At 35.5% G+C, this 127,185-nt stretch overlaps 1 protein-coding gene across 5 annotated transcripts; it reads left to right on the forward strand.

Annotated features, from left to right (window-relative positions):
- The first annotated feature begins 764 nt into the window (after positions 1-764).
- Positions 765-118,086, forward strand: LOC124308834 (odorant receptor 13a-like). Of its 5 annotated transcripts, none has more exons than XM_046771966.1 (12): positions 765-809; positions 33,375-33,429; positions 43,583-43,637; positions 73,814-73,972; positions 111,273-111,478; positions 111,908-112,292; positions 114,215-114,490; positions 115,530-115,813; positions 115,950-116,049; positions 117,154-117,261; positions 117,444-117,599; positions 117,681-118,086. In XM_046771966.1, exons 6-12 carry the CDS (start codon positions 111,984-111,986, stop codon positions 117,729-117,731), a joined length of 1,284 nt encoding a protein of 427 aa, XP_046627922.1. In that variant the 5' UTR covers positions 765-809; positions 33,375-33,429; positions 43,583-43,637; positions 73,814-73,972; positions 111,273-111,478; positions 111,908-111,983; the 3' UTR covers positions 117,732-118,086. The 5 variants fall into 5 exon arrangements, with proteins under 5 accessions (XP_046627922.1, XP_046627921.1, XP_046627923.1 ...); XM_046771967.1 differs by lacking the exon at positions 765-809 and adding an exon at positions 18,473-18,525; XM_046771965.1 differs by lacking the exon at positions 33,375-33,429.
- Positions 118,087-127,185: the final 9,099 nt, after the last annotated feature.

Here is a 127,185-nt window from a genome sequence, read left to right on the forward strand (position 1 = left end):
TGTTTGTATTAACTGTGACAGTAACTGAACTATTTGAGTGTTTTTTTTTTCAATACGAAATTTATTTGAGTTTGTTTTTGTTTCTATGAGGAATCTCAAATATTTTATTATGTTTTTGTTTCTATGTTTCATATATTTTAATGTGACAAGTCAGTATAACCCAATGGCTCTAGTGACCCCGTTGGGTGGTTCAAAAGACCCTGCCTGTGGGGTTTTTTTTAATTATTTCGAACCAATTGGGGGGGGTAAGACCATTAAAATTCGATTTTTCCCTTCTTCAGGACAGGTCTAATCTACTTATAGAGATATAGAGTCTACTGTGTCCGGTTTATAAGTACAAATAATTGATATCAATCCTTTTTTTTTCAAATCAATTTATTTTACATTTTTCACTTCATATTTAGTTCGAAGTTGACTTCGAATCTCATTGATTTATGAAAATTTTCGATCTTCTCCTTCAGTCGTCTGAGCTCACGGTAGATTTGATTGTTTATTTGCAAGTTTCCCCAGAAACTTCTTTCGCCCGAGTCAGTTTCCGTTCTCGTGAGAAAGAATCGAACGTTTCTTTACAGCTACTGGGAACTATTCATGAGGTTCGTGAGGATTGTTTGATAAAACAAACGAAAAACGAGGTACGCGTAAGCCATTTTGCGATATCGTCGATCCTTTTTTGGTAATTGCAACGACGGATCAGTTTCTGAGATTTGCTCTATTTTTTTAGTTAAACAAGGCTTTAATGTATAAATAGATAATAGAGACATCTTCTCTACCTGCTTTCTACACCTGCACCTGCATTTTCCTCTATTCTCGTAAGTAAGGTTTTCTTTTTTCTATTTCGTCAAGCCACGAAGTTACTTGTATCGTATCTTTTGTACATCTTTTCTCTTTTCGTACTTTCTCTGGTGGTTTGCTCTGCGTGAGCAACGTGGGATTCATCTAATACCGCAAGCAGGGTTGCAAACAATGCATTACTTTTTTAATTGCATTAGTGTTTTCATTGACAGATTAAATTTAATGATTCAATGAATGTTATTGCAATTGAATCATGTAATTTAATGGTTCAATGGAAATTATTTCCATTATGAATTGAAAAAGTAATAGTTACCGCATTACTTTTTGATTAAAAAATTTGCAACCCTGACCGCAAGTGACTTCGCAACGGTCAGCACTTATTTAATTTGTATCGAGTATTGCCTATTTTCTTGATCTTGCTTTGCTAGAATTGATTGATTCACCTGATATCGATGAACAGCAGCGGCTTACTATCTTTTTGCTCACTGTTGAATAGCTTCAATTGCCTTGTTTGACTTGAATTTGATCATTTATTGTTTCTCTGCAGTGATCGGTGACTTAATTGGCTTACAATTTTTCACAGTTTATCTTTGTCACTTATTATCTTTTCTTTATGTTTTCCACATCTCTAATTTGATCGTAAGTTGGGTCGCTCACCTAATATATCCGACTGAGTAACATCGTAAGCTTACCTCGTGCGCGACCTTAAATCGCTGCGCTTTATGAACACATCGTCCTTTGACTTTGGAGTATTGCTCCGTATTGTACATCTTTCTCATCACCTTTCTTCTCCTATACCGATGTTAAGTAGTTTGTCCCTCTAGCTTATAAGACATCGCGTTGTAATTTTTTCTATTATCCTTTATTGATCGTCGAAAATATCCGAGCCCTTTTCTATTTCTTCTAGCTATCTCTTATCCACCTCATACCTATATCGCAAGATAGACTCCACGTATTTCTTTTATAATTTACATTTTAGTATCAATTCTCTGAACATTCCTTCGAGTATCTTGTGTCTGTAAGCTGCAACTTCAGTTTCGTCATCACTCGATCGACTTGTATTTTTTTGCATTTCGGTATCATTTCTCCCATCATTCTGCTCGACCTACGAATTATCGCATCTGTTTACCTGTACTGTGATGACACAATTCTCTTGCCGTGTTGTTCTGCTTTCGTTTGAATCGCTAACGTTTACTTGGAGGATCTTAGTCTTCTAGTCTCCTGTCTCACTAATTTGTTAAGTTTCACTTTCAGCTCTTTCTCCGGCTGTAAATAATGTCTCTTCCGTTTTTTCTTTTTTTTTTTTTTGTAGTAAATTTGGCTATCTACAAAATAAAACCAAAAACAGCTTCTAACTTGTAAAGTTCTTAAGAAATTTTTAACGGAGTGTTTGAAAAATTAGAATTTTGCTGGCCTGATAAACAATCATTCCGTGTAAGCAATGATACATTCGTAACAGAACATCTCACAAATCAGTGAGACTAATCTGTTAATTATCAAACTTACGCTGAACCATTTTTCTTCAATTGGGTCCTGAAGATATTGTACAACGTCTTATGTTTTGAAATCGAAAACTTTGTATCCGTACTGTTGCGCTTGATCTTGGATACGTAGGTCAAAGTATTAACGACAATATTTCAAGTCAACGGTTCGACTCTGATTAGAGTCATCCTCAGGACATTATTTAATGTATGTATTGGAAACAATTTCTTTACAAATGTCTTGTTGGTGACAAATTTGAAACAAACATTAATAATACATAATGAAAATATGAATAAAAATCAGGGAAACTAACCTTGTAAAACTTGATCAATTTATAAAAAAATGAAATGTCAATCCATAAAGTACCGTCATTTTTTTTTTTTTTCTTAAATCCAAATAGTACAAAGTGCATATTGCAAAGGTACTAGGATAAACCCAGTGTCTCTGCTATAATTCACAGAATGCGATTAACGCATTTCCTAAATATCTGCAAAACTCTACTCCTTTTATCAATTTGTCATTAATTGTAATTCGTATATTATCAGAAACACTGTCCTCATAACTACCAAAAGTAATGTACACTATTTTCTCTGTGTTCAGTGATAGCTTATTAAAAGCAAGCCAGTTTGAAACTTCCTTTAGATATATATTCATTTTTATCTTCGCCAATGCTCATATATCATCGCTCGGTATCACATCGGTATCATCGGCGAATGATAATATAGAATTATCCGACATGCTTGTTAGTGAGTCATTCACATATATCAAGAATAGTAGTGGGCCTAATATTGTACCTTGAGGTTCTCCAACGTCGATTGAGCGGTAGTTGCTATGAACATTATTAATTTTGACTCTTCGTTCTCTACTATAAATATAACTCCTCAGTAACACCTAGGCCTCACCTCTAACCCCATACCTGTAAATTTTTTGTAGCAATATTTTTCTATCAACAGTATCGAAAGCTTTGGCCAAATCCAGAAACGATACAATAGTTGTTGCGTTACCATTGATGTTGGAATTAGTTAAGGAAGTTAGTTTCTCCGACGCATCGCTAGTCCCTAGATTTCTCATAGATCCGTATTTTTTTTTTTTTTTTTTAATATTATTCCTTTCTTTATAACAATGTTATGTATTCTACAGTGAATTATTTTCTCAAAGATTTTAGCAGTATTTGATATCAGAGAAATTGGTCTGTAATTTTCAACTTTACATTTATGTCTTGATTCGTGGATAGGAATAATTTCAGCTTTCTTCAATGCATCGGGCCATGCACCAAGACTCGTGCACTGAATCAATAATACAGTTAGTGGCATAGCAATATGTTCAACAATAACTTGGACCACTTTAGTACTAATATCATCAACTTTCCCTTTTTCAACTTTCATCTTCTTAAGTATTTTTTTAATTTCATTTTCATTCGCACAATCAAGTAACATAGAACTATTTTTAAAGTCTGGTAGTTTCGTTTTATCGTATTTGTCACAATTGATCCTATCACTCAATTTTTTTCCTATATTACAGAAACAATCAATAAATTCTTCAGCTATATTATCACTATTTTCAATTACCCTATTATTTTCATCAACTATATATTCTATACGGGTTTTTTTTATTAGTCTTATCACCTATTATGGAATTAACAGTGCCCCAAAGTTCTTTTCGATCTTCACTGTATCTAAGAATCTGTTTTTCTTTGAACTTATATTTAGCATCTTTATTAACTTTATCAAGAATTTTTGCATAATTTTTATAATTATCTCTCAGTTCTTTCTTATTGTGATTTAATATCCCCAATTTATATAGATTTTCATTGTGATTACACGATATAATAATAGCCTTAGTAATCCAATTTTTCCTAGGTCTATTTTTCGTGTGAGATTTTTTTTTGCTCTCTAGTGACCCTGTTGGATGGTTCAAAAGACCCTGCCTGTGGGGTTTTTTTAATTATTTCGAACCAATTGGGGGGGTAAGACCATTAAAATTCGATTTTTCCCTTCTTAAGGACAGGTCTAATCTACGTATAGAGATATAGACTCTATTGTGTCTGGTTTATAAGTACAAATAATTGATATCAATCCTTTTTTTTTCAAATCAATTTATTTTACATTTTTCACTTCAAATTTAGTTCGAAGTTGACTTCGAATCTCATTGATTGATGAAAATTTTCGATCTCCTCCTTCGCTCGTCTGAGCTCAGAGTATATTTAATTATTTATTTTCGAGTTTCCCCAGGAAGTTCTTTTGCCGGAGTAAATTCCCGTTCTCGTGAGGAAGAATCGAACGTTTCTTCAGAGATACTAGGAACTATTCATGAGGTTCATGAGGATTGTTTGATAAACCAAAGCTTTTCTTCTTTATTAGCTCCCATCTTGGTTATTAATGCAGACGCTATGGCGAATGAAGTTTTTAAAGATTTTTGTACTCACTATCTGAATTATATTCTGTTTCTGCAAGACATTAAAGTGTCCACTGCCTCCGTCGCCGTTGAAGAGTAGCGAGAATTGTTTCTCATCTTGGGATCCGATTTGGTGTGGATGACTTTGTTCTCCGCGATACACGATTAAACATATCTTAAAAATGTCCGCAGCTGCAGCTAATCCTGCTTCTCCCCCGTAAATTCCATTTTTGTTCATACGTGATTTGTAATCACCAGCTGACCTAATTGTTGAACCGTTTTACTCATTACCTCTAATAAAGCCCGCAAATGTAGACCAATCATCCACTATATTTGAAACGATACTCAGTCTCACCTCTGCGCGTCGACGGGAATCATCTTGATAATTTTCATGTTTATTTTTTTCGTGTCAGAAACAGATACCTATAAAGATATTTGTCAAAGACTGTAATAAACAGCCGATGACAGCTGTCAAAGGAAGCTTTGTTTGCTAGATGCTTTTTGTTTTGTTCTCATCTTATCTCATCCCACCGCCAACTTTGTGCGTATACTATTGTTATTATAGGATTCGGGCTTCTTTGGCTTCAGGCTTCTCTTTCATTTGTTCGAAACTTTTTTATTGGATAGAGAGATTATCCTTATTTACTTTTTTCTTTGGTGATAGTTTTTTCTTCTTTGTAGTTTCAGAATTTGTAATTCCCGCTTCATCGTCGCTGGAATCATTCGCTCCTTTATCGTCAGTTGATAAATCAGGTTTCTCTTTGACTGCGGTGTTGTTCTTTGTAAATTCAGTTTTACCAACAAATCTTTGTAAAGTAGGTTAAACGCTATAATCCGTGTTGTCAATATCTCTCTTTATTTTCTTTTTCAGAATGTCACATTCATGACTGACAGTCGTAAAGTGGTCAATTTTATACTTAGTATTGTAATTCTGGTTGCTGTCGGAGCGATTGCAACATTTCTTACAGTTACCTTCACAATTCATTGTAGCATGTTCACCAGCACATTTCAGGCATTTGACTTATTTATCACACTTGCTACCTTTGTGGTTTAGCATACCGCAATTGTAACAAGGTTTGACACCAGTCATCTCGTAAAGTCTGCAACGTTGTATGCCAATAAATATTTTTGACTGATTTTCTCTCATGACTTTATATATTTCACTAGGAACATCCAGGATCAATAAAGTCAATTTGTCATTTGGGTTTAATTGTCATAGTGTAAAATTTTGCATTCATCAGTCTTATTCTCAAAGTTTCACGAACGAATATCATTTTCTTTTTCATTTAAATTCATTATTTCAAAATTGTTTAAACCAATCGGTCTCATTACTGGATTTTTTGAGATTCTTGTTGTATATTACATGTACTAGAGAGGTTGTGTTTCATTATTGAAGCAACCTTGTCAACACTTTCTGTGTCAAATAATGTTGGTTGACACCTTTTTTTTCTTATTTCTCATCGCTCCGTTGGGTTTATTTATGATTCAACCGCAAACGTGTCAGAAATCGGAACACACGAGTACTCTGTCCAAAGGTCGTTACAGAAAGAGAGTTGGAGAGAAGTCAGTAAATATAACATAACCCATTTCTTGTAACGAGTGAGCATAAATAAGAAGAAGAAAGTAAACGGAACCATAGAAAAAATGTGAGACAAGTGAGAAGGTCAGTCACGTACCTACGAATTCATATCGGTGATTAGTTTAAGCGACATCTGATGTTTACATTAAATCATGCTTGATAATCGTAAGATATGTTTAAAAAAAATGACAAGCCGCTATAAAAAAATATATATATACTTTACGGTCCGGGCAGTTTTCAGAACGTATATATATAAGTGTATGTAAGTATTTTTTTTGATGTATTTTTATTTACAAAATACTTATTACTTGTAGAGTGAAACACACACACTAGTCTGACTGAGCATGCTACAGAAATAGGTTATACATTACTTACTTTGTTCTCTCAGTTCTGTTTATCCACTTTTTGCTTTGCTCTACTTTCCAACTAGCTCTTGGAAATGCGTAACATTTGCACCGACTATTTCTGCCTGTATTTTTACAATGAACAACGCAACAACTATTATGAACCATTTTTATATTCAATTTTTACGTGTTTATTTATAACGAAAGCACGATTGGACGAAATTTTGTCCACTATGAGAGCTGTAATCGATTCAGTTGTCCCCACCATATACTCCGTTCCCTGCCAAAATCAAATTGGTGATTTAACGACAATGCATGTTTTTTTAACGCAGCGTGATGATCATCCGAGTCTTTGTATTCGTACCGATTGATGAATCAATTATTTCGATTGGGATACGATAAGATCAGGTTCTTTTCGTAGCAAAGATTGTTCGTTGAAACGTGATTTTAAAAATCGTTGATCGACCATCATTATAATACAAAACGAATCGACGTGAATTGAAAAATCAAATAAATCGTTCTCTGCATTCAAAAACTGTTGAAATAAACATTTCGCGTAATTTATTGCATGAATTCAATATCGTCGAGTGACGGTCAAGGATGAAGAGATGCGATATTCGCACAGGATTAGGCTTTTTATTCGACGTTTTTAACATCATCAGGTTTCTTTGATGTAAAATGAACAACACGATTTTACACGAGAACAATACGGTGTTTACAATTCAACTAATGTACAAAAATACCACTGTTTAATCTTATTGTTGAACTACTGTGTAAAATTCAAATATTCCAAACTTACATGTATCGACATTACTTGGTACTTATGGTGTTTGTTAAATGGTGTTCAAAAAGGAAGTGACTACCCACATACCTACGTATACTGACAAGCCTATTCTCTTAATGTTAAATTATAACATTTATCTTTGAAAGTCATACATATATTTACGTGTTAGTTGGTATGTTTTTATGTATTGTTTACGCAACAGTCAATGCTTTTCCTCTTGAGAATTTATACAATGTCAGAATGGGGGTAACTTAAATTTTCAACGTCAGTTCTTCTGCTGACTGCCTCGCTTCGGTGGGATGTATCATTTCTTTTACGATCCTCTTCTGCCAGTTGGTTTCTTTGTTTTTAATATTTGTATTTTCTAAATTAAAACTCTGTCCATCCACGAGCGAGTGACAAGCCAACCCTGATCTGTCCGGATTGCGCGTTTTAATATCATATCCGTATACAGCCATCCGTTATTTCAGATGTTGCGACGATTGGCCGATATAACACTTATCACAATTTTTACAATCGATTCTGTAGACAACATTGGTTTATTCCAGTGTGGCTGTTTTTCATTTTCAAGTCATGAATATATGATTCAACTTATTAGTTGTGACGGAATGCCTGTTTTCCATAACGATACAATTAAATAAATTAAAATAATAAATCATTTTGTACATCTCCTTCACCACATCTCCGTGTCAATTTGACAGAAGAACGCGAACAAAGAAAAACACACCGTCATTTCTTATCGTGTGTATGGTGAAGTTGTGCTTGCTTGCATAAAAGTTGGATAATATGTGGAAATGTAATATAAATATGTGTACAATGTAAACTTATCAATAGCGATCCGATCGTGATTTAGCCTCGTGTTTGTCCAGTGTCGTCCGTTGATTTATTCGATCCTATTTTCTGCCTCTTCGTAATTTCCATTATTATTTATATTTGCCTTTTTTGGGGTGTAATTTAGGTGACTGTTCAACGTTAATAATTCAGTATGTCTTCGATAAAATTGGTTTTTTCGAAAATTTCACTCCATTTTCAGATGTATATGTTTATCTTTCGAACGTGTTATCGGTTCAGTTGCCGTAGAGGGAGTGAGAGCCAGAAACGGTGAGGACTAGATTCATAGGCCACGACCGCGATGGTCAAGCCTTTACACGATCTACATTGAACTCTTGTTGTGATTTTGGCAGGCTTGTTCGACTGTTACATAGTAACTTTGTACGAGACATTGATGTTTTCTATAAATATTGTCTTTTTGATGTTTTGTGACGGGTCATCGATAAACGGGACTGATCCAAGCCCTTTCGTTTCTTAGTATCGATGTTATCAACGTTATTATACATGCGACTATCGTAGTGTTTTTCTATTTGTTGTTCTTGTAAATGCCAGATCAATTTTCCTGTATAGTCATTTTTATTTAGAGTTTTTGGTACCAATTCCATCAAATAGGCCTATTGCTACACTATCTTTTTATATTGAAGCGAATGGTGAGATTGATAGTGAATGTATCTGGCAGACCAAGTTTCATCGTGAAATCAATCAGTTTTCACTCTTCCTTCGTAGTCAGTTAATCACGTATCCAGAATGCTAATTCGGTTGTTTTCTTTTCAATTTCATACGTCAACTTTATACGTGGATGATAGAAATTGAATGCATTTACTAGTTGTTGGATGTTGTCCTTGTGCACACATGTTATTGTATCGTCCACGTATCGTTTGTAGAAAATTAATTCGAAAGGCAAAGAATTGATGGAAGTCTGTTCTAGTTTTTCCATTACCAAATTACCTGCACTCGGACTAATTGGTGATCCCATAGCTACTCCATAGATTTGTTCGCAAAAATTTCCCTTCATCGCTATGCTATTGATTAGATCATTGGTCTGTTTCGCTATTCCATTAGTCAAGTCTTTGCGTGCTTTATAGTTCTGTGTATGATTAGGAATTTCTTCATTTCTTTTTTTTTTTTTTTTTTCGACATAATCTTCCCTGTCCATAATGGCAGTACTATCGCCTTCATTCGCTTTTGTAGTAACAATGCTCTTATGTGATCTAAGAAATGCTTGTGCCTTTTTATAATAAGAATTACACTCTCTTGAATTGCTGATATCAAGGACTTGTCTAGCGGCATTCGCTCCAACTCTATCCTTGGTTATAACATATTTTCATGCTAAAACAGTCTCAACGGAACATATTGGCTCATTAATAGAAATGTCTTTTTTATTGCATGGTATAACATGTTTAGGACCAAGAGCTATCATGTTGTGAATGTTACCAGGTATCTCGTGCTTAGTTAGATTAACACACCAATTCTTTTGTACGTCAACATTTTGCCACGTTTTAACCTCTAATGCATTAAGTTTTTTGATGTCGTTCAATTTGATATTTAGAAACGTTCTTTCGGAGCTCTTAATGTCAGCGTTGAATCTATCCAGTTCTTATCGACTCGAATTATTTGCATGAAATTCGACAATTTGTTGATCATTTTTTTTTTTTATTGAACGCTGCTACTTCTTGACGGTATTTATGCGCTATTTTCAGATTGAGAACAACCGTTGTAGCTGTTTTAGTGACTTTTTTGAAAAAATTGTCGTTAGTTAAGTGAGCAATATTATTAAATTTAAATGTGACAAAGGATGAAATCAACCCTTATTTCTTACATTTGAGAAGGAATATTTGTCCATTTCTCATTAAAGACAGTTTGTCTCGAGTTTTTTTTATCTTGTTTATGTTGATGTTGATGATTTCGTTGTCCCGTTTATAAGGTGTCTTGATTCTTTGTTCCGGCATTTTAGACGAGATATCCGTACTTCCTTCTTGAACACCATGTAACAAACACCACAAGTGCCAAATAATGTCGATATATGTAAGTTTGGAATATTCGAATTTTACACAGTAGTTCAACAATAAGATTAAACAGCGGCATTTTCGTACATTAGTTAAATTGTAAACACCGTATTGTTCTCATGTAAAATCGTGTTATTCATTTTACATTAAATAAACCTGATGACGTTAGAAACGTCGAATGAAAGCATAATCGTGTGCGAATAGTGCATCGTTTCATTCTTGACCGTCACCTATCGATATTGAATTTATGTATTATCAACACAGTCACGAACGCATTAGAGATTACGGGAAAGGATGAAATTGTGAAAAGCAGGTAGGTATATGGGAGGTCTGTCTGTAAAACGGTTTTATACAGTCTTCGAGCAGATACTTTTACACTTGCACTGAGTCACAAATGTTTGGCAGTTCTGGGTAATAAAGGGGTGGAATCGGTAAGTGGTTCGATGGTTTTTCCAGGATATTCCGGGAAGGATCGAGAATTTTTCCGGATCCATTGCTTGTACAGACTGATCAAAAATGTAACGCGAGAGTCGACGATTAAGCTCATGTGGTACTCCTACCTTTATTGGCCGAGAAAACTCGTGAAATGGCCTCGTAAAGTGACTCAATGTTTTTTGCGTATCAAATGAATATTTACTCTTGAAAATACGTGATTGAAGTATCTTTGAGATCAAGGTATCCGATTCGACCATAAAAATTCATTTCTCACGCGCATTTAGACTATTTGGAGCCCTCGAAGTTGACGAATTTTTAATTATTTTTTCAAATGGCGTCCGTGGAACCAAACTATGGTTTTCTTTTTTCACAGTCTATCCTAGTCACTTATTATCTTTTCTTTATGTTTTCCACATCTCTAATTTGATCGTAAGTTGGGTCGCTCACCTAATATATCCGACTGAGTAACATCGTAAGCTTACCTCGTGCGCGACCTTAAATCGCTGCGCTTTATAAACACATCGTCCTTTGACTTTGGAGTATTGCTCCGTATTGTACATCTTTTCCATCACCTTTCTTCTCCGATACCGATGTTAACGTAGTTTGTCCCTCTAGCTTATAAGACATCGCGTTGTAATTTTTTCTATTATCCTTTATTGATCGTCGAAAATATCCGAGCCCTTTTCTATTTCTTCTAGCTATCTCTTATCCACCTTATACCTATATCGCAAGATAGACTCCACGTATTTCTTTTATAATTCACATTTTAGCATCAATTCTCTGAACATTCCTTCGAGTATCTTGTTTCTGTAAGCTGCAACTTCAATTCCGTCATCACTCGATCGACTTGTATTTTTTTGCATTTCGGTATCATTTCTCCCATCATTCTGCTCAACCTACGAATTATCGCATCTGTTTACCTGTACTGTGATGACACAATTCTCTTGCCGTGTTGTTCTGCTTTCGTTTGAATCGCTAACGTTTACTTGGAGGATCTCAGTCTTCTAGTCTCCTGTCTCATTAATTTGTTAAGTCTCACTTTCACCTCTTTCTCCGGCTGTATTTGATCTCCGGCTGTAAATGATGTCTCATCCTTTTTTTCTTTTTTTTTCGTAGTAAATTTGATTATCTACAAAATAAAACCAAAAACAGCTTCTAACTTGTAAAGTTCTTAAGAAATTTTTAACGGAGTGTTTCGAAAATTAGAATTTTGCTGGCCTGATAAACAATCATTCCGTGTGAGCAATGATACATTCGTAACAGAACATCTCACAAATCAGTGAGACTAATCTGTTAATTATCAAACTTACGCTGAACCATTTTTCTTCAGTTGGGTCCTGAAGATATTGTACAACGTCTTATGTTTTGAAATCGAAAACTTTGTATCCGTACTGTTGCGCTTGATCTTGGATACGTAGGTCAAAGTATTGACGACAATATTTTAAGTCAACGGTTCGACTCTGATTAGAGTCATCCTCAGGACATTATTTAATGCATGTATTGGAAACAATTTCTTTACAAATGTCTTGTTGGTGACAAATTTGAAACAAACATTAATAATACATAATGAAAATATGAATAATAATCAGGGAAACTAACCTTATAAAACTTGATCAATTTATAAAAAAATGAAATGTCAATCCATAAAGTACCGTCATTTTTTTTTTTTTTCTTAAATCCAAATAGTACAAAGTGCATATTGCAAAGGTACTAGGATAAACCCAGTGTCTCTGCTATAATTCACAGAATGCGATTAACGCATTTCCTAAATATCTGCAAAACTCTACTCCTTTTATCAATTTGTCATTAATTGTAATTCGTATATTATCAGAAACACTGTCCTCATAACTACCAAAAGTAATGTACACTGTTTTCTCTGTGTTCAGTGATAGCTTATTAAAAGCAAGCCAGTTTGAAACTTCCTTTAGATATATATTCATTTTTATCTTCGCCAATGCTCATATATCATCGCTCGGTATCACATCGGTATCATCGGCGAATGATAATATAGAATTATCCGACATGCTTGTTAGTGAGTCATTCACATATATCAAGAATAGTAGTGGGCCTAATATTGTACCTTGAGGTTCTCCAACGTCGATTGAGCGGTAGTTGCTATGAACATTATTAATTTTGACTCTTCGTTCTCTACTATAAATATAACTCCTTAGTAACACCTAGGCCTCACCTCTAATCCCATACCTGTAAATTTTTTCTAGCAATATTTTTCCATCAACAGTATCGAAAGCTTTGGCCAAATCCAGAAACGATACAATAGTTGTTGCGTTACCATTGATGTTGGAATTAATTAAGGAAGTTAGTTTCTCCGACGCATCGCTAGTCCCTAGATTTCTCATAGATCCGTATTTTTTTTTTTTTAATATTATTCCTTTCTTTATAACAATGTTATATATTCTACAGTGAATTATTTTCTCAAAGATTTTAGCAGTATTTGATATCAGAGAAATTGGTCAATTTTTTTTTGAAATTTTCAACCTTACTTTTATGTCTTGATTCGTGGATAGGAATAATTTCAGCTTTCTTCAATGCATCGGGCCATGCACCAAGACTCGTGCACTGATTAAATAATACAGTTAGTGGCATAGCAATATGTTCAACAATAACTTGGACCACTTTAGTATCAATATTATCAACTCCCCCTTTTTTAACTTTCATCTTCTCAAGTATTTTTTTAATTTCATTTTCATTCGTACAATCAAGTAACATAGAACTATTTTGAAAGTCAGGTAGTTTCGTTTTATCGTATTTGTCACAATTGATCCCATCACTCAATTTCTTTCCTATATTACAGAAATAATCAATAAATTCTTCAGCTATATTATCACTATTTTCAATTACCCTATTATTTTCATCAACTATATATTCTATACGGGTTTTTTTTATTAGTCTTATCACCTATTATGGAATTAACAGTGCCCCAAAGTTCTTTTCGATCTTCACTGTATCTAAGAATCTGTTTTTCTTCGAACTTATATTTAGCATCTTCATTAACTTTATCAAGAATTTTTGCATAATTTTTATAATTATCTCTCAGTTCTTTCTTATTGTGATTTAATTTCCACAATTCATATAGATTTTCATTGTGATTACACGATATAATAATAGCCTTAGTAATCCAATTTTTCCTAGGTCTATTTTTCGAGTGAGATTTTTTTACTCTCAGATTTTTGTACGAATGTGATATGCAATGTTTAATTTCATCTATAAGAAGACCTGTTGTAAAATTCGGATCGTACATTATTAGTCTTAGCCGATCTACTTTCTTTGCATTTCTTTTTAGTTTGCGATAGCTAAGTATTTTCATATTATTATCTACTTGAGTTTGTTTAGTTACATTTCTCAAGCTCAGTAACAGTGGGTAATGATCAGTTATTTTTGGTAGCAATTTCATAGCTTTGTAATCGACATCGTTTGTTTTAATAAAAATATCGTCTATGCAGGTACATGTATCCAAATTTGCTTCAGGTCTAGTTGTAGTTTCAAAACATTGTTTATATCCATATTCAAGCATACTAGTAAAAAATTCCTTTCCTATTGTATCTAGATTCACTATATTTATATTAGAATCACCAACTATCTGGTGGTTATTGCAATTTTTTACTTTCTATGAGAAATTTCTTCAAGCTGCAAACAAAATCAGTCCTTGTTACGTAGTATAGATATCACAGTTCTAGACCAAGCCATTACGTAACCAGGTGACGTAACCATGTGACGTAACCGGCTGACGTGCCCACGGCGGCTATTTTGAAAATGGCGGTCATTTCGACGGCGGCCATTTTTGATTTTTTGATGGCGGCCATTTTGATTTTAGCTTAGTTAGACGAGCGGTCATTCACACAGCGGCCATTTTGATTTTTGCCTAGCCTGATGAGCAGCCATTTTGATTTTTCATCGTCCGACAGTATGATAATGTGATTTATTTCTTGGTCGGACGAACAGCCGTTTTGATTTTTCGCATAATAAATAAATAAATGAATAAATAAATAAATAAATAAATAAATAGATAAATAAATGTTTAGTATGTGAATTCACATTTTCAAATCCAGTCCAAATGGTTTCCGCATGATGGCGGATCGCCCGAGGCGTCAAGCGTAAATATTCACAATAATTAAACGTGTACAGTTTTATCCTATAGCTATCAGGGGGCTGGGACAAACCCCCAAGGTAGGGTGTCGGTCTGTCCAGGTATCAATATGGAATCTCGAGCTTTTTCACATCATGTAGAGTGGGGGGGAATTTGATACCTGTACAGTCCAACTCGGAGATAAAGCGGCGATAATGGCTAGTTCTATCGGTGGGGGTGTTGGCCGGGTGGCGGGCTGCAGTGATGGGCCAGAGAAGGCATCTTTCATCTTTGTTTTTCACGTTCACCACCGCCCTCTTCCGCTGAATGTCCTTGGGCAGCTCAACGAACGTCGAAAGCCCCGCAGCGAGAGGCTGGTACCGGTTGATATTTCCGAGATTCGTTACAACTCCCGTTCGGATCCGGTTGGCGAAAGTTCGATCTCCAGCACGCCTGCTTTCATCCCCTCGCGGATGAATTTTTGTAGAGGTGGTGGTTGGGGATCGCATAGTTTATTTATGGCACATAACCGCATGAAAATTCGAGCTTGTTGAATTCCCCACCAAGATATTTCATTTGCAGGCGATTTTGCCCAGCCATGTTGCACATTTCAGCCAACTGATTTGAATCTTCTTGCAGGACCCTTGCGATTCTCGGTGGTAAGAAGACGTTGTTATCTTCATCGATCGTTGCCAGAACACATATCCCAAATTTCGTTTTGACCAGCCGTAAGCCCGTGATGTTGTACGCCGCTCCAATTTCAAGTTCCGACATCTTCTTGGTCGGCGGATGCTCCAGACTGCCGACGTGGTTAACTTTTGTTAGATCCATCGCGTTTCAATCGGTTTCTTGTTTTTCACTAGTAAGTGCAGTTCACGACGCGAAGAGACGATGAGGCCCGCGTCATCATCGGAATAGGCCCACGTTTTATATACCACTCACCCCATCGAGTGGGAAATAAGCCTGGAGGTAAACTATTAGCGTAAAAGTTTACGGACCACCATCAACATTCCCAGCCTATCTAATTGCGATGTCGCCACCCGGTCGATTAGCAGAAAAGAATGTATTCGAAGTATAGTGAAAATATTATTTTCGCTCTGAGAGTAAACTATTAGCGTGAAGGTTTACGGGTTGTCATCAACATTCTCGACCTATCTAATTGTGGTGATCATCCCCAACCTATCTAATTGCGATGTTGCCATCCGGTCAATTAACACAAAGAATGTATTCGAAGTATGGTGAAAATATTATTTTCGCTCTGAGGGCGAACACTGCTGCAGTCGTTGAACGTTTTCCGGGCGCACAATCATACGTCGGGACGTATGTTATTCCTCGCTGATCTGACGACGCTCGATCCAATTGGCTTTGCGTTCATCGTCATCTGGTTCGATGTCCGAAAGATCGCGATCACCTCATTTCCCCCATTTTTGAAAATGCAGGATTAATGTTATGTCCCGAACATATATCCTGTGCTGTCTGCGCGGTTGCGCGCGAGCTCTCCGGACACATTCAACGAGTCGCCGAAGATCTTGGAGCGAAAACTCCGAAGTCGCGTCGCTGAATCCTATAATTATTTCTTCGCCGGTAAACTGGTTATTACGTATCATGATGACTTTAGCGCTTTCGTCTCACAAGAATTATAGAAGGGTAATTTCACCGGGAAAAGTTGACGCGAGGGATTTTATTAAAAGTGAGAATCGTAACCGGACAAATTGTGGAAAACTATCGGAATGTGCGCGTCTCTCTGAAATTCAAATTACACCGATTATGAGCAGGAGCACGATATTTACCCGTGAAGTGACAGTGGTCGTGGCACTTTTTCTCCTCAGGGGTAAACGGCTTTTCGCAAATGTGACAATTCTTTGCGCGCATATGACAATCGTGTTGCACTTGGGTAAGGTAAGAATTTGGGAGAGTGATAGTCAAAGCAAACTATTAGCGCGAGTGAAAGTTTACGGATTGTCGTCATCATTCCCCGACCTATCTAATTGTAGTGAACATTCCCTGTCTATCTAATTGCGATGTCGCCAACCGGTCGATTAACGCACAAGAATGTATTCGAAGTACGTGGAAAATATTATTTTTTGCCCGAGGCAAACTATTAGCGCGAAAGTTTACGGGTAACGGCGAAAAATCAAAATGGCTATTCGTCCGACCAAGAAATAAATCACATTATCAAACTGTCTGACGATAAAAATCAAAATGGCCGCCCATCCGACTGAGCAAAATTCAAAATGGCCGCTGTCTGAATGGCTGCTCGTCAGACGGCAAAATCGGTCGATTATGCTGATGACGTCATAGCGAAAATCATATTATCAAACTGTCGGACGATGAAAAATCAAAATGGCTGCTCATCCGGCTAAGCAAAAATCAAAATGGCCGCTCGTCTGACTAAGCAAAAATCAAAATGGCCGCCATCAAAAAATCAAATATGGCCGCCGTCAAAATGGCCGCCATCAAAAAATTTTCTTATTCAGCATAGTAAAGTTAGAAATAATTGTTTCACCTTGTATTACATCGAAGTTATTATTAACAAGTTCACTGGACATTCTTTTATTTCTTTTTTTGTTGATTTCTCACGTTAGTAAGTATATTGTGATTTTAACATGATTACTGTCAATGTTTCAAGTTTCATAAATAAATTATTTTCAATAAATTTTTTGTTATTTGACATATTGAATGAAATTCGGGGAAGGGGTCATTTGAGACACAACAATTGGGGTCGAATGAGCCATGTTTAGTCATGTTGAAATGACTTCTAATATTCAGTCACGTTAAGAAAAATAATAAAAAGGTTAATGAGAAGAAGAAAAAAAATGTAAAGAAAACAAAACTTCCGTCAGACACCAAAGAGGATGATTATTTTTGTCTAGTGTGCGCTGAGTCCCATTCAATCAGTGTCCCAGGAGAAGAGTGGGTACAATGCACTAGTTGCCGAGATTGGGCTCATGATAAGTGCACTTCTGGTGTCAGTGCATTTTATGTTTGTATGAACTGTGACAGTAACTGAACTATTTAAGTGTTTTTTTTTTTTTCAATACGAAATTTATTTAAGTTTGTTTTTGTTTCTATGAGGAATCTCAAATATTTTATCATGTTTTTGTTTCTATGTTTCATATATTTTAATGTGACAAGTTAGTGTAACCCAATGGCTCTAGTGACCCCGTTGGGTGGTTCAAAAGACCCTGCCTGTGGGGTTTTTTTTAATTATTTCGAACCAATTGGGGGGGTAAGACCATTAAAATTCGATTTTCCCCTTCTTAAGGACAGGTCTAATCTACTTATAGAGATATAGAGTCTACTGTGTCCGGTTTATAAGTACAAATAATTAATATCAATCCTTTTTTCTTTCAAATCAATTTATTTTACATTTTTCACTTCATATTTAGTTGGAAGTTGACTTCGAATCTCATTGATTGATGTAAAATTTCGATCTTCTCCTTCAGTCGTCTGAGCTCACCGTAGATTTGATTGTTTATTTGCAAGTTTCCCCAGAAACTTCTTTCGCCCGAGTCAGTTTCCGTTCTCGTGAGGAAGAATCGAACGTTTCTTTACAGCTACTGGGAACTATTCATGAGGTTCGTGAGGATTGTTTGATAAAACAAACGAAAAACGAGGTACGCGTAAGCCATTTTGCGATATCGTCGATCCTTTTTTGGTAATTGCAACGACGGATCAGTTTCTGAGATTTGCTCTATTTTTTTAGTTAAACAAGGCTTTAATGTATGAATAGATAATAGAGACATCTTCTCTACCTGCTTTCTACACCTGCACCCGCATTTTCCTCTATTCTCGTAAGTAAGGTTTCCTTTTTTCTATTTCGTCAAGCCACGAAGTTACTTGTATCATATCTCTTCTACATCTTTTCTCTTTTCGTACTTTCTCTGGTGGTTTGCTCTGCGTGAGCAACGTGGGTTTCATCTAATACCGCAAGCAGGGTTGCAAATAATGCATTACTTTTTTAATTGCGTTAGTGTTTTCATTAAAAGATTAAATTTAATGATTCAATGAATGTTATTGCAATTGAATCATGTAATTTAATGGTTTAATGGAAATTATTTTCATTATGAATTGAAAAAGTAATAGTTACCGCATTACTTTTTGATTAAAAAATTTGCAACCCTGACCGCAAGTGACTTCGCAACGGTCAGCACTTATTTAATTTGTATCGAGTATTGCCTATTTTCTTGATCTTGCTTTGCTAGAATTGATTGATTCACCTGATATCGATGAACAGCAGCGGCTTACTATCTTTTTGCTCACTGTTGAATAGCTTCAATTGCCTTGTTTGACTTGAATTTGATCATTTATTGTTTCTCTGCAGTGATCGGTGACTTAATTGGCTTACAATTTTTCACAGTTTATCTTTGTCACTTATTATCTTTTCTTTATGTTTTCCACATCTCTAATTTGATCGTAAGTTGGGTCGCTCACCTAATATATCCGACTGAGTAACATCGTAAGCTTACCTCGTGCGCGACCTTAAATCGCTGCGCTTTATGAACAGATCGTCCTTTGACTTTGGAGTATTGCTCCGTATTGTACATCTTTCTCATCACCTTTCTTCTCCTATACCGATGTTAAGTAGTTTGTCCCTCTAGCTTATAAGACATCGCGTTGTAATTTTTTCTATTATCCTTTATTGATCGTCGAAAATATCCGAGCCCTTTTCTATTTCTTCTAGCTATCTCTTATCCACCTTATACCTATATCGCAAGATAGACTCCACGTATTTCTTTTATAATTTACATTTCAGTATCAATTCTCTGAACATTCCTTCGAGTATCTTGTTTCTGTAAGCTGCTACTTCAATTCCATCGTCACTCGATCGACTTGTATTTTTTTGCATTTCGGTATCATTTCTCCCATCATTCTGCTTGACCTACGAATTATCGCGTCTGTTTACCTGTACTGTGATGACACAATTCTCTTGCCGTGTTGTTCTGCTTTCGTTTGAATCGCTAACGTTTACTTGGAGGATCTTAGTCCTCTAGTCTCCTGTCTCACTAATTTGTTAAGTTTCACTTTCAGCTCTTTCTCCGGCTGTAAATAATGTCTCTTCCGTTTTTTCTTTTTTTTTTTTTTGTAGTAAATTTGGCTATCTACAAAATAAAACCAAAAACAGCTTCTAACTTGTAAAGTTCTTAAGAAATTTTTAACGGAGTGTTTGAAAAATTAGAATTTTGCTGGCCTGATAAACAATCATTCCGTGTAAGCAATGATACATTCGTAACAGAACATCTCACAAATCAGTGAGACTAATCTGTTAATTATCAAACTTACGCTGAACCATTTTTCTTCAATTGGGTCCTGAAGATATTGTACAACGTCTTATGTTTTGAAATCGAAAACTTTGTATCCGTACTGTTGCGCTTGATCTTGGATACGTAGGTCAAAGTATTAACGACAATATTTCAAGTCAACGGTTCGACTCTGATTAGAGTCATCCTCAGGACATTATTTAATGTATGTATTGGAAACAATTTCTTTACAAATGTCTTGTTGGTGACAAATTTGAAACAAACATTAATAATACATAATGAAAATATGAATAAAAATCAGGGAAACTAACCTTGTAAAACTTGATCAATTTATAAAAAAATGAAATGTCAATCCATAAAGTACCGTCATTTTTTTTTTTTTTCTTAAATCCAAATAGTACAAAGTGCATATTGCAAAGGTACTAGGATAAACCCAGTGTCTCTGCTATAATTCACAGAATGCGATTAACGCATTTCCTAAATATCTGCAAAACTCTACTCCTTTTATCAATTTGTCATTAATTGTAATTCGTATATTATCAGAAACACTGTCCTCATAACTACCAAAAGTAATGTACACTGTTTTCTCTGTGTTCAGTGATAGCTTATTAAAAGCAAGCCAGTTTGAAACTTCCTTTAGATATATATTCATTTTTATCTTCGCCAATGCTCATATATCATCGCTCGGTATCACATCGGTATCATCGGCGAATGATAATATAGAATTATCCGACATGCTTGTTAGTGAGTCATTCACATATATCAAGAATAGTAGTGGGCCTAATATTGTACCTTGAGGTTCTCCAACGTCGATTGAGCGGTAGTTGCTATGAACATTATTAATTTTGACTCTTCGTTCTCTACTATAAATATAACTCCTCAGTAACACCTAGGCCTCACCTCTAACCCCATACCTGTAAATTTTTTGTAGCAATATTTTTCTATCAACAGTATCGAAAGCTTTGGCCAAATCCAGAAACGATACAATAGTTGTTGCGTTACCATTGATGTTGGAATTAGTTAAGGAAGTTAGTTTCTCCGACGCATCGCTAGTCCCTAGATTTCTCATAGATCCGTATTTTTTTTTTTTTTTTTTAATATTATTCCTTTCTTTATAACAATGTTATGTATTCTACAGTGAATTATTTTCTCAAAGATTTTAGCAGTATTTGATATCAGAGAAATTGGTCTGTAATTTTCAACTTTACATTTATGTCTTGATTCGTGGATAGGAATAATTTCAGCTTTCTTCAATGCATCGGGCCATGCACCAAGACTCGTGCACTGAATCAATAATACAGTTAGTGGCATAGCAATATGTTCAACAATAACTTGGACCACTTTAGTACTAATATCATCAACTTTCCCTTTTTCAACTTTCATCTTCTTAAGTATTTTTTTAATTTCATTTTCATTCGCACAATCAAGTAACATAGAACTATTTTTAAAGTCTGGTAGTTTCGTTTTATCGTATTTGTCACAATTGATCCTATCACTCAATTTTTTTCCTATATTACAGAAACAATTAATAAATTCTTCAGCTATATTATCACTATTTTCAATTACCCTATTATTTTCATCAACTATATATTCTATACGGGTTTTTTTTATTAGTCTTATCACCTATTATGGAATTAACAGTGCCCCAAAGTTCTTTTCGATCTTCACTGTATCTAAGAATCTGTTTTTCTTTGAACTTATATTTAGCATCTTTATTAACTTTATCAAGAATTTTTGCATAATTTTTATAATTATCTCTCAGTTCTTTCTTATTGTGATTTAATATCCCCAATTTATATAGATTTTCATTGTGATTACACGATATAATAATAGCCTTAGTAATCCAATTTTTCCTAGGTCTATTTTTCGTGTGAGATTTTTTTTTGCTCTCTAGTGACCCTGTTGGATGGTTCAAAAGACCCTGCCTGTGGGGTTTTTTTAATTATTTCGAACCAATTGGGGGGGTAAGACCATTAAAATTCGATTTTTCCCTTCTTAAGGACAGGTCTAATCTACGTATAGAGATATAGACTCTATTGTGTCTGGTTTATAAGTACAAATAATTGATATCAATCCTTTTTTTTTCAAATCAATTTATTTTACATTTTTCACTTCAAATTTAGTTCGAAGTTGACTTCGAATCTCATTGATTGATGAAAATTTTCGATCTCCTCCTTCGCTCGTCTGAGCTCAGAGTATATTTAATTATTTATTTTCGAGTTTCCCCAGGAAGTTCTTTTGCCGGAGTAAATTCCCGTTCTCGTGAGGAAGAATCGAACGTTTCTTCAGAGATACTAGGAACTATTCATGAGGTTCATGAGGATTGTTTGATAAACCAAAGCTTTTCTTCTTTATTAGCTCCCATCTTGGTTATTAATGCAGACGCTATGGCGAATGAAGTTTTTAAAGATTTTTGTACTCACTATCTGAATTATATTCTGTTTCTGCAAGACATTAAAGTGTCCACTGCCTCCGTCGCCGTTGAAGAGTAGCGAGAATTGTTTCTCATCTTGGGATCCGATTTGGTGTGGATGACTTTGTTCTCCGCGATACACGATTAAACATATCTTAAAAATGTCCGCAGCTGCAGCTAATCCTGCTTCTTCCCAGTAAATTCCATTTTTGTTCATACGTGATTTGTAATCACCAGCTGACCTAATTGTTGAACCGTTTTACTCATTACCTCTAATAAAGCCCGCAAATGCAGACCAATTATCCACTATATTTGAAACGATACTCAGTCTCACCTCTGCGCGTCGATGGGAATCATCTTGATAATTTGCATGTTTATTTTTTTCGTGTCAGAAACAGATACCTATAAAGATATATGTCAAAGACTGTCATAAACAGCCGATGACAGCTGTCAAAGGAAGCTTTGTTTGCGAGATGCTTTTTGTTTCGTTTTCATCATATCTCATCCCACCGCCAACTTCGTGCGTATACTATTGTTATTATAGGATTCAGGCTTCTTTGGCTTCAGGCTTCTCTTTCATTTGTTCGAAACTTTTTTATCCGATAGAGAGATTATCCTTATTTACTTTCTTCTTTGGTGATAGTTTTTTCTTCTTTGTAGTTTCAGAATTTCTAATTCCCGCTTCATCGTCGCTGGAATCATTCGCTCCTTTATCGTCAGTTGATAAATCAGGTTTCTCTTTGACTGCGGTGTTGTTCTTTGTAAATTCAGTTTTACCAACAAATCTTTGTAAAGTAGGTTAAACGCTATAATCCGTGTTGTCAATATCTCTCTTTATTTTCTTTTTCAGAATGTCACATTCATGACTGACAGTCGTAAAGTGGTCAATTTTATACTTAGTATTGTAATTCTGGTTGCTGTCGGAGCGATTGCAACATTTCTTACAGTTACCTTCACAATTCATTGTAGCATGTTCACCAGCACATTTCAGGCATTTGACTTATTTATCACACTTGCTACCTTTGTGGTTTAGCATACCGCAATTGTAACAAGGTTTGACACCAGTCATCTCGTAAAGTCTGCAACGTTGTATGCCAATAAATATTTTTGACTGATTTTCTCTCATGACTTTATATATTTCACTAGGAACATCCAGGATCAATAAAGTCAATTTGTCATTTGGGTTTAATTGTCATAGTGTAAAATTTTGCATTCATCAGTCTTATTCTCAAAGTTTCACGAACGAATATCATTTTCTTTTTCATTTAAATTCATTATTTCAAAATTGTTTAAACCAATCGGTCTCATTACTGGATTTTTTGAGATTCTTGTTGTATATTACATGTACTAGAGAGGTTGTGTTTCATTATTGAAGCAACCTTGTCAACACTTTCTGTGTCAAATAATGTTGGTTGACACCTTTTTTTTCTTATTTCTCATCGCTCCGTTGGGTTTATTTATGATTCAACCGCAAACGTGTCAGAAATCGGAACACACGAGTACTCTGTCCAAAGGTCGTTACAGAAAGAGAGTTGGAGAGAAGTCAGTAAATATAACATAACCCATTTCTTGTAACGAGTGAGCATAAATAAGAAGAAGAAAGTAAACGGAACCATAGAAAAAATGTGAGACAAGTGAGAAGGTCAGTCACGTACCTACGAATTCATATCGGTGATTAGTTTAAGCGACATCTGATGTTTACATTAAATCATGCTTGATAATCGTAAGATATGTTTAAAAAAAATGACAAGCCGCTATAAAAAAATATATATATACTTTACGGTCCGGGCAGTTTTCAGAACGTATATATATAAGTGTATGTAAGTATTTTTTTTGATGTATTTTTATTTACAAAATACTTATTACTTGTAGAGTGAAACACACACACTAGTCTGAGTGAGCATGCTACAGAAATAGGTTATACATTACTTACTTTATTATCTCAATTGCGTTTATCCACTTTTTTCTTTGTTCACTTTCCAACTAGCTCTTGGAAATGCGTAACACTTGCACCGACTATTTCTGCCTGTATTTTTACAATTAACAACGCAACAACTATTATGACCCATTTTTATATTCAATTTTTACGTGTTTATTTACAACGAAAGCACGATTTGACGAAATTTTGTCCGCTATGAGAGCTGTAATCGATTCAGTTGTCCCCACCATATACTCCGTTCCCTGCGAAAATGAAATCGGTGATTTAACGACAATGCATGTTTTTTTAACGCAGCGTAATGATCATCCGAGTCTTTGTATTCGTACCGATTGTTTAACCAATTATTTCGATTAGGATACGATAAGATCAGGTTCTTTTCGTAGCAAAGATTGTTCGTTGAAACGTGATTTTAAAAATCGTTGATCGACCATCATTATAATACAAAACGAATCGACGTGAATTGAAAAATCAAATAAATCGTTCTCTGCATTCAAAAACTGTTGAAATAAACATTTCGCGTAATTTATTGCATAAATTCAATATCGTCGAGTGACGGTCAAGGATAAAAAGATGCGATACTCGCACAGGATTATGCTTTTTATTCGACGTTTTTAACATCATCAGGTTTCTTTGATGTAAAATGAACAACACGATTTTACATGAGAACAATACGGTGTTTACAATTCAACTGATGTACAAAAATGCCGCTGTTTCATCTTATTGTTGAACTACTGTGTAAAATTCAAATATTCCAAACTTACATGTATCGACATTACTTGGTACTTATGGTGTTTGTTAAATGGTGTTCAAAAAGGAAGTGACTACCCACATACCTACGTATACTGACAAGCCTATTCTCTTAATGTTAAATTATAACATTTATCTTTGAAAGTCATACATATATTTACGTGTTAGTTGGTATGTTTTTATGTATTGTTTACGCAACAGTCAATGCTTTTCCTCTTGAGAATTTATACAATGTCAGAATGGGGGTAACTTAAATTTTCAACGTCAGTTCTTCTGCTGACTGCCTCGCTTCGGTGGGATGTATCATTTCTTTTACGATCCTCTTCTGCCAGTTGGTTTCTTTGTTTTTAATATGTGTATCTTCTAAATTAAAACTCTGTCCATTCACGAGCGAGTGACAAGCCAACCCTGATCTGTCTGGATTGCGCGTTTTAATATCATATCCGTATACAGCCATCCGTTATTTCAGATGTTGCGACGATTGGCCGATATAACACTTATCACAATTTTTACAATCGATTCTGTAGACAACATTGGTTTATTCCAGTGTGGCTGTTTTTGATTTTCAAGTCATAAATATATGATTCAACTTATTAGTTGTGACGGAATGCCTGTTTTCCATGACGATACAATTAAATAAATTAAAATAATAAATCATTTTGTACATCTCCTTCACCACATCTCCGTGTCAATTTGACAGAAGAACGCGAACAATGAAAAACACACCGTCATTTCTTATCGTGTGTATGGTGAAGTTGTGCTTGCTTGCATAAAAGTTGGATAATATGTGGAAATGTAATATAAATATGTGTAATGTGTACAATGTAAACTTATCAATAGCGATCCGATCGTGATTTAGCCTCGTGTTTGTCCAGTGTCGTCCGTTGATTTATTCGATCCTATTTTCTGCCTCTTCGTAATTTCCATTATTATTTATATTTGCCTTTTTTGGTGTGTAATTTAGGTGACTGTTCAACGTTAATAATTCAGTATGTCTTCGATAAAATTGGTTTTTTCGAAAAGTTCACTCCATTTTCGGATGTATATGTTTATCTTTCGAACGTGTTATCGGTTCAGTTGCCGTAGAGGGAGTGAGAGCCAGAAACGGTAAGGACTAGATTCATAGGCCACGACCGCGACGGTCATGCCTTTACACGATCTACATTGAACTCTTGTTGTGATTTTGGCAGGCTTGTTCAACTGTTACATAGTAACTTTGTACGAGACATTGATGTTTTCTATAAATATCGTCTTTTTGATGTTTTGTGACGGGTCATCGATAAACGGGACTGATCCAAGCCTTTTCGTTTCTTAGTATCAATGTTATCAACGTTATTATACATGCGACTATCGTAGTGTTTTTCTATTCGTTGTTCTTGTAAATGCCAGATCAATTTTGCTGTATAGTTATTTTTATTTAGAGTTTTTGGTACCAAATTCTATCAAATAGGCCTATTGCTACACTATCTTTTTATATTGAAGCGAATGGTGAGATTGATAGTTGATGTATCTGGCAGACCAAGTTTCATCGTGAAATCAATCAGTTTTCACTCTTCCTTCGTAGTCAGTTAACCACGTATCCAGAATGCTAATTCGGTTGTTTTCTTTTCAATTTCATACGTCAACTTTATACGTGGATGATAGAAATTGAATGCATTTACTAGTCGTTGGATGTTGTCCTTGTGCACACATGTTATTGTATCGTCCACGTATCGTTTGTAGAAAATTAATTCGAAAGGCAAAGAATTGACGAAAGTTTGTTCTAGTTTTTCCATTACCAAATTACCTGCACTCGGACTAATTGGTGATCCCATAGCTACTCCATAGATTTGTTTGCAAAAATTTCCCTTCATCGCTATGCTATTGATTAGATCATTGGTCTGTTTCGCTATTCCATTAGTCAAGTCTTTGCGTGCTTCATAGTTCTGTGTATGATTAGGAATTTCTTCATTTCTTTTTTTTTTTTTTTTTCGACATAATCTTCCCTGTCCATAATGGCAGTACTATCGCCTTCATTCGCTTTTGTAGTAACAATGCTCTTATGTGATCTAAGGAATGCTTGTGCCTTTTTATAATAAGAATTACACTCTCTTGAATTGCTGATATCAAGGACTTGTCTAGCGACATTCGCTCCAACTCTATCCTTGGTTATAACATATTTTCCTGCTAAAACAGTCTCAACGGAACATATTGGCTCATTAATAGGAATGTCTTTTTTATTAAATGGTATAACATGTTCAGGACCAAGAGCTATCATGTTGTGAATGTGACCAGGTATCTCGTGCTTATTTAGATTAACACACCAATTCTTTTGTACGTCAACATTTTGCCACGTTTTAACCTCTAATGCATTAAGTTTTTTGATGTCGTTCAATTTGATATTTAGAAACGTTCTTTCGGAGCTCTTAATGTCAGCGTTAAATCTATCCAGTTCTCATCGACTCGAATTATTTGCATGAAATTGGACAATTTGTTGATCAAGTTTTTTTTTATTCAACGCTGCTACTTCTTGACGGTATTTATGCGCTATTTCCAGATTGAGAACAATCCGTTGTAGTTGTTTTACTGACTTTTTTGAAAGAATTATCGTTAGTTAAGGGAGCAATATTATTAAATTTAAATGTGACAAAGGATGGAATCAACCCTTATTGCTTACATTTGAGAAGGAATATTTGTCCATTTCTCATTATAGACAGTTTGTCTCGAGTTTTTCTTATCTTGTTTATGTTGATGTTGATGATTTCGTAGTCCCGTTTATAAGGTGTCTTGATTCTTTGTTCCGGCATTTTAGACGAGATATCCGTACTTCCTTCTGGAACACCATGTAACAAACACCAGAAGTGCCAAATAATGTCGATGTATGTAAGTTTGGAATATTTGAATTTTACACAGCAGTTCAACAATAAGATTAAACAGTGGCATTTTTGTACATTAGTTAAATTGTAAACACCGTATTGTTCTCATGTAAAATCGTGTTATTCATTTTACATTAAAGAAACCTGATGATGTTAGAAACGTCAAATAAAAGCATAATCGTGTGCGAATAGTGCATCGTTTCATTCTTGACCGTCACCCATCGAAAGGGGTGGAATCGGTAAGTGGTTCGATGGTTTTTCCAGGATATTCTGGGAAGGATCTGGAAATTTTCCGGCCCCATTGCTTGTACAGACAGATCAAAAATGTAACGCGAGAGTCGACGATTAAGCTCATGTGGTAGCCGAGAAAACTCGCGAAATGGCCTCGTAACCTGACTCAATGTTTTTTGCGTATCAGATGAATATTTACTCTTGAAAATATGTGATTCAAGTATCTTTGAGATCAAGGTATCCGTTTCGACCATAAAAATTTATTTCTCACGCGCATTTAGACTGTTTGGAGCCCTCGAAATTGACGAATTTTTAATTATTTTTTCAAATGGCGTCCGTGGAACCAAACTATGGTTTTCTTTTTTCAGGATGAATTTTACTTTTGACTAACATTGAATGACACTATCTTTGAGTCTGAATACTCAATTCCAAAAATCACCGAGAAGTTTTGTCAGTGACATTTTTCAACAGTCTTCCAAGTATGAGTCGTGTTATTTCGAAATCGATGCTTATCATTATTCATATTTTTTCCTCATCGGGAATAAACATGGGGGAGTGGCTTAGCAATATGGCAGCAATAACTGGGATACGCGTAAATTGTTTTAGGTCACTTACGCGACTACAGAAGTACGGAAAATTTGGTGCAAGCTGTGACGCTTCGGTTGTTGAGAAGAGAATCACAACACCGCAAAAAACGCAACGAAAGAAGTCTTTTAAAGTTGAATACAGCTCACTCAGAGCATTGCATTATTCTGTCGGCAGATGTCACTGCGACATATTTTCGTTTCCAATAACAATTTCTGTTTTTCTGTTGCCTTCGTTGCGTTCAGCTAAAAATTTTTGCCAACGGGAGAATTTTTTCTTTAATAAATAGGTCCTTTTGAAACCATAAATTCGATAGATTCGTTTGTTTCGCGTACCCTGATGGCCACTCAACGCGATCGGCACCGCTCCTGGCACTTCTGACATTATTCCTTCTCTGCTTTTTCTCTAACGTAGGACTCTTCACTGACATCTTGCACTTCGTTCGTCCAATATTTTAACACACCAAAAAACACCACTGCTCATTATTATTCATTCGTGACCGCCATTTGCCAACTACGCATACCATACTCTATCAATGTATGTTATTATACTGTCCGACATTATGCTCTCGGCTGCTAGAGCACCGAATATACCACTATCTCTCCGTTCCCAACGTTTTTCTGTTGCGTTCGTTGCGTTCAGTAGTGGGCCCCTTTCGTCACCACGAGCATCGAGAGACACTGTTGCCTTCGTTGCGTTCAGCTAAAAATTTTTCCCAACGGGAGAATTTTTTTCTTAATAAATAGGTCCTTTTAAAACCATAAATTCCATAGATTCGTTTGTTTCGCGTACCCTGATGGCCACTCAACGTGATCGGCACCGCTCCTGGCACTTCTGACATTATTCTTTCTTTGATTTTTCTCTGACGTAGGACTCTTCACTGACATCTTGCACTTCGTTCATCCAGTATTTTATCACACCAAAAAACACAACTGCACATTATTATTCATTCGTGACCGCCATTTGCCAACTACGCATACCATACTCTATCAATGTATGTTATTATACTGTCCGACATTATGCTCTCGGCTGCTAGAGCACCGAATATACCACTCTCTCTCCGTTCCCAACGTTTTTCTGGTGTTGGCCATCTCGCGGTTGATCGGTCGTTACGACGTCATAATGCCAATCGTCACCCGGTCACCCCGTCATTCCGGATCCGTGACCGGTCGATAATTTATCATCCCCTGAGGACGAAACCTGGACGGGCTGCCAAGGGCTCACCTTCCACGTTGCGCGTCTCAGCAGGGCCTGGGACCTGAAGCTCTTCCTCGCTATCATCCGACTCAGTGTCACCGACTCCTGTATTCCAAAGCTTTAGTTTTTCGCCCGGAACCAAGCCACAGTACGGCTTCTGCGTGCGCTGAGCACCCTTGACGTCCTCGATGACGTACCTATCACGGTCTAATACCCTAGTGATTTGATACGGCCCAGCGTACTTTGGCAACAACTTTTAACTCGCACCATCGTTCGTACAGACAATACGTCTGGCTACAACAATGTCTTCGCAATGAAATTTTCTGGGAGGAGCTCTCTTTTTATTGAACCTTGCCTCTTGCTAGCTTTGATTCCGCCGCATAACTTTACCGGCTGCCTCTCGAGCTTCTTCTCGGTTGTCATCGTGCCGAGGTTCTCCTATGCTATTAAGGATTTGTGACTCGACCGCATTGCGAGGTCTAAGACCCAGCAATAATTCTGAGGGGCATTTTCCCGTTGCCTTATTGACCGTCGCCGAAAGCGAGACGTTGGTCTCAAGTGGGCCCCTTTCGTCAACACGAGCATCGAGAGAAACTGTCGCGTTCGTTGCGTTCATTATTTTAAACCTTTTGATGATAATTTTTGTTTTTGCTTCAAATTATCAATATCTTATTAGGTTGGTACGATAGGTCCGAGGTTTGAGAAAATAGAGAAGCAAGCTATGAGAGTAACAACGTTTGATCGCCTGAGGGCAGCTCGTAATTGATCCCAGTTATACATATCGCTGTTTGTGTTTAATCCCATGGATTTGTGTACGTTGCTTCCGGCCGAAAACGGCCAAGACAGTGGATTGAATTTGCCCGTGACAGTTGCGTCTGCGGTACAGAAAGTGCTTTCTGGTAAAGCAAATTCGGACAATACTTTGACGTGCATCGCTCCAAACTCTCAGAACTCTAAAAGCTCAGAAATTGCGCAAGCACAGTTTGTGTTGGTATTATGGATGTTGGTGTGATTAATTTTATTAAATAATTAAAGATTTATTATAGGGAGATTGTTACTTTATTCAAAATAGAGTATCGGAGGTATGTATTGACAAACTGAAGGATCAGAGTGTACTGACTCCTTGGAGCTATATTACTGTAGCTGTATTGAAGATGAAGTTTGTCGAAATTCCGGTCAGGAAGAAGAAAGTTTTAATACTTTGAAGGACTTGAGAGTAAAAATCGACGTTTCGGCCGGGCCCTGCCGACCATCCTCAGGAATAATTTCTATAATAATTAACAAAACAGGATGCTTCAAAACAACAATTCTGAATTGAGAGCATGAAAATATGTTCAAACGAATATTTGTTGTTGTACAACATCGGTGAAAAATTAAACAGTTGCAAGAAACTTGTCTGAGTGACAGTTTTAGGTTAAGTGTCAAATTTTAGAGAATGGTTAATAAGAGGAAAAATTGGTTGATGAGAATTGAAATATGTCAGAAAAAATGCTTAATAATAATGTGGGAATTGGAATTGGGGAAAAGATCAGTTAAATTTGAACAGATTACTCACAAAAAATGACGACCAGTACATGCTTAGGTGTTGTCAGTAGTACAGCGTCCCCAATTCCAATTCCCACATTATTATTAAGCATTTTTTCTGACATATTTCAATTCTCATTAACCAATTTTTCCTCTTATTAACCATTCTCTAAAATTTGACACTTAACCTAAAACTGTCACTCAGACAAGTTTCTTGCAACTGTTTAATTTTTCACCGATTTTGTACAACAACAAATATTCGTTTGAACATATTTCCATGCTCTCAATTCAGAATTGTTGTTTTGAAGCATCCTGTTTTGTTAATTATTATAGAAATTATTCCTGAGGATGGTCGGCAGGGCCCGGCCGAAACGTCGATTTTTATTCTCACGTCTTTCAAAGTATTAAACTTTCTTCTTCCTGACCGGAATTTCGACAAACTTCATCTTCAATCTACCTCCTGGTCACGAACTTCTTTCCTAAATGTAGCTGTATTGTTAAAAATATATTTAAGGGTCTATACTGTGCTTAAAATTATACCTAGTTTTTATGACTCTGTTCGAGTACTCTTATCCTTACTTCTAGAAAACTATAAAAGCAATCGCTACAGGGTTGACAATGTGTTTACCAGATGTTGCAAGAAAGTGAAAACTTTCACTTTTAAAATAAATAAAATAAAACTCAAATATGAGAAATATAATATCTCAAAAGAGAGAAACTTTTGTCGACGAACTCAATATTTCAACAGTTTGGTTACAAAATCCAGACCAATTGCTGCGATTATACAAAAGCACCTCGACTGCGTTGTAAATGAAATTTCATATCTTACGGTTTTAAAAAAAATTCTCGTGAAACGTGTATTCTACTTTAACGGTTTGAATATTGTTGGAATTGTACGAAAATGCTATACGTAGGTTACTAGTTACTGCAACATTTTTATCTACTTCTTCGATTTTTCTGAATTTTTTTAGTTAAATAATGCCTCTATGTCAATTTATTGCTCCACAACATCAAATTACCACCAAATTTATGAAAACACATTCTACGAGTGACCGCAACGAACAAAAAAAAAAAAAAAAAAACATTACATCCCAGATTTTCTGGTTACGGCTGCAAAACTTATTCCTATTTTACAGCCGGACTTATATTCTCTGGTTACGGTAAAGAAACGAAAATACTTAGAATTCTATAGTGGCCGCAATGAGAAGCTTCTCTGGGTATGGGAAAAAAAGCTTCTTCATATTTTGATAGTAATAGTTTTAATTACAAATAAGAAAATGCAGATGGCCCAAGTATTGCAAATTAATCGATTTGCGCGTGATTGAGAAGAAGTGTCTTATCAATAAAGCAGCAGTCAAATTACGTACACGAATTGATTGATAAATATGAATTTTTGCTACATCATAAATTAAAGTGTAGACAAGATTTTACGGCTCGCTTTGATCCATGTATTTATTTTACTGAGAATAATTTTCACTCGATGCACCAAAAGAAAAAAAATCACGCTAAAAAAATGGTAATGTTGGATTCCATGATATTAAGCTCAAAATTGCTTCGACATGTACGGAACAATGAGGTACCATATTAATGCAACACACCAGCGTCAAGATAATCACCGCAACTGGAGAAGTTCCGTGTTTCTCTTTTATTTGAATATCATCAATTTGATAATAATATTGAGTCATAGTGTTCAATCTATTTTGTGAGTCGACCAAATTAATTACCTTCAACGTGACTGAATCACACTGACAAATCTACTAAACTATCTCCGTACCTTTATTCGTTTAGATACTTGGATATTATTTATTAAAAGTGTGAATTGGTCATAATAATTGAATTTCCGCAATCCGAGTAATCGTTTTTTAATATTGTTAATTTTTGTCATATCTAGTCACCGTCAAACACGCAGAGTCGCCCACAGCTCAAATCAAGAAGACCGACGAAAAGTAAGTGACAACTTTCATTTCGAAAGCTGAATCAAAAGAGAAAAACTCCACGTTCACCTTAGATAAATCGTGTTCAATAAATTTCTCTTTGTACGAGCCTTAATGTATTTCGATCTCGAAAAGTAACAATCAACTATGCTCAAGATTTGGTCGAAATGAACGATTTAATATAATATGAAATACTCCGTTGCGTATAAAAATAAAAAAATAACGACGTAATGGAAAGTTACGTACCAAGACTTGGTGTGAAAGAGGGGGTAGTTTTAGAAGAAGCGCTGGCGAAAAATAATAATGGATAGGAGCGTATTCGAACAATTAACTCTACGGATGAGGAGACAAAATTACTTGTACCGACCATCTATTTGTTACCTAGCGAGAACGCGACGCCACGTGCTGCAAGAATCGACCTTAGGGCTTGATTGAATGTGATCTAACAAATCTTCTAGGCAGAAATGGAATTTTTTAATAAAACTTTTCCTCGGGGCAGGGATGCGTCGATAGAATAGGTCAACGAAGTTTGTTTCCAAATTAAAAATTAATTTCGAAAAGGTAAAATGGGGGCATTCAAAATAGTCATCGAATTCGGAGGATTCAAAATAACGAGAGCATACGTAACACTCAGGAAGTTCAGAAAATTCGAAACCTTGATAAAGTCGAAGTAAAAATATTCGACGACCAAATTTTAGAGCAATTAAGGCTTGTACATTTGAACAATGGAGAAAACGAAAGCGTACATAATCTAATGTATGAAAATTAAGACGGGTTTTACATACCGGGTGAGTTATTAGGATCCAGACGTGTTATAGAGCACGAAGTAATTACAGAAGGTGTACAGCCAATAAATATCAAACTATGCAGATTTGAATAATTTATTGAACAATGACATTATCTAGCCGTCATTATTTCAATATAGTTCTCCTTTATCTGTCTTAACGAAGAAGTACCATTCTGAAGGCAACAAACGCTGGATAATCGTCATAGATTATCGAGCTTTGAATGAAAAATTGTAGAAGATGCATATCCGTTGCCAAATATGACGGAAATTCCAGATCAAGTGTTTTCATCAAAAAAATAATAGAGAACGATGCAACTCAAATAGCATTTTCAACACCGTGTAGCCATTGCAAGCTTCAAAGAATGCCGTCTGGTTTAACAAACGCACCAGCAACGTTTTAGAGGCTGATGGATCACGTTTTACGAGGTTTACAGGGAGTAAAACTATTTGTATACCTCGATGGCGTAGAAGTATACTCAGGTTCGCTTAAAAAGCGTAAAGAAAAATTCAATTCACTCGTACCGAAATTGAGAAATGCAAATTTAAAAACTTCAACCAAACAAATGCGAGTTTCTGAAAAAGGAAGTAGGTTATTTCGGTCATATAATCAGCGAAGACGGCGTAAAACGTGATCCATCACGTCTCACACAAACATATGCAGTATGTAATAATTGATTTAAATAAACACGAGGAAAAAGAAAAAGAAGTAACAGGAAATGTGTTTTGAAAAAAAAAAATGGAGTGGAACAAAAAAAAAAACAAAACTTCCTCCCCCTCTCTTCAACTTTTCCTTTCTCTTCAAGCCAAATAATAGTGTTTGTATTTTGTAATTTTTACCAGCGATAACGTTCAATTTTGTATTCGGTTTATCTACATAGTATTCAGTATCGTGTATTAATTGTTGAATTATCCAGATGGATATTAGATAGATAAGTTACAGTATTATGTACTTTACAAAAATACACATGGTTTGTACATCGCACGCCGATACAACAAGAAAGGCAACGACGATGAAAACGGATACATTATATTTCATGAACATTATTCTTTCCTCGTTACATAATTAATTAATGTATTTTTGAGTAATCGAGGTTCAATTTTTACGTCAACTTTTAAACCTTACATTAACAAAACTAACTTATCGGATCTCTTTAAATCTATGTAACGTCACTAATGTCTTTTAAATTAAAAAAATTATTTATGCACATATGTATAAATATATATATGTATATATATACACATGTATATATTTGCAATATACTCCAAATTTAAGTACTATTTTTAACAGCCATTACAACATAGTTACATAGTAGAAATATAAACATTTGCCAACCGTTCCGATTTCGAAATTGTTTTTCCACTTCAATAAAATTCTTATAGCACTTGAGGAATTTCCAAAACCCATGAATGCGAAATATATCAAACAATTCCCACGTCTAATCGGTTACTATCGACGCTTTGTACCAAATTTCTCGAAAAATAGTAAAACCTTTGACAGAACTTTTGAAAAAAAACGTGAAATTCCTTTGTAAAGAGGCACAAGAAAACGTCGTTAGCTAATTATGGGATAAACTGCGCGAAAACGCAATAGTTTCAATATTTTTCGTTTACGATGGTTTTCATTGTGACAACGGATACATCAGGATTCGCCATAGAAGGCGTATTAAGCCAGGATCCTTATAGTTGCGGCCATAAAGAATTAATGGCCATAGCTTACACAGTGACTAAGTTCAGACCATATTCATATGGAAAGAAAGTCAACTTACAATTATTCACGGATCATAGACCTTCAATTTGGTTGCGCTCAGGTAAAGATCCAATGTCGAGACTTTTACGGTGGAGATTAAAGCTTACAGAGTACGAATATAGTTGGGAATACAAACCTGGAAGAATAAACGCGAATGCTGACGCGTTATCGAGAAACCCAGTGTTGAACGAATCGCAAGTATCAGTAATCAAAAAACAAACGCAGGATCTAATACAGAAGTCAAAGCAAAATATCAAAGTTACTCCAGGTGATTCATTCGCAGTAAATCAAAACTATTCGCTAGTTCATTGCGTAGCAGAAGATTGATTTCAAATACCGTTTTGGAAACGTTATTCATTTAAAATATCAGAAGAGACCTGTTAGCTTTTCTAAAAAATGGCAATATATGCATATTCCATCTCACAACGAAAATGTATAGCCACGAAAGACCAACATTAAAATCATCGGAACGAAGTCTGATATCATTAAGAAATCTATGCAAAAATCTAAATTGTTATAAAACTGCAATGCCCAAAATAGGATGTGGCTTAGATAAACTATCACGGGAAAAGGTAGAACAAAATTTTGATTAATACAATTTCCACTGAACCTTTTGAAGTACTTATGTATGTCAATGGGAAACCCGATACGTCTGAGACCTTCGGGTAGTAACTAGTAACTCACACTACGAAGAGAGTTAGTCGTAAAAAGATAATGTAACAGCAGGCCCAAGCGTAAAAAAGGATGAAAAATCGGATAACCCAAGTAGTCATAATACCGAAAATGAAGGTCGTTGTAAATATTTGTTTTCGTTCTTATATACTAACGAACGAGATAGAGAAAAATATATACAATGGATGTTAAGAATTTGAGTCAGTAATTATAATAAAATGAACAGGCATACAAAAAAAAAAATCAAGAACGAATATAAATACGAAAGTTACATTTAACATTGAATTAAATAAATTAAATATAAATAACGATAGAAATCTTTAAATTTCATTCCATTGAATTTTACTTTTCTATTTCTCTGATCATACATATATACAGACATTAGATCATCTATTTCATTGCATTTAAAATTACACACTCATACATTCATTCACACAATCATACACAAAGTAAAATACGCCTTTTCAATTAATCAGTTCCTTTGTATCGATTGTTTTTTATATTTTAATTTGTTTGTCAATTTCTAATTATTCTCAACAGTTTTATCATTAAATTAACAATAAAAAAATTAAATTAACGGTTTCATCACTTATCATGTAGTTTGGTACAACAGGTTTCGTTAAATTGTTGATGTAAAATCCACTTATAGTGTTCTTTCTGATTTACGTCTCGTCAGACCGTTTCGGTGACATGATCGTTTTCGAAGATTAGTGTTGAAATTTGTTTCAAATTCGAGAAATTGTGTATTAAATTTTGCACCACTACGAGGAATTAAATGGAGTTTCGAAATTACGTATTACCGTCACATCGTAAACTTCGATACAGACAAAAATAAAATCACCGGATAGGTACACGGACAATTTTAACTTCAACCTTCTTTACGATGTAAACCAAAAAAAAATTGATAATACAATACTCAACGAAGTTTTAGAAACTATTAGCATGGATAATAACGTGCAAAACACCAGCATTCATGAGTCTGTTGAAAATGAATATTGAATACACCTTCAGATCGTGATATTTTAATAGAATCGTTAGACGTTGTCCTGGAATTAAATTTAAATATTTTATCAGTATCGAAAACTAGGAAGATTGATGGAATATAATGGAAAGAATTTCGGATTTTGTTGGAATATATTTTGGGTGAAAATTAATGTAAAATAACAATCAGCAAAAATTTAATTAGAGTTACATCACTGGAAGAACGTACAGAGATAATACGAGAATATTATGCATTGCCTATCGGAGGACAGAAGGAAGTTACAAAGCCATGTAATAGAATTAGACAGAATTTCTTTTCGCCAAATATGAAACTTCAAGTCCGGCAGTATGTTACAGAATGTATGTAATGTCAACTCAAAAAATTAACAAGAGTTAAAACTAAAGAACCTACGGTGTTGACTGACACGCCAGGTTCAAGTTTTGACAAAATGTCTACAGACATAGTAGGACCTCCACCTATCACTCCTTCAGACAAGGAGTATATTTTAACAATTCATGATCAATCAACGAAATATTTTGTAGCAGTGCCTTTGAATTCAATCAACTCAGTTTACTTAGCGGAAGCACTAATCGATAACTTTATTTGTAAAGCTGGAGCTGCTGAGTAAATTGTCAATGATCAAGGTGCTAATCTCACAAGTTCACTGATAGAAGCTACAGCAAAGAAACTCAGAATTAAACAACGTAAAACAACTGCTATGCATCCTCAATTAAATGGATCTATAGCAAGATCACATCACGTTCTATCGGGATATCTGAAACAATAAGTCACAAAAGAAAATAATTCGGATGAATGACTAGACGTTGCAATGTTTTCGTAGAATAGAAGTGTCCGTGAAGAAAGAAAATATAAACCTTGTTAATTAGTCTTTGAAAAAGTAGCGAGATTATCACACAAATATGAAATAATCGAAGAATTAAATGATCGAACATACGAAGAATACTTAATCGAACTTTTTACCAAAATCAGAAATATTTGAGACCAAGCTCAAAAAAAAAAAAAAAAAAATCGATACAATCAAAATAGAAATTGAAACATTATTATGGTAAACAAATAAATTCGTTAAATTTGGTAAAAGGCGGTTTAGTCTTTTTTTTTTTAAAGGAACCCATAAAAGGGAAATTTGCAGATCAATATTCAGGATCGTATGAGGTAGAAGAAATATTGGAAAATCATAATGTCAAATCAAATTGGCAATAGAATCAAGATAGATTACATGAACAAATTAAAAATCCTAAAGGAATAATTAATTACTTGCGTTAGAATATTGGAAATTCAGGTCGATAGAGCAACGCCAAATTGCTTTTAATATCAAATAACCTACGTAGTTTAATTACGGTACTGACCTTTTAAAAACCATGTGCGTAAGATTCGTTCGCCAACGGACGAATGGCGAATGAATCTTACGCACATGGTCTGTAAATTAAGAGATCAGTGCCATAATTGAACTGCTTAGGTTACTTGAAATTTGTTTGGTGAACGTGTTTGAAAATTCTCTTTGTGTTCATGTTGATGTGCATATAACAAAGATATTTGTTCTGAGGAGGGCCCAAATTGTGGCCGAAACGTTGACATTAAAACCAATTTGACGTTGTTCTGTCAATCAGTATTTCCAAGATTCTATCGTACATAAACTACGAGGTCGAGACAAATTGTACATAATTAATTACTATAGTTACTTATGATTAGGTGAGGATAATCATAAATCTTCAATAGTTGGCAAGTCATTTTGTATAATTATGTTAATCAAGTTCAATTTAGAGATAATAATTAACATTGTATAGAAGAATATACCTACGTTTATGATTACGTTAAACAAGCTCAATTTAGCAATAATAATACTAGTTACATTTAATGGAATACGTTAAAATTGGGAAAAGAATCTTTTACAGCACAACATTTTCAGTCTTGTATAAACGGTTAGAAATAGTAACAAACAATTTTCAATCATTTGAATATAAGTATGTTGTTTTAGAATCAACATTTTTAATTAGAATTCCGATCAAAGCAGAGACGGAAACAGAAAGATAAAATATACATATATTCACTGACTTCAATCAATCATGATATTATAAATCCCGATGAATAGCTTTCTTTATTATTATGTTACGAATGGAACATTTTGATCCAAAAAAAAAAGCTGAACGTTTCAGTACAATCATTTTAGTGGTGAACATGTTATGGATGCCCGCCGTAATTTGGGCTCTAGTGGGTTACGACTGTGGAGCAACTTCAAGAAACGCTTCAACCATTTATACTACCAGCATCGGAAAATGCGACGTACCAGAATAAGAGCCTATTTCCTATTAAATCCACGTTCAATTGCTCCAAGTAGCCGAATTTCGTCACATATATGTCATCCAATGCAAAATCGAGATCAAGAGAATATTTCATCACTGTGGTATGAACTCACACAACTCTGCGGTCAGAAAAGGACGACGTGTTTGTATACATAAGGTTAGCAGAGAAACATGTACGGGGCTTTATAATTTTGGAATAAACAGTCTGGGGAACAACGTCGCCGTACCGGGATTTCTTCAGAACAGGACCAACATTCGAGATGCGATATTTGCCGGAAAAGTGACGGACACCTGAGCCTGTGTTGCTGCTAGCTATGACTATGGTTAAGAACAACAAGAAGATGCAACAGCTGGTAATGGTAGATGGAACTGGACGCAGGTTATCCAATGCAGACTGTTTTACACTCTCTACACCGGACCAGCGCTAATGATTAGAGAGCCTCAAGATGATGGATTCGCACTTGACGTCTGTACTTATTCAAGCGAAAAAACCACTTTCGCCATGCTCAAAATGACTAAATTTAGTATTTGTGATTACAAAATTGCACGAACAGAATACTCTTGACTGTTCATTGCGGAAATTGACCCTGCGAACTCGATAAAAGCCAAAAGTAAAATCGCCATTGACAATGTCGATATCCTATAGTACGTGAATGAAAAACTAGTACACCTAGAAAAACATCCTAGTAATCAAATAGCGAAAGTCTACAAGGATGATATTAAATAACCAGATATTCCGTAATACCTTTACGCTTGCCACCCTTACACCAAATGAACCTCATACAACGTGATGAAGAGACCGGGTTATATGACGATACGAGCAGGAGAATTCGTACAATCTATTAAATGCGTAACCGTTACAGTAATTGTCAGGAAAACACAAACGTGTCATCGAGAAATACCAATAACATTTCAAGATGACTCGCTCTTCTGAAATCGAATGAAAGAGAATGCCGTGAATTGCATTCAACCACATTTAGCATCGACGAAACCTGGATGAAATTCTCACTTCTACCAAAAGTTGTCGTCGACGCACCGGAGAAGCTCACACCGATGACCCGGCTATCTTGGAAATATCCTAAACCGCCACCCCTTTCTGTCAGTGGTATCTAAACGGAGGAGGACTTGAAGAGTTATCGCGACCGAGTGATGTTCCCGATTCAAAAGCCAGCCGTGCTGAACGCAGTTGCAAGAGGTATAACTGGACACGCTATTTCCGGAACAAAAATATCACTATCAGCTTTATTGGACGAGAACTCGTTAAATAAAATCACCGAATCGACATCACGTAAACTCTGGATCGGATTCATGCCGTTTGGAACTGCTAGTTCCGGAGCCTTTGGGTGTCTACTTCGCTGTGAAATTAATTGAAACGGTAATTCATATTGGAAACCATGGGTAAACTCTGCACAATATTTATAGCTGAAGTGTACGTCAACTGGGAGCAGTACTCGGTTCATCGATAACCCTGCTTACGCATTTGGGAAAACCTCAATCCGATAACAAGGACGAGGAAGAAAATTCAACGAAAGAACAGATCGTCGAAAATCCACCAGTCGTACCACTATCCCAAGCCATCAAATTCATTCCTACCCATGTACTCGAAAAATATTCATACAAGCGTCAAATGTTACACACACGTTCAACATTTGACACGGAAGGGGGAGGAGTCACATCCTCAATGCCTAACGCCTCTGAATATTAGTCTCATTTTGCATCACGTATTCAATTCCAAGGATTTATATATTCTTTTCCTATAATTATAATCTTTTATAATTTCGTTTGTCATTCTTATATTATACTTTAAATTTTCGTATGCATTGAATGCATAAGGTTCCTTTTATCTTATAACCGTTTTGAGAAACATTCATTCTTGTTCATGTTAACCTTGTAGTCAAATAATATTAACGGCAGTCTGAATCCAAACAGATTCACGTGCACGTGCATACCAGATGGACCACACCAGAGAACGAGTGGTGTCCTTCAAATATTGCAAGCTCACGGTTGAAGTATTTTCTTTTTTCACAATGCCTTTTATACTTTGACTATTCATTTCATCAACACTCGAGCAAAAACTGTTCAACCTCGAACAATATTTCGTTAAGACAGACTAGATGCCTGAAATTCACCTTATGATATTTTCGGACATGCGAGAACTGGCGTGCACGTGCAGCGCAATAAAACCTTTTTCAAGCGGTGCCTGTTTGGAAAATGACAACCAAAGTCCAGAATAGCTTATCTTTGTATACAGGATTCAAGTACGGCAATTCTGGAAAGGCTGGGGTAGGCATAACAAACCCACTGCACCGGGCACAGAGGGCAGAAGTATTTTAGGGCAAATATGAACCTTTTAAACAGTCAGTTCATAACCATCATTGGAAGAGAGTGGTTCACAAAATCTCTTCCAATCAAGACTAGGAAAGTAACTGAAGAAATTCCGTACTTTTCTTTTATTGTAATATCGTTATTTCAATAATAATATTGAATCGTTTTAATATTGATCTAATTAATTTGAATAAACTAAATTATTGTGTTCATATATTATAGTCTTGGTGATCGGTCAATTTTTTTGGTAATAAATTTGTTGTTGAGCATCCGATTTTGTGATTCAAAAAATTTGTTTCCCAAAGTACTACCAAGTTTTAAGTTAATTATTTCAGAGAGGTAAATCAAAGTTCTTTCGGAATTGATGATGTGTGTGTGTAGATCATTGATTTCTAGCTTCAAAAGAGAACTTTGGAACTCAGTTGCGAGTTGTATAGCTTTGGTTCTTGATTTTGGCAAATTAAAAATAATGTTGTCTAAGGTATTATTAGAGAATTTTAGGTGCTTGGGTGTTATTCTTTCATTCTTACAGCGCAGTAGGAAGATACGATGGTTCTTCATCCTATTCAATTTATCAGCTGTCCTGATCCAGCGCCGTAAGTGACCAGCTGTAGTTTTTCCATGTATACGTTCGATGTTTAGAATAAAACCCATTTTGGTTCTCTGAAGTAATCCAATTTGTAAATATGATGAATAAGAATTCTCGACCTCGTATGTAATATATTATAGTCTTGGTGATCGGTCAAACCGATCGGTTGACCGATAACCAAGACTATAATATATTACATACGAGGTCGAGAATTCTTATTCATCATTATTGTGTTCAATCTATTTTGTGAGTTGATTAAATTAATTACCTTTATCATGACTAAATCGAACTGTCAAATCTACTAAATTACATCCACACCCATTTTAGAACGTTCACCGGAGCCCTGTTTGGCATTGGCGAATTCTTTTCTCTACTCTGTCATTTTCGCGATAGCAATTGAATCATTCATTAGTCCACCGGCACCCTATTTGATTTTGGTGAATCTTGGATGTACCTGGGCTGTTGAATTGTTATAAAAATCTTGTTAACCTTATCCAACGGCGCTCTATTAGACCTTGGTGAATCATTCTTCCTTCTTTTAAAAACCCTTCCACAAAACTCTGTTGTAGATAACAGTTTGAAAGTGTAGCGATCGATTCTAAAGTGCTACCAGACAATTATAACCAGCCATTTTATTCATTTAGATAGTAATATTTAATTTTAGTATGAATTAGTCGTAATAATTTAGTTACCGCAACCCGAGTCATCGTTTATTAATATTGTTAATTTATGTCATATCTAGTCACCGTCGAGCACGCAGAGTCGCCCACAGCCAAAATCATCAAGATCAACGAAAGGTAAGTGAAAACTTTTATTTATTTCCTCAACCAAGGAACACTCCGCGTTCATTTCAGATAAATCGTGTTTAGGAAATTTCTCTTTGTACGGACGTTGATATATTGTGGCGAATTTTGGTTTTCCGCAAATAAATAATAGCCAAGCGAAATCTAGCCCACAACAATCATACTATCTGACTATCAATTTATAAAAAAAAAGCCTGTGATTTTTCGTAAGAAAAATACTGAAGAAGTTTTGATATTAAATAATACACGGAGTATCTACGAAGTGGTGCGATGAAATAAAATTTCAAGTACAACTTTTTTTTTTCTCCACATCAATAGTACTTTCTATAAGAACGATTTTGTTTATTTGACAGAATCAAAATTTCAGTTTCATTTTCGAAATTCCCCAAGTTATTCCTGACTTTTCCCTGCTGTAATAAATTCAAATTTCCTGAAAGATGACAGAATGTGGATTTCTTTCAAATTCACGTCATAATTTCGTTGCATGAAGCATCTTCTATTTTCCGAATAGAATATTTTATTCAGAAAGTGCATTTTGATAAGAACAATATGAATTTTTCACTGACAACGAATCCAAGATCAGATTTCAAAAATTTGTAATGCTGGATCCATTATAATGGTTCAAAATAAAAAAGAATCGTAACGTTTTCATATAATATGGTACTTGAGGGCTTTTAAATCGTTATCAGGAATCGGAATTTGTATTTCAAAATTCGAATTGGATAATAATACTTTTTTTTTGGTGAACTTGGAACCTGCAGTGTGAGAATCATTGCTGGCATAACACCGCTGGTTTAATCTGAAAATAATACCTGTTATTTTGTAGAAGTTTTCGAAAAATAGACAACCATATGCGCAATATTTTCCAATTTCTAACCGACGTTCAGCTACATTCTGACAATCGGAATATGGGCATCAAAAGCTAATATATACCGAATACTTACACGGATGTATCAACTTTGATAATATTCAATTCGTTAATAAAAATCAGTTGTGAATTAAAAAATCAGCATTAAATTCAGACTGATTATGAAAAACATATTGATTCAGTGTTAGGAAAAATGAAGTCTTGATAACGTCGTAGTTTGTATTATCAAGATTATAGTTTAAATACATTAGTCGGATACAAGTTAAGGATGAACAGCTATTTGTCCAATCAATTACAACAAAGACCTTAATCACTAATAATGAATGTCCTATCAGAAAAAGAGGGGTCAAACATTTTTTCGAGTAACAGAACGTCCGGAATAATCAAACACTGAGAAAAATTTCATTTGTTACAGTAACCAGAAAAATTGAGTAAAACAGGTATTTTTAAAAAAACTGTCAAATATCCTTGGAATTACGAAAAACTAGCTACGCCTAACTATTTTGCGCTATTGTCGATCCTTTTTTGGTAATTGCTACGCAAAATCAGTTTCTTCGGTTTACTCTACTTTTTTAGTCAAATAAGGCTTTAACATCAATTCATTGTTGCACAAGCATTAAATTTTCGCAACAGTTGCAAGAAAATATGGTAACAGCGATCGTAATGAGAAAGAATAGTAACGGATACTAGACTTTTTGGTAACAGCTAGAAAACTAATTTTCATTTTCTACCCAGAACTGTATTTTTCGATTATGGTAAAAAATGAAAACAGTTGAGGACTGGCCGGTAACCGGAACTAAAAATTTCTCTCAGTGCAATCAGGTATAGATTACCAAAATGAGTCAGCGATCAGTGAGAATTAGTGAGAACACGCGAATGACGGTGGGTGATGCGATGTTGGAGAGCGTTGAAATGGTTTTTCCTCGCACCCTTAGACAGTTTTTTACGATCCTAATTCGCGGGGTGTGATAAAAAGTTTTCCGGACCCTCGCGAACGATGCGGGAATTATCGAGCTGTAAAAAGAAATTGTTCTCACGAAATCCGACACAATGACACGAGCGCCACGAAATTAAGAGATTGGCAACTCTGGCCGAGAGGGGTAGGTGACGAATCGTGATGCTTGCAGGGTGTGTAATCAGTGAGAAGCAAAAGTTGAATTACCGCTGCAGTGCGGGCCTTATAAACCGAACGAGGCACTCAGGTCGTGAGGGGCTAAGCCGGAGTGAAGAGTGACTATAAAGCCAACTCACCGTCCGACGCTTCGCTGATACCCCAAAATTGGGGACACGTTTAACCACGTACATCAGCTCGGTCGGTAAGGTCACTTCTCTACCTTACCGGTAATCGTTGGCCAATTCCGGTGCCCGATCGGACTCGCCGGTCTTGCAGCCTTCTCATTCAAGGTCCGTGGATAGACGAGTGAATAGAAGAAGGTTTTTGCATGAGGAATTGTTCGTAGGAACTAAAACGGCGATTGCAAATGGCGACGCTAGAGAATTATTAATTCTTTTTTTTTCCGTTTTAGTCATGTTTAGACTGTAGCATTGAACATACAGACTATACACAAATTTGAAGGAAAATAGAATTATTGGAAAGAACTTTCTTTGTCCACTCGTTTATCTACGGATCTTGTTCTCGTCAACTCGCCTGACCTAACCTAACCTCTCGTTTCCACTTGGAAATCGATAAATCGGTCGAGCCATTTGCATAAGTAAAAACAACCTCAGATATCTCTAAATGAGGGACTGAAAATGCTGGTGGTGTAAGTGAGTTCGACATAATTTCTTAGGACAAGGCAATTTGTACCTCAGTGAATCTCAAATGCACATTCGTTTGCCCTGAAAAATTAGGTCAAAGTTTGATACCTTTTTACCCGGTTTGGATTTTTGCATAAACAAAAAACGTATTGGGGAGTTTTTGTTCAGTTTTATTGTAAAATACGGCTGTTACGCCGTTTTTTTACGATGAGTAGCCTCTAATAGTAGCTGAAATAGAAGACATGTAACGCAGTCGGTAAAAACTCACTACAGCATCCCCTTAATAGAAATCATTGTGATCATTTTCGAATAACACGAGCTAAGGTATCAACAATTTGAGAAAAGGATGTCGAATTGAAATGTTGAAAAAGACTAAACTCTATTGCTTTTTAGGTTAGTCCAATGTTTTTGGGTTAGCTTTTCACTCCAGAGGTCTTCAGATATCATCTTAAAAAATTTTGCCAATATTTATGTCTAGAGTGGATAAAAATAGATTTATGTAAGGAAGATACAGAAAAAAATGTTTCTCAACAATTATAGTTATGTGTTATAAGTATACTGTAACGTGAGAATCTTTCAACGTTTTTCTGAGAATTTACAGGGTTTTGATCGGTGAGAAAAATGAGTCCAAAAACATTAGAATCAAACAACACCGATATTCAACTATTTTCAACGTATCGGTTGTAAAAACTTTTCTTAAATTGTTTGTAGCTAATCAGCTTCTCTTATTCGGATTTACCGCGAGAATGATCTCTGTTACACAGTAGGAATGTTGCAATTTCATTCGTTTCCACCATCATCAGAGCAAACAAGATTTCTGATGACTTTTAGAACGGCTTATTCTCTTTTCCTAACTTTTGATTCAGACGACCCGGCTGATTCGTATTTAAGGGTGTGTCAAGTGTACAGTGAAGCGAAGAGATTGAGAAAACAATGAAATACCGAATCGAGGGCTTGGAGATTGAAACTGAAGTTGTTTGTGTCGATATTTATTTCTCTTCGTCGCAGTAAATGAAGGAAATATCGCGAATCCATACGAGTAAAGTTCAGTTATATTATTTCAACTTTATTATATCCCTTATTTTACACCAAAATCTTACAGTTGGTTCGAATTTTGTCCTAAACAAATTCTCTAAAAGTCGCATGCAACCAACTTTCAATAACGCGAACATGTGAAAACAAGAATAAAAAAAAAAACAGCGGAAATCAAACTCTGGATTTCCTTTACATTTTTGGCAATACGTTCCGACAAATCAATCGCATGAAATTTTGAATGTATAATTAGAATTGTGAATGATAATTTTCCACCGTTACTTGCATCTCGTTTTTATCGTTTTCTGGAATTTCATACGACTGCGGCATTTTCACGTAACTGATGCCAAAGGCTTTGATGATAGTTAAATCACGTGACGTTTTACTCGGTCGGTAAAAACTCAACTAAAACAGATCAAAGCTCGGGAAAAAATTCGTTGCCTTATTATCGGCATAAATTCGAACATTGTTACATTGTTACGTTATTAGTTTATACAGGAAATGCAATTTCCTCTTTTCCGCTGCACAATATCCACGCAATTACTCGAGTCGGGAATTGTTCAACGATTCCTCACGTATTCAATTTACATTTCAAAGTCAAATACGAACTGACCGTCGACGGAAAATAGGACGGTTCAGAAGTATGGGATAGGCTTTATATTTACGCGGATCTTCTCAGGTTTGCGGAGAAGCGTTTTCATTACTCCTAGTCTCCCTCGGGGATGGAGTTTTGCCAGTAGGACGAGTAACTCCTCAGAACAAAATCAATATGAGAACTGTCCGTGAAATAAAGTTGGGGATGAAATTTATAGAAAATAAAAGTCGAAAGTTTGATTTGATGGGAAATGAGAAAGACGGGCAAAAAATTTTAAGTGATTTATAACAACGACGATTGGTTTTTGATATTACGAGATTCGTGAAATTATCATATTCGTCAGGTACGAAAATCTATTTAAGAATACGAAAGTAAAAAATACTGAATTATAAGCGAAAGTTGAGATATCGATGTTCGATTTCAAATCACTTGAAAACTTTTGAAAATCTAGTTAATTCGTTCGGTTTTACTCTGAGCTTTTATTAATAATTATTAGAGGAATTTCTGTTTTTGTATTTTCAAAGAGATCTTTATAACTTATGAATTTTTGCGAATTTGAAACATTTCGCAATAAAATTTATAAACAATATAATTTTTCCTGTCCAACAAACCTCCTTATAATACGGCAAGATTATTGATTCAGGAACGAGGGCAGAGAAATTACGAACGTTTTATTTTATTGCAGAGCTTAACGGTTGACGGTAAAATCTGGAAATATAAAATAACTGTCGACAACAAGAGAATAAATTTATGATGCTATAGAATCAATCTCAATTTGACAATTCCTGCAGACATTATGCATATTTTACTGCCTTTTGATTCCCATGCGTTTTCATTATTCTATATAGTTTGTTAATATTCTTAAGAACAATTACCTCTTTACATATTCATTGTTTTGCCTATTTTTTTAATTTTGGACTTCTTATTTTCAAGGGTTCGCACTTTCAAAATTTCAATGTCGATCCACCAACCTTTTCAATAATTGTAATTTTTTCAAAACCTATCTCAGCCTGTCCAAATGTATTGATTTTATTGAAAACCATATTTGTTTTTATTCAGAAAAATTCATTACGCAAATTCTAATACACATCTCAGTCATACGAATTATAACACGACTGATTGTGAGCAGAATATTTCTTCAACCGCTTAGATAAACGTGATTCTTTGATTTAATCAAATAATTCACTTTCCTTTGATTAGGAAAACGTTATTTTACTTATTGCCGGTAAAATTGCTCATCACTTCTACCGAGTGTAATATAACAAGATGATTTCATTAAATTGAAGAGATCCACTAATCTGATGAGGAAATTGAAATCCCATACAATTTACACATGTACCGTTTTCATAAAATAACCATACATTTTTCTACGTTTTTTCCTTCATTGACTGAAAAAGTGAGGAAAGAAACTCGAGTTTTGATGCATTTAAGTAGGCATTTACAGCCAAAAAATCGACTTTTGGTATTTTGCATTTTTGTACAATTGCATCCCTCTTATGAATGGGGAAATTTTTCGGGGTCGAAACCCTTTAATTTGTATGGATCTGCGTACGGCGAATTTAATATAATAAGCACTTTAAAGTATAAATCGATTTTTCTTCACTTTTGATTTTTCAAACTTGCGCGCAAGGTTTCTCCAATTCACCTGAAATTTTTACTCGTTTTTTTTTGTCTAGAGTATTTTTCACAAATTTTCACCGAATTTCGCCCAAATTCTAACCTAGGAGTGAGACACCCTAAATTTTATGTTGAAAAACGGCTCATTATTTTCATTCAGAATGAAGCTATTAAATAAATCTTCAATTAGATTATCCCAAAAAAATTCGTACCCTATGCTCTGAATATTAAGTGAGAAACCTTGCGCGCAATGAATTTTCACTTTTTTATACACTACTAAAATTGCACTCCTTGCGTCGCCCTGATACATTTAAACGAGGATCTAACTCTCAAAGATGTAAAACACATGCATACCTAAACCCTAAAAAAATGTTCAACCTTTTCCTGAATTTTGAAAAAATTAACCGAAATGCCCAAGAATTTCCTCAAACTCTTCTAATTGGTAAGCGCCCCTTTAAAAACCGATTCCGCATTTCTTTCGTCACCTTCGAAAATGCTACTTATTTTCAACATCCCTGCGCCGCGGAATTTAGCCAGATAGCGAACTCTACGAACGAAAGATGGAAAGATGGCGATGCAACCTGCAGCGTTGTTGCATTTCAGCAGGGTTGCCATACGTACGATAACTATAGTACATGTACGATGTATTTACCGTCCGTACGATACACGATCATCGTACTAATTTGTACGATAATTGTACCATATTATGTGAGATTGTCCGATATTTTTTTTTTTCGCTCCTTAGTCGATACGTCAGAACGTCATGCCGGAGCGTCAAGCTTAGGCCCAAACATCGAGGAAAATGAATAAGTACAGCGTAGCAATTTTATTTTCGAAAATTTCATCCTCTATTACCAGCAGTCGGTATTCCGCTTAACCTCCTCGTCGGGACTGTCAAGAGCAGTGTTGGGCAAAATTGTAATAAAAAATTAACAATTACAAATCACTAAGGATAATTTTTAATGACATTGAATTTCATTAAAATTATTTTCAGTAATAATAATTGAATCGGAGTTCAGTGAAATTACTTTTGATAATTGTATTTGACTCAGAGTCCATCGAAATTATTTCCAGTAATTGTAATTGAATTGGATTTCATTAAAATTATATTGAGTAATTCGAATTTAATCAAAGTTTATCAAAATTACTTTCAGTGATTGGAATTTAATCAGAAATCATTTCAATTATCCTCAGTGATTGTAATTAAATCAGACATTATTAAAATTCTTTTGAGTAATTGTAAACCACACGATGTGGTCCAATTGAATTTTTTTCTCTAACGTTATTCCTGTGAAATAATAACAAATAGACAAATAAATTTACTCCGTTTTTGGAGTATTCATATGGTGTGATCGGAACGAGTCTTTTACAGTCAATATGTGAATGGGCTATGGTTACCAAAGTTTTTTGGGTAGCTGATCGAGGATTTCACATTACTTTGAAAAATTAATTTGTTTAAATAATTTGCTTGACCAGTCAATGTGAATATGTAAGCTCCATGAAGTTCCCGATGTTTTCGGAATTTGAAATTATGTTGAGAATTCGACATTACGTTTCCAAAGGTAATTTGTTTAAATAAATTATGAAAAACAATTGAAATTTGAAAAAAAAACATAATCATTTCCATTAATTGTAATGGATAACAGAAAAATTACAATTGTTCCAAGTAATTGTAATTAGTAGCAAAAAAATTACAATTTTTCCAAGTAATTTTAATTGACAACAAAAAAATTACAATTATTTCGAGTAATTGTAGTTGATAATCATAAAATTACAATTTTTTATACTAACTGTAATTGGTAAATCAAAATTTATAATTATTTCCCGCAATTGTAATTAGTTACTAAATATTACAGTTATTCACAGTAATTGTAATTTACGGGTAATGAAATGACGAAAGTAATTTCTGCTGCCCAATTCTGGTCAGGAGTAAGAATCGATTTATCAACTCAATGCTTTTCTCCTAACAGAAAGGTGTATACCATAATTTAGTACGATAATTTATAATAACAGACGATAATTAGGACGACAATTTTTTTTACCATCGTACGATAAGTGTACGATAAATTTATGCAGCCTGGTACAATATTTTCGCAACGGCCATCCGGCAACCCTGCATCTCAGGGAGAAACTGCAATCGGACGAACGTGTCGCGAAGCCAATATGAACGCGACGTCGCTTCGAGGTTATGTTGAAGTATCGCGACCTCGCGTAAGAGATAAGCATACCTACTAGAATTCCGTGTATCTGGGTCGCGGGTGTTATTGAAAAATGGAAGTAAAAAGTGGTAAGAAGACCTGAGACGACACCCCGCAGGCCAGAGAGTGCGCGGCAATAACACCGCCTTGCTCCTCCTTCATCCGCCCGCCGCCGCCGCCTCACGTACTTCATTTCTGCCTCCCCGCCTATTCCATTGGCTCGAAAATATTGTCTTCGACCTTTTTCCGATCACTCCTTGTTATTCATCGCGGAACGTGCCGAATCGGCCTTCGTATCGCGTGTTGCAAAAAGTTCCTAGGTGCAAATCGACCAGAAATAATAACCGACGCAACAAATAACCCGTGACAAAAATATCACATTTGAAATTTCATTTCATTTCATTTAATATAATTCAATGTTTCTTCAGTTTTTTCTTGGCACGGGTCATTTTTGTCTCGAGTTATTTTACCGCCTTGGGTTATCTTTGCCTTTGGTTATTTCCATTTGTCTCATTTTTGTTTTCGGTTGTCTTTGTTTGAATTGTATTTTTTTTTTTTTGGGTCTTCTTGTTTAATTTGGTTGTTTTTGTCAAAGTTATTTTCGTTTGGGTTTGTTTTTTTGTCTTGGGTTATTTTTATAAGTGTAATTTTTGTTTTGGGTTCTCTATATTTGAAATATTCTTTTTTTGCTTGTTGTTGTTTAATTGGGCTGTTTTTGTCGAAGTTATTTTCATCTGGGTTATTTTTGTCTTGGGTTATTTTCATTCACGTTATTTTTGTCTTCGGTCATCTTTATTTGGATTATTTTTCATCGTGTCATTATTATTTGGATTATTTTTATTTATTTTTTTACTTATTTTCATTCGAGTTATTTTGATTTGCATTATTTTTTTTCTCTTACGTTATTATTTCGCATTTCTTTTTTTTTTTTTTTGTCTAGGATCATCCTTATCGGGGTTCATTTTTGTTCGGGTTATTTTTATTTGGGCTATTTTTGTTTGGATTAATTTAGTTTGCGTTGTTTTTGTCACAGGTCATTTTTATTTCAATTATTTTTAATTGGGTTATTTTTATTTCAGTTATTTTTCATTTTATAGTGTATTTTTCCGAAAGACATGTAACACTCATTGGAATCAACACAAAACTGCAGTTACAATGTTTCAAATTTTTTCTGCGTATGACACGGACTATCTATTATTTTCAAAAATTGAATACTGAATTGACCTGATTTCAAAATTTCACACCCAGAAGAAACATCCATTTGAAAATGAACTCATTAGAAATATTGAACTAGAGAAATGACAATTTATTGACTTGAAACAAGTCTCAATCGAATTAAATAAAACTTTCCCAGCTTACGACGGCTGATTAATTATTATAAATAAATTCAACGATGTTCGAATAACATCTTTTCATTTCAAACAAATCGAAAATAATTTTTTCCGAGTATTATCATTTACAAAAATTAATTACGAAATTCTCTTCAAAGTGTATTATAATTTTTATTGTCATACGTTTATACCTATACATATGTATATTTTGAACTCATCAAAACATAATTACTTGTACGAAAAATCGTGTTCATTCTGTTCGTGAATTTGAACCGTTCGTTTTCACCATGCCAAAAATGTACGAGAAATTTTTCAACAAAGTGAATAAATAAAAGCATCTGCATGTTCCGTGAAATCTCGACTTTTTTACACGCACGATAAATTCGCTCCGATGAACGTTACATCGTGTTGGAAATTGCTCTGAAAATTTTTTTATTCTCAGACAAGCTTAAAAAAAGAACCAATTATTATAGGCAATTATTCGAAAATATTTTTATCGCAAAAACTATTCGAGATAAGAATTTGAGAAAAATATTGCGCGTTGGTTTGATTCCTTAAAATCTGGCGAAAAATGAAGCCAAGTGTAATAAACGTCCTGACTGGAATTGGTACGGAATGCCCGTTATGTACTGTACTTTAGGTCTTGTCGAATAACCTCTAACACTTCGCCGAGTGCGGATAATGAGAGAAGCGATTTTAATTATTGGCTGCAAACAGTGAAATTCGCGGCTTGTTTTTTTGATCATTGACCCGTGATTTTGACGGGATGAGTTCCGAGTTTTTTTGCAGGGAGGATCTGCTGCCTTGAGTGCCAGGCAATAAGCGACGGTGCGTGAATTCGATCTTCTTGGTGTTTTTTTTTTTTTTTTGGTAATCCGCACGTAAATGCGAAGCTCCGTCAGAGGGGTGAACATCTTTTCACCCCATAAGCTGCAGGCGTTCCTCGTGGCAACAATCATCAAACGGGCGAATTCTGTGCAGGAGCTTTATAAGCCGAAAGCTGAGCTAAATTCCCGAGCTGCGATTCTACATCGGGAAACAATAATTATACACACACCCGTGCTGCAGAAACCGGTGAATAGTAATTAAATTCCTTATGATGATTTGATATGGAATACCGAGCATTCCTTCCGGCAGCTCAGTTTCCTTGTTATTAGGAAAATTATTCATTGACCGTTAACACGCCCCTTTGACGGTCGGGGATCAAAATCCCGTTGGGATCAAAAATTGGGATCCATTTTGAAATTGGGACTTTCGATAAGTCGCCTACGGTAGAGTAACTGTTTTCCCGAAAGCTCCTTTATCCGAAAAAGTACTTTCAGAAGATACGCAAATATGAAAGCTCCGAAATAACAATTCGGAGCGGTTGATACTTCGGACCGCCAAGAAAACGGAAGAGTTATTTGTCGGAAATAAAAGTTCAGAAAGAGCAAAATATCGATCCGAAAAATGCAGAAGGACCAGAATCCCGAAATACTTACCGAATCTCATGGGAATACAAAATTTGTGAAATTTGTCAATTCGATGCTGGTTTTATCAAGATTATCCCATTGTATTAGATAATCGTCTGTGTCGTCAAAGAAAAATAAAACGCAAAAGAATCGGCAACATATGTTTGATAACATTTAACATTCTGTGTCAGTGGGTTTTGGGATTTTAGCTTTTCGATTCTTTGGTCGGTAGTTATCGATGAATTCGGATTCGTGAATTTTGGAAAAAGGCACGAGTCTGACGTTTGAAAATTTTGCAATTCGTAATCTTGTCCGTTCAGAAAAAAAAAAATTCCGGTATAAATTTATTTACACATTTTTGCGTTCTCAATTTTTGTTTCTTACAAGACAACTTCTCGTATTTATGGTCTTTCTACATTTTTAACTGTTGGTACTTTTGGGAATAGTAGACACTGTTGCGGGAGAAGTTTATTCCTTTTGTTTGTGATAGAAAATCTTAGCGATATGGGTAACTTTACAATCGCAATTAAAATTTTGTCAAAATTACATGACAAGTTTTTACAATTGACTGTTTGGTGGAATTATATTCATCGATATGACAAATTTCCCGGTTATGGATTTCAGATTGAGAATTAAGTTGAAACAGTATCGCATATCTTGACGCAGGAAAAGTTTAAACAAAGACCATAAGTTTCAGTTTCGATGGCAATAGTACATTATATAACAAGGGAATAATCGAATTTTATTCCCGACTCAACTCGGGCCACATTATGGACTTGATAAGTTGGACTCGGTATTTTTTGGAATAATTTGTGCAGAATTCAGCACAGAGATTATGGATAAAATAATAAATTGTAAAAAATGCGTACAATTAACATACGGATGATTACGGATAAAATCATTTTTTGTATAAAAAAATCCTAATAATTTTGTGGTTCATGTGTAAGTATCATAATTTTATTAGTCTAAAGAATAGAAAATTATTGAAAATGAATAATACAGAAAGAAATAGTTAAAGTTGACTAAACAAGAGAAAACCAGAAGAACTGACAAAACTAATTCGCGGGAAATGAGAAATTTTTTGCGGGAAAAGGGCAAATGCAGGAAAAAAGTATAAGTGTAGTCATATGCTATTTTTGTCCCGCTTTTCAGGTAAAAAACAAAGAAAATGTTTCGGATGAGTCGGGAATAAAATTGTGGATCACTTTGTGTAGATTCCATTATTGAATCATTTCTAGAATGAGAAAATCGTGTCGTTTGACACTTTTTAATAAACTTCACGGCTCATTTTGTTCATTAATCAGTTCTTCAAAAATCTACAAAATCAAAATTTTTGGTAATGATGGAATGTTTTTAATAGGAAATTAGTTCACTATGGATCACTTGTAATTTTTCTTTTCATGTTTGTTTTTTTTTTGTTTTTTTCTTTTTCTGATCCAGTGAGAGGTCGATCAGAAAATATGACTTTGTTTACCTGTCAAGAATTGATTTACAAAATAAATCAGATCTGTTTCATAGAAATCAGTCAAAAGGTATTATTCTTTCATTGTCCGTTAATTTCACTCTTACTTTTAAACCTTCGTTGCTATCGCGATAGTTGAAAAAAAAATTGTGTAATACGAGTAACTGTAATAAAAAATAGTTATATACATATCAAATTTTCTGGCGACAGATGCGAAACTCGATTTGTCTTTGTACTCAATAATTCAGATATAATATAATTTTAATATCAATTCGCGCAGTGCTTGGTTTGAAAATGAGTTAGATTGAATTTAATTGAATTTTTCACGAGGTAACGAGTGTTGAAAGATTGAAGTAATAATGTGAGATTCATAATTGGAATTTCTCTGCATTATCTGGCCACCTTTGTCTCAGCCTTGTAATCGATTTGCGAAAACAAAAGTTTCGATTCGGTCTCTTGACTCCCGTCTCTTTATATTCTCATCTTTTGCAGGATCTTCTTTTCGCCTCACTTCGTCCTTCCGACGTACCGGAAATATTCATCATGGAAATTCTCGCGAAACGCAGAGAAGAACGTGTAACCAGATTGAAAATTATTGTTTGGAATTTCTAAGGCTCTCGTCAACCGTGACAACTTTTCCATTCCTCTCAATAAGCTTCTTATCTTTCCAATAAATTGACACGAAGCCAATCATCGCATGTCCTGAAAACTGAACTCTACTCTACAATTCAAACGCGGTTTTCAAACATTCGACAAGTCTCATTTACAAACTCATTTTAAAATTGTGGAAAAATCGATAAGCCTATAGGGTAGAAAATATTCTGACAAGGATTCTGCGCCGAAAATTTCCAATATTTCGAACAGGTTAGTAGTTACGAACAGATAGACATATTAAGTTTTAAAATTCAACACTTTTCTATTAACCTTATCGTAAAATATTTGATTTCGGTATTACACTGAAACTGACGTTGAGTTGGAGAAAAAAATGATGTAATATTGAATTATACATAAAATTTGTGAAAATAGGAGATATGATCACTATTTTTAATTTAAATACTTGAAAAGAAAAGTTGATAAATTTAATTCGTGCAACCAACGATGAGCTCAACCAGAACGGTGGTTTGAATAAACTGGCCTGATTCTGATGAGAGAAAATGTGTAACGTAACGAGAGAAATGTCAAGACCGAAAATTTAACAAAGCTCATACATTTGGCCCCAAGGGTATGATGAAGGAAGAAGAAAAATTGTGAAAATTCGCGAGGCAGATTCAGAGTTTCTAAAATGAAATTGCCTGAAGGTTACGCAGTTGTATTATTCTGCATTTATTCATGCAAGACGGAATAGAGCCCGGTCATAATCTCGTTTTTCGTTCTCGTCCTCAGACCGTGTAGGTAACGAGTTTTGCATATGCATGCATGCCAATTAGCAACAGCAAGAAGCATTTCGAACCTTCCGTCCGTTGTCATTGTTTCAAAAAATTTCGCTTGCCATTCGTTTGTAAAATAATGAACCAATTTACATAAACGTTTAGGTAACTCACAAGTTACAAACGCAACAAAAAGGGCGGGATATAATCACGATTGAAGTCACAAGGCAAAAAGTTGAGAATAGAAATGGGAGTGTATTAAAAAAAATTTAACTATGTATGACAGAGAAATTTTACGCGTCTTGTTTGTTATTTTGAATTCTAATAGTTTAGGATGGATAATTTTTTTGTTCAAAAAGATTTGTTTCATTCAAATACGGTTCAACCAAACGAACGAATCATTTTGAAATTTGGTCAGCGGTCGAATAAACGGAAGTTTTTGAATCTCACCGTGATTTTCAGGATGTAAAAAATGATATTATCTACTGTTAGTAAAAAACAGTGAGTCGATAGATGTCACTACAGGTTTGCAACGCTCTCGCGGTAAAGAAGATTTGAGAATTACAATGATTTCCTGCGAATTGGATTCTAGAAATTATTCGGTGCTTCGTTGTATTCTCTGAAAAGTTATCACCTAAAATTCATGGATTCGGTTTCGCGTTGGAATTAAATTTTAACCGTTCAATTATCCATTCGAACTAGAAGATGAATTATTTTCTCTATTAACTAACGAAACGTCAAAACAATCCGGTAAACAGGCGATGAAAGGGTATAGCCGGGTTAATATGGGAAATCTGCCCTCGCGGCTTTTTTGACTCGCACTTGGAGGATCGATTTGGTGTCGAATGAAAATAATTCACCTGAATTTTTAGCTCTTTAACCCAAACGGTTTTCGAGATTTTCAAAAAAACCTGTTTTTAAGATTTTATTTTTATTTTTATAGTAAAATTCAAAATTAATCAATGATGAATTTTTTCTTCATTCTTAGGAGTCTAAGACATGAAATAAAAAATGTGGTCATGATTTTTAAACGGAAAACCAATTTTTAGCTAAGAAAAGAAAATTAAATTATTTTTTTTTAGCCTTTTCGAAAGGTGTCACTCACTGAATTTCGTCTAATTTTTTTGATATTGTTGCAACACTTCAAAAAATTCGAAAAAATTTCTGAGCGTGGAGGAGTATAAAAGACATTTTCAGACAAAATTCAGTGACACCTTTCAGAAAGGCTAAAAAAAAAATTTTATTTTCTTTTCTTCGCTAAAAATTGGTTTTTCGTTTAAGAATCATGATCACATTTTTTCTCATGTCTTAGACTCCTAAAAATTAGGAAAAAAATCGTTGATTAATTTTGAATTTTACTGTAAGAATAAAAATAAAATCTAAAAAACAGGTTTTTTTGAAAATCTCGAAAACCGTTCGGGTTAAAGAGCTAAAAATTTAGGTGAATTATTTTTATTCGACACCAAATCGATCCTCTAAGTGCGAGTCAAAATAGCCGCGGGGGCAAATTTTTTTATCATTATATTCCGCAAGGTTAAACAAAATCAAAATTTAGCTCATTATTCATTACATCGGTGCGTTTAAAAATGGTAATATAATTCTTCACCACTTCCTCGTCTTTTCACGTCAGAATCGGCGCGGTTGCGAAAATTTGTCTTCTTTTTCATAATTCTTTTTTTTTCTCCATTAGGTGATTACTTTTGACAATAAGTTAACTGTACAACTTACGAAGAGCAAAGATCGACCAACACGCAGTGCCGTGGTTGATTCAATGTCCGTACCCAAGTACAGTCGCACCCTTATGAAATGAATATTCCGGAAAGGTTGGCACGAAAGGCAGGAGAAATGCAACCAAATCTGGGCATTTTACCAAGAATTCTGAAAGCGTCCTCATTGCGTCGTAATTTCAAGATGTCTAATCTTCCTTGCTTTTTTTTTTTTTTTGCCTTTTCTTCTTTCCTTTCGTCTCTCGCGTTGCCTCTCAGTTACTAATTCTGGTTTAACCGTAATCTAAACTTGAGAGATAGAAAAAGAGAACCGAGAGAGTTTTCACCTCGCGATCTGGGCTGGAAATATTTTGAAAACATTTGACTGTCTAAATTTTTTCGTTATGCTTTTATTCAATGTAGTCAAGGGGTCGACCCATTATAAGCGCGCTAAGTAAAGGCTATTTTCATTAATTTTTTTAATACGTTTATATTATAAATATTGATGTATAAGTTTTTACAATCAACAAATGCACTCCAAAGATATATAGAAAGATTTTTTTAAATTCATTTCAGTAAGTTTTCATACATAAAAATGCTTGTTGAAGAAAGGTCCAAAAAAAAAAGGATGGGTCTATGCTGTTGATGAAATCTCTGGGATGGATGGTCTAAAACAAAAAAGTCGAACGATTTTAGATTCCGTGCGTTAATAGCTGTAACGCATATCAATGATTTTTTAAAATTTTGTTTTTACCTATTTTTTTTTTCTTGCCAAAAACGGCGAAAAAAAACACGGTTTTCTTTTATTCTTCGAAAAATTTCCGCCATTTTGTTAATTTTGCAAAAATCTGAAATCGTATGATACGCGCCGTAGCCATTAACACACTGAATCTAAAACCGTTCGATTTTTTTGCCCAGACTTTATTTCTCAACTTTTCTTCAACTACCATTTTCATGTGTAAAAACTAACTAAAATGAATTAAAAAAAATCTTTATATGTATTTCGGGAGTGTATTTATTAAGTGTAACAACTTATACATCGATATTTATAATATAAACGTAAAATAGGCTTTATTTAGCACGTCTAAATTAGGTAGACTCATTTAAAACATTGCAAGATCAAAAATTACGTAACTTTCCACCTGCGATAGCGTCAAATTTCAACCGCAGGAACGTTCAGCTGTTTCATTTTCAAACAGCGTCGGTTTGGGGATAACGATAATCCCTTGTCATAAGGGAAGAACCACTATTCCTTTCTATTTATGTAAATATTATTCGTTTGCCTGGTGACAGCAGAGATTCATAATAACTCGGCTTCTACATCCATTTGGTAACCCGGATTCGAAGCGATCGCATTACGGTATGATATATGGTATAAGCTACCACCCGTTGAGATCGCTTTATTTTATGCTAATCAGATAAGACACTTGTCACTAGGCAGACGGTGAGTAGATTTTGCGATTTGGTACGGAATTTTTTTCACCACCTGAATTCAGTCCGCTTGCTTATAATATTAACCGCTATGCTCAATTTTAATTATTCTCGCACGGTGGGAAAGGAAATCTTGAACTAACAAAATAGATTTTCTTGGAGTCCATTGACTTTGACCTAGTATCCCTGATTTGTTAGAAATACGATGACTTCAGTTCAACAATTTCGTACGAGTTTGTTTGTCGAAATTTGTTTATTCAAAAAACGACTTTCATAATGCAAGATTTTTACAAATTTTGTAAGATTTCAACGTGTAACAAGAAACTTCCAACAGACTTCAAAACTTTGATCTCATTTAAAAGAGACTAACGTGATTTAAAAAATTTCAAAATATTTTTTCTGACTCAGAAATATTTCGTGCGATTTCAAAAGATTCTTGCCAACTTTGATCTCGTTGTAATTTTTTTCTAAGTTCACGACTCTGTTTACCGAGATCATACACCTTCGACTTTGGCGTCAAAAAATTAAATTTCAAATGATTGCGAATCACCTATATAAATAAACTTATAAAATATGAGCTTCTTCGAGAGGTCGTTACTCTGCCAGTTCGCGTCTTTTCATCCCTCGTTTTTTGGGTTGATTCAATTAGATCCACAAGGGGAACGTTATACTAATTATCCAGCTGAACGGCGCTCACCTGAAAATTATTAGTGAAAGGCAATTAAAATGTTCACCACCATTCAGGCTACGTAACGCTTTTCTCAACTCCCTGTCATTTCTTTATTTTTGACATCGGTGTTACAAAACGGTTACATTATTTACCGCTCGAAGATATTGTGAAAATTTTATGTCGTTTTGAATTTGCTTTTATCAGAAAAGTATTAGTATAAAATTAATATATATATATATATATATATTATTATATACAGAGTAAATAATTAATACATACACATTGAATTGCTAATGACAGAATGATCCGTCGTCTTTTATAGTTTGATGCGCATGCGCAGCATTCCGAGAGCAGCCAGGATGACCAACCGTCACAAATTCACACGATAGTTAGCCGCGATGTATGTAACCTCTAATAATGACTAAGAATAATCGATTTTCGATTAAATCGACTATTTTTTAGTATATTATTTTGTATATATTATATTATTATCAATTTATGTGATCAAAGTATGAATTATTATCATTGTCTTACTTACTAATTGTAAGTGCCTATTTGATATGACAAGTGAAAGACGAATGAATATTTTCACCTGAAATTGAAAAACATTTCGAATGAAACTATAAATCATGAAAAAACTTTTCCACCATTAAGACCACATACTGAAATTTACGAAATTTTTATTTCATATCCACCGTATTAAAAAAAAAAATACGATATGATCGATCGATTAATTTTTACCGATTCAATCGCGTCGTGTCTGATTATTTTTTTGGACTCGATCAATCGATCGATTATTTTTCGCTTGGTGCCGATCGCTTAACCTAAAAAAAGTTGACACTTGTAAGGGCGGAACACAATTGCCCAGAGACGAATGTCAAAATTTTAGAGGTTACGTTCGTGACGGTTGGTAACCCTGGCAAACAACTGCTCTCGAATCGAAGTGCATTGGCCGTTAAATTTTAGCAGACGACGGAATGTCCTGTTATTAGTAATTCACTCCGTATATTCTCAGTCAAGTTGAATCACCGTAGATTTAATCAGTAAAACTAATAGCGATAATGTGCATAAAAATTAACGAAGATCACTTGAACTGTATCGCGAAGTGAGTCATAAATAGCGACATAACTCCATCACTATCAGCCGATAACTCTTATCACGTGTAAATTAACGAGAAATTCTCACTCACGATCCTAATTCTCACGATTATGCGAGCAGCTGGGACTTTAATGAGGGTGATATTCGCAAAGATCGCTTGTGTTCTCAATGAAACGCTATAATCGCGTACTTTCATCAGCGTGCAAAAAATCAGAATCACGTCTACGTATTAATTGAACAGACCTGAACAATTAACGTCACACGAGCACGTAAACGAGTAAGAAAAAGCCGAAAACGAAAAACGTAACAAATGTAAAGAAGAAAAACAGAAGATGTGAAAAAAAAAAAAAAATTCTGCCGAATTATATTTAACCACTAACATGGCAATGACTTCAGACGATTTTCTTCGTCAAATAATTACGTTGGAATCGTACGTTCGAAAACAGGATTCGAAACGGACGACCGAAGAGTGAAATTAGATGCAGTTGTTAGTAAAAAGAAAAAATAATGCTGGAGAATTTTTTAGACGCATACAAATAAATCCATCGTAGTATGGAGAGACGGTTTTGTCCGCATAGAAATGAAGGAAAAAGAAAAAAAAAAAAACAGAAAAAAAAACACTCACTCTTGAACCCTTGAATTTGTTTGTATTTTATTTGCACCAGAAATCAGATTCCGAAACGCGGTAAATAAATAAAAGCTGCAAGATCAGCTCCGGAAAGTCGTAAGGCCTTGAATTATCTCACGGGGGTTGTTTTTTTTTTTTTTTTTCTCTCTTTTTACAGCTCGGTTTTAGCTCGGCTGTTAACCGGAGTGAAATCTTCAGGTTGAACTGAGGGATTTTGTGGGATGCGACCCCGCATAGTTGAAAGCTGTCAAAGTAAACGCGGTTCTCGTAAAGTGGGGGGATCACATGATTCATCGAAGATCTTATTTCGCCCGTAATTAGATCGTTACGAAGCTTCCCTAGTTTCAAAGGTCAGCAGCGAAGAATCGAGGGTTGAACCTGGACGCATTTACTTTAACTGCGTCTAACTGTAAGATCCAGAGCTTTACAGACACCCTGTTTTACCTGCTGTAGTAAGCCGTCGTGATGAAACTCGGTCGTGAAAAGGATGCGAAGGAAAAAAACGTAATCCCTTCAAACACCCTTACAGTCGCATCTTTGAACTGAGCTTTGTTCGCAGCTTTCTCAACATATTTAACGAAAAGTTCAAAGGTGGGGATGAAATTTGGGGTTCTTGATGGTTCGACGCATTTATTCGATTTTTAAGGTAACCGAAATTTGTCGAATTTAGAAACTGCGATCCTTTCAATTTTAATTAGTCGAATAAAAATCAATAATGCAATTTTTAATGGAATGGACAATTTAATTTTAAGGTAAGTCAAGATACCTGAGACATGAATTATATTCGCGTAGTGCGATCAACTAAGTATAAAATACAATATGTTACATTTGCATTTTGTAATCAGAAAAAACAAAGTCTAAGACGCGTTTGCATTTTGGATTTTTGCAACGAACTAAAACGGAAATAACATTTACAAGAATATTGAAATTCGTTCGAAATTTCAATTCGATTAAATGATTGATCACGATGTTAAGAACTTTGATGGAATGAAGTTGTTAACTGCATTTGAAAATTGTAACTGAACCGAACTTAACTTGTAAATAAATAATGTAACTTGTATTTTGTTTTTTTTCTACAATATTGTGCGTCGAAACGATTTCCAGGAAACTGTAATAATGCATTGAGAAAAATTTCATTTGTTACAGTAACTAGAAAAATTCAGTAAACAAGTATCGTTAAAATAACCGTTTGAATATTGTTGGAATTAGGAAAAACGAGGTACGCGTAACCATTTTGCGCTATCGTCGATCCTTTTTTGGTAATTGCAACGCAAAATCAGTTTCTTCGGTTTACTCTACTTTTTTAGTTAAACAAGGCTTTGACGTCAATTTATTCTTGCACAAGCATTAAATTTTCGCAACGGTTGCAAGAAAATATAGTAACAGTGATCGTAATGAGAAAGAATAGTAACGGATACCAGACTTTCCGGTAAAAGCTAGAAAACTAATTTTCATTTTCTACCTAGAACTGTATTTTTTGATTGTGGTAAAAAATGAAAATCCTTAAGAACTGAGCGGTAACCGGAACTAAACATTTCTCTCAGTGTGGTTACAAATAGCCTCAATTTTGCCTCGCCGATTCAGATAAATTGTAATATTAGATCCATAAAAAACTGCGTGATAAATTATCAACCCGATTTAGTCGTCTGTAATAAACAACCGTAATCAATACCACAGCGGAGCTTACTCTGCCAGTCGACATTCTTGAGCTTGCCAAATTACATTCGTATACGTATAGTTTTGACAATGTATACAGGGTGGCCCATTTAACTCTGCCACCGCGAACAACTTGGTTACTATTGATTGTACCGAAAAGTGTCTTCCGAAAAAGTTGTTGCATTTCAAGGGGGAAAATGAGTTTTGGAAGTGAATGTCATCCGAAGGTCATATCTTATGAGCTTTCGGTGTTTGCGATGGTTTTTTAAACGAGACTACCTATTTTTTTGCTCACTACAAGAAAGCTGACATCAAAACGCGTCCAACCATTTGCAACAACGTGACCTTCGGATAACCTTCGGCTCCAAAATTCATGATTAAGTAACGGAGGTGGAAATTCAAGGAGAATGAATTCTATCGTCACATTCGATACTTTTTTCACGTAATTCATTTATTAAATGCTAAAAAATGTTGTCCATCAACCTGAATACACTTGTCGATACGCATAATGAAGGATTCCCTGGCTTCACGTATCATTTCAGGTAGTCCCGTTTAAAATACCGTCGCAAACACCGAAATCTCATAAGATATGACCTTCGGATGACATTCACTTCCAAAACTCATTTTCCCCCTTCAAATGCAACAACTTTTCCGGAAAACACTTTTCGGTACAATCAATAGTAACCAAGTTATTCTAAGTTATTATCTCCGAGTTATTATATAAGAGTAATTTATTCACGACCGTCTGAAATTATCCACGTTTTTATTGTTGAACTGCAAACGATTTTGACAAGGCTCCCCGGTAATTGATTTCATCAATGAAAATCAATGAAAATTTCCTTACATAAATCACCCGGTTCGTAAAGAGTTCGAATCCACTCGCGTATACATATGATTGATCGTCTGGCCTCAAATTGACTCGTACTACTTGAACGGAGAGTCAAATCGTAACACGAGTAACGGCATAAAAACATAATAAATAAAAGTATAACTGTTTTTTTTTTTATTTATTTATTTATTATTTTTTTTTTGTTTCCCTATCGAGGCTTCTGAATGCGTTCCATATCCTTGAAATGTTTACGATGTTTATCGTGATACCTTTTCGATACAACTTTGGAAATTTTCGGATACCTGTAACCTAGATATTTTCATGGTTTGGTACAATTTGAATAATCGTCGAATCATAATTATCAGTATAACTGTTATTCGAAAATTATTCAACTGCAAATACGCGGTATAATTTATTCGGGATGTTTTCAGTCGTTACTCCGACTTGATATATATTGTATAAGTTAGACAAGTATTTTTCAAAGAAATATATAGCGCATTGCCTAATGAAAGGTAGAATAAAAATGAAATTTAAGTAGTTTTTGATATCGCCGTTTTTAAAATTTGATTTTTCTTAATCCGTCAATGCAGTCAACCGATCCATCATATTTTATATACTGTATGTAGAAATAAATCCAATCGGTTCGTTAGCAAACTATATATAATTTTTTAAATAAAATAAATGTTACAATACAAAATTTTATTTTCTAAATTTGTAGTAAAAACAGGAGTAAAATAAAAGGAATTAGTAAAATATTAACAAAAAAATAAAATAAATAGTAAAAAAATATGACACCATCGTTCACCCACATCTATTACTGCAGTCATGTCAGATTATTGCAATGTGAATTCATAAATGCATTGTTCTGATAATGACGGCCCGTTACTTTGGTAATGATTATTGCAATTCGAATCAATCAATCAATACTTTGGTAATTATCAATTGTCAGAGAATGTAAATTCAAAAATTTTGGTTATTTTGAAAAATCAACGACGTGGCTTTCGTCAAAGTTGTGGAATATAATTGTGAACATGTCACCTACGTACAAATATTCTATAATTGTGCTCTAAAGAGACGAATTTCTTAACATCGTCAATTGCGTTATCATCTATTTTAAATTATTCAAGTAATTACAAATTGTAGTTTCGATGCATTACCCATTATTTTGGTAATGGATAAGGTATTCTTTTTCAATTAATATTTTTTTAATCCTGATCCGGGATGTTCACCAATTTCCAAAACGCATTTCGATCAGTTTTACTTTCATGTCACTTTCTCGAATCAAACTTTGATTTTTCAATTTTTGAACGTACACCATTTCCTGTCGTTCAAAGAAAATATGATCCCGATGTGCGTTTTTTGTGTAAAAAATTCTGATCCTTCTGATCGTGAAATGTAATATCAATTGCAGGCTCCTAGGAACTGTCAAAAAATATTTTTGTTTCGATCTTTTTGAGTTCTGCACACATGCGAATAACCGGGCATATTTTTTTTACGTAAAAACGTAAACAGTTATTCATTGAATGTGTAATTAATAATTCAGCAACGTCCCATTGTGAATTGTCAAAAAATACACAATGAGAAAGGAATACAATAATCATTCAAAAATTAATGAGTAATTCAATGGATGATGCATTAATAAAACAATGCATTTTTCACATTAATCCCAATTTCATCCGGACATGAGTTTCGTCAGTTTTGGTCATCCTTTCATGCCTTGTTCGAAAATCGTGATTCCCGATCAGTTTCCAAAAAGCTTATTGGCAACATCTCGATTCAAATCTTCTCCCGCAGACTTCCTTTCGAAAAGCATGTAAAACGATACTCGATTTTTCAATGAATTTAAATCGAAAATTCTCTTTTTGTATTTTTTTTTCTCTCTCCCTCTTTCCCTGAATTCCGCACCGGAAAAAAGCTCCACCGAATCGAATTCGAGGTACGTGGATAAAAGGCAGAGCGAAAGGAAAACTGGAGCCTGAATCTATCAAAGAAATAACATAAAGCGTAACTTTGCCACTTACGACTGATGAGAAATTTCCAAGAATTTACTAGAAATTCGCAATTTATCGGGTTGATTACAAGAACTGTGCAGTTTCAAGTGAATCAGTTTAATTCTCTTGATAAACGAACAAACAAATAAAAGATTCTCATACCCTCAAATCGTGTGAAAATAAAATGTTGTTATTTTCGAAATGGAATCACGCGGTTGTTTAATCGTTGAAAATTATCGCGTATTATAAAATATACGTACCAAGAAACTTTTCTCCGAAAGATTACGACCTCCATTACTCGGTTTATAAGTATAAGTACATATATATATATATATATATGTATAAAAAGAGAGCTTCGAAATGACATCGATATTTCAGTTTTTATTACAACGCGGAGAAAAACCTGTCCGATTATATTACGTGAGTTTATCTTTATACGATGGTATTACAGAATTGCATAAGTCCGGGCGATAAAAGACGAGCCTTGCGTAGACTGGATAGGAGGGCGAATTACGCGAAAGGAAATGCGATTATTTTAATGACTCAATCGTGATACGAAACGCCTTTCGGTTTGCGTGAGGGCTTTTCCCATGATTTTCCACACGACGCCATATTCGTATTTCGCTTCGTTATGGCTTTATATTGAACGACCATAACTTTTCATGCATGCGCAATGAAACGTTTCCTTCAACTTGAACACAGGTTTCTCCTAATTTCAACTCACCGAGAAACTTGAAGTGAAATATTATGATGCTTCGTCACATAACGAGGCATATCGCGTAGTGAGAGAGAGGGGCGGGGGGGGGGGGGGAGGGGGAGTAGCAGGCATGTGATTCAATTTATGACGAGACACGCGTAGGGCTTTGGAATTCGCATGATCGTGACTCTCAATTTAAACTCTATTTGCCACCGGAAGCTTGCAAGATCCTCATATCGATTTACGATGATACCGTGCAGATGTTGCTTCGCGTCAACGATGGATCGGGTCTTACGGTCTAGACAAAAAGTTTGGCACGAAACGTAATTTTTTTAACACGGTGGGAGTGAAAATGTAAATCGATAGGAACGAACGCGTTCAAGGGTAAAAATATCGAATTGATAAAAATACGCGAAGCTTTTTTGGAGAATTTTTGAAGTCTCGACAAGTCGAAAAATGTGTGGAAAAATGACATCACTCTTGGATCTTTTGAATATTGAAAGATCGGTAAACAGATCATAGAAGAGTCACGGTATAGAATTTTGAAAGATGCTAAAATCTGTTTTGTAGAATTTCAAAGTGTTGAAATAATGATTTTCGACGTTTTTTTTTTTTTTTAAATAACATAGTGTAATCATACTATAATTTATTTTTTTCGTCTTTCAATATTTTTAACCTTGTAAACAAGTCGGTTTTTCTGGAATAAAAGTAGTTATTAAATTTTTGTTACTACGGCGTACCGTTACGAAAATTTTGAAAAAAAAATGACGCGACTTGTTGACTAATCTATATCGAATGTAAAGATGATCGTTTAAAAATTTTGCTCGAAAAATGTCACAGTTTAAAATTAAAGTTTGAGAGACGATAATTTTTTCAAATATGAATTTATTGAAGTAAAAAAGTTTGTCCGTTGTTTCCGTAAAAGCTCTTGACTTCCTTGATGATACATAAAATTTTTAGATAAATCGGTCAAGTCAATCCTAGGGTGAAAATTATTTTATCTTTGTTTCGTTTTCTTAATTTTTTTTTTTTTTTTTTCGTTTTACACAACCAATTTAGACCGAGGTCTGATACTTTCAGGATTTTAATACCTTGCCAGTATCTACTTATCCATAAAATGTCATCAGGATATTCGCAAAAGGCATTTTTATCCTTTTCTTTTTTTTTAAGGCATAAGTATTCGTAACTAGAGTTTATTTATTAATCAGAGTTTGTTTTATAATTTTTTATCTCTACACTGTTCTTAACCTAACGATACTAAATCTATTTTAAATATCTGCTACGAAAATTTCATCGTATATTTAAGCTTGATAATTTAATTAACCGTAATACTTTACTGAAAACATAATATATGCAATGAATTTTACCGACGATTGATTTTTGCCGACTGATTGCTTTGAATTGGATAGTATTTTTTTTTATCTCAAATACAGATCAAGAAAATATTCCATTGTTAAAATGACACGATTAAATTCGGATCGAGCGGAAAATAATTATGAATTGGCGTGTCAATAGATTTGTGAATTAATTATAATTCACCTGAATTAATGAGAATTAACTAAATTATGGAAAAATAAGTCAAGTTGAGTTGAATTAGTTGGCATTCGTGCCAGAATTATCTGTTCACGGAGAAAATAAAATTATATTGAAATAAGATATTAAGTTGAATTAAAAAAAAAAAAAATAATAATAATTCGTATTAACAGGAAACACGAATGAACGATTTGAAATTTGTTCGAAATAACTTCAATTAAAGTGAATTATCGAGAAAAAATCGAGATTCATCAATTGAAATGAATTAAGTTGAATTGAAGAAATCAATCTGAATTTAGAAAATTAATTTGAAACAAGCAATTGAATTGAATTAAACAAAAATAATAATTCAAATGAACAGAAAATACAAAAAAAATTAATTTAAATTTTTCTAAAATCACTTCAATTGAAGTAAATCATCGGATAAAAATTAAATTCATGAATTGACGTGAATTGACTTGAATTGAAGAAATCTGTCAGAATTATAAAAAAATTTATTTCAAACAAGAAATTAAGTTGAAGTGAAAAAAAAATAAATAAATAATAATTTGAATGGACAGAAAATACAAGAGAATGAATTGAAGTTTTTTTCAAACTCACTTGAATCAGAGTGAATTGTTGAGAAAAAATCTAGTTTCATGAATTGAAACGAATTAAGTTGAATCGATGAAATCTGTCTGAATTATAAAAAGTGAATTTGAAATAAAAAAAATTCTGTTAAATTACATGAATTTATTTAAATTAATTCAGCTCAAAGAATTATTGCGCAACTCAAATCTCGAGTTATTTCCTCCCACGACGATGACAGTATCGTTATTCAATTCGCGAATGGAAACTTCACTTTTCCGTTGTCCGACTATTTTTCCCCCAACTTGTACGTCCGATGCATCCTCATAAGTGCATTCCTTACGGATCCCCTCGATCTTTCCAATCCTCGGAATGTGCTCCGTCAGCTTCACATACGGGCGAGCGCAATGAGAACGAAAGCTGCAATCTCTCAGGGCGAAGCTCCTGCGCTTGGCGCAATTCGCAAAGCTCCTTGGGGTCTTTTTCCCAAAGTACTGCATGGCATAAAGGGATTTTCATTCCGTGTAACCAAGCCGGTGGAAACATGCGGTATAAGGTGTGCGATTCTCCTTCTTCCACTCCATAATTTCTTCAAGTATAATAATATGAAGTAAGCGTCGGAGGGACGAAAGCTCCGCGTATACGGGTTTTATTTTTTAACGCGTAAAAACCCCCGGACGGCGCACGAACGACCCAAAAACTTGAATGAGAATTCCGTCGTATATACGCGGCAAAGTCGCGAGGACGCGAGAGAAACCTTAAATTTATGGCGGCCATCTAACCTGGATAATATGCGACGCTGTGATATACAACACCCGCATTTTCATAGTTTGTTATAATTCCGCGTAATCTTTCCGTCCGCGTTATTGCTCTTGACTCGTGATTTCGTCGCGGATACAAACTTTTCATTCGTTCGTTCGTTTGTTTATTTTGTTTATTTATTTTTTATTTTTTCAAAGGTTTATTCGAGTCAAGGTGACATTCGTTTGATTCGAGTCAACGTTGCAAGTCCAATGTGGCGAATACAATACTTACTTAATTCGACAAAATACTTTTGTTGGACGAAGCTTGTGACAAATTGATATGGAACTGAATCAAGCCGTTTAATGATCATGCTGATTTTCAATTTACTCGAGATAAATCGACGTGAATTCCTTGCGATACCGTGAATTTCGTAGCAAGAAACTGTGTCATTAAAATGACTAAAAATTTTATTGAACGCACCTCGGTCGTTTTATTTTGAAAATAAAAGCTCGTTCCCTTTTGCATATTGTCGAGTGAAGGGTTCAATGGTTGAAAGCAGGTTACAAAAATCTTCTGCATTGACTGAACATTAGAATTATTTAAGCGTACAAAACACATTCTTCGAACGATGTCATTTATCATTCTGTTTAGCGAATATTTTGTGGGACTTACTCGATATTTAATAGATGAAAACCGAAAGCTTATTGTTGGGTATATAGAAGTCTAAACTGAATTTGTGCCATTAGCTTTTGTTTATTTGTAGTCAACATCAATTTTGATGACCCCAAACTTGGTATTATGCTTTCTTCACTTGTAACAGTTCCGATGATAACTTTATATCACATTATCCGTATCTAACTTCAAAGCCGCCTACCCGGTTTTATTACTATCTCTGAAACTAATTCCGTAGCGAGAAAGTTCACCGCCTAGTGGCCCTTCATAGTACTAGTATACCGATGTTTGCGATGAATATATTCTCTACTTGTTTCAAAGCACGTGACGTTTCTTTTACCTTTTAAACAAATCGGTGCAACTGATTCAACGAGTTACGCCAAACAAGCTCCGATTGGATCAACAAAGTATGGCATTCGATCGATGTAAGTTTTTGCTGGCTAGATTCGTGTACTGATTTTATTTGAAGTACCTAATTGTTTCTGTCAACGAAGATGAAATTTGCAGGAACAATGCACAAACTTCAAATGAAATGATATTCAGTTGACTCAGTTCCGGAAACACATTAAAAGATTTACTCGAATCAACACTTCACTCGATCGCGACAAGAAAGGCTTTCGTTGGAACAAGGAATTCGCTTGGCGAAATCGTTATGACAAACTCACTAAATCGAAATTGTTGAATTGAAGTCAGCGTATTTGGAACAAGTATGGGATACCAGATTGAAGTGGATGGATTCCAACAAATTCTGTTTCGTCGGTTCAAGCATTCCTTTACGTCCGTGCACCGGAAATTGGATGCAGACTTCAAAAATATCTTGTGATCGCAAGTCCAAGACTCGATTATCTGTATAATTGATTTTATATCCACGAGAATAACATGCTGATCCCTTTGACAAAATTCGGAATCACTGAAACCCCACAAATTGAATTTTTGTGCATTCAAAATTCTATTTTGTAGTTATTTTATATTCAACCAGTTCCGAAAAACAAGTTTTACCGACAATTTTCACGGGCCTTACTGAATTCAAGAAGCTTCGGGTGAAAATATTTCAACTCAAATCATATTCAACTTCCTTTCAATTTATGTTCTACATATGGCACAAATATTATTGCCTTATATTCGTTCGCCTGCAATTCGTATTTTATTTCTTCTGAAATTACAAACCACAGATTCAATTTCCATTCAATCTTTTCTAATATCTATATTTTCTAATATACATACCGGGACAATGTCTTTAAACTTGAAAATCAACTGCGCATGCGCGAGTTTTATCAGCTGTTCGTGCAGGCTGGCCATCCCGAATTTCAGCTGTCAAACTGTTTCTAGCGGCGATGCAGTTGATACGAATTTTCGAGGTTAGAATCTTAAATAATTGAAGTAGTGAGTCGGAAAGGATTGGGAAGCGTTTGTTATCGAGTCGAGAAGTTGATTCTTCAAAGAACGGTCAGAATTTAATGCTTATGCTCTTTGAAAATTCAAACGTACACATTTTGCGTACGTTGGCCCGCCTGCATCGCAGACAAGAATACCGCTGCGGGAACATTTCGCTGACCAATGAGATTGAATTATTTGGCGCATGCGCGGTTGATTTTCAAGATTCAAGAGGTTGTCCCCATATATATATGTATATATATATATTTTTTTTTGTTGTTTGAAAGGAAAAAAATTTAGAATTTTTCCTAACGCTAACCGATAAAATGCCTGTTTTGGACCTAAAAAATAACCTCTTAAAATTTGAGTAACGTAGCTTACGCGTAAGAACTGGCGCAATTGATTTTTCATTTTTTTTTTCACTTTTTTCTAAAAATCTCCCAAAATATAACATATATGACATAAAGTCTAAGAACATCGTTTTTATGAAATTTAATTTACCGTGAAAAAAGTCTCTTGTGATTTTTTCATATATTGCGTATTTATCAAGATATTTACAAAATGCAAAATTACGACTTCAAATATTGACTTTTCTTTTCCAAAACAATTTTTTTTTTTTGCCAAATCTTCTTCAGATCTCATATATTAATTTTCAATTCTCAATAAAAAACAAAAGAAATTTCATATCGAATCCCAAATTTTGTTGATCGACTCTGAATTGACAAAAAAAAATATATATATAACACTAATGAAACTTGTGTTTTACATTACTCTAATCTAAAATTAAAACTGAAATCATTGCAATCTCAATGACAAATAATATTTGTTATTTGAAATTCGTAATCAGTGAATCACTATTTTTCTCGTCACTAAATCCAACGTCTATATTTTGCAGCAGACGTGCAGGAGTTGCAGTTGATCGGTGTTTTTGTAACAGTTTGCAGAACGTCCTTAGATGTCGATCACAGGCACGAGGCCAGTGTTCAAGATCGTCGCTGTGACCGAAATCGAATATCTCACTCCCTGTTTCCATCCCTGGACGTCATTGTTCGAGGTAAGTAATTTGGCAAGGTTCGCCGGCCGCGCAGCCACCCGTTTTTTCGCCATTGTTTCATCGGCCCAATCATTCCTTTTGGCACAAAATCTCGCGTCTCATCCGTCGATCGCAGCTTCCCGGCTTCCCGTTCCTGCGATTATCGCATCTGTTGTCCAACGAATCGATCCGATCAAACCTAATTCAAAGTGCCCAAGAAATTCATCTGGGATTGATTAAGGGTGCGTGACAGTCCTTTTTTATCGACTGAGTCGGCTGTTTTCCATATTCCGCTATCATTAATAAACCGACGAATGGAATTTCTTGGCATGAATAATACATGAAAATATTTCAACAACTCCCATTCAACTCTTCATTATTTCAATAACGGTGGAAAGTTTCTCGCCCGTGGACTTTATCGTTGTCCCAAAACTCAGTGAATAACACATGTCAGAGAACCGCATTTTTTGTTTTTTTCAGCAATTTTTCCAACTCTACAATTAAAAAGTACCAGAATTTTGTATTTAAAAACAAAAAATAAGAACTCGCCGACTCGGTCGATAAAAAAGGACTACATTAGATGCCCTAATTATTGACATAGAAACTATCTATACTCTCCTGCTATCGGCTTGGTGTGGAGCTTGTTCCGGTGCTCAAACTGCTTCTAGAAATGGTTTCAGGCGTTCTTCGGAGCAGAGGAGAAGCTTAAAGTGGCTTCTTTCATTAACCTCAAAGCTGCCCAGCTTTTCCCTTCACTGTCTTTCTCTGAGGTCTTTCTCTATCTCGGAATTCTTTCAGTCGTTTCTCGTTACTCGCTTCTCGTATCTTCTATGGATCCTTGATTCACCTTCTACGAAGCTCGCGAATACCTCTGGGTCGGAAAAATGTCCGCGCAAGTCGATGATGGAAGCTCATGAAAGAAAACCGCGACATTGTCAGTGCTTCGGAAGGAAGACCGAAGTCGAGTGAATCGAGTTTAATTCTAAAGAGTTTCTAGATGATTTTGAAAAACTTGAATACCGTAAATTTGCTAACAAAGAAAGTCCGTCTGCTAATCACTTTGGAACCGTTAAATAACTGTTCTTACTTTTCTCTATTTTTGTGTTAAAAACGTACACCTCGACAAATTTTTATGTGAACTCGGCAAAACATCTCTCAGCTCAGATTCTGTATATCGTTGCTTTGTTTCTTCATCGAGTATGACATTTTATCATTTCATACCTATATACATCGTTTTTTCGATTAACTGTGGAGGTTAAAAAAATTTCAATTTCCATTCATTTAAGAGCGAAATTTATAATCAACATATTCGATTGGCGGTAAATGTTTTTGGCATTGTAAAATCCAGCGAATTATATTTAACCTCTAAATTTATAAATAAGCAATAATTTTACTATCCAAACAATTCGAAAATATATACGAATGCGTGTACTAAAAAACAAATGTCTCATGAGTTTCTACATATTGTTTTCACGGCATTATAATCGTTGTATGTGTTTACTTTTGATTGGTATCAAGTGATACTACTCGCAACTTTTTTAATACAAATTGTTGAATGATTCAACAAGAATTACATTTGTTACCGACACTTTTCTCATACGAATCATCGATTTTTTGATGAGAAAAAATAGGTCACCGAAACGGTTCGATCAAAAACAACGAACAACTGTTAATAGAATAAAGTGATAACAAAGTAATTACTACTCATGAAATTTTGAAAAATCGAGGAAATTATTTAGCAGATGTGATCCCGGATCGCAAAGAATGCACCATAGACGAGCCGTACTTTAGGGGATTGCTAATTAGGCCGTAGAAGAAGAGACGAGTTACAAGATAATTGCAGAAATCTGTCGCAGCCGTTTTGCGTCCGAAATTATCTCCCCCTTTTTGCCAGTTTTTGTGATACCGTAACACGGATATTATGTCGAAGCGTTTCGCGTTCACGGATCCGTTGGTTCTCGGTTTTTTTCCCGGGGGTGCCGCAGGAGCCTCGCATCCTGCAGGATTGCTCCGGGATAAAGGGGAACGGGTTCGGAGGCGCGAGGCCGGTTACAATATTGAGCCATTTCCGAGGGGCGCTTTATTTATTTATCCTTTTACTCGCGCAGGGATATCTGGCAGGCCAGCCGATAGAAAACGCGAGGATTCGCGGAGAGAGATGATGTATAGAGTTCTGTATGGACCTCCGTGACGTATCCTCGTATCCGATGTAATCAGGAATTAGGGGGATTATGTTTTTGTACCATTGCTCTTCCGAATACGGACCCGAAGTATGGTCGAAACATTTTTCGGGAGGTTGAACTTCGTATTAATTTCGTTACGAGTAGATAGTCGTAAATTGTGTATTTTCGACATGGTATGCGTAAAATTCGATTTTACGCACTGTATCGGAAAGTGCTGTTTTACGTGGTAAAAGGTAACGGTGAGTAAAATCAGATTCTGCGCATGCATACTAATCGTCCACCTGGAAAAGAATTTTCTTCGAAATGATATTTAATTTTCAAATTTTGGCGCACATATTAGAATAGCTCGTTATCCGATTCAAAAAAAAAGATTCTTAATACTTAGATTTTAAGGAATACTTTTGCACAAAAAATCGAAAGCTGAAGAATTTTCAGGTAAGCCCGCGTTGAGACGAGCCGGGAGTGCGTAAAATCAAATTGAGTATTTTCGACATGGTATGCGGAAAATGCGATTTTACGCACTGTATCGAAAAGTGCCATTATACGCAGTGATAAAAGTGCGCGGATCGTTGATAATAATAATACGAGCTTCTAATAACAGCCCTTTTCTTAAATTTTATTCTGACCGATGCCAGTCTTCTGATGTTTTTCATTGTCTTAGATTAATTTTCCGTCCAAAAACTTACTAACCATCCGCCTGGAAAATAATTTTGTTAATTTTTTTTAAATTCGATTTTACGCACTTGTTGCATAATATATTATTACCGAAGTGTATCGTATTCGTTGCCAAATCTTCAATCATTGAAAGTACAGAAATTATATTGAACTTGAAAAAAAGCTTCAAGTATATCGATGCTTAGATAATTGTTGAAGATCTAGTTTATTCATTTGTTTCATACATTTCATTCAAAAGACTATTTACTTAAAACTCGCTGGGACTGATTTCTTTTCAATAGTTAATTTAATATTGCCATTTATTGATCGTAACGAGAATCGATGTAATATTGGAAATCTAAATGTATTAAACGATATTGCTAACACGACAGAAAAAAATATGCGTCTGTGAACTCATAGAAAATATTTTTCTGGATAAAACAAACCGTCATGCAGTGAAATCGAAAGAATCTACTAGATTTTTAACGATTTGTAAACATCGATATCTGAGCTTCTGTTCATAATTCCGTTATTTCCAACATTTGAGTTATTAAATAGATCTTCGTTGCTCCGCAGGAACGCGATAATTTGTTAAGTACTAGATGTGCGGCTGTCTCGTAATAAAATTGATAACAAGCATCGATTTTTGGTTAACTATGCAACCAGAAAAAGAATCTGTAGAAGAAACTAAATTTCTTCGGTACACGAACATACCAGAAGATTTATCTTATTTGTTAAGCTTTTTATCCTCACTAATTCATGATTTTTCTTTTTTTTTTCAAATTGAATGAAATCCATTTCCTGTAACTACAATTTTAGTAAAATAAAAAATTTAGTTGCACCCTATTTTTCTAGGTGCTATATCCGTCAGCTCTCCCACGTCACTGAAACTCAAAACTTTTTCAATTTACATCAAATTTCCAAGTTTCACGAAGAAAGCACTTTTCTGCTACTCTGATTTATCGTATTCAGCAAGTTTGCAGGAATTGGTTGAGCGAATGCAAAAAAGCTATTCGGGATTGACCAATATTCAGATGAAATCTCAACTAAAATAATATAATTCTGATACTGAATTTCAACATGTTTCCGCTGTTTAACGCTTCCTTATTCAATACTCATCGTAAATCAATGTTCCAACCAACTGTCAAAACTCGCTACATAAATTGGAAACTTACGGCGACTTTGTTCTAAGATAATTTTTATAATCAACATTTTTCAAGGTATTCTTTAACCAAGATTGCAGTGAACTTTAGACAAATTTATCGAATCCTCGGTTCTCTTTAATAACGACGCGATCTCTGACTGGTTTATTTTCCCTCATGCACGTGTAATATAATTCATTGAAAGCGAGTGTCCTTTTATCGAGCCGAATATCCTCATGCAGACAGAATCACGAGTTCTATTGTGACTCGCCGGTTCAATTGCCCGGGAGATAAAATGGGGTCAGTCACTGAATTTTATACCCACCCACTATACGTATATATATATCTATAGATATACAACGTGTGCGTACATAATTTTACGCTATCCGACCAAATCCAAGAAGAACATGAAATTGCCTGCACTCAAGAATCTTGGCGAAAAGAGATAAAAAAAAATAAAAAATACACCGTTCAATTTACCTCAAGAGAATTGTGCAGTAAAAGACTTATATAATGTTTTTTTTTAACTAGACCCAATCATTCATGAGTTCGTAATATGTTCGAAAATATCAGTCTCACTGTGTTCGGTAAAATCATCGTAATTCGGTTGAATTATCAGCAGAAAGCATGTGTCAAAATACGAATTTGATGAATTAAAATACTTTTTACGGGAACCCGAGTCGTACCGAATTTCTGTGCCAAATTTGTCAATATTTTGTTATTCAATCAACTTTATCCGCACAATTCTGTCTGATAAAGAAACTTCGTCGAATATAATTATTCTGTTGTTGGTGGGAAAGGTTTCACGTTTTACCAGTTTAGGGAAAAAAATTCGGTTACATTTTTTCTTCATTTATTTGAAACAAAGCTAGAGCAAATAAAATAGGTCAATAGATACGTGACGTCACACGACTCTAAAGTATATCTATACGCATACGTAACAAAACTAGTGAAATTCAATGAATTATAACTTTTGCAATTATCATTTTTAACCTTCAGCCAGAATTATTTTGACTGTTTTTCGAGATTCATTAGCGGACAAAGTCAGTATCTAGTGTTTAAAGCTATTGGAATTTTTTTCTATAGTTGTGTATTATTCGTTGTTTCATTATTTTAGATATCGCATTATCAATCTTCAACTTTTCATTGTGAATTTTTCATTGTGAATTAATATAAAAACAAGTTTTTCAACCAATTTCCGTGTCAATCAAAGTTTTTTTCAACGAATAAACGCTCATTTTCGAAAACAATAAGTATTTTTTTAAGTATGGATTGATTCTTTATGGGCTGAAGCTTGACTTAGTTCTGAATGGTCTGAAATCTCAATTTGTTCTGAGTTCTTTAATGTTCAGTTTAGTTCTTTACTTTCTTGTGTCTCAAGATGATTCTATGCTGCATTAGTTTGGTTTAAAAGTACGAATTTTGGAAAGACTTCTAATTGGTCTTTAGCTACGTTAGTGCAAAACGATTGGTCTTGAAGAGGTCAATCGGTGCGGTGCTGATCAGGAAGTTAGTTACAAGAATGCGTTTTTGAGTTCTGAGAACGATACTTTGTGAACTTTTACTACCTCAAAGTGAAAAATTGTTGTTGCAACCTTTTTTATCTTGTGACTCAAGCGAATACACCAAAAAAAATTTGATACCAAATATTAAATGACTTCGTTACACTGTTTTATCACTTTACTCCTTGTTTTTATGAAACCTATCTACTCATCGATAACAGAATGTGCAACTTGAGTATTTTTCAAGGAGGTAATTGAAATGTACTTGAGTATGAAAATATGACGATAATAAAGCATAACAAACGGTGATTGAAAAATGTACCGCATTAATTGTTGACTCAAATCAGACACTGTGTAATAACGCGTTTCAACGAAAATCGGTCACAGTTATTATTTTATTGCAAAGAGAGTCTTACTGTAACTTGCGTGTGGTGAGCTTAATGGGCTTGCAAAGGCGGGAGACACGGCCAGACTTTACGCTCACAGCTATAATACCTACTGTACCAACCGCAGAGTTTCTCAGAGCTTCGCAGAGCTTTCGAAACGACGCGAGCTTTTGATCCTTGAGCGGGTTTCTGCCACGAAAACGCCGACGAGGAATTCTACAATAAGATAATATCCGAAGCTGGGTGGATGGACGGGAAAAGGAAGCCAAGAAGTCGAGGTACAAGCAATGGGCGGATTCTCTGATTCGGCTGAAAACTATACGACTTATACGACTTGGCTGCACCGAAATTTGTCCTTGATCAAATATCCGAGGATATTTCTAATCGGTGCAATAAATTATACACACAACTGGTGTAAAATTGGTGTCACAATTTTGTAAGTGTTGTAAATTTTTTAAATGATTATTTACGAACTTCCCGGGACAATCATTCGCTGCTTGATGACGTTAATTAGTCTGCGAAAAACAATAGAAACTTATAACAATATGTTAATAGGAATAGGTATTTGAAATTTACGAAAATTGAAGTTCAACTTAATCGCCCCTGATTGAATAGAAATTTTTCATTATCAGATAAAACCAGTAATTAAATTAAATTTTACAATAAGTTCATAGAGATAAAATTATTGGACAGTTTCTTTGGGTGAGCACCAAAAAAAAAAATAATGATTAATATAATTTAAACGAATGATTTAGCGGTTTTAGATCCAGGAGCTATTTACTCGGATATTGAACGTATACGATTTCAATTCGTTAGCATTGATTTCTGATCGACCGTGTGAGTTTTATTCAGTGTGAAATTAATGGAATATTTTAAAAATGAAACTATTTGTCGATCATGGTAAAACTCGAAACGATTTCCATGATTTCCAACGCAATCATTTATTTTCAAACGACTCGCTATGGTTTCCAACGATCTCATTTTCCTCAATTAATTCCCCGTTATTTGAAAAAAAAAAATTTCCGTCATTTCAGTTCGCTTGAATTACAATTTGATTTCCGAGTGTTGCATTTGTAGATGACTTCCTCGAGTGAATCGCCCACGCGACAGTGATTGAAATGTAAAATACAGAAAATCGATTTGGAAAAGACGAACAATTTCAGTAAACATGCATGTTTCAGGCTCTACCGTAAATCTAGTCTATACTTCGTGAAGAATTACGATAGGAAAGTACAAGTGAAATTTGTCCAGTAACTGTAACGTAATAAAGTTCGACGAAATACGCCCGACGATCCGCCCAACAGTAGCAACTCGGCTCCTCGAATCCTTTTGAACTCATTTCCCGGCGGACCAACTTTTTCGTTACCAAATCGTAAACAGCGAAATCCGTACACAAGCCGCCCTCTCCGGCCCGCTTACGAAAATGCAAATGTTTAAATAGCCCTGCCATGCGTCAAACCCTTTGAAACCCGAGTCTCGACCTTTCTGAGGCCGCGGAATTAACAAACTTCCATATTGGCCGAAACAATGTTGTTTCGTGCTATATCGAAAGCCTCAAATCAACGAAATTTCAGCTCAGCAATGGTGCCCGTATAATCAGTATTGGGCATCAGCTAATTACAATTTGTAATTTTTTCATGCTGCCTGATATTTTTTAACAAGAGTGAAATAATAGTTACGTATTACAATTGGATTTGTAGCGATGGGAAAAATTGTAACTATCCAAATAGAAATGAGAAATTACAATGTGTAATTACTATTGGGCATCTGCTTATTAAAATTTGTAATTTGTTTATGCTGCGTGATATTTTTGTAATGGGAGTGAAATAAGTTGCGTATTACAATTGGATTTGTAGCGATGGGCAAAGTTGTAATTGATCGAATAGAATTGAAAAATTACAACGCATAACCGGTATTGGGTATCGGCTAATTACAATTTGTAATTTATTCATGCTGCCTGATATTTTTTAACAAGAGTGAAATAATAGTTACGTATTACAATTGGATTTGTAGCGATGGGACAAAGTGTAACTAGCCAAATAGAAATGAGAAATTACAATGTGTAATTACTATTGGGCATCTGCTTATTAAAATTTGTAATTTGTTTATGCTGCGTGATATTTTTGTAATGGGAGTGAAATAAGTTGCGTATTACAATTGGATTTGTAGCGATGGGCAAAGTTGTAATTGATCGAATAGAATTGAAAAATTACAACGCATAACCGGTATTGGGTATCGGCTAATTACAATTTGTAATTTATTCATGCTGCCTGATATTTTTTAACAAGAGTGAAATAATAGTTACGTATTACAATTGGATTTGTAGCGATGGGACAAAGTGTAACTAGCCAAATAGAAATGAGAAATTACAATGTGTAATCGGCATTGGGCATCTGCTTATTAAGATTTGTAATTTGTTTATGCTGCGTGATATTTTTCTAATGGGAGTGAAATAAGTTACGTATTACAATTGGATTTGTAGCGATGGGCAAAGTTGTAAGTGATCGAATAGAATTGAAAAATTACAACGCATAACCGGTATTGGGTATCGGCTAATTACAATTTGTAATTTATTAATGCTGACTGATATTTTTTAACAAGAGTGAAATAATAGTTACGTATTACAATTGGATTTGTAGCGATGGGCAAAGTTGTAATTGATCAAATAGAATTGAAAAATTACAACGCATAATCAGTATTGGGTATCGGCTAATTACAATTTGTAATTTATTTATGCCGCATGATATTTTTAATAGGATTGAAATAAGTTACGTATTACAATTGGATTTGCAGTGACGGTAAAAATTGTAACCAGCCAAATAGAATTGAGAAATTACAGCAGAATACAAGTTGCATTTGGATTTTATAATTGGCACGAAGTGAGGTTCAGATTGAATTTCATTTTGTAAACAGAATTAAATGAAATACACATCACATTTGTATTTATAAGAAGGGCAAGATGAAATTGAAATTACATTTTTGACGAAGTAAAAATTATATCTGTAAGTGTTTATTAATTTCGGTTTAATCAAGAGACTTACAAGTTATTAATATCTTAACCCAATCCAATTACAATTTTTCAATATAATGAATCATTGCATCAAACCTAAGATCTCAACAAACGTCAAAATTGCTATCAATGTGATTTATATTTCAATTCAGATCAATTACAAAATACAATGTAATCACCAGATGTGATTTTACATACGGATGTTTTTGATATTATATACAGTCATATGCAGTTAAATCCAATTAGATTACAGACTATATTTCATCAGATCTAGTATCTGGTATTCGATGAATTGAAGTAATCAGATGTAATATCAGATCTGATCATCCATACCTAAGCGAATGTAATCGTACGTAATATGATAGATGATACAAAATTTGATCTGATTATGCATGATTATACAGATACATCCATTTTTCCGGGAACAAACGTCTGTACGATATGCAAATCCTGATTTTACGGTCGTTAATCTATGCTCGCGATAGCAGAAAATGGGAAGGATAATTTCATTTCCCGCATACCGTTATAAGTAGGATGAATTGTGGAGCTTTGAGCTTTATTTTGCAACGTATATAGATACGCGTATATACGTATATATGTGTGTATAACGTACGCGATATGCCGCAATACGGAAACTCCCCGTTATACATTGAAACAAATTGACCTAAATGAGAACAAAAAAAGAATAGAAACGATAATAAAAAGTCGCAGCAAATATGAAAATCGTGCGACAAGCGCACGTATTTGGGTTACTCGGAGGCAAACAGGAAATAATTACTGTGATAAACAATTAATTTGGAGTCATTGTCAATTACAATTTCAAAATGTAATTCGTATTTTTATTTGACTCAAATACAATTTTTTCAATATAATATTATAAATTACCAATAGACATTTAAAAAAATTCGATTTGAATTTCATTTAATGTGAGTTACATCATGCGAATGTAATAAAAACGTAAATTGTATTTTGTAATTCAGATGAAATAAAAATACAAATGTTATGTAAATGCAATTTGTATTTTGTAATCCAGGAGAAATCTAAATACAAATCTAATGCAAATATCATTTTTATTTTGTAATTCAGAAGAAATAAAAGTACAAATTCAATGCAAATGTAATTTATATTTTGTAATTCAGGAGAAATGAAGATACAAATTTTACTTTGTAGTTCAAATGAAACAAAAATATAAATTTAATGCAAACGCAATTTGTATTTTGTGATTCGGGAGAAGTGAGAATTCAAATTTAATGCAAATGCAATATGTATTTTGCAATTCAGGAGAAATCAAAATACAAATTCAACGTGAATATCATTTTTATTTTGTAATTCAAATGAAACAAAAATACAAATTCGATGCGAGTGTAATTTTTATTTTATTAACTCAAATGAAATAAAAATACAAATTTATCGATAATGCAATTTTTTTTTCATTACAGTTACAAAGTATAAGTGTATTTTGTATTACATTTTGTTCAAATTACAAAATACCACGTCATTCGTATTTTGCTTCATTCCGATCACGAAATAGATGTAATTTCAATTACAAGTTGAAAAAGAAAAAATCTTTTTCCCATTTTCTCGTCGTTTCAATTGCAAACTGTATTTGTAAATTTCATTGGTAGTTTGCAATTTTTACTTATTACAATTTTTCCGTTCACTGTTTCAATAATCGACTGCAATTAAAGTTTGATTTCACAGTGTCTTTGCAAACCTGTTGCTGCGGCAACGAATTCCTCCCGGTTTACGTGAAATACCTCGAACAATGTGTACGAGGATGATTTATCACGAGATCGTTTTTCCTTTTTCAGCTGCGACATATTGCCAAAGATCTGTCTAACTCGAACTCACATCCAGCCAATAGGCGAACGAAAGTTCGAAAGAAGTTGGAAAAATGAGAAACGCTCAAGTATGATCAGCTAGACAAACACAAGTTTCATTCGGTTATTGGACCTCTTTTCATATGTTTCCTTCGGGCAGAAAACGGATTTATTGGATAATCAGCTTATCCGAAGTTTCGTGGATGCCAAATTACACGAGATTTGCCACAGCTGATCCCTGATGATCGAAACAATTATTTCTCCGTCCCTCGTAACGCGACGCAAATCGATACTCGACGCATTCAGAATATTTCGTTTAAATTCAATAATATTTCTTATAATCGGAGATAGTTTTCCGGTATTACACACAATTGAACAAATTCTTATTTAAATTTAAAGAGCACCTAATTCCTTACCCTTCCTTATATTCATTAGTGAAACGGATTTTTGTTTCATTAAAATACATCCCAACAAATTGTTTGTTTCGGAGGTCAAATCCACATGCTTGAATATCAAAAATGTAATTTTACTACGGTGTGCCACTTTTTTCTCAGCATCTCGAATAGAATATTTCAGCCAAATATCAGTTCTTGATATTGATATTTATGGGTGACTGTTTTATTTTTTCCCTTTTGCGGAAAAAAACGGAAAATTTTTGAATTTTTTTTTTGCGTAAACGCCTTGACTTATAAACTGTCCAAATACAGATTCTTATAGTAAATTTTACGCTCTTCAAAAAATTACCGAGATAAAATTTTCCTAACTCTAAGCGATTAAGAGATATTCAAGATGACGCAATGTTTATAGGCGAATATATCTCTTAATCGGTTGGAGTTGGAAAAATTCTATCTCAGTGCTTTTTTAGAGCGTGAAGTTTCCTATAAGAATCTGTTCCTAGATAGTTGATAACTCAAACCGTTTAGGAGAAAAGAAATTCAAAACTTTTTCCATTTTTTTTTTACGTGTTATTGAAATGAGAAATGGAAAAACTAAAATAGCCACTTCTAAATATCAATATTACGAGCTCATATTTTGCTGAAACATTCTATTTGAGACGCTGTACCAAAATTTTGATGAACAAAACAATTTTTTCATATTTTTAATGCTCTAAATTTACATTCATTAAATTGCTTTTGAAAAAATTGTTCTTTCATCCGAAAAAACTTGATTCGGTTACATTTTGTGGCATCAGAAAAAAAAATCTTGATTACTTTAGAAACATTTTTTCTCCAGATTAATCAAAGGGACTTGAAAAAAATGTTTCGTAAAGATGTATAAGATTTATTTTCGGAGTGATCACAGATTGCTTATTTCGGAAATTTATTGTTGGAACTAGTTTTCGTACTGCACGATAGAAATTTCGCCTTCTTTCCCGATATTTAAAAAAATATTCGTTCGCATTTTTACTAACAATGAAATCTTAACGTTACTTTTTCAATGAAGCAAGAATGAATTTTTCATCATTTTCAGGGTCTTTTGTACAACTCAAACATGGAGAAAAATAACCGGTGAAAATTTAAAGCCTTACCGACAAAGATTAGGCAATTTTATAATGATACGAAAGTATTAATTTTTCCTTCCGAGTTCGTTCATTTTATGTTCTTTAGATTATAATTATCCTAACTGAAGAAAATTTCTTCTTCGAATTTTGAAGGAAAAAAAAAACGAATAAAGTTCTGGGATTTGAATATGAGAACAAAGAAACATTTCGAACGCTTAGTGAGCACTAAAAAATATTTATGCAGACTGTGGCTTCGGTGGAAAACTTCGTTGGAAAGTCGACCTGTTTTTTTTTTTTCAGTTTTTTGTCGTGAAAAATCTGTTCTCGATTCAAAATAAGGAGGACGTATAACATCATATTTACGGTATATTTACTCATTTTTCAAATCAGTACAATTTCTTTTCTCGGTCTCATCTCACAAATCTCTTATGTCCGCGGTCAAAGATTGATCACCCTTTCATGATCTCGGCACGAGCAAAAAATTTCTCAAGAACGACGAGACGCGATGCCTCAATCGACTTACCGCACCCCTATAATTTGAATAATACTCAAAACTCGACGCACCCTTTTCCCTCCTCACATAATTTTTCCATAATATGAAATAGCACAAAGAAATTTCAATTGAAACATTATACGATCCCTTCAAATTTCCTTTCTCTCATACTCGACCCAAAAAAATTTCTTTTTGTTTCTCGTAAAATTTTCTGAGAAGGCGATTCTGGAACTTTTTTTGAGGTATTGAAATTGATACCTTAGCTTAAATCAGCTTTCTTCACGGTGGAAATTTGTATGTCTTTTTTGAGAATTCTGTAACAAAAAAATAAGGTTACGAGATATTGTTTCCTCTGAATTTTCAGTATTGTCAATAATCCGAATTATTCTGTTCTGATCGCTTTTTTAAATAAAATAAAATCGGTTTGAAGTAAAAAAAAAAAAACTTTCCCAGCCTTGTTTGATCACCGTGTTTGCATGTGATCAAGTGATTAATGGAATTCATTATTCAAGGACCTTTTCGCCGATGTTCATTACGTCCAGGTCGACGATCAGTTATAATAATCGATTATTCAACATTTACCCCCGTAGTTACGTTCATCAGAAGAAGACTTCACAATATTCCTTTTTCCTTAGATTTTGTGACAAAGTTTCAGATATACCGAGTTAAAGAGAAAAGAACAGTAACTACTTATAATTTCACCCGACGATCAATCAATTCTCAGCTTTTCCGTGCTTTTTTCAAATAACTTTGAATATTTATATAAGAGATTGATTTCGCGGAAAGTTATAAAAAGAATGACTTCTTTGATCAATAAATCCTATACCTGTAATTTCAATTAACGATCAATCAATTCTGAGCTTTCCGGTGCTTTCTTCAAATAGTTTTCAATATTTATTTAAGAGATTGATTTTACGAAGAGTTAGAAAAAGAATGACTTCTTTGGTCAATAAATCTTATACCTGTAATTTCAATTAACGATCAATCAATTCCGAGCTTTCCCGTGCTTTTTTCAAATATTTTTGAATACTCATTTGAGAGATTGATTTTACGGAAAGTTATAAAAAGAATGACTTCTTTGATCAATAAATCCTGTACTTATAATTTCAGCCAGCGATAATGAATTCTGAGCTTTCCGCTGCTTTCTTCAAATAGTTTTAATTATTCGTTTGAGGGATTGATTTTTCGGAGAGTTAGAAAAACAATGACTTCTTCGATCCATACACCATTTCCCGTCAGGAGATTGCCTTTACAGTGAAATTTGTAATCTACCATATGTCCACAGCCTAAAATAAGTATGAGGCAGCGATTTTCAATAGGAAAATTTTGAGACTATAAGCAAAGGCGACCAGGATCGAAAGTAAACTTTCCTGTTCTGCTTTACCGGAATAAAAGCGCAACGTCGGTTATTAATGATTCCGGCAAAGGCATATTCAAAGTAGAAGGTATGTATAATATATGTAGATATATAGGGCTGCTTATGTATTGTTATGGCTTATAGTATATTGACCGCATTAAATGGGAGGATGGTTTATATGATATTCGTAGACCAGGATTGGGAGGAGCCAATGCAAATTTGAGCGTCATCAATCACCGGAAGATGGGCCGCGCTTTCGACCACTCGGTATAAATACTCTTTAATTCGGCTCACTCTAAGCTCACTTTCTGATTTCTATTCCTCCTTCTGCACGTCTCAATTTATAATCCTTCTCGTATCCTTTATACAGATATAAAGATTCCGTTATCCTTCGATCGATGAGACGATATGTTGCTGGTATTTTGCCTGAGTCAAAATTTTTCACCAGTCTTTATGGAAAGGATATCAACTTTGGGCAGGAAATTAATTTAAGCGATGCACTCAAGTTTTGCAATTGAAAAACAAAACACTAATTTGAGATAACAATTGGATTTATCTCGGATTTCTATTGTCCCGATAAAAGCCAGTAGATGCGACAGCAAATTTTTATGCGCAAAGTTTTCAACTTTGAAGTATTGATAATTGAAAAAGAAAAATTCGAATAACTTTTCAACAGCTCCGCAAGCTCAGAAACTCGTTGCAAAATAACTTGCCGAAACGCCTTTTGGTTTCTTTGACTTTTTTTCCTTTCTTCAACATTTTTGACTATGAACTTAAAATTGGCAGTGTTTGCGATCGTCGGGTTGTAAAAAAAATTTCATAGAAAACAACTGTATCCACATTCTAAAATTTATTTCACATGCGTTACATGAGTTGAATTCAATACGGGAAATTCTCTCTCCGATATAACTTTGGTAGTAAAGTTACAGAATAGTTCCGGCATACTGTCAGGATTTCTACGAGGTTCTGCCACTCGGTTATTCCCATACAAACTTGCTATTTATACTCGAACATTACAAGCAGCGTTATGCGGCAATGCTGGAGTTTTCACGCACTGTTACAGATGTTCGTAAATTTACTACACATTTACTACGCAAAAGTGTAGCCGACTGAAAATTGTAGCGTTTTAAAGCGAATTACTGAACATTTTTATTAAATTTGCCATAAAATTTTTTAATCTTGTTTAACTTGATTGGAGAAACGCAAAAGCGTATTTTGTATTTACTAAATTATGTAATAAATGTATTATATTTGTAAATTTACTATACGTTTGCTGTACGGTATTTAGAATTTGCAAGATTTTTTCATTCCATTCGAAGATACTTTGCTGTAATTGTGGGTGTCGAATTGATACAAACGACTTGTTGCATGAATTTTAAACGCTGTAGCTAGTTTTTTTCCTAAGAACCGCCATCCAAACCGCTAGACGGCGTGATTTCACCGGTGGTTTAATTAAACCATACGAGAATTATGTTACAGAAATCTGCGGGCTCTTCGGATGGATGAACGCGGTGTTCACTTTACGGTGAATCAGAATCATACACTGCTGATGCCGAGACTCAAGTGAGACATTTCTCGTTGTTGTATTATTTTCTTTTTAATATTATATAGTATTTGACTACACGGAGGGATAAAATTTTTTGAATTAACAGAACAGATTCCATTCACTTTAATCTGGTATCCCTTATTTGTTCCAAATACGATGACCTCGATTCAACAATTTCGATTTAGATAGTTTGTCAGAATGATTGAGACAAGCGAATTCCTTGATTCAATGAAAGCCTTTCTTGTCGCGATCGAGTGAAGTATCAATTCCAGTAAACCTTTTGATGTATTTCCGAAATTGAGTCAACCAAATATCATTTCATTCGAAGTTTGTGCATTGTTCCTTCAAGGCGCGTTTTCGTTGACAGAAACAATTAGGTACTTCAAATAAAATGAGTACACGAATTTAGCCAACAAAAAATTTACATCGATCGAATGCCGTAATTCGTTGATCCAACCGGAGCTTTTTTGGCGTAACTCGTTGAATCAGTTGCACCAATTTGTTTAAGAGGTAAAAGAAACATCACGTGCTTTGAAACAAGTAGAGAATATATTCATCGTAAACATCGGTATACTAGTACTATGAAGGGCCACTAGGTGGTGAACTTTCTCGTTACGGAATTAGTTTCAGAGATAGTTATAAAACCGGGTAGGCGGCTTAGAAGTTAGATACGGATAATGTGATATAAAGTTATCATCAGACCTGTTACAAGTGAAGAAAGCATAATACCAAGTTTCGAGTCACCGAAACTGATGTTGACTACAAATAAACAAAAACTAATGGCACAAGTTCAGTTTAGACTTTTATATACACAACAATGAGTTTTCGGTTCTCATCCATCAAATATCGAGTAAGTCCCACAAAATATTCACCTAACAGAATGATGAATGATATCATTTGGAGAATGTGTTTTGTACGCTTGAATAACTCTAATGTTCAGTCAATGCAAAAGCTTTTTCTAACAACAAATTTTGATACCTGCTTTCAACCATTGAAATCTTCACTTGACAATACATCAAAGAGAATGAGCTTAATTTGTTTTGATACAATAATTTAATAGTTTTAAAACAAAACGACTAAGGTGCGTTCAATCAAATGTTTAGTCATTTCAATCTCACATTTTTTTGATACAAAATTTTTATTCAAAGGCTTGATTCAATTCTACGAGTATATTAAGTTTTGGCAATTAAACGAATATCACGTGACTAAAATACTCCTTTCGCTCCGTGTGTATTAATTTTTCACCTGCATCACTGAAAAGTCTGTAATCAAAAGATTTAATAGTTGACAATGAAAATCACACTAAATAATAACCGGTAACACATTTTCTTGTAATTTCAACGATATTCAAACTGTTAACGTAACGACAACCATTTTACAAAGATGTTCTAGTAACTGTATAAGAAACAAAATTTCTCTCAGCGCGAATACTCAAGTATAAGTACTTTTTTCCCGCTCCACATTGTACCTCTCGTCTTTGAGTTTGGTGTACGTAATACGAAAATACGTCGGTTGAAATCCCCCGGTTCACAATTTTCCCGGAGATGATGAATTGGGCGTTGGCAGCTTGCGACAAGCTCCTGTAAATTTTCATACCGAAAAGTGAATATGGAGATCGAACGGAGCCTTGCGAAAACTTTCTCGGGTAAATTACACCCCCGTATTTTGACTCCGGGGTAACCGGACAAAAATAGTCGATGAATAAAATACGTGGGAATAAATTTCATTGTTGGCGGATTTCACAGTCATTAGAAACAAAATAATAATCTATTAGTAACCAAAATTTTACGGATAAACGAGTCAATTTTTCGGTCACATTTCAACGCAGTTTTAAAGTCAATTTCAGAATTGTGATTCTCTCGAGATGCTAAGGGGAAGGAATTTTTTAAATTACGAAAATTGCATATCCATTATTGATATTTGTTATTGAAGAAATTCGTATTCTGCGGCACGCATTTAACCAGCAATGTTGCTTATGAGAGGAAAAACGGGGAGATGAATAGCGGAACGAGTAAACAAGCATGTAAGTGAATGGGCAGCATATATTTATTGCACCCTGGAGGATAATTTGAAAAGAGGCAGGAAAAGGTAGGGCACATTAATCTTATAATATAACAACGACTCGACTGTTGAGCATGCGAAATAAAATGAAGATAAATCACCGAAAACATGAAGTTTTAAAAGTGTGGAATAAGTTCTATATTGTACGTTTCACAGACGATATGAGTGGGAAATTTTCATAAATTCAAATGCAAATAATAAAATCGATATAAGGAATGAGAACAAATTCAAAAAGGAAAAATTGGAAAACATCAGAGCTCAATCATTTTGAATTTTCTAACAGCAAAACTTCTTCTCAAATCGTTAATTCAAGTTTTTTCTCGAAATTTTTCCTTAGAATTTCATCACTAGCGATGTTTGAGCAGATCTTTTTCACTTTCCCTGCACGTTTTGTGCTCAACGCTCTGTGGAAGTAACTGATATTCAAGTTGATATCAAATCGTTGATATCTGAGCTTGCGGAATTCGAATTTGCTCGGATTCAAGTTTTTCCCTAAATTTTTTCCTAGAATTTCAGGCCTAGGGATGTTTGAACAGATCTTTTTCACTTCCCCTGCAGGTTTTGTGCTCAACGCTCTGTGGAAGTAACTGATAATCAAGTTGGTATCAAATCGTTGATATCTGAGCTTGCGGAACTCGAATTTGCTCGGATTCAAGTTTTTCCCTAGATTTTTTCCTAGAATTTCAGGCCTAGGGATGTTTGAACAGACCTTTTTCACTTCCCCTGCAGGTTTTGTGCTCAACGCCCCCTTGGAAGTAACTGATATTCAAGTTATTACGCGCCTCCGCGAACTTGCTGGCACTTCTCACTCGAAACTTATACCAACTGGGTAATACTAGCCTTAGCTGTAATTGCAACCTAGCCAAATTAAGGGTTAATGGGTGCTAGAGGCTGCGAATCTCGTTGAGAGAGGTTGTGTTAACGATTTTCCTCACACACAGAGCGTGCAGTACCAAGATTCTGCCTTGTGTATTACATAAGGTAGGGAACTGCCAGGCCTTGGAGAACATTTACACTCTCTAACTCAACTTCGAGTCGCCCGGCCGCCACGCAATCCGTAATCCGTCAACGCGTCAGACGCAGTTTCTTGGGAATAAATTCAAGGGAGGAGGGTCGAAAAAACGGGTTACAGACGTCGCAGCTGCTAGTTGATCAATTTAACGGAATTCTCTGGAACCTCGTCTGTACTGTTTTTCACAAGTATATATATTCACGTGTTTCAGACTGAGTTTTTTTTTCATTCAATTAAGACGTACTAACAATAAAATATAATTCACCTGCATAGATCAATGCAACGTTTGCAATGTTTGATTATCTAATTAATTTTTTTCCAACAAGAAGTGAATATTTGCCAAGGACCATTCAAATAATTAGGGTGATTTGAATTGTCAAAATATTTACTTCATTCATGTAAGAAGGTTTTTATTTACGTCAATTTTATTCTAATCGGTTGATTATTTTAGGGATTTGGAAGATGCCTGAAATTCTTTGAATATACCTTAGCCAATGTTTACTTTTTATCAGGTAAGGAAAATTAAATCGGACTTTCATTGCATTGGTCATGAGGAGTTTCAAAAATTCTAGTACGTTTAATTTGAATTAAACAAATTATTAACAAACAGGTACATGAAAATACGTTATATAAGTTACTCTAAATACGAAACTAACTAGTCTCTTGTCAAAAGGTGTCGTTCTGACATCTATGACACTCTTCTTTACTGAATTGGAACGATTTAAAAAATTTTCTACGTCAAGTTTCGATTCATAAATTAAAAAATGACAATTTACTGGGTTAAGTTGTGTTGTGTTGAGTTCTTCTGGCTTTGTATTTGTTTGGGTTGTGTTGGATTCGACGAATTTTCCGTAAATCGTGTTCAAAATAACTATTGTTTTACTTTACAGTTTCAAAAGTCGAAGCTGTGACTCATGATCGGACGGTACGTTATAAATAAAAACTGTCATGTTCGTGTAAGATTGGAAGGGAGAAGAGTAAAAAAAAAAAAAACAGTAAAATGCCAACGTTTCTACGTATTTATTATATACTCTATTTGATTCGAAGTGCACGCCGATTTAGTAGGAAAATTCTTAATCTCTCACGCTGTGACGCTATTGTCTAGTACTAAACGATAACTCACTATGGCAACACTGGAAGATACGCGATAAGCAATTTAATCAAAAGATCCATCGTGTATTGTTTGCGCCCAAGTAACCCAACGCCGTGTAATTATTCAGGAAGATTTTCTTCTCGGCATGATTTTTTACCTTATCTTTGGCACGAATTCGCAATTCCAAATCCAAATCGGTATAATTCCGATCGGAACAACAATGCTGCCAAGCGATGGGGAATATCCGCAGATGAGAAAACGTCGCCGGAGTCTTGATCCTCGGTTTCGTTGCAATATTCTCGTGACCCGTCCGACAGCCAAGTCTAGACGTAGATCGGCATCCCGGGGATGCTGGATGAAGTATCTAGGGTTGGCCTACTTCAGCTGCTGCCTCTTGGAACGGGGAAAAACTACCGCAAGAACGAACCAGCCAGGCGCGCGAACACATTTGCACAGAACAGCCATTTGTCAGCCTTTTCAATTTGCCAGCTGCCTTGATAAGATCTTTCCGTAATCATTTTTCTTTATTTTTTACTTTTTTATTTTTTTATTTCATTTTGTCTTATTTTTTCTTCCCAGAAGACGTAACTAGACAAGAGGAACGCTGTCTTACAAATAACGCCTAAGGAGACCGAAGTTTTTAAATCTCAAGGGCGGAGCGTTTTTTCAACTTCAATCTCCACCTTGACGGTATTTTTTATACTTTTGGGTCAAACACGAAGTGCAAAGTTTCGACCAATTCTTTCCTGTTGGGAAAAATTGTCAGTTAACAATTTTACCGAAGACAAACAATTTCTGGTACTATCTATAAAATATTTTATACTTACGTACGTGATAAGTTATTTAATATTATAGATTTATTTCAGATACAACTGTGCTCAGTCTGTCAAACTTATTGAACTAGATCCAATTTCTTAACCATTCTTCGCGTTGGATATTTCTAAACGTATGCCAAATGTAAAAGTGTCTTCAATTTTCGCAAAACCTTTGAAATACTCGTGAAAGTTTCAAATTTCCGCTGATGATTTAAGTCGGAATGAACCACAGCAACGGTTTTTCCCCTTTATTCACGTCGTGAATAATTACAACCAGTAAGTCATGCCGTGAACGTTCCTCACGTTAAATTCTCCAAGAAATTTAAATCTGGCACATAAAACTTGATTTGTCGCCACTCTGTGCAGAAAAATATCACCTAAACGTTAGTTTTTTTATTCCGTTTTCTGCCGAAAAACAAGGTATGTTATAAAGTAAGGTTTTCACGATCTCTTAGTTTATGTTTCATTTCTATATTATACAAAACTATTTTTTGCGAATAATTTTTTTGAGCCGAATAGACTTTGCGTAAAATTTACGCGATTCGTTTAATCAATTAAGAAGCTCTTCATTTTTATTAACTGACTTATCGTATCATTCAAAGCTCTAAATATATCGACCAATATTAATTCGTACTATTTCTGAGTCGACGATGACTTCTGAGAAAATTTTCAAAATTTAGTGGTTAAAAAATGATGCCGTCACTTTAACTTTATAAATTCCCTGAAATTTCCACGTTGGCTGGACGTCCCGCCATTTTCTTTGTACTCACAGCGGCAACAAATCACTCCTCACAGTCCTAATTTGGAACGTCTAATAGAATTTGATATAAAAAAGCGACTCGAATAATTCACTTGTATAACAATTCCTGTCATCGGTTATGAGAAATAAAAAACTACGTCTAAACTGCGGTTAGAAACTGCGGAAATTTATAACCTCCTAAAAAATGGGTTGAGAAAAAAAGAATCACACCGTCAGATCCGAATCGAGTTGATCAGAAAGCACAAGCTAATGACGTATGAAAAATACTACCTTCCTACAACAATTAACGCATCGAATGATTGAAAATCTGATTATAAATATCGTAAAAAAAAAAAACTGAGAGATGCAAATGTAAATATTTTGGTACAATGTAATTCACAACTTAAAGTGTTCGATGAATTCCTACACCGTTTTTAGGAATAATTATTAATTGGCTTGTTGGATGAAATATTCATGGGCGTAGCTTCGACCGTTGAAAAATGTCTCGCCAAGTTTCTTGCACGAAACTTTTTTTCCTTATATCTACGTGTCCTGGCGTTAATGAGATTTCTCCGAGATATTTCTTTTATGCTAATATTATGGGACAAATTCCTGATGCTTTCCAGCTCGCGTCTCTCAAGCTTGTCCTCTGTATCTTTTTCGCGATGCTGTTCAAGATTGAAGCCGAAACGGTGGACGTACCTTCTTATCGCAACTTGTCCTCCCCCGGAGCTGTGCAACTAGCCGGCTATATATTCGAGGATTCTGATTGGATGAAACGAAACCTCCGCGATGAGATTCAAAGCTTGCAGAGACTAGCTTTGTCCCCCGTTTATTCAGACCAACCTTTAATGGATTATCTTGCTCTCGGCATTCAGAGACTATGAAATCAACGCTCGTAAGTTAAACATTTAAGTATCTTGCTCAAGGGTCGCTTCGTCGAATTTCTCTTGAAATATTTCACCCTCTTTTCAAGGTTGAGTTACGGGGAGGAAATGCCATGAGAACAGGCTTTTAACACTCCTCATAATTAAGCCGTATATTTGAGCCTGATTTTCTCACGAATAATATTTTTGACACACCGAATGAGCTGCCGAATTAGTCATAAGTGAAAAAATTCTATATCCTTTATTCGAAGGCTCCTGTTGTTAAAAAGTTTACTGCGATTAAAGATTTGTTCAGTTCATATTTTTGAGATGAAATTTTATTTCGTGCCCAAAAAACAATGGATCAATTATTTTTACTTATGAATTGATAAATAATACATATTTTCGGTGTCGCGTTTGATGAATTTTTCAAAGAAATTTTTTTAAAACATTTCAAGCCACATTATTACGTTTTCACGAATCACTGAAATTGATACTTAAACATACTTTGCGGCGTTTAAAAATTGTTGAACACTGAGCTTTCGCCTAATTCAAGCCCAAGGAAAATTTAAACGGTAAATTTAAAGAACAAATGCACGAGTAAGTATTTCAGTAATATACAAATTGATCTAGAAAATGAAATTTTCGTACATGAATACGGAAATTTGGTACGAGGTATTTAGAAATAGGAGTCCTGTGGATCAATATAGATAAGTTGATTATTGACAACTGGAAAAGCTGCAACAACTTTGAATTTCACTAAGTGGTACAGCACACACGATGCGAACACGGACTGACAGACATCAAACCGAAACTTCGAATCGAATTTAAACTGCATGCAGAAAAGTTCTTCAAAAGCACATCCGTTGAGCTTTCAACGGATGTTACTAGCAAAAAACAGTCAAAAAATCCGAGTGGACGGAAATCTTCATTCGTCGGAATGAAATGACTAATTTACGATTTTTTCTTTTTTTTACATAAAAATCCACTCAAAGATGCGTAACAAAAATTCAATAAAAACTTATATCTGTGGAAGAAAAAAAAAAATTGTTCTAATTTTTAAGCCAGAGCCTCGATTTTACCTCGAAACGAATCCCCAAATTCCAGAGTTTTCAGGCTCTTGGCCAATAAAGTATACAGACGATAGCCCTAAGTCTATAAGAGGGCGTCATAAATTTGTCGGATGGTGCTTCAGAGTGTTAATGCCAAAACTTTACTCTGTAACAGAGTCGTTTCAGCAGCAAGGGTTTCACATGAGGTAGTAAAAAAAGGAAGTCGAAATTACAGTGTACACATGTGTATATATTTTTTTGGTTTCCGTAGCTTAAACTTACAAAGCGCTCAGCTTTTCAGACTGCACCGTTAAGTTACATATATAATTATAGAGTAGCTTAAAAAGCCAGAAGGCAAATAAATCTCTTTTGCGATTGTGTAACAACGTGAATTTAATACGTGTTTAGAGATTTGCTCGTGAAATATTTTGAAAGAATTCAGCATGCAATTTATTGCATGATTTATCTTGTAATTTCGATAAAATAAATGTGAATGAACCGTGTGATTTTTGATCCAGTATGTCTGATGATTCGTGCTTTTGTAATTTGCTACGTGATTTTTTATTCATTTTATCGAATTTACAAGATGAATCGTGTAAAAAATTAAACGCTGAATTCTTTTAAAAGATCTTATGATTTGACACGTGAACATTTTCGGTGAGGTAACCGTTGGTTACAACTCTCGAATTCAGCTCTGGTATCAGAATAATAGACCATCCTTAAGATTTAAACACCCGATACGAAGGCCTCGCAATTTCCGGTTGATATCTCTCAATCAACAATCAGCGTACAGCTAATTCGCAAGATATGTTCCAGCAGAAAGATGAGTATAGAAATTAATTGATCCTGCAGGTTTGGATGATTGAAGGATTCTTATTTCAAGGCAAGTCACTTTTAGACAGTGATAATTTGACGGAACGAATCAGATTTTGTGAAGTAGTTTATTGTACTTGCGCGTAATACAAACAGAATGTAGTGATTATTCAGGATAAAAAATCCGCAGAACCTATTCAAGGTGAAATATTTTGCGAGATTATTATTTCTGTAGAAAACATGCCGGAAAAACAGTTTTATCGCGACACTTTTCATCATCGTGAACAGAAAAGAGTCTATCAGTCTATCCGACAAACTTGTGGAATGATCTCGAAAATAGACGAGTGAAAAATTTGAAACTGACAGGACTTGGCAGCGTAATGGAAAAGTTTCGAAATTTTTCTTTCTGAAAAACAAATAATTTATACATTTTTTTAAAAATAAATATACAAACTGGGATGAGCATAGGTTATCGATTACTTAGAAAAAGTAATGAGGAGGAAAAAGTATACATTTTTTCGGGAAAACACTGAAAATCGATTTATTTCCGATAAAATCGGCAGTTTAAATTGAATTGCCCATCATTTGATTGTAAAATCCTGTAAGTTTCAGTTCTTTTCATCGCACCATTTCCGAGATCGTCGCGGGAATTCGTCAGACATACCGACAGTTTTCTAAAAAGCTTTTTGTTCGGATTACAGTAGTTCGAACACGTGAAGATTCGTTGAAATTAGTAAAATTGATTTTCGACTAAAATTAATACTTTTCTTATATCACCAAACGTGATGAAAAGCAAAGACGTCAAAAGATTATCCGCAGAGGGAACGTTTCATATTATTGGGAAAATAGAATTTTCAAATCGTGTGATACGTCTTGATCACATTTTGTTGCATGTGTGTATTGAGTCAATATCAATTTTCGCGCCAACGTTCTGAGACACTCAAATTAAATAGCAATCTACATATTTCATCAACGTTCCTCGCATAGCTTTCTACACATCGGAACAGAAATCTCGTACGTAGAAACCGTCGTCAATTTGTTCTTACGTGACATTTCAGACCCGATAATAACACCCATATTAATTCATAGTATCGTAATGCAGACATGTAAAGCGTAAAATTTTGCTAAACTCGGTAATTCAGCTGATCGTGACCTGAATTCCTAATTACCTGTGGCACGAAATAAAACAGGAAAACTTCTGTGATTCATCAGAATTCGATTAAATAGTGAATAAATTTTTATTCAACGAAACAAATTGTTCCATAGCTAGTATCAGATACTATTTCACGAATTATTTAGGTACTTGAACTGTAGCCAAATCATTCTCATTTCATCAATCAAATTATGATTTATAGTTTTATGTGATTTCACAGCCACAATATTAAATTTGCACGTCATTTTATTAAAAATAGTTGAAACACCATCAATAGGAAGAACTAGTGTGACACACTCCTTTGGATTCAACAACGCTTAGTCGATGCCTGCCGTTTGAACTCGCACATTCGCATAAACGAGGTATTCATCATGAAGATCTTCAATGGAAGTTTGGTTACGGCGCGTGAACACACGCAAAATGAGCAGTGAATACAGGCGATAGGCGATAGGCGAATTCTTAGTATTTGGGCTTCGATCAATGTTAAAACTAAAGCTAAACTATTCTTGCCACTTTTCTCTTCGACTTCGAACAGCACTCGATGACTGGGGAATCCTGAAACTAATCCTGTGATCGAAATAAATTGTCAGGTGAGTCAACAGCGGCCATGTTGAATTTGTACTACCGTTTCAACTGAAAACTGTGCAAATGTTTCAGACACTTTTCGCTACTACCATAAATGCAAGTAATTTTAATAGCTGACCTACGTGGACCAGTTGGATCTAAAAACGTAATTTATTGCCACAAGCTCGATGATTACCTTTCAACCTTCGGGAATTCATCTTTCGTAATCCACTTGCACGAATATGTTTGAATAGATTTGTAGAAAGATATTGAAGGGGCATTGACAGTTAATTGCTAGTATCATCGTGTGATTTTTACGTGGTTTCAAAAGTTTGGGTAAGATTGTGCGAGACAAATGGAATGGAATCCGGCACGAGGTGATTTACTCGTATTTCTTTTCGCTACTCGCGTCACAAGTCTTACGGAGCGTTGTAAGAAAACTGGTAGTGCAATTTCGCGGTAATATTTCGACAGGATTCTTAGTTACAAAGCCGTGTAACCGATTCGTGCCGTAAACATATGTTGTTATAAAGAAATTCTAGTAAAATGTGTGCACTTCACGTGAGTCGTAATATCGGTTTACACTTTATCGGCCGGGTAATCAAATGCAACGGTTACGCCGCCCGTTTCGTTAAGCCAAGAGAACACATCGGTATGTATACCTATACGCTTGGTATAGCGATGAAATATACTAGGTAGGGTCTGGAAGCGGGCATGAATGTTAATGCGAGGACGACGAAGGAGATGAGAATTGAGGAGCGGCTGGAGGGTCGGTCGGACGGCGTGCTGAAGTTGAGAAGAGAAAGATGATCGGATTAGGGGTAAAGACAAGGGAGATTACCCGATTACCGGAATTATCTCGCTGTCCGACTGGGTGACGCGCCGTTTAAGATAGCTGCGAAAATCCCCGGCTCACCACCATTTCCTACCCCATTTACTGCGAGGGTGTATCGAGGCGCTATTCAAGGATCTACAGGCACGTGGCTCGAAATCGTACCAGGTAAATAAAAATTATACAAATTGTTCTCACTTTGATTTTAAACACCTGGGTGAAATTTGAATCTGATTTTCTGAGCCGTACCGGAGTTATTTTACTTGTGATTGATTTCTGGATTTTACATTGATTCTCGTGGAAAACTGCAAGGTTCAATTTAAAATCTCGAAAAATTGAAAGTAAAATAAATCCGGTATGGTTCAGAAAATCGCTTTCAAATTTTACGCAGGTGTTTCGAATAAAAGTGAAAACAATTTTTATCACCTTCATTGACCTGGCACGATTTTGACCCACACGCCTGTACATCCTTAAAGATGTACCTCCTGGCTGTACATTCACGATCAAAAGTGAGTCTCCTTGACAATATTGAATACTTCCAAATAAGATAAAAATCTGAATAAAGTTCAACCACGATAAAGACGATAATAAAATTCGATTCAAATAATAATAATGCCCAGAAGTTATCAATGAATTTTTTAAACAAAATATTGTTTAACAAATTTTCAGGGAATGTTTTCTTCTGTCACGTGAAATGAATTCGTTGATTTTTCTGAATAGGGATGAATTTTCAAAGAATTTTTTCATTATTTTGAAACTTCAGCTTTCGAAAATTGTAAATTTTGAAAAATGGAAGAAAAATCATGAATTTTCGATCCGATTTCGTAAAAGCGTTGTACATTACAATTGAAAAGTTTCCGGGGCATTGAACGAAGAGTTTCGTGAATACAACTTTTACAAATTTTCGAAAACGGAAATTTCAAAACAATTATATAATTCTGAAAAAATACACGTGTATTCAGAAGATTTAGCGATTTAATTTTACATGAAAGAAAAAAAAAAAAAAAAAAAACGTTCCTAGAAAATTTGTTGAGCAATGTTTCGTTTAATCAATTTATCGATAACTTTTGGGCATTATTATTATTCAAATTTAATTTTCTTATCGTTTTTATCACGTTTGATTTTTTCCGATTTTTATCTTAACACAAATTATTCAATATTTACTTACTTTTGGTTGAGAATGTATAGCCAGTAAATCCTTAAGGCTGACGATCACAAGGATATAAGGTACGATATGTCAAAAAGGGTTTATTCCAATTATTTTTAATTTAAAGATAGTATTTGTCGATAATTTATTCTCTTTTTCACTATTCAGATTCCGAGAAATAATTTTTTGTACGAATTGTTGGACGTTTAAATTCGATTTCTTATAATTCACAATCGACGAATTTTTCATTATATGCTTCATGGAAAAATGTATTGATCTTGAAAAGTGATCTCCGAAATTTTGCATCTTTTATCTCCGCTTATCCACCAACACAACGTTAGTCTTGCCATTGCCTCATAGCTTGGGATTTGTGAAACCGCAAGACCAGCATCGTACTGTTTGTAGAAGCAAGCTGAGAAAAGATACACAATTTTAGCGAGCATGGTGGATTATTCAAACTGGCAACGTAACGGGTGAAAAAACAGTTCAAAACAACATAATCAGGACCGTGCCTACCACGCAGGAAAATTTCTATGCGCGTTGTAAAAATTTTTTTAGACGATCTGTGAAGACTTTTATGCTGAACAAAATAAATCCAACCAAATTAGAATCGGGTAAGAAACACGAGAGTTGGATCATTTTGACCGTTCTAATTACGAAACCATTTTTAGGAATAGTTGACATCTTAAGTTTTTTCGTTCGAATTTGTTTAGATTCATTGTTATCACAAAGTACGGATGTTGTTTTATTTTACGATCACTATCATTGACGCGAACAACATTGCTGGAGATATTTTAAACGGTTTTCACGCATCCTAATGCACGTTTTATCCTTTAAGTGGGGTTAGGGGAAAATCTCGTTGAAACAACACTCACGCCTTACACATATGGAATACGTAATGGCAAATTAAGTCTTTCGCTGGTCCTTTAAGTGAAACTTGGTTGGATAAAGTTTTGTCTAATTACATTAAATTAGGTATATCCGAGTGTTTAAATTCCGATTAAAGGATGATTTGATTACCTTGAGTAAAATTTCATCCTCCCATGATGACCGGACGTCGAATCTTTCATGGCTACTCTCTTCGTCCTCTGTACGTACGGCAAATACGCAGTGCTTAATTGAATATATTCTTTGAACGTGTACCTACTTCTCCAATTTCTTGAACCGTGAAGTAAAATCCCCTGAATCTTTTAGGAGGTTACAGTGGTAAAAGAATGAAAAGTTAATATTTGTTAAAATTTGGCACGCTGGTGGGGTTTTATGGCTTGAATGCTTTCCTGAAGTTTAACACCGATTCACAACTTCAGAGCCCAGTGGTTGTAAACTAAAAATTCCAGCTTCTGGATTCGATTAAGATGGCTTCCTATGGAAATTTGTTCACCTTCCAAAAGTTTTTTTCTTCTAGCGAGATAAAAAAATGTTAGTAAGAAAGGTTCAAATTAACGATATGTGTAAAAGTTTTGGAACATGAGTACTTATTAAATGAGATATTGATAATTTTACATCGAAAAAGACATAATTTTACGGTACCTCAAACAGCATGATAGATTTGGCAATGATGCACGAGCTGCAGGGTTAAGTTGGGTTGCCATCGGTTTTTGCTATTTCGTTTAATCCGCACAGTGTTGCCAAATCTCAACGAACAATACGTGAGTCAAGTAAGTGAAAGATTCAAATTTTATTCCAATCAATTTGACTATCGCACTTCCTGTAGAACCTCCTTAATACTAATCTACATCCGTATCGACGTTACAGTGATGAAACAATTAAATGTAGAAAGTTAAACATTGTCTTGTACATGGAAATCAGAGAGAAACCATTCACAACAATAATGAAGAATATGGAAATTCGAATATGGTGTTTCATTATTTCTTTATGTAGGTGTTTTTATCGTTTTGCTTTGTTTGCACAAGAAACTATTCCAAATGAGTGTAAAAGCTGTGCACTTTTATACTCGTTCGTTAGGCCAATAACTCACAATCAGATAAATTGGGGAGAAACGTATCAGAACGAGAAAAAGAGAAATAAATCGGTCATCATAGCAACCGCCACTTATAACTTAACGTTATAACTATAACGAAAAGCAATTCTTCCTCGGCCTATCGAAACATCGTCCGGACGATACGAAGACCGGCTTCGCCTTACCTGAAGACAGCTGCGTACCGGTGTAAACATATTGGTGAACAATAACCGCAAGTAGAATACTAATGCGATTTGGAATAGTTATGTTTCTTTGGGGTATAGCGAGTGGAGAAGGCTTAACGCGAATATCGGCAGGATTGATAAAGCAAGGCACGTAAGACGTTGGGGTCAAGTGATCCTTTCGGGGCTTGGTGAAAGAAACTTTGGCAAAACGCGAGTTTTTGCGATTCGCGCGTGCGGAAATACTTCTTTCAAATACGGGTTGCGACATTTACCGGTTTATATTTTTCTTCGCCTCAACAAAGGGCTTTCAATTTTTCGACTGTAAGATTTCGACGCCGGTTCAAATGAAATCGACTAAATTTACTGCCGTTCGAAAAATGAAATTCCCGCGCAGGCACATGCAGAGTGGTTTACCAACGACCACTGATATCTAACGACAGAATATTTATAGCATAATGCGCATGCGCCACAATCCGAAAGCAGTTATTTGCCAGGGTGACCAACCGTCGTGAACGTAACCTCAAAAATTTTGGCAGTTACCGCTTGCAGTTGTTTTCAATACCGACAGCTGTCAAAAATTTTGAGGTTATATACATCGCGGCGATATTTCGTCTATAGCACCTCGCAGAATCCTTATAGAAATTGACTTCCTGTAGAATCGTTTCGATTTTCAATATGTTATAGTACATAACCTCCTGATCAAAAGTTCTAATGAATACAAGTCCCGAAAATCAGTAGTTTCCGATATACAGGCATCGGGAGAAAGGTGTTCAGATTTTTTGATGTATATGAATGTAGTGATTTTCACGAATAACACTTCAAGGGGACTTGAAATCAAAAAAATTACTCGAAAAACTGAACGGTTCATTCTCAAAAATAGGCAGGATCCTGTGACTTATTCCATCCATGCCAATTTCCATAAGGATTCTGTGGGGTTCTTTATGACAGTTGGTCACCCTGGCAAACAATTGCCGCCTGATCGTAGCGCATGCGCATTGAAATGTAACAGACAATGGACCATTTTGTCGTTGAAAATTCAGGCTGTAGGTATAAATGCATACGAGGTACAGATAATCGGAAATCAAGAACAAGAAGAAGAAATGGAGCGAGCACCTGACGTGGATTAATACTCACGAGGATCCCGGAGGCTACGCGAAGTACCTACACAACTCTCGCGATCGGCAGTCAAGCAAGGTATATCCCCTGGGTAAGTATCGGCGATACGTCACCCGAGACATCGACCACTTTCCACGAACGATGCTGGAAAACTTTTGACACCCTGCTTGTATTGGCAAGGTGAGAAATGATTACGTTGTCATTCGTCACCCACATTTTTGAATTAATTGAGATTTTCGATCCAGAAAAATAGAAAATATTGGCGTTTTCAACAACATGCAACTTAGACATTGATGCTATTCATTTCAAATCATTTACAAACTTTAAAAAAAATATAAGCAATCTCGTGCAATTTCACTCCACGATGGCTGATATCATTTAAACATTTTTTTAACTCCGTTGGCATCGTTAAATATTTGATTTTACAACGTTGAACCGGTATTGATTATGAGCCTTGATTGGTTTGAATGAAACGAGTCATTGGTGGAATGAAATCAACTAAATTTACTGGATTCTTCCCCATTTCTGAAGCGGTTTGAAACCATGCATCGATATCTAAGCTTCTGTTTGTAATTCCAGTATTTTCTACCTTCGCATCTAACGAACAAAATTATTTTATCTCTACGCAATGTGAGCACGCCTCGTAACAAAATTAATAAAAAAAGTGGGCATCGTTTACAGGGAAACCAATCTTGTTAGCTGAAATTTACTGACGCATATTACGAAAGTGTCAGTAAACTGAGAGTCGAAATTTAATTACAATTTTCACAACGTCGCGTCGTCGGTGAAAACACGCACTTGAGATTCCAGTAGTCAAAGCCGCTGCAGCAGGAATCCAAGACTGCAGACTTGAAGTTGGACTTGCAGTGGAAACGGGAAGAACGAGAAGCAATCTTCGAATAACTTGAGCGGAAGTGGATATTCTTCGTTTCATCGTATACTTGTGTCGAAGGCCGCAACATCCGGATTCGAATCAGTTGCGACTGCGGGTTATTTGAGACGAACCGGTGCAGAGAAGGTTGAACGTCGACGTGCCAACTGTTGGGAAATGGAGTCGGTAAGAGATAGAGGGCTGTAAAACTATAGGTGAGCGAGAATGGATCTCAAGTGGAGCCGAGAATTTTTCCTTCTTTCCCGTTATTCACTCGGAGGAAAGTTCTTCAAACCTTTCATGCGTACATTTTTCCTTGCACGCGATTCACTTGAAATTTGGCACGCGCGTGCTTTTAGGGTCGCTGATTATGAATCTGAAGTTGAAATTCTAAAATTTAAAACTGCGGATCCAATATGGCGGACAAGCAAAGAGAAGAAGAAATTTTTTTTTGGCGTGTATTAAGTTTGAGCAAAAATTGGCATTTGGATTCTCACGGTAGATTATCAGGAAATGCTTTTTTTCATAGAAAAGTACGAATTTTGACCATTTGTTTGCATGTGTTACTTTTGTAATAAATAAATAAATAAACTTTGTATATATATATATTTTTTTCTTTAATTAGGCATATTTCAAGGACTATTTGGAAATAAAAAAAAAATTGGCAATTATTACCGAAAAAGTAGTCCAACGAATAAAAAGCGGCAGAAAAAACAAAAAAGAAGACTAAACGCTGAGCGTTGAATTAAAAGTTTGAATTGGATAAAATTTCTTACAATCCAGAAAACAAATTTTTTCATTGCTACAATAAGTTAACGAATGCTTTATTGGATTTGAATCCTTTACTCATCGGTACGGGTAAATAGTTTTTTTGATTCAGCGATCCAACTCGTTAACTATAAATATACACAGTCGCTTGTTTCAGAGGACTGGTTTGAAAAAAACTCTTTTCAAATATAAAAAGCTATTTTCATGTTTTTTATTTTGCAAATCAAACAAAACTTTGCTCGATTTGAAAAAATTTTCGTTTCAGATTTGATAAAAAAAAAAAAAAAAATAAAGTATTTTTTTCTCAAGAAATTCTTTCTCCAAGTGTCAAACTCCCGACGGTTAGTCGTCGAGTCTTTGAAAAAGTTGTCAAAGCCGTCGTACTCGCAACACGGGCATTGTTCGTTTCGCCCTACGGATTTTAAACACGTTATTTCGTTACTTACTTATCGTCGCGTAACTTCCATCGGCTTCGCGCTGGTAATTCAGCCCTAAAACGCCTTTGTGTAAATTCGTTAGCCGGCACACCCGGCTGTGAAACCCGACAGCGTTTTACAATTTGAAAATCGCAACCCCCACGCTGCGTTACGCCAGTCACCGAATTTAAGTGTATGTATTTCATAAATTAGACGCGGACAGGAGCGTCATGCTGCTTACCCCCGTTGTAAAGCACTCGAGAACCATTTTTCAAACAGATTTTCTTTCGCCCGCATGTACTTGATCATCAGGCCCTGAGCCTTGTATTATTATTTGCGTTATTAATTATCGCCGCGTATTATGGTAACATTATTGATAACTACCGATACTTTGAATTTTTCGAATCCTTAACGGGATTCGTGCGGAGATGAGATCAGGCTCCCTTGCCGAAGGGATGAGAGAGTCAAGGGTGAAAACCCTGAGAGATAAGGCAGGGAGACTCGAATAGGTTGTGGCCGGATGGGACTGAGGGTGTTTTTACTACTTTCTTTCGCACAGTTACTTTCGTAGCTCCTCGTGTATCCGAATAAACCAACTCTGTTTCATAAATTTCATCCCCTTTAAGCTGCGCAGTCGCAGCTTTCAAGAAAGCTGGTTAAGGATGAGCCAAGGATCAGAGAAAGGAAACAAAATACGTTCAAAAAATCTCCAGTGGTGTTGCTAATGGCGCAAATGATTATAGTGAACTAGAATAAATCAACTTCGCCCTGAAGTGATGTGATTGAAATGAATCTGAACGAAATTTTAAGAACGCAAGCTAAAATCTCATAACAATTTGAAAAAGGCTTTGTAATCAGAACGTTCGAAGTGATTTAACTCTGGTGTTTCATTTCCGAGTCCGATATTTTTGGTCTAATTTTATTCGACATTCGGATCTCTGTATTAAGATTGTTTGACAAGTTTACCAACAGTCATGAATAAAGTAGGGTAAAAATAAATTTGTGCTAGTAGCCTAGTGGCCTAGCCAAAATTATTTTACACAAAAAATTGTTTCCAAACAAAAATGGAAATATTCATAGTTTATCATAAAAACTTGTATTTTTTCTATTAAAAAATCTACAACATACTACGATTTTTAACGAGGTAAATACGGTAAAATACTGGTTTGTTAATGATCACATTTGCACAACACAACTGTACTATGTGATGCAAAATTTCTTAAACATCTTTCAGTTGATTCGAGGAATCTGATTAGCGAAACGAGTCCAAAAACATATTAAAATAGGATCAAGAACACCGGAGGTCAATGATTTTATACGTTCAAATTGTATCGCATTGCTTCAATTTTTTTTGAATCGTTATAAATTGTGTTCATTCGAATGAGCTTATATTCATTTCTGTCACATATGTGACAGTGTTTTTTTTTTCATTCGTATTCACCGTATAATCGGTGCGACTAAAATTGATGAAGACTTTTTGAACAGCGGATGTGTAATATCACCAACGTTTGCATCAGCGAGTCAGATGGATTTAAACCATAGTTTGCAGGTTCTTATTAACTTCCGTCGACTGTCGAGGAACGTTTCTATACACACTTCATGCAGAATGCATGGATTCACCTGAAGCGATATTCTATTCATATAAGTTTCAATGCTCGTTCGACATGTTCGCTTTATAGTTTCACGTGTCTCTTTATAGACCGGTATAAGTAGCTAAGGCGATCAGTGTTCAACACGAATGCATAAGACAAGTTGAAACAAGTATGCGGGAAAGCCTTCAACTGGAAATCCCGCTGTAGTAACAGCACTCGATGCTATTATTCATCGTTATATACTGCACGGTATCGGCGTTTTGTGCCATTTCAGAATTCGTGCATCTGTGCATTGAATACAATTACGTATGCATAAGTTCCTCAGACGCGTCGGCAGAGTGAAGATTTTTGCGAGCCTGTATACACGGAGGGAAAGGAATTCTTGAATTAAGAAAATAGATTTTGTTAGAGTCCATTTACTTTGATCTAGTATCCTTTGTTTGTTCCAAATACGATGACCTCAGTTCAACAATTTCGATTTAGTTAGTTTGTCAGAATGATTTAGCCAAGCGAATTCCTTGTTCCAACGAAAGCCTTTCTTGTCGCGATTGAGTGAAGTGTTGATTCGAGTGAATCTTTTAATGTGTTTCCGGAACTGAGTCAACTGAATATCATTTCATTTGAAGTTTGTGTATTGTTCCTGCAAATTTCATTTTCGTTGACAAAAACAATTAGATACTTCAAATAAAATCAGTACACGAATCTAGCCAGCAAAAACTTACATCGATCGAATGCCATACTTTGTTGATCCAATCGGAGCTTGTTTGGCGTAACTCGTTGAATCAGTTGCACCGATTTGTTTAAGAGGTAAAAGAAACGTCACGTGCTTTGAAACAAGTAGAGAATATATTCATCGCAAACATCGGTATACTAGTACTATGAAGGGCCACTAGGCGGTGAACTTTCTCGTTACGGAATTAGTTTCAGAGATAGTAATAAAACCGGGTAGGCGGTTTAGAAGTTATATACGGATAATGTGATATAAAGTTATCATCGGAACTGTTACAAGTGAAGAAAGCATAATACCAAGTTTTGGGTCATCAAAATTAATGTTGACTATAAATAAACAAAAGCTAATGGCACAAGTTCAGTTTAGACTTCTATATACCCAACAATAAGCTTTCGGTTTTCATTCATTAAATATCGAGTAAGTCCCACAAAATATTCACTAAACAGAATGATAAATGACATCGTTCGAAGAATGTGTTTTGTACGCTTGAATAATTCTAATGTTCAGTAAATGCAAAAGATTTTTGTAACAACAGATTTCGTCACATGTTCAAACCATTGAACTACTGACTCAACTAAACATGTATTGAAACAAGCTCAATTTGTTTTGATAAAAAAATTTCAATCACACATTTTTCTGATCCAAAATTCACATTATCACCGTGAAACTCACGTCGTGTTATCTTGAATAAATTGACAATCAGCATGATCATTCAAAGGTTTGATTCAATTCCATATTAGGTTGTCACAAGTATTTCGTCCGAAAAAATTACTTCGTCGAATTAAGTAAGCATTGTGTTCGCCAAATTTGACTATGGCATTTAGTTGAATCAAACGAATATCCCTTGGCTCAAACAATCCTTTCCCTCGGTGCGTATACACTGTATATCACAGTCGTGTTTTGGTCCGAATTCATTAGGCACGAGCCGGGGAAAGAACAGGGAAGGGAGGCTTAATGTATTCGACAAATAAGTGGTAATCGTTATAATAACAACGCAGTGAGCACCTTGTATAACCTAATGAATATTGCCTAAAACCTGCTTCACTCAACCATTTCCCTTTCAAAACCCGAGATAGTGTGTAACAGGTATAAAGTCTATTATCGTTGTTGCGTACTCATCGCACCGTGGCGAATCCCCCGAGCATTAAAGGGGCGAGAGAGGAACTGCTCTAGAAGCTCGACGATTAAACGGGTAGGAAGGTACTCGTCAATTTTTAATCAAAACCAGTCACGGATCGCTTCGTTTTCAGTACCGTTCGGTATGTTGGGGCTAAATTTTTGATCATTCTCTAAACAGAGAGAGAGAGAGAGAGAGAGAGAAAGGGAGAAGGATGAAAATGGAAGAGCAGGAAAGGGGAAAGAAAAATTGGTTTCGATCAAAATTTCCAAGGATCAATTGCTTTTCTTCAACATTTATGCACGTATGCCGAATTTCATGAAAATCCTAATTCATCGAGCTTACAAAAGAGGTTGGAACATTGAATCATCGAATACCCAGATGATTTCAATTTCACAATGGTCAAGATTCAGGTTACTTTTAATTCCCAGAAGTCGATGTTTGGTAATCTTTACTATTCAAAGATTCGTTGGTGTGTTTGACGAAAAGTTTGATCTAGACACGTTGAGCCGTTGAGAGATTTTCTCCGACTCGAAGTTTTGTTGAACTGAAAAATAGTTCGAGATAATGGTTAATCTATATTTCAATGATCCGTTCGACAGTTTTCCTTTTCAATGGCGTTGCATGTCAACTTTAATCGTGCATTAACGACCTGGGAAACACCCACTTGGGCTTATGAATATTCCCAGAAGGTTGTTCGACTTGTGAACAAGTTGTAAGAACATATCCAACGCTCTTTCACGATCCAGTTGGAAAAGTTTGAAAGTTTTTTTTTTTTACCTGTATCTCGGTGAGTGCATTTATATTCTTATTATTGTTTTTTAGATGTATATATACAGGCGAGAGAGAAGACTCGACCTTCTTGAGAAAATTACGAGTGCGCCAACGTCTTCGCCATTATGCAGACAAGTTTCAGGCTTGACTGCAGAGAGAGTTCAACTCTGCCAGAATATCGTTCTTTCTTTTATCTTCCGTTTTGTTGTTGAGGGAAGAATGTCGGTCATTTTCATTTAAAGGGGTCGACTATAAAAGTGAGTGAATTCCAGAATTTTTCATCTCTACAACAGATTATTCGATTCGATTAAGGTTTGTTTCACTCAAAAGTACGTTGATCGAGCTTTGCTGAAATACTTTATTCATTTACGTCAGTCCTTTTGCTGGATGACATTGTTCTTGGAGGGTTCAACCTCTTTTCTACGATCTGGTTTTTTCCAAATGATCATGCTTTTTTCTTCACTAAATTAAAAAAGCCATCGACTTTTTCAAGAAAAATCAAATTTCTACTGTTAGAAATATTCTCGCAAGGGTTGGTTTTATATTTCAAGTTGGCAACACTTGTTCAACATTCAATCAAAATCAGCCGAAACACACTATACAAACATAAGCAGAGATTAATAATCTTAAAATATAATCCGCACGTAATATTTTAATCTGTGTCTTTTGTTTTAAATAAACCTGAGATACCAGCATTGACTTCACATAGTCGCAATTTTCTTGGTAAAAAAAAAAAATCAACCGGAACTTTGCCCGCAAAAAATGGATGAAATCCGATCGTCGAACGAGGAGCATTATCGAAAGGAGTTGATTTTCGAGGGTGTCAAAATGTACGAACGATACGTAACCCTGCATCGACGTTTGCTGCAACCGGTAGGACTTTGGCCGAGAAAAGCTCGTTGGGATAACTTGACTTGCTGTATCTACGAAGCAAATGCGTTTGTTAATATTTCCTGGATGATTCTCGTCTCGTCGAGCCAATATTTTTCCATTTGGGATGCTCGAGATAACTTCTTTGAGGTGATGGAGATCATCAGCGCCATGACGACAGCCTTCTTGATTATACACAAGGTGAGCTTTGAAAGTTGTAAGCTGCATTTTCGATCTTTTCAAGATCTTAGCGACCCTAGAATAATTATGCCTATGCATAGTAACAATAATTTGAATTAATAACTCGGTCATATGAAAGAGTGAACGAATTTTTTCAGTTCACGAAATCAATTCAACTATCTAAACTTAATTAAACACAATTTTTTACTGAGAAAAAATGATCAACTTCTCCGAAAAGTTACACCTTATGCGGTCATTATTATCAAATCACTGAAGAAGTTTCCAAAAATTTTCAGAGCTTGTTTTGATGTTGTGTAAAATTTTTTAATGTACAGCATCTATTCAGTGAGTTTCAAATTTGACTAACAGCCGCAAACGAGATTCGGATATTGAAACGTTTGTCAGTCAGTCGATTTATCGTGTGATATAAATAATCGATGAAAAAAAACCACGAAGTTGATATTGAGTATTAGATATTTATATTTACGGAACGTCGAATTAAATCTCGGTCAATTGCTATTTCCTGCCTGCTTTGTAAAAATCGGAAATCAGAACGCGCCTTTGAATATTGGAAAAACATTAAACTGCGATTACCTCGAAAACAGGAGAACTTCAAGTGATTCGGAGCTTAATGTTTCATATCCTCTCGACAGCTCTGAATAACTTGAATCCAAGGATATATGTATACTGCTAGCAGGGAATGGATTTGCAGCTTCATTGAATTTCGATAACAAAATACGTATATCCAGTACACCGATTGTCACAACGATCAAAATTCGTTTAAATTAAATGTCTGACAATCGTTAAAGATCAAAAACTATTATTATTATTATCTGGAAAAGTAAACGTTTTTTAAGTTTCATTTTTCCGGAATTCTTGGCTTTATTCCACGCGGTTCTAGGTCGTAAGAACTGTTACAATAATTTATAAACCGAAAAATGAAGTAACTCTTGGTCGAAGAATCACTTGTCAGAGTGCAATAAATTTTTTTTACGGAAAACAAAACGAATCTATAGCTCGGAAAAGAGGGGATAGTTTTTCTTACGGCGCAACACCTGAGGAAATAAAAATTACGCCGATAAGTGAAAAAACGTACTTCTTGACACAAAGAATAAAAGTTTCCGTTGAATTGAATAGAAAACTTGTGAACTTAATGTAGCAAAAATTCTAGATCGAAGTCTGCGAGAAAACAATCGGCATTTAATACAACAACTTCGGCAAATATTCAAACGCGTCACATTTGCTCGAGCAAATTATTGTTTGTTTTGAATAAAAAATTAGTATTTGTCAACAACTACTCCGGATTCACCGTGTGTACAATAACACACGTCTGCAAAGAAATCTTACTTCGGAATAAAAATATTACAGACACGAAGGTTTTCAATATGCCGAATCCATGTGTCTGCTTGCCATTTTTTTCTATCACGTATGTATTAAATGATGTGATTTTTTTTCTATTGTTCAAAATTCAGAATTCGTTGTGTTTTGTTTTTGCATTTACACTACTTTAAAATCTATTTAAATAGTAATCCCAGGACACATTGCAACGGAAAATGGTCAGACGGAATGCTTGCAGATTTCTTTTTGATCGATTCGCCGTGAAATTTCCAATCGATGATACGTGAAAAAAGAACGAGAGTTTTTAATAATTGAACATTTTAACTTTATAACTTTTCTTTCTTATGAATGTTATTGCCATCTTTGTTGGTAACTTGTAAGAAAAAATAGGGTTTTATTTGAGAAAAAAAAAAAAAAAAAAAAAAAACTACACGAAAATTATACGTGATACATATTTTTTATTACTATATTTCGATTCGTGAGCATCAAATCAATTATAATTACACTTGAAGACAAAAAGGAGAAGACAATATTTTTTTTTTTATCTTTTTATGCAGATCCGTGTAATCAAACACAACTCAAAATCAGTGTGTTTCGTTCCGCAGGCTTTCACGCTGTTATTCAAACGTTCAAAAATACGAGAAATCGATGATACAATTCGCGAATTATGGATCGACGGATGGTGCAGACACAATGCGTCGGTTCGCCGACAGATGACGATGGTAGCCGGCGTGACGAAAACCCTGACGCTGATTTACCTCAGTCTGATAATAATCACTGTAATAAATTTTGCCGTTTCACCAATGGTTTCGCTTTATACCCAAAGGGCGGCAAATCTCTCCGAGGGTGAAATCGTCTACGTTCTTCCATACCTGGCGCAGGTGCGTTTTTTTCATACCTTAAGAAATTTTAAGAATTCATGTCTCAATAAACAAATATTCAATTTCATTGGAGTTTGTTTCGTTCGAAAGAATGCGTTATTTTTTCTTTTTTTTTTTTCTTTTTTTAGAATCAATTAATACGAAGCACTGTTATCGACAATCACGTCAAATATTTCGCTCTGTGAGACGTTTTGCGGCCAAATCGATTTACTTGAAATTTGGAGAAAATATACGTGAAGTTTTGACCCTCTGTGCCACGTTTCAACAATTCTACCTTCTTTCTGTTCATCGTATTTCTATCTTTGTTAATTAAATTTAAAACAATCGTAAGTTTTTATTGACAGATGAAATTGCGTTTTCAAACGGTCGTAATTGCGATGAGAAATAAAAGGTAAAATCGTTTCTTGACGAAGAGGCTAAACTGTCCAAGAATGCTGTTCCCAAATTTGAAGTTAATCGGTTTAGTCATTTTTTAAACGTGTCACCGAGAAAAATCGTCAATTTTTACGGATTAATTCTATTGAAGAAATACGGAAATAAATCTCGGTCCAGGTCATTTTTAATGAGACGAACTCCAATCGATTGAATAATTTTTGTCAACGTGTAAGTTCTCGGAACTCACTTTCTTTTTTAACCGTCACTCTACTAGTCGTCCCTAACACGTAAATTAATTAATCTTCCAAACTATGCGAAACCCCGTGTGTCGAAAAACCGTTTCCACCCCTTATTCGTGTTTCTTGCTCGTGGAACTTTTCCAGAGTTCGAATTAAACTGAAAATTTAGACGATTCGAAACTTTGTTTTTTCGTAAAAGTTCGATATCTTTACTTCAAGTTTCGCCACCAAATAATTCGGAATTAGGCACTTTGAAAATATTTGGAATTCGGAACTTCAACCCCGCTCTGTCAATCAGTATATTTCGAATCCACTTACTGCGATGTTTCTTCAACTTGTTACCCATTTCCGCACATGATATGAAGCATTACAATAATCATGTTGAATAAATCAAATGCATCAACGTCAACGATGGGTTTATACAGTTTCCCGGTGTGGACATAAGAAACAAAACGAACTACACGATGTGTTACATCGCCTCCAGTATCGTCAGTATTCCGATTATTCTCTACGCTGCTGGAACGGACATTTTTTACATTTCATACATAACCCAGATATCGCTACAGTTCGATTTACTGACGCTGGAAATCAGCGAACTTTTCGACGAACAGAAGACTGACAAATCGCCATCACCCAGCAGAGTCGAAAAATCAAAGATACAGAAGTTTGCCTTCAAGAAATGTGTACAAAAACACCAGAAACTGATCAGGTGAATTTATTTCAATTTCTTCAGAACCAATCTCTTCCATCTAAAGATGAAAATTTATCTCCATTATTCGGACGTGCGATTGACCGTAACGCCAATCCAACTGAGCGTATCGACTTTTCGCTTTTTCCGTTCGCAGCTCGGGCCGGATAATGGAACAGCTCTTCTCCCAAATTCTATTCGGCATATGTGTCGTCAGCACTGTCTCGATGTGCGCAGTTATGTTTGAAACCATAGTGGTGAGTTTCTCTCCTTGAACTGAAACAACGTATTGTAGCTACAGAGTGAATAGACCAGACAGAAGAACGACATCATATCGTAGTGACGTTTTTTTTTTTTTTTTTTTCTATTTTACTTTTGCTTGTTCAACAAAGAGCGAGTAAATAATCCAGTCAAAATAGATCTGTATTCGAGATATGGCTCCATTTTTATGAACAGGGGTTTTCACCTTCAGGAACTCAAATCTGAAATCATGTTTCAACTGCGTAGCTGGCGTTTTTGAAAAACAGCAATACGCTAAGAGAAATTTTTAGTTCCGGTTAACGCTCAGTCCTTGACTATTTTCATTTTTTTACCAGAATCGAAAAATATAGTTCTAGGTAGAAAATGAAAATTAGTTTTCTAACTGTTACCGGAAAGTCTGGTATCCGTTACTATTCTTTCTCATTACGATCACTGTTGCTATATTTTCTTGCAACTGTTGCGAAAATTTAATGCTTGTGCAACAATAAATTGACGTTAAAGCCTTGTTTAACTAAAAAAGTAGAGTAAACCGAAGAAACTGATTTTGCGTTGCAATTACCAAAAAAGGATCGACAATAGCGAAAAATGTTTACGCGTACCTCGTTTTTCGTAATGCCAACAATATTCGAATAGTTTTTTAACGATACCTGTTTTACTGAATTTTTCTAGTTAATTTAACAAATGAAATTTAAATTTTTCTCAGTTTTCTGACGTTTTTTGCATTTTCCTCAAAAACTGATATTGTTAGATAAAAAATGACTTGACCATCGTACAGAGTGGAAAGTTCTACATCGAATTATGTTGTCATATGTAAGAAACGGAGTCGGATTAACGAATTAAGAAAAAAGAAATCCTACTTATCGACGGCATCTGGGAAATTTTGGTGAAATTTTTCCTTTTTTCTTATTTTGTTAATCCGACTCCGTTTCCGACATGTGAGGACATAATTCGATGCAGTATTTTCCGCTCTATACGATAGTCGAGTCATTTTTTATCTATAAATAGCAGTTTTTGAGGAAATCCCGAATATTTTTAATTCAGACCTTTTTTGACCGGCCTATAATACCGAAAATACAACTCATCTGAATTGCGAATTTCAGGCAAGTCACAATCAGCACGGAAACACCACGCAGTTCGCGCTGTACCTAATTTTCGAAGTAACCGAGGTCTTCATCTATTGCTGGTTTGGAAATATTTTAGTGGACAAGGTAAGAATATCAAGGTCGCAGATAGTTAGAGATAACCTTTTGATCTCCTAATTTTGTCGACGAATCTTCAGCTTTTATCAACTTCTCTTGCGTGTCATGTCAGCCATTAATTACCGTCAACCCGTTCAACGAATTATAAAACAAAGTAAATTTACTTGAACTTCACTGTTTTTATACTTCAGAGTATGCTGCTATGTCAGGAGGCTTACTGCACGAAATGGTACAACGCAGATACGATCTTGCAGAAGGATTTGATGATGGTAATGACGAGAGCTCAACAGCCGATCTACGTGAGCGCCTGCGGTTTTGTCGTAATATCGCTGAATGTCTGCACAAAGGTGAGGCAACATGCACTCCATGATATCGTGTAAGAAGTATAAGAAATAAGTGTACGTGCATAAATGATCACATATTTTCAGATACTGAATACCGCAGCGTCATATTTCACACTTATTCGCAAGATGTACTAACAACCCAATTGCTGCACTGTTTGGAAATCTGTAAATTGTTGCATGAAAATTTGTCCAGTGATTTTCTATGCGATCAATTTTCATGGTCTTTTCGAGGATAGTGAATTGATGTTAAGGAATAGCAAAAATGATCAAAGTCTTATTTTAGTAATCACACATTTTGCGAGTTGTTTGAACATTTGAATAAAGTATGAAAGACTTGAATAAATTATAAATCTCAATTTCATTACCGCCTATGACGACGCCTGAATCTAGTGAAAGTTCGTTTCTGGGATGGCTGACTCCATCGATACATCGGTCGATCAAGTTAAGTGGCTAATTGTTGTGCAACAAAACTTCTTTAACTAGTTTCAAGTTTTTTCAGGGAACCGAACTGTCCGCTAAATGGTCGCTCCTGTCAAATGAGTTGTAAGTATTTGCGATCTTCTAATTCGGAGTATAATCCAACAAGAAATTCATGCATCTACGAGACCATGTCGGTTTTTGATATCAATCTGTAATCAAAAAATCCGCAGAAGCTATTAAGAGACTTGGTATTGATGCTCCTCATTATCGCTATCATAGAGAAATTTTTATCTGTGTAAACAATTGAAGGTTCCAGGTTGGGAATATTTCGGCGGTGCGCCGCGCATCGCCGCGCATCGCCGTCGTCTAGTGTGAACACCCGACCGATGCCGAAATTCATCCCAAGTATAAAAATAGGGAAACCTGCGTTACTTTGATGTAAATGGTTATGGTTTACAAGGATTCTTTTCATTCTCTCCGCTGTTCTTGCGAAAAATAAATGTATTCATTTTTACATCTTAAATAAATCCTACGGATATTAAATAAATGTTACGCAAGTAATTACTTCATTTTTAAAGAAATTTAAGTAAATGTGAGTTTTAGAACAACAAGTTATGATCAACGGATTATTTTATGTAAAAAATTTATTTTTTTCTCATTGTTCGGGTATGATGCTGATTTCATGAAGACTGTTTTTTATTTTGCGTATTAATTTTTATGCATAAGAAATGAGAGAGTATATTTTGAGCTAAAATTTATTTCATTTTTACTATACATATATTATATGTATAATAGGGTGTTTCAAAATAAAAAAATTCACGATTTTCCAACGAGCCACACCTGAAATAGTTTAGGTAGAAACAAAAATTCTGGCGAAAGATGAGCATTGTCGGTTGATTTTTAATCCTTTTTTCCTTTTTATCGAATTTATGATGGACAATTGTTAGTAATTTTTTTTCGTGTTAAACACTTCTTCATCTGAGCTATCCATAATGAGTAATCAAGAAGTAGTGGCAAATATGCATGATTATTTATTGTGTGCCCATGACGACTGAGACAAATCGTGGTCATCAGATAATTGATAAATATCTCTTTTTCGTAGAAACAGTATCGGCGGGTGGTCACGCGACTATAGTGGGCGCATCTCACGGTAACTGCGCCGCGGTCCGCCGCGGTCCGCCGCGGTGCAGTGGGTGTCAGCCTTAACTTTTGAAATGTCCTACCATTTCCGAACACCTCCAACCATCCTATTTACCTATATTACTAGATTAGCTATTATATGAAAAGAGAAGAATTATTCACTTCGAAATGGGATTCTATTCGACGCGCGCTCGATGTATTCCATAACATTAGTATTCCTAATTATTTCAACAACTTTTCATTTGCTCTCTCGATCTTGAATTTTCGTAGGCATATAACCAAAACGCTGTTCTAGCTAGTCGAGAGTGAAGTATCTACGTTGGGTAGAGAAGCAAAATTGTTTTTCGAAAAGTATTCGGATGGATAAAAATTCAGAGTAACTGTAATACATCACGGATGCGCGAATTTTGAACGAGATGAAATGGATGCTTCGTATATGAGATAGTATTCAACGCTGCGTAGTGATTTAAAGACCTAAAAAGGTGATAGGAAGAGAAAGAACGAAGCTTCTTAACACTTCGAGTGTATTTTAACACACATTTGAAAGATACGAGCAAAATTTTTCATCATCCAACTGTCGCAGAACGGCAGCGTTATCGGCTGACCCGTTAAGTAAAGGATATATCTTCAGTCAACGGCTGACAATCGAAGGGCCTGGCCGCTTGAGTCTGGAATCGGCAGGACAGATAAGGTGTGTATTTCTTGTATGAAATGTGAACACTAGAATCATTATACATCATATCATATCATCATACATCATACATCATACATCGTACATCATACATCATACATCATACATCGTACATCATACATCATACATCATACATCATACATCATCATACCTAGTATTACAGTTCGAAACCAAAGTTTGAATTTTCGGATGTTCGGAAAGTGACGTCACCAATCTAAAATCGGCTAGCCGAGTTCCTCAGTCTGGTAACAACCGCGCAGTAGAGCGGACGGTTGAGAGTCGCGCTCCGCAAACTTCGAGTCCCGGGTTCTCAACCTCCCGGATCCCGCGCTTCGGGTCCGCTACGTATTTCGAGTACCGGGTTCTCAACCTCCCGGATCCCGCGCTTCGGGTCCGCTACGCGGTGAAACTCGACTTCCAGGATAAGCGCTCCGTTGTTCCTGGGTCACGTTTACAATAAATTATTTCAATTCTTTTTTCGCGCAAGCTGAAATTCAGTAGCTGTCAGTCCGCTAATAAAATTTCTCGACTTCCAGGATAAGCGCTCCGTGGTTCCTGGTTCACGTTTACAATAAATTATTTCAATTCGTTTTTCGCGCAACCCCAAATTCGATGGCTGTCAGTCCGCTAATGAAATATCTCGACTTCCAGGATAAGCGCTCCGTGGATCCTGGTTCACGTTTACAATAAATTATTTCAATTCGTTTTTCGCGCAACCCCAAATTCGATGGCTGTCAGTCCGCTAATAAAATTTCTCGACTTCCAGGATAAGCGCTCCGTGGATCCTGGTTCACGTTTACAATAAATTATTTCAATTCGTTTTTCGCGCAACCCCAAATTCGATGGCTGTCAGTCCGCTAATGAAATATCTCGACTTCCAGGATAAGCGCTCCGTGGTTCCTGGTTCACGTTTACAATAAATTATTTCAATTCGTTTTTCGCGCAACCCCAAATTCGGTAGCTGTCAGTCCGCTAATAAAATTTCTAGACTTCCAGGATAAGCGCTCCGTGGTTCCTGGTTCACGTTTACAATAAATTATTTCAATTGGTTTTTCGCGCAAGCTGAAATTCAGTAGCTGTCGGTGCGCTAATAAAATTTCTCGACTTCCAGGATAAGCGCTCCGTGGTTCCTGGGTCACGTTTACAATAAATTATTTCAATTCTTTTTTCGCGCAAGCTGAAATTCAGTAGCTGTCAGTCCGCTAATAAAATTTCTCGACTTCCAGGATAAGCGCTCCGTGGATCCTGGTTCACGTTTACAATAAATTATTTCAATTCGTTTTTCGCGCAACCCCAAATTCGGTAGCTGTCAGTCCGCTAATAAAATTTCTCGACTTCCAGGATAAGCGCTCCGTGGTTCCTGGTTCACGTTTACAATAAATTATTTCAATTGGTTTTTCGCGCAAGCTGAAATTCAGTAGCTGTCGGTGCGCTAATAAAATTTCTCGACTTCCAGGATAAGCGCTCCGTGGATCCTGGTTCACGTTTACAATAAATTATTTCAATTCGTTTTTCGCGCAACCCCAAATTCGGTGGTTGTCGGTCCGCTAATGAAATTTCTCGACTTCCAGGATAAGCGCTCCGTGGTTCCTGGTTCACGTTTACAATAAATTATTTCAATTCGTTTTTCGCGCAACCCCAAATTCGGTAGCTGTCAGTCCGCTAATAAAATTTCTCGACTTCCAGGATAAGCGCTCCGTGGATCCTGGTTCACGTTTACAATAAATTATTTCAATTCGTTTTTCGCGCAAGCTGAAATTCAGTAGCTGTCGGTGCACTAATAAAATTTCTCGAGTTCCAGGATAAGCGCTCCGTGGTTCCTGGTTCACGTTTACAATAAATTATTTCAATTGGTTTTTCGCGCAAGCTGAAATTCAGTAGCTGTCAGTCCGCTAATGAAATTTCTCGACTTCCAGGATAAGCGCTCCGTGGTTCCTGGTTCACGTTTGCAATAAATTATTTCAATTCGTTTTTCGCGCAAGCTGAAATTCAGTAGCTGTCGGTGCACTAATAAAATTTCTCGACTTCCAGGATAAGCGCTCCGTGGTTCCTGGTTCACGTTTACAATAAATTATTTCAATTGGTTTTTCGCGCAAGCTGAAATTCAGTAGCTGTCGGTGCGCTAATAAAATTTCTCGACATCCAGGATAAGCGCTCCGTGGTTCCTGGTTCACGTTTACAATAAATTATTTCAATTCGTTTTTCGCGCAAGCTGAAATTCAGTAGCTGTCGGTGCGCTAATAAAATTTCTTGACTTCCAGGATAAGCGCTCCGTGGTTCCTGGTTCACGTTTACAATAAATTATTTCAATTGGTTTTTCGCGCAAGCTGAAATTCAGTAGCTGTCGGTGCGCTAATAAAATTTCTCGACATCCAGGATAAGCGCTCCGTGGTTCCTGGTTCACGTTTACAATAAATTATTTCAATTCGTTTTTCGCGCAACCCCAAATTCGGTAGCTGTCAGTACGCTGATAAAATTTCTGTAACTTTACAATCTTCTCATAATCTTTCTGGTAGATAATATCGATAAAAAAATTATATCAAACCTTACTCATTATTTTTGATTTGTTCTCATGCTGAAAATATTTATTTGTATTCGTGGTATAACTCGAGCTGGTTGGCGGTGGTCGGAGGTGGACGAGGAGGAGGACGAGGAGGACGAGGATTTGTGCTGGGTGAGTAAAACACTTTTATAATATTTGATGGCAATTGTAATTATATTTCATCTGAAATATTACAAACTTGTCACGTTTACAATAAATTATTTCAATTCATTTTTCGTGCAAGCACATATTCAGTAGCTATGAATAATCTTATACAATTTATTATATTATCAATTAATTAATTAATGTTCTTATAATATTTGATGGCAATTGTAATTATATTTCATCTGAAATATTACAAACTTGTCACGTTTACAATAAATTATTTCAATTCATTTTTCGTGCAAGCACATATTCAGTAGCTATGAATAATCTTATACAATTTTTTACATTATTAATGAATTGATTAATTACATTAATCCTTACACAATATTTTTGATATGTTCCCATACTAAAAATATTTATTACTATTCCAGGTATTACCCCAGGTGGTCGGAGCCGGACGAGGAGGAGGACCAGCTGGACGAGGAGGAGGACCAGGTGGACGAGGAGGAGGACGAGGTGGACGAGGAGCAGGCGGGGTGGGTCGTGGGAGAGGACCTCTCCTCTCCTCAGAGGAGGGGAGGGGGAGGGGGAGGGGCAGGGAAGGGCGAGGTGGGCGGGGAGGGGGAAGGGACGGGAAGGGAAGGGCAGGGAAGGGAGGGGAAGGGAAGGGAAGGGAAGGGGTGGGGCGAGGAGGGTGAGGGGGACGGGGAGGGCGGGAGGGCGGGAGGGAGGGAGGGAGGGAGGGCGGGCGGGCGGGAGGGTGGGCGGGAGGGAGAGAGTGGAGGACGGATGTTGATGCAAGCCCGTTAGAGTTAATAGAGCAGTACCGCCCCCCTACACGCCCGCCCGCCCTCCCGCCCTCCCTCCCTCCCTCCCGCCCACCCGCCCACTCTCTCCCCCTTCCCCTCCCCCTCCCCCCCTCCACCTCCCCCTCCCCCACCCCGCCCCGCCCCATCCCTTCCCTTCCCTTCCCTTTCCTTCCCTTCCCCTCCCTTCCCTTCCCGTCCCTTCCCGTCCCTTCCCCCTCCCCGCCCACCTCTCCCTCTTCCCTGCCCCTCCCCCTCCCCTCCTCTGAGGAGAGGAGAGGTCCTCTCCCACGACCCACCCCGCCTTCTCCTCGTCCAGCTCGTCCTCCTCCTCGTCCACCACCGTCCACCTCAGGTGATACCTGGAATAGTAATGAATATTTTTAGTATGGGAACATATCAAAAATATTGTGTAAGGATTAATGTAATTAATCAATTGATTAATAATGTAATAAATAGTATAAGATTATTCATAGCTACTGAATATGTGCTTGCACGAAAAATGAATTGAAATAATTTATTGTAAAAGTGACAAGTTTGTAATATTTCAGATGAAATATAATTACAATTGCCATCAAATATTATAAAAGTGTTTTACTCACCCAGCACAAATCCTCGCCCTCCTCGTCCTCCTCCTCGTCCACCTCCGACCACCTTCAACCACCTCAGGTTATACCTTGAATAGTAATAAATATTTTCAGTATAAGAACACATCGAAAATTTTGTGTAAGGATTAATATAATTGAGTTATTGATTAAATAATTAATTGATAATATAATAAATTGTATCAGATTATTCATAGCTACTAGATATGTGCTAGCACGAAAAATGAATTGAAATAATTTATTGTGAACGTGACAAGTTTGTAATATTCCAGATGAAATATAATTACAATTGCCATTAAATATTATAGGAATATTAATCAATTAATTAATAATATAATGAATTGTATAAGCTTATTCATAGCTACTGAAATTGTGCTTGCGCAAAAAATGAATTGAAATAATTCAATGTAAACATGAGAAGTTTGAAAAATTTCAGATAAAATATAATTACAATTGCCATGAAATATTATAAAAGTGTTTTACTCACCAAGCACAAATCCTCGTCCCCCTCCTCCTGAATCACCGAGATTACCCGCAACCACCCCTAACTACCTCCAACGAAAACCGCCAACCACCTCGAGTTATACCTCGAATACTAATAAATATTTTCAGCGTGAGAACAAATCAAAAATAGTGTGTAAGGTTTGATATAATTTTTTTAACGACATATTTCACCAAAAAGATTACGAGAAGATTGTAAAGTTATAGAAATTTTATTAGCGCACCGACAGCTACTGAATTTCAGCTTGCGCGAAAAACCAATTGAAATAATTTATTGTAAACGTGAACCAGGAACCACGGAGCGCTTATCCTGGAAGTCGAGAAATTTTATTAGCGGACTGACAGCTACCGAATTTGGGGTTGCGCGAAAAACGAATTGAAATAATTCATTGTAAACGTGAACCAGGAACCACGGAGCGCTTATCCTGGAAGTCGAGAAATTTTATTAGTGCACCGACAGCTACTGAATTTCAGCTTGCGCGAAAAACCAATTGAAATAATTTATTGTAAACGTGAACCAGGAACCACGGAGCGCTTATCCTGGAAGTCTAGAAATTTTATTAGCGGACTGACAGCTACCGAATTTGGGGTTGCGCGAAAAACGAATTGAAATAATTTATTGTAAACGTGAACCAGGAACCACGGAGCGCTTATCCTGGAAGTCGAGAAATTTCATTAGCGGACTGACAGCCATCGAATTTGGGGTTGCGCGAAAAACGAATTGAAATAATTTATTGTAAACGTGACCCAGGAACCACGGAGCGCTTATCCTGGAAGTCGAGAAATTTCATTAGCGGACTGACAGCTACTGAATTTCAGCTTGCGCGAAAAACCAATTGAAATAATTTATTGCAAACGTGAACCAGGAACCACGGAGCGCTTATCCTGGAAGTCGAGAAATTTCATTAGCGGACTGACAGCTACTGAATTTCAGCTTGCGCGAAAAACCAATTGAAATAATTTATTGTAAACGTGAACCAGGAACCACGGAGCGCTTATCCTGGAAGTCGAGAAATTTTATTAGTGCACCGACAGCTACTGAATTTCAGCTTGCGCGAAAAACGAATTGAAATAATTTATTGTAAACGTGAACCAGGATCCACGGAGCGCTTATCCTGGAAGTCGAGAAATTTTATTAGCGGACTGACAGCTACCGAATTTGGGGTTGCGCGAAAAACGAATTGAAATAATTTATTGTAAACGTGAACCAGGAACCACGGAGCGCTCATCCTGGAAGTCGAGACATTTCATTAGCGGACTGACAGCCATCGAATTTGGGGTTGCGCGAAAAACGAATTGAAATAATTTATTGTAAACGTGAACCAGGATCCACGGAGCGCTTATCCTGGAAGTCGAGAAATTTTATTAGCGGACTGACAGCTACTGAATTTCAGCTTGCGCGAAAAAAGAATTGAAATAATTTATTGTAAACGTGACCCAGGAACCACGGAGCGCTTATCCTGGAAGTCGAGAAATTTTATTAGCGCACCGACAGCTACTGAATTTCAGCTTGCGCGAAAAACCAATTGAAATAATTTATTGTAAACGTGAACCAGGAACCACGGAGCGCTTATCCTGGAAGTCTAGAAATTTTATTAGCGGACTGACAGCTACCGAATTTGGGGTTGCGCGAAAAACGAATTGAAATAATTTATTGTAAACGTGAACCAGGAACCACGGAGCGCTTATCCTGGAAGTCGAGATATTTCATTAGCGGACTGACAGCCATCGAATTTGGGGTTGCGCGAAAAACGAATTGAAATAATTTATTGTAAACGTGAACCAGGATCCACGGAGCGCTTATCCTGGAAGTCGAGAAATTTTATTAGCGGACTGACAGCTACTGAATTTCAGCTTGCGCGAAAAAAGAATTGAAATAATTTATTGTAAACGTGACCCAGGAACAACGGAGCGCTTATCCTGGAAGTCGAGTTTCACCGCGTAGCGGACCCGAAGCGCGGGATCCGGGAGGTTGAGAACCCGGTACTCGAAATACGTAGCGGACCCGAAGCGCGGGATCCGGGAGGTTGAGAACCCGGGACTCGAAGTTTGCGGAGCGCGACTCTCAACCGTCCGCTCTACTGCGCGGTTGTTACCAGACTGAGGAACTCGGCTAGCCGATTTTAGATTGGTGACGTCACTTTCCGAACATCCGAAAATTCAAACTTTGGTTTCGAACTGTAATACTAGGTATGATGATGTATGATGTATGATGTATGATGTATGATGTACGATGTATGATGTATGATGTATGATGATATGATATGATGTATAATGATTCTAGTGTTCACATTTCATACAAGAAATACACACCTTATCTGTCCTGCCGATTCCAGACTCAAGCGGCCAGGCCCTTCGATTGTCAGCCGTTGACTGAAGATATATCCTTTACTTAACGGGTCAGCCGATAACGCTGCCGTTCTGCGACAGTTGGATGATGAAAAATTTTGCTCGTATCTTTCAAATGTGTGTTAAAATACACTCGAAGTGTTAAGAAGCTTCGTTCTTTCTCTTCCTATCACCTTTTTAGGTCTTTAAATCACTACGCAGCGTTGAATACTATCTCATATACGAAGCATCCATTTCATCTCGTTCAAAATTCGCGCATCCGTGATGTATTACAGTTACTCTGAATTTTTATCCATCCGAATACTTTTCGAAAAACAATTTTGCTTCTCTACCCAACGTAGATACTTCACTCTCGACTAGCTAGAACAGCGTTTTGGTTATATGCCTACGAAAATTCAAGATCGAGAGAGCAAATGAAAAGTTGTTGAAA

The sequence above is a fragment of the Neodiprion virginianus genome, chromosome 7, assembly GCF_021901495.1.
Source record: "Neodiprion virginianus isolate iyNeoVirg1 chromosome 7, iyNeoVirg1.1, whole genome shotgun sequence".
Lineage (NCBI taxonomy): Eukaryota > Metazoa > Arthropoda > Insecta > Hymenoptera > Diprionidae > Neodiprion > Neodiprion virginianus.

Coding starts and splice junctions, on each gene's coding strand:
- LOC124308834 (XM_046771966.1), top strand. CDS start 111,984: ATGGATGAAATCCGATCGTCGAACGAGGAGCATTATCGAAAGGAGTTG. Junction 112,293..114,214: donor CCTTCTTGATTATACACAAG/GTGAGCTTTGAA, acceptor TTCGTTCCGCAG/GCTTTCACGCTGTTATTCAA. Junction 115,814..115,949: donor AAACACCAGAAACTGATCAG/GTGAATTTATTT, acceptor TTCCGTTCGCAG/CTCGGGCCGGATAATGGAAC.